The sequence below is a fragment of the Ipomoea nil genome, unplaced genomic scaffold, assembly GCF_001879475.1.
Source record: "Ipomoea nil cultivar Tokyo-kokei standard unplaced genomic scaffold, Asagao_1.1 scaffold0688, whole genome shotgun sequence".
NCBI lineage: Eukaryota > Viridiplantae > Streptophyta > Magnoliopsida > Solanales > Convolvulaceae > Ipomoea > Ipomoea nil.
In genome coordinates, this window is record NW_017617116.1 from 3,338,414 (window position 1) to 3,446,777 (window position 108,364).

The 108,364-nt window shown below is 32.5% G+C and overlaps 9 protein-coding genes and 2 non-coding genes across 20 annotated transcripts; 6 read left to right on the top strand and 5 right to left on the bottom strand.

The window, feature by feature from the left end:
- Nucleotides 1–7,379: 7,379 nt before the first annotated feature.
- On the bottom strand, nt 7,380–8,711 carry LOC109175569 (subtilisin-like protease SBT3.6). Its single transcript, XM_019324844.1, has 3 exons — nt 8,477–8,711; nt 7,681–7,778; nt 7,380–7,565 (listed from the first exon to the last, which is right to left on the bottom strand). Exons 1-3 carry the CDS (start codon nt 8,656–8,658, stop codon nt 7,486–7,488), a joined length of 360 nt encoding a protein of 119 aa, XP_019180389.1. The 5' UTR covers nt 8,659–8,711; the 3' UTR covers nt 7,380–7,485.
- Nucleotides 8,712–9,965: 1,254 nt separating this feature from the next.
- Nucleotides 9,966–10,039, top strand: TRNAN-GUU. The gene has a single exon. It is a non-coding gene; the product is annotated as a tRNA-Asn (tRNA).
- A 2,799-nt stretch (nt 10,040–12,838) lies between these two features.
- On the top strand, nt 12,839–12,912 carry TRNAN-GUU. Its single transcript has one exon. It is a non-coding gene; the product is annotated as a tRNA-Asn (tRNA).
- A 7,779-nt stretch (nt 12,913–20,691) lies between these two features.
- On the bottom strand, nt 20,692–29,159 carry LOC109176289 (ABC transporter G family member 25-like). The gene is made up of 3 exons (XM_019325757.1): nt 28,919–29,159; nt 27,909–28,755; nt 20,692–21,899 (listed from the first exon to the last, which is right to left on the bottom strand). The coding sequence occupies exons 1-3, from the start codon at nt 29,009–29,011 to the stop codon at nt 20,872–20,874; spliced, it is 1,968 nt and encodes a 655-aa protein (XP_019181302.1). The 5' UTR covers nt 29,012–29,159; the 3' UTR covers nt 20,692–20,871.
- Nucleotides 29,160–49,601: 20,442 nt separating this feature from the next.
- LOC109175421 (putative protein TPRXL) lies at nt 49,602–50,264 on the top strand. Its single transcript, XM_019324684.1, has one exon. It carries the CDS (start codon nt 49,602–49,604, stop codon nt 50,262–50,264), a length of 663 nt encoding a protein of 220 aa, XP_019180229.1.
- Nucleotides 50,265–61,147: 10,883 nt separating this feature from the next.
- LOC109175964 lies at nt 61,148–70,526 on the top strand. 6 transcript variants are annotated; one of them, XM_019325346.1, is made up of 13 exons: nt 61,148–61,723; nt 63,186–63,263; nt 63,618–63,775; nt 64,877–64,952; nt 66,364–66,431; nt 66,685–66,940; nt 67,078–67,209; nt 67,319–67,425; nt 67,518–67,571; nt 67,665–67,748; nt 68,792–68,955; nt 69,069–69,218; nt 70,030–70,526. In XM_019325346.1, exons 1-12 carry the CDS (start codon nt 61,396–61,398, stop codon nt 69,214–69,216), a joined length of 1,653 nt encoding a protein of 550 aa, XP_019180891.1. In that variant the 5' UTR covers nt 61,148–61,395; the 3' UTR covers nt 69,217–69,218; nt 70,030–70,526. The 6 variants fall into 6 exon arrangements, with proteins under 6 accessions (XP_019180891.1, XP_019180895.1, XP_019180890.1 ...); XM_019325350.1 differs by having other exon boundaries at nt 64,877–64,940; nt 69,918–70,526; XM_019325345.1 differs by having other exon boundaries at nt 61,149–61,723; nt 69,918–70,526.
- A 2,710-nt stretch (nt 70,527–73,236) lies between these two features.
- On the top strand, nt 73,237–77,064 carry LOC109175966 (receptor homology region, transmembrane domain- and RING domain-containing protein 2-like). 3 transcript variants are annotated; one of them, XM_019325353.1, is made up of 5 exons: nt 73,237–73,562; nt 74,344–74,574; nt 75,207–75,611; nt 76,371–76,697; nt 76,728–77,064. In XM_019325353.1, the coding sequence occupies exons 1-5, from the start codon at nt 73,436–73,438 to the stop codon at nt 76,856–76,858; spliced, it is 1,221 nt and encodes a 406-aa protein (XP_019180898.1). In that variant the 5' UTR covers nt 73,237–73,435; the 3' UTR covers nt 76,859–77,064. The 3 variants fall into 3 exon arrangements, with proteins under 3 accessions (XP_019180898.1, XP_019180896.1, XP_019180897.1); XM_019325351.1 differs by having other exon boundaries at nt 76,371–77,064; XM_019325352.1 differs by having other exon boundaries at nt 75,213–75,611; nt 76,371–77,064.
- A 91-nt stretch (nt 77,065–77,155) lies between these two features.
- LOC109175963 (phenylalanine--tRNA ligase beta subunit, cytoplasmic) lies at nt 77,156–86,467 on the bottom strand. The gene is made up of 19 exons (XM_019325344.1): nt 86,299–86,467; nt 86,159–86,214; nt 85,795–85,895; nt 85,359–85,488; nt 85,111–85,226; nt 84,436–84,502; nt 83,822–83,863; nt 83,693–83,737; nt 83,485–83,561; nt 83,054–83,180; nt 82,803–82,970; nt 82,522–82,650; nt 82,339–82,440; nt 81,399–81,530; nt 80,291–80,365; nt 79,039–79,146; nt 78,453–78,548; nt 78,287–78,370; nt 77,156–77,448 (listed from the first exon to the last, which is right to left on the bottom strand). The coding sequence occupies exons 1-19, from the start codon at nt 86,354–86,356 to the stop codon at nt 77,380–77,382; spliced, it is 1,782 nt and encodes a 593-aa protein (XP_019180889.1). The 5' UTR covers nt 86,357–86,467; the 3' UTR covers nt 77,156–77,379.
- Nucleotides 86,468–87,307: 840 nt separating this feature from the next.
- LOC109176207 (protein disulfide-isomerase 5-2) lies at nt 87,308–91,101 on the bottom strand. Its single transcript, XM_019325662.1, has 5 exons — nt 90,804–91,101; nt 90,305–90,408; nt 89,661–90,031; nt 88,702–89,009; nt 87,308–87,949 (listed from the first exon to the last, which is right to left on the bottom strand). Exons 1-5 carry the CDS (start codon nt 91,005–91,007, stop codon nt 87,638–87,640), a joined length of 1,299 nt encoding a protein of 432 aa, XP_019181207.1. The 5' UTR covers nt 91,008–91,101; the 3' UTR covers nt 87,308–87,637.
- A 1,204-nt stretch (nt 91,102–92,305) lies between these two features.
- LOC109176142 (DNA repair protein XRCC2 homolog) lies at nt 92,306–98,375 on the bottom strand. 3 transcript variants are annotated; one of them, XM_019325582.1, is made up of 12 exons: nt 98,106–98,374; nt 97,856–98,003; nt 97,401–97,525; nt 97,088–97,158; nt 96,575–96,637; nt 94,671–94,808; nt 93,551–93,653; nt 93,085–93,121; nt 92,891–92,982; nt 92,646–92,819; nt 92,456–92,524; nt 92,306–92,364 (listed from the first exon to the last, which is right to left on the bottom strand). In XM_019325582.1, the coding sequence occupies exons 1-10, from the start codon at nt 98,283–98,285 to the stop codon at nt 92,775–92,777; spliced, it is 1,002 nt and encodes a 333-aa protein (XP_019181127.1). In that variant the 5' UTR covers nt 98,286–98,374; the 3' UTR covers nt 92,306–92,364; nt 92,456–92,524; nt 92,646–92,774. The 3 variants fall into 3 exon arrangements, with proteins under 3 accessions (XP_019181127.1, XP_019181126.1, XP_019181128.1); XM_019325581.1 differs by having other exon boundaries at nt 97,073–97,158; XM_019325583.1 differs by lacking the exon at nt 94,671–94,808 and having other exon boundaries at nt 97,073–97,158; nt 98,106–98,375.
- A 2,153-nt stretch (nt 98,376–100,528) lies between these two features.
- LOC109176141 (putative CCA tRNA nucleotidyltransferase 2) lies at nt 100,529–107,808 on the top strand. The gene is made up of 15 exons (XM_019325580.1): nt 100,529–100,924; nt 101,158–101,288; nt 102,040–102,157; nt 102,672–102,724; nt 102,877–102,926; nt 103,034–103,132; nt 104,287–104,396; nt 104,658–104,785; nt 105,421–105,484; nt 105,879–105,962; nt 106,091–106,153; nt 106,336–106,477; nt 106,606–106,758; nt 107,264–107,361; nt 107,437–107,808. Exons 1-15 carry the CDS (start codon nt 100,589–100,591, stop codon nt 107,539–107,541), a joined length of 1,734 nt encoding a protein of 577 aa, XP_019181125.1. The 5' UTR covers nt 100,529–100,588; the 3' UTR covers nt 107,542–107,808.
- Nucleotides 107,809–108,364: the final 556 nt, after the last annotated feature.

Consider the following 108,364-nt stretch of genomic DNA (forward strand, 5'->3'; position numbering starts at 1 on the left):
GGTATTTGATTCTTGTATACTGAACGGTTCGATAAAAAACCGATCCGAATTGTTCGGTAAAAAATTGAACTGAACCGAATACCGTTTGATTTTAAAAAAAAATATAATAATAATAAATAAGTAAATAAATAAATAAATAAATAACAAATAAATCCAATTCCCTTGCTGCTTGCTCTGCCGTTCAGCTCATATTCTCACGAGTATCTCTCGTAAATGTTTTATTTGATTTCTTTATGGTTTGTTATCAAAAGTTCTATATTATGTGTTATGGTGTTTACATAGTCCATATCCAAAGTCTAATATATAACAAAATAGCAATCCAAAGTTCAAACGGTATTCGGTTCGATTTGATTTTTACCGAACAATTCAGTTCGGTTCGAGTTTTTACCGAACCATTCGGTATACAAGAATCTATTACCGTTCGGTTGTTCGGTATATTACCGAATCTAACTAGTTTAATACGGGTTGGTTCTAGAAAATAAACCGAATTGCCCACCCTTAAAGTTAATTACTAAAATGGTCCCTTGACTATATCGAATTACCAATTTGGTCTCAAGTTAACGGTTGACTAACGGTTAAACAAACGGAGGACCAAATTGATTAAAATTTTTAAAGTTAAGGGACTTAATTGATAAAAAAATAGTCAATGACCAAATTGGTAATTTCGCTATAGTCAAGGGACCATTTCGATAATTAACTCTTATTTTAATAGAGTCAGTAATAGAGTTAGTAACTTTCAAAACAAAAATAAAAAAGGTAAAATTGTAATAGATGATGAATTACTCTAATTTTATCGTCATTATTCTAAGTATAACTACTTATGGACGGAGCCAAAGGGGGACAGGGGGCAGTTGCCCCCTTCCCCCACCCCACCCCATACATAATAGTTGTATGTATATATGTATATATATTACACGTTTTAGTATTAGTATAAAGAAACAGATTAATGTTAACAAAAAGTAAGATAGATTAGTTGGCGAAGTATATATTTGGTTATCTTGAAGGTCTAGAGTTCAAATTTTTATGGCATTAACACTATTTTACAATTTTTCTTGGCTTCAACACAATCACATTGTTAATAGTTTTTTTAATATTTAATAACACACATACACACACATGTATATAACATTCTTTTATATTAAAAATTCACACACACACACACACACACACACACACACACACACACACACACATATATATATATATATATATATATATATATATATATATATATAACATTCTTTTATATTAAAAAATGAGATGTGTAATTTATAATTTGTTCTCTATTCAAATATTTTATCAAATTAATTATGTTTCATATTTTGTTATAAATATTTTTAATAAAATTTTGATGTGTTTTATTTTCCGCACATATCTAACAATATGTATATCTATATTTCTTGGGTAATTTCTTTTTTTTTTTTAAATTATCTCTTTTATTTTAATGTTTCATCTTCACTAAAAAAAATTGATTAAGCCGTCCTTACTTCTTCGCCCCCTCTCAACAAAATTCCTGGCTCCGTCCCTGTAACTACTTCAACTGACAATTTTTTATATTCTTTTAAACCCATTTTAAGACTACGAGCATTATTATCTTTTGCTCTTTTCAATTTTTTTTTTTAAATGACTCCATAAATTTTTGCTTGACAATGTAAGAGATATTGTAATTCTTAAATATTATTGTGATCATTTTTATCTCAACACATTAGAAAGTGAGAATGAAAAACAGAGTGTCATATAAAATTATTATAAATCTTTTAAATTTTACAATTTCATACTAAATAAATTTTATTTTTGTCAATATTATCTCAATTAAAATTATTACACGTAATCTTCTTAATGTAATTTATGTCTATTATGTAATTTCCGAACTAGTAGTTACTAATTTACTACTATGTGTTTCCAAAAGAAAAAAAAAAATGAATAGCAAATTAGACAAGTCAATATGGTTGGATATAGTTGATTTTTAATTGGCTTCCCTTCAATCAGATAGTAAATAATCTAAAAAAAAAAATGAATAGCAAATTAGACAAGTCAATATGGTTGGATATAGTTGATTTTTAATTGGCTTCCCTTCAATCAGATAGTAAATAATATACTACTACTACTACTACTATTATTATTATTATTATTATTATTATTATTATTATTTTTATTTTGGTTGGTACAGAAAACGTGGCGCGCATAGATATAATGTTTCCAAGACGTGATCAAATAAGCTATATATTATTGGGGTATATCTTCTTTCTTTTTCTTTTTTTTTTTTCTTTCAAAAATAAAAAGTAAAAGTGTTCTATTTATTTATTGTTATTATTATTATTCGATGGCGATTAAAACATACCGTTACAATCTAAGGGATTTCATTTATTTTTTATTAATTGATAATTGATATTATAACTTATTTATTTAAACAGAACTCGATTAAATTAGTCGTATCTTATAAATAGCAAACCAATTAAAATTTAATTTATTTTAATCTTCTAATATATATATATATATATATATATATATATATACACACACATAGTTGTCATATATTTTCAAAAACCATAAATTATATTATGAGATTAGTACATATAGAGTTTATTCCATTTTTTACCCTTAATCATAGTGATTTTTACTTGAAATGTTAATGAATTTAAATTAAATAGTTACTATTATAACAATTGCAAAGTTCAGATTAAAATTATAAAATTTTCATCACACGTAAATTATATTCGTTACATTTATATTAAATGTTCATCAGAATATAGTTGTAAGTCCGTAACTATATCAACTGGCCACAAAAAAAAAAAAAAAAAAAAGATGTAAAGATTTAAAATTTGTAAAAATAAAACAGATAATCACTAGTAGGAATATTAGCAAGGGGAGAATAGAAATTAGAAAGGGTAGTTTCGTCTAAATAATTTAGGGTTTAATTTGCCGGTTGCGGTTTTGATGAAAATATGAAATGGTAGCTTGGTTTAGAATTTCGTCGGCAAAGAAGTCCACGTGGCAGATTCTCCGGCTCCGCGACTTTTCTTCTTTTCTTTTGTAAAATCCGGATCGTATATTCCGTGTAAACTTTGACTGCTTGAGACCTTGAGTGACGATCAAGATTAGCTCGATAGAAATGAACCTCAAACCAACTTGGCAGAAATATGAACCAAAAAAAAAAAGTGAACATTTTTTTTGTCGATACTTAATTCATATACTACTAAAATAACGTGTTTTATATACGTAAAAGAGGGGTAATCTGATTTGTTTTATTAGTAAGAGAGTTTCTTTTTCAGTATAAATCAAATTTTATAATATGATTTCACGTTAGTTCTACGAGAAATTGTATAGTACTTAAAGTCAAATCGCCAAGTATATTGTGCTCAGATTGTAACTCTGTGGCTCTCCTTAAGGGAAGGTCACATAATCGAACTCCGGTGGTGGCGTATTGACTCTTTGAACTGCATTAGTTAGAGAAAATATAGAACAAATACTACCTTGTAATAGAGTCAATATAATAGTATTCAAAAAAAAAAGTCAAATCAAACATCCATCCCATCTTGAACTGACTTGAGTGCTAAGGTTGGTGTGTGGTGAGAAAGGGTTACCCATTACTTGATAAGGTTTAAAGGGAGCTAAGAAGTGTTTGGGGCTGACCTAGAAGAGGGAATTGTCTAGGAAAGAGCTACTTAGTACTTGATAAGGAATGAAGTGAAGTTGTCCATAAAGGAAGACCATTTACTTTAGCTAATTTTTGTACTGATGTTTCTGGTGGAGTTCTTTGTAGTGAAGTTCGAGTCTTGATTTGAATGTCTTATCACATTTAGCCTTACACTTTGTGACGGTCAACAAAGCTAAGCTATCAATTAATTTTATGTTGATTAAATTTTTAAGTTGTGCTCGAGGTCAATATTATATTTCTTCAATATAAATTTTGTTGTGGAGCTTCTAAAGTAAGTACGTTCCCATGAAAATCTCCTTTTGTTTTACAATTTTGATTCTTGAACGCATGGCGGATCAACCAAATTTATAGTAACTAATGAACTAAAAAAAAAATGTTGCCACCTTTGGAAACAAATGTTAGACTATCCACACACTAGTGATGATGAGTATGCATGAATCATAAAATGACATGCCTATTTTCACATAATTCTTTTTATTTTTAAAATCTAGGTGTATTGAAAATTTGACACCATCAACCTTGTGGTGTCTAATTTGTTGGTTTTGGTATAACAACAATAACAACAGTAACAACAACAAAATAATACTCAGCTCTAGCCACAACTATTAGGACGTACTATATAGCTATAGTCCATGTATATTTCTTTTTCCATATATATCACATTGTATATATGTATAGTATTCTGTAGACTTATACATGGTTATTGTCGTGAATATACAACTACTTGGTTTTTCAGTATTCATCTGATATTAGTTAGCATAAGTTTCTTTCGCGGAGAATTGCCACTGTGTCTTCGGGGCTCACTTGTCTCGCCCTGTATTGAATTGGCTCCCAACACTACTCTCTTGTCGGCATCACAACTACCACAACCACCATACCACCACTGTATATATATCAATATTGTCCAAAACCTTTGTGGTCATCCAAGATGAATTCATATAAGTAATCCAAGATGAAGACGTCTACATCTTTAATTTGTTGAATCTAGAAAAGTATATTTGTTTAGATTCAATGAAAGGTAAATGATTCATCTTTGTCTTGGAGTCTAAACGAAGATGAAGAGCTTTGTCTTCCTCCACATGGATGAGCTTCACCAGGACCCCTTTGTTTACATAAACTAGCTAGGTTGCCATGACAGGAAAACAAATGAATGATAATGCAACATTTGATATGTATAATAGCTAGCGATGATGATAATGTAGCATATTATAGGTATAATAGAGATGATAAGTACCATAGTATATGACATTTACTTGATATATGATTTCTGATAATAAATAAATACAATAAAAAAGGGTAATTATTCTATTTTGTGAATTCGAGATCATAGATTATTTTAAAATTTGTTGAATTCAATGACTTAATTGTATTTTTCTAAAAGTTCTTGACCATATATCTTTATTCCTTTTTGCAAATGCCAATTATGAAGAACTAAATTAACTAATTCGGTAAAACTTAAGAACTAAAAATGTAATTCTCTCATGTATTTACAAATCACAATCATAAAAAGTGGGTAAAAGAAGCGTACTACTGCTGTTTTTCTTTTCTTTCGTGTTCTTTTTTTTTTTTTTTTTTTTTTTTTTTTTTGTTGTGTTTTTCTCTCGTTTGTGTGACGAGTTTGTTTTCTTCTCGTTTCTTTTGGCGAGTTCTTTTCTTCATAAGTGTGAGACATATAAGTTGTTCATGGCGTATGTAAATTTCATCTTGGATGACAAAGATGACAATGTAAAAGAGCATCTGCATCTCAGCTCGATAGATATATTGTCAATGAACGACAGATGGAAAACATATACTCAGGTGGTATGCAAGACTTTTCAACCAAAGTTAGTATGGACTACGTTTGATCAATTCTTCAATGATATTAAAGAAGCGTTAAATTCATCTAACGACTTATCTTCAAATTTGTGAAACATTCTGCGATTCAAGTTCTTTGTAGCATTGCTAGGGAAGCTGTTTTCATGTCTGACTGTAAGGAATGGTGCACCGTTCCATCGATCCTATTTGTAATCGCTTCAGCTTATAATTAAATGAATGAGCTTCTTTATTTTCAAAAGAAAAAATTGGGTAAAAGAACCAATAAAATCCTCAAATATGATGCATTTTCATGGAAAGTTTAGGGGTCGTTTACTTCAATTCTCTGTTTTTCCATCTCCAGTTTTCCATTTCTCCATTTCTCCAGTTTTCCATCCCTATTTCTTCAATTTCCATTTATCCTTTTTTTTTTTTTTAATTTTCATTCCATATTCCTCCCGTTTTTCATTTCTCTAATTTTATGATTTCATTAAATACAATCATCCCATATATCATTTGTACATTTCTACAATAATAATAATAATAATAATAATAATAATAATAATAATAATAATAATAATAACAATAATAATAATAATTAAAATAATAATAATAATAAATATGTGTGCATAAAGAGGAGGAAAAAAAAGAAAATAATAATAATAATAATAATAATAATAATAATAATAATAATAATAATAATAATACGGAGTAATAATAATAATAATAATAAAACAAATCTGTAGGGAGGAGGAAAAAAAGAAAAAAAGAAAAACAAATAATAATAATAATAATAATAAGGGAAAATGACACTTTTTCCCCCTGAGTTATATACTTATAGCATTTTTTCCCCCTGAGTTGTTTATGTAAGCACATTAGCCCCCTCAATTATTCTAAAAGTGGTAATTTTCCCCCCTAATATATTAAATTGACATTCCTATCCTTAAAGTAAACATTTTATTTATTTTTATTCTTCAACAAATTATTGCTTATACGTAGGGATGACCACAGTTCGATTCGAACTGAACCGGACCCTATAACAATCGAATTGAAAGTTTCCGGTTATGATTCAGATCCAGAATCCAATATTTAGATTTCAATTCATTAAAATTACGAATCAAAAAAATTGGATTCTGAACCGTGAACCGGCGGTTCCGGATCCGGTTGGCGATTTTGAATCGTCTTTATTTTAACATTTTATTTTTATTTTAAAATACTCTAAATTCAACAATAAATGTAATTTATTTTTTTTCAGTTCGGAACATGAACCGGCCATTCCGGTTCGCGATTTTAATAAACTCTAAATATCAAGTTTTGATTCTAAATTGTAATTGGAATATTTCAGTTTAGTTGTTATAGTGTCTGTACAGTTTGAACCGAATCGTGATCATAATTTGTTGGAGAAGAAAAATAAATGAAATATTTATTTTAAGGGTAAATATGTCCATCTAACATTTCAGGGGGGAAAAGAGCCACTTGAAAAATTCAGGAGGGAAAAGTGCTATATGTATATAACTAAGGGGGAAGAAGTGTCATTTCCCTAATAATAATAATAATAATAGCCTAAAGGAGAATAACAAAGAAAAGGAAAAAGACTTCTAAAATGCATACAAATAGGTTCAAACGATGGACCTCTACCACTATGTAGAGTTCACCCAAATTTTTTCCACTCCTTCATTTGGAGAAGTCCAAATCTTCTTTCTCCAAAATTGTACATGAGGTTGGGAAATGGAGAAGGAGTAAGCATTTGGAATAAGAAATTTAATAAACAACTTCTCCAATTTTTATTCTTTCCATTTTTTTGAAAAATCCTCTATTTTTTAAAATTAGTAAACGACCACTTATTCCCTTCATTCATAGTAAACTTTTATTTTTCTCTATATTGAACAAACTAAAAATGAACACAACTACACACACATGCACTCACATATATATAGAGAGATAATATGTTATACATTTTTATTGTGTAAATAATTAAAATCTTAATATTATCACTATTATACTCTCTGGAAATTCCCCATTCCCAACAATGCTTATTAGTGGAAATTCCCCTCGTCTCGTAGGGGCGGCAATGACATCATTTGGTCTTTTTCAACGGATATAACACCGGGATATTCTGCAAAATATTAATTAAATTTATTTAATTTGGGATATAAAATAAATTATATTCACAAAAAATTAAAAGAATAATTTTACACTCTATTAATTAATTAATAAGTATATATGCTTACCGGAGAGACTTTTTGCTTGTTGAGGGGTGAGTTTAGCTGCAAATCCTTGCACAGAGAATTGATAAACATAGATCAGTGCCTTCTTCGCTGCCTCCTCACTTCAACACCATCACCAACCACATAACAACAACATTATAATTGGTTATATTCGATAGTATTAATTTTGATGTTGATCGGTAACAGTACCATTATTAAAAAAAATTCTTCAATATGTTTTTAGTTAATTAAGAATTATTGTATTTATCAATGTTAAATTAAATATGAGCTAGATCAACCGAGCTAAACAATAAAAATCTTACCCCCCGCCCCCCAACAAAAAAAAAGATTAAAAAAAAAAGCAATTTTATTTAATTTAGAATTATTATATTTATCTATTTATTTTCATTATAATAAGTTACAAATTAAAAATTATTTATTTACATCTTTTTATTGTAATAATTATTAATCTTTGTAAGTATTATAAATTTCAACTTATAATTTTATTTAAAGATAAACAATAACAATTATCATCATTAAAATAATTAATATTTTATAAGATATAAATTAATAATATATTTATGTTTTTATTTAAAAAGGAATCAATCAGGACAATTCAAAAAAAAAAAAAAAAAACCTTTTTACTTTAAACTAAACAGACAAAATATTGCTTTCTAACTTTCAATCAACCAAACACAATAAATAAATAAATAAATCATTTTTCGCATAACAAACCGACCCTAGTGTTAAATTTTCAACATATGACCAAAATAAATAAATAGAATAGCACCGACAAATACAAATGGAAAATTATATATACCTGTCAAAAAGTGAAGTTAACATTCTAACATAAGTTGTGGTAGGATCTCCATTAGGTTTCTCAGTAACAACTATGTAGACTTCTAAGCCTTCGGGAGATGGTGCACCCAACGAAATTGGTAATGTTGCAATTACGCTTATGATAATATTAAGTAGCAAGAAGGTGAAAGTTTTGTGAGACATAATGTAAGATTTAAGAATTGTGAGTTTTGGTAGCAAGCAATATAAACCAAGCATGCGAGGAAGAAATGGCTTTAAGTATTTGATGTGAATGGTACTAAGAAGATGGTGTATTTAAAGATTAGGAATTTGAAGAATATGAAGTTTAATATATTAAATGAATTAGAGTACACTTAACGTACATAAGGAGAGCACACTATTACTGATGTTTAAGATATTTATAAATTAAATAAAGTACATTACACATATAAATAAAAATCTCGTGGTTAATTGGTATAACTATGGTTCTCTCAAATGGGAGTTGAGGTCGCAGTACTACCAAAAAAAAAAAAAAACACTTAAGTATGGCAAGAAGTGAAGGAGATGATTAATTCAATTTGACACAAGAAAGATAGAGATAAAAAGTAGGGGAAAGTATATTAAAAAAAAAAGACTTGTATTTTATTCATGTTCTCTCTCTCTTTTGGGATGACGAAAGAAACCCACAATCACTATCGTTAAGTAAACCCCGTTCCTATGTAAACCTCACCAGTCTTCACCTCCAACAACTTATACGTGTCAAGACGACTTGAGTGTTTAATCAATAGATGTCACGTCAGCTATGTCAGTATTTACGTACCATCATTATATCCACTTCCCACTTACCTAGTGTGTGGGGGTGGGAGATGGTGCTGGGGCTTCTACTAACCTATACCACGCCAACCGGAGTTTCTTGACCTTGTGTGGTTAGACCCCGACCTAATGGGTATCTTGACCTCATCACTTACCCCTTAATTAGTTAGTTTCTCGACGTTATACTGTACTCACCCTCAATTAGCTTCCTGGCCGACATCATTACTCCCTATTGTATTTAATTTGTATTTTACTATTACTAATTAGAGTAGGCCAGAACATGTATTATTCAATATTAATAGTGAATTTTGATTTAGCCCAACTCAAATTAAAAAAGGTTTGTCATTTTTTCTCTTTTAAATTTTCACGTAAAATGTCTTGTCTCCTACACATTTTATATTATGCATATTTACGTTATAGAAAAAAAACTAAGGGGATAGTGGGATACCAAAGTCTTAACATTGATAATCTAATGTCCTTTTGTCCGTAATCTGATGTGTGCCGCTAGCCAATCAACAAATAAATTAATCTCTTGATAGATGACTAATCCTATAACTTAAATCCCTACCAATGAGCTTTCAAAATGGTGGGGACAATATATAGGATTAGCTTGTTCTACGGGCCAGATAAGAGGTGGTGACTGTTAACTATAAGAATAGATCTAATATAATTTAAAATACCGCAAGCTTTACACATTGGCTGGAATAGCTCAGTTGGTTAGAGCGTGTGGCTGTTAACCACAAGGTCGGAGGTTCAAGCCCTCCTTCTAGCGATATCTAGGATATCTATCACCTTTTTCATTCAATTTGAACTACGAACACCATCTCTATATAGATTCCATATTGCCAATGACAGTTTATTCCGGTGCTACCATAGCCCTATGCTAAAAAAGGAAATAGATGAGCAAAGAAATCACTTCCCATCAAAATACTTTTTGCTATTTTTATTTTTGCCTATTACACCCATGCACTAAATTAAATAAGAACCAATAATGTTTTGGTTATACTATGAATAAGAATTGTATTTGTGTAATAGATTGTATCAATAATGAAATATTAACTCTTTATGAAATATATTAACCTTGGCGAAATTCACTCGCCTCTGGGGCCGCACTTTTGAACTGACAAGATAATGGGGTTAAATCATGGTGACTTAACGACCCATTAGGTGAGAAGACTAGTGTCCACAAGGAACTCACCACAATGGGATCAATTCTATGTCTTTACTCCCAATCTACAATCCAATAACCTACTGAGTTACTCCTGCGATAAAAAATAATATATTAACCTACCCACATGAAATATATTAACATACATCAAGATCTTATTTAAGTGGTAAGAAATTGATGATACAATCTCATATCAAATTAAGAGAATATAGAGATAAAAAGTAGGGGAATATATATATATATATATATATATATATATATATATATATATATATATATATATATATATATATATATATATATATATATATATATATATATAAGACTTGTATTATTATTCTGGTTAGGTTCTCTCTCTCTTTTGGGATGACGAGGAAAACCCGCAACCACTATCACTAAGTAAACATCGTTCCTGTGTAAACCTCGCCAATCGTCACCTCCAACAGCTTACACGTGTCACTACAACGACTTAAGTGTTCAATCAATAGATGTCACGTCAGCTATGTCAGTATTAACTATCATTATGTCCACTTCCCACTAAGTATAAATAGAGCACTCTACCTAATGTGAGGGGGGTGAGGATGGGATCAAACTCGTACCACGCCAACCGACTTGACCTTGTGTGGTTAGACCCTAGTGGACATCTTAACCTCATCACTCACCCCTTAATTAGTTAGCTTCTCAACTTTATACTCACCCCTCAATTAGCTTCCCAACCTCATTACTCTCCATTGTATTTAATTTGTATTTCACTAGTACTAATTAGAGTAGGCCGGAACATGTATTATTCAACATTAATAGTGGATTTTGACCTAACCGAGCCTAAAAAAGGTTTGCGATTTTTTCTTTTCAAGTTTCCACGTAAAATATCTTGTCTCGTACACATTTTATATTATGCATATTTATATGTCAGGTTGTGGAGAGTGGTTTGATACTGTCCTTGATTTTCTTGTAAACTGTCTTGTTGATAATATAATGAGTTAAGTTGTTGCTTTCAAAAAAAAAAAAAAAAAAAAAAAGAAAGAACTAAGGGGATACCAAAGTCTTAGCATTGATACTCTAATGTCCGTTTGTCCGTAATTGATGTGTGCCATTGGGAGTAAAGACAATGTGGTTAAATCATGGTGACTTAACGACCCATTAGGTGAGAAGACTAGTGTCCACAAGGAACTCACCACAATGGGATCAATTCTATGTCTTTACTCCCAATCTACCATCCAATAACCTACTGAGTTACTCCTGCGATCAAAAATAATATATTAACCTACCCACATGAAATATATTAACATACATCAAGATCTTATTTAAGTGGTAAGAAATTGATGATACAATCTCATATCAAATTAAGAGAATATAGAGATAAAAAGTAGGGGAATATATATATATATATATATATATATATATATATATATATATATATATATATATATATATATATATATATATATAAAAGACTTGTATTATTATTCTGGTTAGGTTCTCTCTCTTTTGGGATGACGAGGAAAACCCGCAACCACTATCACTAAGTAAACATCGTTCCTGTGTAAACCTCGCCAATCGTCACCTCCAACAGCTTACACGTGTCACTACAACGACTTAAGTGTTCAATCAATAGATGTCACGTCAGCTATGTCAGTATTAACTATCATTATGTCCACTTCCCACTAAGTATAAATAGAGCACTCTACCTAATGTGAGGAGGGTGAGGATGGGATCAAACTCGTACCACGCCAACCGACTTGACCTTGTGTGGTTAGACCCTAGTGGACATCTTAACCTCATCACTCACCCCTTAATTAGTTAGCTTCTCAACTTTATACTCACCCCTCAATTAGCTTCCCAACCTCATTACTCTCCATTGTATTTAATTTGTATTTCACTAGTACTAATTAGAGTAGGCCGGAACATGTATTATTCAACATTAATAGTGGATTTTGACCTAACCGAGCCTAAAAAAGGTTTGCGATTTTTTCTTTTCAAGTTTCCACGTAAAATATCTTGTCTCGTACACATTTTATATTATGCATATTTATATGTCAGGTTGCGGAGAGTGGTTTGATACTGTCCTTGATTTTCTTGTAAACTGTCTTGTTGATAATATAATGAATTAAGTTGTTGCTTTCAAAAAAAAAAAAAAAAAAAAGAACTAAGGGGATACCAAAGTCTTAGCATTGATACTCTAATGTCCGTTTGTCCGTAATTGATGTGTGCCGCTAGCCAATCAACAAATAAATTGATCTCTTGATAGATGACTAATCCTATAACATAAATCCCTGCCAATGAGCTTTCAAAATGGTGGGGACAATAAGATTAGCTTGTTTTACGGGCCAGATAGGTGGTGGTGACTGCTAACTATAAGAATAGATCTAATATAATTTAAAAGACTGCAAACTTTACACATTGGCTGGAATAGCTCAGTTGGTTAGAGCGTGTGGCTGTTAACCACAAGGTCGGAGGTTCAAGCCCTCCTTCTAGCGTTATTTTTCACCATTTTACATTTTGAACTACAAACTCCATCTATATAGATTCCATATTGCCAATGACAATTTATTCCGGTGCTACTATATAGCCCTATGCTAAAAAAAAGAAATAATTGAGCAAAGAAATCACTTTCCCTCAAAATGATCAAGATGCTTTTTAATATTTTTTATTTTTGGTAAGAGAAATAAACACACTAAATTAAATAAGAACCAATAATGTTTGGGTTATAGTATGAATAAGAATTGTGTTTGTGTAATAGATCATTAGATTGTATCAAAAACTTATACAGTTATACACATCATTTTCAATTTTACCCTACATCTTTATGGTTGAACCAAAAGTACATCGAGCAGAACACATAAATGACTAATATGGTTTTATGATGATAATAATATGTAAATAGTAATTAGATCATTATCTTACGTAGTTACATGTAAATTAAACTCATTATATAAATGTCAATGTAGAGCAATAGAATATCGTGACACACTTGACGCATTGAAAAAGATGTCGAGACTACAACAATGTTGCAATTAATCTTGCAAATTCAGAAAATGAATAAATTTCAAAAATAGTCACTATTGCAACATTCATTGACCATGTATGTAAAATACTTATTGTGCAACATTTAAATATATTAAAATTAATATAAATTTACAATTCATTTTATTTTTCTAGACTCAATATAATTGGATTACAAGCAAAATCAGCATCAACATTGACAACAAAAATACTTGGTATATAATAGTTGTAGCCACTGTTTAAAAAAAGGTTTATGCAAAAATTGATAAACTATTTAACTGCATGCATTGTGGTGAAAAGATAGCAGTGGGTACTCCAAAATTAGTATCAATTTCAACGAAAAATTTTATAAAACACACACACACGCACACATACAAAATCAAGTGCAACATTCATTCATACTAATTCCATAAATATGAACTTCAAAATGAACATGTGCAAAATAGATGTGAAAATTGTTGATGAAATTGGACACATTGTGGCATCTATATTCGGACTACTTGTAGAGTCATTGTTGTTACTATCAAGTAAACAAGTTATGAAACTAGAACAAGACGTACCACTCATAAACCTTCTACAAATATAATAAATATTACAGAGTAATATTTTGTTCAATACTTTCACATAAAACACATGGTGAAAAACTACCACAACCAAATATCAATAATTCATAGTACAACTAAGATTCCAGTCATATACACAACAAGTCAAATCCACAACCTTCTACACCATAATCTCATTGCAAGACGTTGCCCTCTATACTACCAGTAACCCAATTGCACATGACACACTATCAATAAAAAGAAGAGGACAAGTACTGAAGATGAAGACAATGACAATGCTACCCAAAAGAAAATTACAAAGACTTAGAGAAATTCAAACAAAAAGTACGGAGTAGTATTTATTTAGACTATTGTTTTTAGACTAGCGTTTTTACAAAGTTGCAAACATTTATTTTAATGACAATTATAATCAATCTAGCTCTCAATTATTATCTTGCATTCATAAATTTTGAATTATTGATTTAAATACACAAATTCAACATTCAATTACATATAATATTACATTGATATACTTTAAAGTACTTATTTAAAAATAAACATTGAGCATTATTCCATTCGCACAATACACCGTGAAATTAATCATCAAACTATATATGGTGCATTTTCATGGAAAATTTCTTCCCTTCATATAAACTTTTTCTTTTCTCTCTATCTATAATGGCAGAACTAAAGATAAACATAGCTAGAAATTATTTTTCTATATTAATGAGCGTAAAAAAAATCGTATTTTATATCATGCTGTCTGGAAATTTCCCACTCCCAAAGTCCCAATACTGCTTAGCTTATTAATGTTGAACATTGGATCCCAGGCCATCGTCAATGGGTGGCAGTAGTTGGTCTTCAACAACGGATAGCACACCGGGAAATTCTGTCAAATTATTAATTAAAATTATTTCTCTAATTATATAATATTAATCAAAAAATAAATTACATGCTATTAATAAATGTTAAGGAAAAAAAAAGTATATAAAGACTTACTGGAGAGAAGATTTGCTTGTTGAGGGGTAAGTTTAGCTGCAAATCCTTGCAATGCAAATTTATAAACATAAAGTAGTCCGTTCTTCGCTGCCTCCTCACTTCACCATCACAAAAAACATAACATAAAATTATAGCTTATGCTTAATAAAATCTTTATTAATAAAATTATTAATAATATTATTCTTACGATTAAAAATTATCATAAGCATACATATATACCTGCCCAAAATTGATGTTAAAATTTTAACGTAGTTTATTTCAGGATCTCCACTTTGTTTTTCAGTTATAACAATATATACTTTTGTAACATTTGGAGATGGCGCAATTAAAAAAATTGCAATTGTTGCAGTAACGTTTATGATTAGATTAAATAGCAAGAATGTGAAAATTGTGCGAGACATAGTTTGAGATTCAAGTGTTTTTGTCTGGCAAGCAAGATAGACAATGAGAGGAAGAAATGGCTTAAGTTGACTTGTGAATGGTACTAAGAAGTTAGGTATTTAAAGATTATGAATTTGAAGACTATGAAGTTTAACATATTAAATGAATTAAAGTACATTAAACGTACCCAAGCAGAGCAAATTAATGAAGTTTAAGATATTAAATTAATTATAAGTAAATTAAACATAAAACGAGAGTAACAATATGATTTGTGAAGATATAAAAATATGTATGTTAAGGATATTATTAATTCAATTTAATATGAGAATGAGCGTTTTAATTATAAAATATTAATTTTTTATGAAATATATTAACCTTTTTTTTTTTTGAAAGGATGAAATATATTAACCTTAATTGAGGTCTTATTTAAATGATATTTTATGAATAGGTTGTATATTTTTGTAATTTGTTGACTGAATTGAATTAAGGATATGCTTCACTTCAACATGATTAAGTTGATACTTGCCCATACGCATGGGCAGCTCGATAAGTTGGTCATAGGGATTAAGTTTGGGAAGAATGATTGAGTTGATAGTTGGATTTCACGTTTATTAATTATATATATTATACTCAAAATGTCTTCTTGGCAGCAATTATACTGTGGATCGCGGTCTAAAAACGGCGTCATTTCTTTAAGTAAAGAAACGGTGTGCTGTTACAATTAACGGAGCGCTATGTTTGGTGTATTAATTACCAACTGAAACTACAGTGTATCTAAACTGACAATGCCTCACGTATTTATATTATCAAATGAAACTGCAATTGAATTGAAATGAAACTGAAGTGTATATAAAATGAAACTGAATACCATTTCACATATTTGAGTGTATATTGTGCAAAGAAACTGTAGTTATATCGAAATGATAATGTAGTTGTGTTTTAATGAAACTATAGTGTATATAAAATAAAATTAAATAACATTTTCACATATTTGAGTGTATAAATATCGAATGAAACTATAGTTATATCGAAATGAAACTGTAGTTGTGTTGAAATGAAACTGCAATGTATACAAAATGAAACTGAATAACGCCACAAACCAGGTACTGTTTCTTTTTATTAAACAAAACAACATCGTTTAGAAGCTCGGTGCATAATAAATTATACACCACAGTGCACGATATAATTTGCCCTTCTCATGTGTATGGGTCAGGCACATGATATTTCATATGATTATAGAGGTCGACCACGTAATCTTTTGCCTGGGCTAGACCCATAATAATTGAAATAAGCATTTATTAGATTTTATGTTCAACCGTCGTGCTCATTGATCAATAGTTATGCTGTTCAACCGAATGCACCATGCGCATGGTGCATACGATGCAAAACAACGTTGTTTTGACTAAAAACGCGCGTTCTACTTTAAAAAAAAAAATCAGGTTCGATTTTCGACAATAACATTATTGTGGATATATAGTTATGAATTTCTGGATATATAGTTATGAATTTGTGGATATATAGTTATGAATTTATGGATATTTAGTTCATTCATTGTAGATATTTACTTCATTCATTCACTGTGGATATATAGTTATGAATTTATGGATATATAGTTATGAATTTATGGATATTTAGTTCATTCATTGTGGAATTTTACTTCATTCATTCACTGTGGATATATAGTTATGAATTTGTGGATATATAGTTATGAATTTATGGATATATAAAAATGTTATTGCCGAGAATCGAACCTGATTTCTTCTTTAAGTGAGACGCGCGTTTTTTAACCAAAACGACGTCGTCTTGCATCGAATGCACCATGCACATGGTGCATTTGGTTGCACAACATAATTTGCACTCATTGATGGGTTGTTTGATTTTATTTTCTTTCTGTTTGCTACATTATATTTCTAAAAAAATGGTTTAAAAAAATATTTCTAAAAAAATTGAATTATTCACATGTACAGATTGAAATTGATCTATAATATTAATTTTGAACAAATACAACTAATTGGGCTTTTAATGACAATTCTAAATCATTGATTGGCATAGTTCTTTTTTCTTTTTTTTTTCTTTTTTTTTCTTTTTTTTTTTTTTTTGGGCAAAACAAAACCACCTTGCACCGCGCTCGTGTTAGAACTTAGATAGAATAATGTACTTTATATGTTTTTGGACCGTGTTCTACACATACTATACATTATTCTAACACGCGCGCGGTGCAAGGAATTTTTTTTAGCATCAAAACGACATGGTCTACAAACTAAAGTCACTTAGATTATTATTATTATTATTATTATTATTATTATTATTATTATTATTATACAATGGCATTTTCGTTTTTATATCATTTCTTCCATTTCAATTCTCACTAATTCTATTCTTGCATACCAAATAGGGATGGAAATAGGTTGAACTAAGCCGAACTTTAGAAAATTATGCCTGGGCCTATTACGAAAATCAAAAGTCTAGGTCTGGGCCTGGGCCTGAGCCTGTATGTAGACTTTTTGTTAGGCTCAAGCCTGAGCCTACAATTGACTTGGCCTGACCTGAAGGCCTTTTTAAAAGCTTGTTTAATATTTAGGTCATTAAAAAATGCTTCAAATTAAGTCCTACTTTGAACCTATTTAAAAACTGTTAAGAGTTTTTAAAAACTTTAATAAGTATATCAAATTAATTTAAGAAATATACCTACTACAAAACTAATACATAACTACATAAGTATATCACCACAATGCAAACATAATAACAATAAAATATAAAATAAATAAAACAAGTCACGACTTCAACATGCTCGTTAACTTGTTTAGAAATAAATTCAATTGTATTATTGTTTGTCGATCTATATAATCTCATAAAAAGTTAACAATCAACTCACATAATTAAGTTACGACATTTCATTAAATATTATAACAATAAGAACAATTAATAAAAAATTAAACAATAAGAACACTTATAGCATGATTAGCAACAATGTTTATAGTTGAATCATAATTTAGAATGAGATTTTGGATTGGAGGTGGAGGATTAGGGTTTGGTAATTATATATAATTGGAGTTATATTGTAAATATAAAAATATATATCCATGTATTTATGTATGTGTGTATATATATAAATAGGTCAGGCCTGTAGACCCGAAGGCCGAGCCTAGTATATATAGGTCTGTCCTATTTAGTTTAATATATTTTGAAATTGGTCTAAATCTAGTCTTTTTACTAAACAAAAATTAGGCCTAATTAGACCCTAATTAATCTAGGACATAGGTCCCTACCAGAGGCCTGGCCTATTCTTTATCTATTAAATTACAATATTTTATCCTCTTATTAGTTCCTCTTTCTAACCAAATGCGATGTTAATGTTTTTGCTTGATCCTATATGCCCCGATGAACATATCAGTTGTGGAATGAATAAAGTCAGTCACTCAGTCAAAAGCTTATTGGATTGGTCTCTAATCTTGATCCAACTTATTCGAACAATCTCGATCCACCATGAATCGAGCTTCGCTTGCCCAAATGATGACCATGTAAGCAAAGCACATGTTGGATAGTTATGCTGTGGGCTCGTGCCCAGCGTGCTTCATGCGCACGGATAACGGTGACGTCAGGCACCGTTATCTTCCCTCTTTTTTTTTTTTTTTTTTTTTTTTAAATTTAATTTCAGACCGCTTCGTTATAGGAGCATATATTCACAGTTTTGTGTTCATAATTTCATAACTGTACATTCATAATTCCATAACTGTACATTCATAATTCTATAACTGTACATTCATAATTCCGTAACTGTACATTCATAATTCAATAACTGTAAATTCATAATTTTCGAAGCTCTATGTTCATAATTGTAAGTTCATAATGTCAGAGTTCTATGTTCATAATTTCATAACTGTACATTCATAATTCCATAACTGTACATTCATAATTCCATACTGTATATTCATAATTCCATACCGAACATTCATAATTTTCGAAGCTCTATGTTCATAATTGTAAGTTCATAATTCCATAACTATACATTCATAATTCTATAACTGTACATTCATAATGTCATAACTGTATATTCATAATTTCATAACGAATATGCCGTTAACGCCGTTAACGGCGTTTCAAACAATTTTTTTTTAATTAAAACAGCGTCGTTTTCACGGAAAACGACGTCGTTTTAGCGCCGTGCGCACCTTGCAAGGTGCGCACGTGCGCATAGCATAATTTGCCACACATGTTGTGTCCGCATGGACAGTTCAATTGATTATTAGTTTATAAATTATAAGTATTGAGCATATAATACATATAAACATAAATGTGCAATCCAACTATCAACTTAGGTTTTTAGTTCAAATGGAACATATACTGGTATCAGAGCCACCAAAGGGCTTAGGCTTCAATTATGAGTAATGATATAAGATCGAGTCATGACAGTTGCAATGTTAGAGTTACACTAAATGGATCGAGTCATGACAGTTGCAATGTTAGAGTTACACTAAATGGATCGAGTCATGACAGTTGCAATGTTAGAGTTACACTAAATGGATCGAGTCATAACAATTACAGTGTTAGTGTTGAATTACTGAGTCATCGTAATTTATCTTTACTATCTTGTGGGGATTGGGGAGTATTTTCTATATATAGAAGTATGAGAAAGGAATATTTAATTCAGAGACATTGGTGATGTTGGATTTATGATGAAATCTGATTTGCAAAACGACATTATTTGTTTGTGCTGAGGATGTCTACATGATCCACTCTTTTTTGTTTCTTAATGCTCATTGAAAGTGGCTAATACGGGTTTAATTTTGTCGATATTATAATTTAGTGGAACAAGATTTCTAGGAGCTGATAATGATGATTACATGGACTACTTCTTTTATCACTGATCTTTTTGGAAAAGTTCATTATATTATTGTCTTATTCATCATATTTTTTATGCTATGCTGCAATACCGTTCAGATTCATTCCCACCCTACCATTCAGTAATTATGGGTTCTAAACACAATTCAATTGGTTATTCAATATAAAAAAATAGTTAAGAATTGTGTTTTACTGGCAATTGCAGGATATATAAACAAGAATAAAAACACAAAATAATGACAGAAAATATAGAAATAAGATTTATTAGGTTCAACAATGTGGTTAAGTCTAGGGAGTGAAACTGTTCTTTTATTAATTGTAATATTATAACATCTTAAAAGCATCATATTTATAAACAATCTGTCCCGCACCCAACATACTCCATGTTATGCAACATAATAACCTAAATAGGTGTTGGACTCTACTCCACTTCACTTCGTCCAACACCTATCACGTACCCTCTAGTACATATGAAACATACAGACAAACTAATTAAGGAATTACTCTTTCATTATAATTAATTTATAATACAGTTACACAAATTAGCCAGCAGCCACGTAAATCAGTGACCCAATTTAATTTGTTCCTCAGATCAAGTCAGCCATGGATCTGCAAGCTAATTAAGCTAATTAAGCAAGCTTAGATCCAGTGATAATAAACATATGATTTTTAGGCTTTATTAAACCGCCTCAAAGCCAAATAAGCGATCAACCTATAGCCAAAGAACATTATAAGCAAGATAGCCACGCTCGTGGCGGGATGAATCTGGGCCTGAATATCTTGCTCAACAAATTTGCAGCTTCCATGGCGTAGTGAAGATGAGCATTTGAGCAAAGAGGAGATCCCATTGCCATCCCCATACTGGACAAAGACAAGAAGTTTGTAACTATAAAACGTGGTGGAAATGTATTTGATCCAACCTAGGAAAGATGGGACTTTGTGGACGTAAAACCCGCCGGTTAGGACAAACGCCAGCATGGTGACGGTGACCACCGTTGAGGCCTGTTTAGCGTCCATGATTATGGCCCCGAGGGCCAAACCGAGGCCTTGAGACACGACAACATAGCCCAACACGATCATCAAGGTTTCCAGGAAGGCGAGGATGTCGGGTTTTAGGCCCGACATCCAGTATAAGATGGAGAGGAATAAGGTGGGGAGGATGAGCTCCATGGGGAGGTCACCGGCGACGCGAGCGAGGAAATAGGAGGGGAGATTGTACATGCCGGAGGCCCTCTCCTTGAGGAAGACGGCGCGGTCTTGGGAGAAGGCGAAGGCGGCGTTGAAGGAGGGGAAGACGCCCCAGAAGATGGAGATGAAGAAGAGGAGGCCGAGGCGGTCTTGGACGTCGAGGTAGTCGGAGTGCCACCACATGGCGCCGGCGAGGAGGGCGGCCGCCACCACCTGGAAGACGCGGAGGGAGTTGAACGTCTCGTGCCGCCGCTCTTTCAGGCCTCTTTGGAGGAGAATGGTGAGCTGGTTCAAGAAACTAGAGAAGCCGCCGCCATTGTTGTTGCATGGAGGATTATTATGGGTGGCTCCATTAATGCTCAAAATTGCTTCTTTGGGTGCACTTGTTGTCGTCTCCAAACATAATGCGTCTTTTACCTTTGGAGCTAACAATGTGTTGTACGAGGAGATTAAGGTTTGCTTCACATTTGGCCTCTCCCTTTCACTCACACCATCAACCTGGCAAACTCCTGCATATATCAAAAGTGTTAGCTATAAGTTGGTTGTTTGGTAACTGAATATTCTAAGTTGGACTCTTAGTATGAGTGATAAATTGATCTTTTTCGATTTGAATCATCAGTCAGTTATGGACAACCTATGCTAGTTCGCCCGCTAGAGTCAGAAAGCGGGAGCTTACCTAGTACACATTCTTAGGTAGTGGGTGTACGTTTCCCAAACATAATTCCCTTTTAATTTCATGCATATATGATAAGTGATTAAGTATTAGCTGCAAAGTTCGTTGTTTGATAACTACAATGTTCTAAGTTCGACGTTTAGTATGAATGACCAACTAATTTTCTTCAATTTGAATTATATATAAGTCAGCTATGGACAACCTATGTTAGTTCGCTGGCTCGGGTCACAAGGCAGGAGTTTACCTAGTACACACTCTTAGGCTGTAGGTGTAAGTGTTCCAAAAATAATTCCCATTTAATTTCCATTGACAAGAATGTGACATTGTAAAGTCAAAATAATTTGATAAGTTGTAAGTATTCACTTAATTCTAGCTATTAGAGTCAAATCTTGTTAATGAACTTGAGGAATCAAAGATATACTTATACCAACGAAACCTTAGCTTAATCTAATCTTAATCTGGTTTTCCAAATTGTTAAAACTACCATTTGCCCAAATCATCATTTATAATAAAAATGGGCTATAAAAAAAAAAATATATATATATATATATATATATATATATATATATATATATATATATATATATATATATATATATATATATATCTAGATCTCAAGGATATTTAATTTTTTGTAAAGTTATTGATATTATATTATATATTAATTAATTAAAATGAAATAGTCATATATCCACTAACGTCAATATATATCTATTTCCCCCAGTGTGCTTACTTAAATTAATATTATTCTCATTAAAATTGTCAAAAGAATAAACTAAAGTTGCCCTAGCCGTGTATAGACGCATGTTCTTGAAGAGCTAATTAAAGCTGTCCAATGTTGGTGGCAAAGCTGAGAGTCCACTAAAAAACATATATAGTGCCCTAATTTTATTTATTTTTATTTTTATACTAAACTATTATTTTCGACCCAGTAAATAGTAGTAAACAACTAACAAAAAGCAACAACAGAAATAACAAACAATTATAGTCAGTTAGCACGCTCATAACCTAGTAGGCTAGGCCAATAACTCGATAAGACTAACATAATAATCTGATTTTCTTATCAAGCTATTATTTTAAAAATTTTAATCTATTAATATTTTTCCAGTCTTATCTGACGAACAATTTCGAGTTAAGATTGATATCTATATATAGCATTAAAACCCAAAAGGGTTGTCATTACTTTCTATTTCTTTGCTGCTGATGGAAGTCTAGGGGCCACTGCACCATCATCAACATACATCTCCCACTTTCTGAAAAATACTATTCAAACCCCACAAAAAGCAAGAATTTTCAATTATTGGATGGGTGAATTGAATGGCATTGATTTGCTAGTTAACACGTGGCGGTGCTTGAAAAAAGTTGCAGACTCATAAAGTGAGAAGGCCGGTGTGGAAGAAGATGATGGAGTTGAAAGGAGGAAAATGCATAAATGGAAGAAAACATTGTTTTTGGACCAACCATATGTGTATAAGATATGCTATTTATATTAACTATTCAAGAAGTTGTAGTATATATGTAGCAATATTATGGCCTATTGACATGTGTAGATTACGATAGAATGTTGCACAGCGCAGCTTGTCAGTCTATAGATACATTTGTTCCCCTCAACCCACTACACCCAATTTCATAACCAAAAAAACCTAACTTTACAACTCATATAATCTAACTTATATGATTCTACATATTAGGGCACGTGGGGGCATGACTAATTGTCATAATGGGTAGAATTCTGATCTATTTAGTCATTCTTAAATTTGTCTATTTAGTCATTCTTAAACTCAAATTTAAGTACATCAATCGGACATTATATTGAGTACTGGTCAGTACTAGTCAAATCAGTGATGGTAGTTTTTGATTTACAGAACCTGTCTTATCAGAATTTGAGAAGATTGAAAATTGACTCACTATCATCTAGAGATGACCACGGTTCCGGTTCGAACCGACCGTGACTGTGCGAACCGGAACCGTCCGTACGGTTCTAGTTCCGGTTAAGGTTTGTAAAATCTTGAAACCGGAACCGGCGGTTCCGGTTCCAAACCGAAAAAACTCAAAATTATAGTGTTATTTTTATTTTTTTTTAATAATTCCGGTTAGAACCGGAAGTTCCAACCGGAACCGCCGGTTCTGAACCGGAACCGGAACCTTACTATGAAGTTCCGGTTCCGATTTCGCCATCCACGGAACCGGAACCAAACCGGAACTAGAACCGTGGTCACCCCTTAGTATCATCCCTATTCATGTTAGCATTCTTATCTAGCCCGATTTAGTGTCATGTGACCAAAAAATAATCACCAATAAGTAATTTATTGATGATTTGTCATTGATATCATCATATCATATGAAAATGGTTTTTTTAGAAGCACTCAACTTCTCATGCTATCATACGCAAGCAATGTTGTCACTTCACTCTTAATCCTAATAGTCATCATACAGTACATCCAATGACAAATCAAGAAACCAAACATGTTATTTTCTTATGTTTAATTTATTAGTGCCCTTTTAGGTTTGGACATGTGTAATCACCTTGGACAAAAGTAGAAAAAAAAAAGTTATAGTGCATTATTCCTCTACCATTATGGTAATCCTGGACTAATGACATTTCCCACGTTACTATTCTGTGTGATAAGGATAGAAACCAAGAATTAATCATGGAATTAGCAAGAAAAAACAACCAAACCGGTCTACATATGTACAAGATTATATTGCATCAAATTAGTTAAGAGGTTTACAAAGTAATCAACGTAGTATTGTTTTTTCCTTAGTTTACCAAATATAAAGGCTAATACTTACAAGTATTATAAAAGTTTAATTTCCTAAGATTCAAATTGACAATCTTAAATCTGTTATCAAATTCCTAACACTCGTAATCCTCGATCACACTCCTAGACAACGAATGCATGCGACAATCAACTCATTATCCATCCCTAGTAATGGCACATCTCAAATGTGTTAAATTATAAAAGGCCGGGGGTGAGAGATGCTTTTATCATCTCATAAAAAATAGTTAAAAGATACAGAATTTTATAGTACCTAATGACTACCTATAGCTCTAGAAAGCATATGTCTGATACTATGATTTTTATTGTACTTTCTTTCCGTATAGTGAATATAAAACTTAATGCTTCACAACACTATTTCTTAATATTTAAATTGATGCTCTTAATTAAGAAAGTATGTTCTTGGCACCCGGACTACCCACACTCCTAGACAAAGAATGGGACATTCATTAACTATATATATAGATATATATTGTCTCAACAATCAACTATCATCCATCCTTAGTGATGGCACATCTCAAAGGTGTTGAATCATAAGAGAGGTGGGAGAAGGAAGGTGCACCATACCAAGTGCACAAATCCAAGATATATAATATAATATTATATATTATCATAGGTGTATAGATCCTCTTATCATGCTAGGGAGAACCATAAGATGTCACTTTCTAAAACATTCATGAATGAAGCTAAGAGTCAAAACTCAAACTCATTAAAATGCACCTTTTTTTCTCCTCAAACTTTATTAGTTAGATTCCCAATTCAATAGTAGTATGTAAGACTCTAGTTTATATCATAGTGTGCTTTTCAAATAATTGTAATCATTCTTTGTAGTCATTAAGACATGGTTGGGTCCCACGTTTTTATATTTTCTCATTAGAAATTTGGAATGCAGACTATATAGTATACATCCAAATGCTACTTTTGACCTCAATAAAGTATAAAATTGCATATTTTATTCACATTAATTGAGAAAAGTCATGGGTGTTTTCAACCAACCTAATGAATAGCTAAGTAATTAATTATTTCTCTAATAAATTTAGCCATTTAAGTCTTGCAATCCCACAAACTTATGTTACATATCGCAAGCCGTTCAGTTAAAGCTCGGCTCGAGTTCGAGCTGACCTGTTATATAACCGAACTGAGTTTGAGCTCGAGCTGGCCTATTTTATAACCGAGCTGAATTCGAGCTCGAGCTGACCTGTTTTATAACTATGCTGAATTCAAACTCAAACCAACTTATTATTTATCGAGCTCCAGCTCGAGCCAATCTAAATCCAAATTTAATTCGACTTATTTATAGCCCTAATTAGCATTATATGTGGAAAGCTAAAAGGACACGTGGGGTGCTAAAATTGAATTTTATAGTATCCACTAATAGTATTTCCCCACCCAATTTCGATTCAAAGATGTGTACGTAAGTAATCAAATTCTATCCACCATCTTCTTTTCCCCACATAAAGAAACCCACTTTTCCAATCTCCTTAAACAACTCACCGCCACCACAAAAACAAATTCCAATAATCCTTTCTTAATTTTCTAAGCTCACATGTGTCTTACATTAAACACCTACAAAGTCACGTATCCTTAACATATATATTCTATGTCGTGCTGATCAGATAATCCTAAAATGCCATGTTGAAAAAGTATTATTTTATATATTATTGTTGGACCTAGCTAGCAAAGCCATGCTCAATTTATATAAAATCATTTCTTTGCCCTTTGGTCCATGCTTTCCCATTCTCAGCTATATGTACAATAAATTCATTTCACTGCCACCACCCCCACCACCAACATCTGAGGACCATAATGACCAGGATCAAAGTCGTGTAAGTTGCTTTTTATGTCGATTTAAAACAATATCATATACTAAAAATAGTAAAATATGTAATAAATTAATATATTATCAATTTTTTAAGGTAAAATTAATTCAGTCGAGTATCGATCAGACCCTTTTCAAGGGAAAGTTCCAATCTTTAGTGGGTTAAATTAACAGCCCTAACGTTGTGGTTTTTGGTTGCCCATGCATATATGCCAAAATTCAACACTACTAGTAAATTCTTGTCAACCAAGTCAACTCTATAGGACCAAAAATATAAACTAATAATAACAATTAAGCCTGAGATGTGACATAAATTGATTTTTTTTTTTTCAGTTTTGTAACTGATAATATCACACCACAGCAAAAGCTTGCCATATTAATATCTTATACGTTTCGTATATAGAAAGAATCTCGATAGTATATTTATTGTGGTACACTTATATATAGCTATGCAAATAATTATTACTACGTATGTAGTTACGTACAATGTATTTTAGATACTTTTCGTCTTAATTTTACTTTATAGAAACGTGTTTACTATCTTTTTAAAGAATTTTTACGATACTTTTATTATTACACTTTAGGCTGATCTGATCTTGATGTTTAAATTATAAGAATTCCTATACGTAAAAATATATTATTGCGTTCATTGATCAAACACTAGTCCTTCGACCTATATACCATTGTGGGTAAGTTATACCATGAATCATGGTTACCTTAACTTGCATTATGGACTCTACTCTAAAAATAACCCCAATTATGTACTTATAGTTAATCATATATGTACGTATAACAAATTGAAGGTAAATTACTTGGTAATTTCAGACACATAACATGATAACTATAGACACATAAGTCATTAAATGCATGTACAAAATATGTTAACGGCAGACACATAACATGTTAACCAACATCTTATGTGTTATGTGTTATGTGTCTGCAGTTAATATATTTTATACCTGCAGTTAATAATTTATGTGTCTGTAATTATCATGTTATGTGTATGTGTCATCAATTTATTTACATGTACAAAAATTATTAACTAAACTGCAAATACAATTTTTAGACTCGAAATATGACAATTGACCATTGTGTTACCATGATTTACGACATCTACAAAACCTATTAGGGCAACATGTGGGCCCAGGACTAGGGATTTCGCCTTTTTGGATAAGAAAACAAAAATTGGCAAGTTAAAATAAAATGAGCATAGTGAAGATGAGAAGGGGATTAATTAGGTGCGTACCATTAGCGAGGTCGAGGAGGAAATCGGCCGGGTTCATGGGAAACGAAGGAGAGAATCCGACCGACTCGAAATATGACATTGCTTCGTTGGCTTTACCGAAATACAAGCACCTTCCTTCGGACAAAACCAGAACCGAGCTAAACATCTGGAAAACCCGGCTCGACGGTTGGTGAACCGACGTGACTACGGTTTTGCCCTTCTGAGCCAGGGAGCCCAAGGTGGAGACGAGGCGGTGAGCGGCGGTCGAGTCCAGACCGGACGTCGGCTCGTCGAGGATTAGTAGACTCGGGTTTATTAGCATCTCGTGCGCTATGCTCACCCGCTTCCGCTCCCCGCCGGAGACGCCCCGAATGAAGGTGTTTCCGATGATGGTGTTCTCGCATTTCATCAGACCCAGCTCGGCGATCACGGCGTCGGCCACCGCGGTTTTCTCTTTCGTGGTGAGCGACGCGGGGAGCCTCAGCCGCGCGCAGAAGACCAGCGTCTCCCGAACCGTCAAGTGCGGGTAGAGGATATCGTCCTGGGTGACGAACCCGGTTCGTTTCAGGACCGGTTTGCTGAATTTCTTGTTGTTGGCGAGGATTGTTCCGGTGAAGGCGTGACCATTTATCCTCCCTGCAAGCGCATTCAGGAGCGTCGATTTCCCGCTCCCGGACGGCCCGAGAATGGCTAGGATCTCTCCGGGAGAAACCATCCCGGTAATCCCACTCAAAATACTACGCTCCCGAATCTGAGCCATTGAATTCTCAAGATCAGAGGAAGTGGGCCCGACAGAAAACATCCGCTTCAAACTCCCTCCCTTCGACCCGTTACTTTCCAATTTTACCCTATAGCTCACATCCACGAACTGCATAAATAAAAAAAACATTACTAACCAACGAACTCAACTTCAAATCAATTAAGTCAATTATTACATATAACTCCAATTCATTCAGGCCCGACTCATAACTCGCAAATAGTCTAGTGACATAGACGTGAGACTGATCGATCGAAGATGGAAAGAGGGTTACCTTAAGAGTAATGGGATATGAGGACATGATGAAGGGGAAGTTATGGGAAGGGTTTTCTGCAACTATGGTTGGAGCTTCACTTGGAGTTGGCATTATTTGAATTGAGGTCAAGCTAAGCTAAGGGCAATATATGATATGAAGATATATAGAGGCAGGGATAGATAGGGAAGTTTGGTACGAAATATGAGAGAAAGAAAAGAGTGTGATGAGAGATATGAATGGATGGAGAGATAATGAAGGTGGAAGGGGGATGGGTATTTATCTGTGTGTAGTGAGCACTTACCAGGTGATACGTGGCGGTTGGCTACTGAGCCGTATGGCCACTAAAGGAAACTAACATTAGTGCTTATTTGCCTTTTGGGTTGACGAAAGCACCTGCGTTAGAGCATAACTATATATAAATATTAATAAATAACTTTATTACAATGTAGTATTTATTCATAATTACTTTCTTAACTTACTGAAGTAGAGAGAGTCAGTAACGCCTTCACTGAAGCTCAAATCCACAACCTTACATGTGGGAGTTCAACTTGGTACTATTGGATCATAAGGTCCTTAGTTAATTTTTAATTTAATTCGTTAACTGAAGTAAAATATATCATTTAATTTAAAATCAGAGTCAAATTTAAACCGACAACGTTAACTAAGTTTATCGAACTATTTTAATATTTTTTTTTTTAGTAGTATCAATCTACGGAGTATTAATTTAGCAATCATAAGATTTTAAGTTCGACTTTTATTGGAGACGATCTATTGATCTTTTTAGTTTGAATCAGTCAACTAGGGTCATAAGTTACCTTCAGGTATGAAAAATTCATATTTTATGTAATTCTTTTTCCTTGTTTTTCTTTTTCTTCAGATTTGTTTAAAAGTAAGAGGAAAAAAAAAAAAACAGCCACCATTTCGAACATAACTCCGTTTAATTTTAAAATATCTTTTTTTTTTTCTTCTTCTTCTTAATTTCCTTGCTATTTCTTAGGTGAAAAGATGTCACATGCTGCACAGCCTGCGCTATTATCTTTTGTTACGCGATTAAATCATGTTATTAAGGTTGCTCTATAATTATTGGGCACTCTATGGCGTATGATATGTGTATATATTTATAAATTCTATTAAAATGCATCACTTTTTGTTTAATAATTACATTGTTGAAAATATTTCACATTCAAACTTATGTAAAGATTAAAAAGTGAACCACACTTTTAATAATCAAATGACAATATTATATGATAAATTGGTATTAAATTTTTTGTAATAAGTATTATGATTTATATCATAAGTAACAATAAATTATTCTAAATTCGACTTGTAAGATGGTCTTAGACAAATGTGGTTCTTTTATAATTAACTTTTTGATATATTTTTGCATGTTGACTATTTGATTTCATTGGGAAAAATATTCCATCTTTTGATTAACATTGAGGAAAGTGGGTAGTTGTTTGGTTGTATTTTTTTTATTGTTTCTTTTACCCATATATATTTTGAAACCTTAGAAGTGATATAAAATTCAATGATTATAGAAACTAAATAATCTTAAGGATTACAATAATTAAGGTTACTAATTTATAAGTGCATGTTTAGTTGGAGTATCATGGTTATGGTTGGAAGATATTTTTTTGAAAGGATGGTTGGAAGATTTATCCTAGCTGTTTTGCATTGTTTGTTAGGTTGACAATATCTACTTTCAAGATTTTTTTTTTGTTCACTACAAAAGACTTATTCCATACGTTTCTCTAAATATTATTGAAGTTACCTTAATTAGCTCGGCAAGTAAAATTTATCATGAACATCACAAGGCTATGAGGCTATCCGTACGTGCATCTATAATGAGTGTTCCGGTAGGTCTTCCTATTATTTTATATGCTCGGGACAACATAAAATTAAAGATCATTAACAATTGTTATGTCATGGATTCGAGTCTATTTTGCAGGTCCAAAACGATACAATTTTTGCGTGTGAAAATAACGGTGCCGTTAGTGACATCGTTTCCTAAGCCAATGATTTTCTTTGAATTATTGAAAATAACTCAGCGAGTGAATATTCAGTTATGTAATTGTGAATATAGAGTTCAAAAATTGTGAATATAAAGTTCTGCAATTATGAATATTGAGTTCTATGATTTTGTATATTGAGATCTAAAATTGTCAATATTCAGTTCTAAAATTGTGAATATAGAGGAACGAATTCTGAAGACAAACGGCAAGTTAATGGCAAGGAAGGAAGCATTTTTTTTCAAAAAAAAATTAGACGACGTTGTTTTGAAGCAAAACGACGCCGTTTTGGACTCGGTCCACCTTGCAAGGTAGACCTGGATCCACAACATAATTTGCCGATCCTTAATATATAAAGTTAAACAATCGTTATGCTGTGAGCACGTGCCCACTTTGCATGGAGTCCACGAATCTATATCCATAATTTCTATAATATAGATCCATAATTTCTAGACTCTCTCGGTGAGCTAAAATTTATACTTTAGATTCATAATTTCTAAAATCGTAAGATCCATAATTTAAATACAGTAGATCCATCATTTCTATACTGCACTGATTGGTGAAAACATGGTTCAACAATTGGAATCTAAAGTATAAATTTTAGTTCACCGAGATTCTAGAAATTATGAATCTACAGTATAGAAATTATGGATCTAAGTATAGAAATTATGGATATAGATTCGTGCGCACCATGTGCATGGTGATATATATATATATATATATATATATATATATATATATATATATATATATATATATATATATATATATATATATATATATATATATATATAGAGAGAGAGAGAGAGAGAGGAAGGTTCAAGTGCGGCAGTGCACTTAGGTGCGGCGGTGCGGTTAATTGTAGGCCATTAGATTAGATAAATCCAACGAATCACATTCATCAAGGCTTTTTCGATATTTTCGCGCGCGTTCTCACACTACGCGAACTGCAAGGTTAAAGTCGTCATTGGGCACCAGAATAGATCAAATCATAGTGTTGTGTGTTTTATGTTCGTTATTGGTGCATTATTAACCTTATTGTGGTGTATTTGAGAATTCGTGTTGGTGCCTTCCCGAGCGGTCAGTGCGACCGCACTAATAGTTATACAAATATACACCATCCATGTTAGAAAATGCACACCAAAAAAACATGCACAAATTAGATACGCATCACCAGAACGCACCACTAGGTATGAATAAAAGCATCACACAGTATTCAGAAATACACCATTGGGGTGGTGAGTTAGATGGTGTATTTTTTGGGTGTGTTGTGTGTTTTTTGGTGTATTTGTGCATTTCATTGTGGTGCTTTTTTCTAACACTATTGGTGTCTTTTGTTAACACTGTTGGTGTATACTGATAAGCGACTGATATAAATGACCACTACAATTACCATAACACCCCCCACTTACCAGGACGCGCTTAAATCTTTAAATCTTCAGAAATTAGCCGCTGCCGTTAGATTAAGCAAAATGGACGATGCTGATATGACCGCGCCGCCGCACCTAAAGCCACTGCCGCATATGAGCCTTATTATTATTATTATTATTATTATTATTATTATATATATATATATATATATATATATATATATATATAAACTGAAATACGTAAATTATAAATGGTTGTAAGTGTTAAGTGGATTTAAAATTAATAAATAATTTTGACCTTTGCACATGCAAGCATTTTTTTTTCTTTAACTTCATCTAAAAAAAAAAAAAAAAGAAAAAAAAAAGAAAAAAGAAAAGTTAAGGGCCCTCCCAACATTGGGGTCATGGCAGGTGCCCATCTCGCCCGCCCTTATGACCGCCATAATGAGTGTAAATTATAAACCGACATATCTATTTTAATATTATTCTTTAATTTTATTTTTTCTCAATCCCTGTGTAGATATCACAAGGATTGCAAAATTTGCAACAAATTATATTGTGGATAACTGATAAATTTTTTTTAAAATATATTGAATGTTTATTTTTAATCTACTATAATTTTTTTTTAAATAATATATTAAAAATAAATATGTCTAGTACACTAAATATAAACCCATAATACTATAGAAATAAGCATTCAATATATTAAAAAATAGCATGTCAATGGTCCACATTGCAATGCGAATCTTATTTCAAGTCATTGCAAATTTGACACTATCAGTCTCATGGAGTATATATAGTATTTCAATTTTTAAAAATAAAATTAAATGTTATTTTTATTATTTTGAAAAAAAGTAAAGATGTCATTTCTATAATTGTCGTTACAAGTCAATAGTCCAAGTTCAGTCTTTGCTCAATTCGAGATGTGACGCTGTAGAGACCGAATTCAGTCCATGCTCAATTCGAGACGTAACGATTTGACTTACAATTTAGAAATGTGATTAAATAATTAATTAATGTCAACACTCAACACTAGATAACTAAAGAATTATGTGGTACAACAACCTATATTAGTTTTAAGTTTAAATTAAGGGAATAAAATATTAAATATAATCTTTAGTCAAATCATTCCTGGTATATTTCTTGATGACTTGATCCAATATATCTCCACATTTTTCCCAAACTTTTGAGCTGTCCTACTTTTCTGTTTTTCTAATACTTTCATTATAATGTACATTGCACTAATACTCTAAAATTCTTATAATTATATTTTTAAAAATTTGTGATTCCTCCAGAAAATATAAACTAAAAATTTGGATGTAGAAAAGAATATACGGATGAGGCAAAGGTTGTTGGCTAACAAATTAATTATGTTCCGTGATCAGATTCTCTCAAATAATTATTTATGAAAAAAAATCATACTTTTTAAATCCTTAATTATTGCCAAGTTACAAATTTTGTTAATCTTTTTAAAATTTTACAAATATGATCCTCTAATATAGCTTTTCATAAAGGGATCCTCTAATATAGTTAAATGAGTTGTAAATTCAATTTTTTAATTATTTGAAACGTCAAACTCTATTTGTATTTAATACTTATAAGAAAATAGAGTATACACTGAAAGTTATAAATATTCTTTGATAAAATCATATAATATTTATATATATATATATATATAAAAAAAAAAAAAAAAGTATGACGTTTCAATTAGCGTAACTAAATTCAAAAAGTTTTTAACCGTTAAAGATTAAATTTATAAAAATTAATAATAAATAATTGCATTCATAACTCTGCAAACATCTGAAGAATCAAAAGGGCGATTTTTTTTTTTTTTTGAATTATTTATATATGGTTTCCCATTGGTTAACTATAAGTATTATTCTATGGGCTTTAGGTCGTCCCATTGACTGATAACATCCCTCACATGACCATGTTAGTCAACCATAAAAAATTACTTTGCCCGTACGGACCTAACTCATTGGTTCAGTAAGTAGTATTTAGGAAAAGAAATTAATGTTTGAATCTCGATAACGATAATGTAAGGATTATGTTCAAAGTGGACATATCTCTTGTACACATTGTTAATTGAGTCATCCTAATTTACATCTTTACATCCTCTCAAATGTTCTATCGAGTGATTAAACTTTTGGAGAACAAAAAAACGCACTTTTGTTGATAAACTATTTAAGTATAAAAATGATCATTATTATAATTATGGATGGAAATTGATTTATAATTCAGAGTATTCCACACACCACACTTTATTTTGAATAAATAAATTGAATTGCCTACTTAACAAAAATAGATGCAAGATGCGTGCTAATGAATATGTTAAAAACATGTTTTAAAAAAAAATGAGTTGTTGAGATACTGAATTGAATAGTTGGTAAACATAAGTACATATTTAATTTTCTTTCCAGATAAAAATTACTTATAATATTGAATATTTAAGTTTTAGAAAATGACAATTTTAGTCCATTAGTTATATCTAAATTGTAAACTCGGTCAATGAATTATTACTCTATACACATTTTTTCCTTTAATTATGCTGAAAATAATATATTCAATACATTACTTATAAATTTTTTTAACATGCGTTAACAATTTATTTTGGACTTTCCAATTACTAAAGGATAAATTGGTCGTTTTGTAAAAATTTTCAAAATTCATTTCATGAGTCTTTATATATTTGCTACTCTTATGCGAGACCTTCGCTAAATACTGTCTTGATTGAGGAGGAATATGAGAAACAAAAATAAAAAGTAGGAGATTACTTATAATTGAAAATACACCAAATTGTAAATTTAATATGTTAGTTTATTACAATTTTTCAATTAGTAATTTTAATATGCTAATTGATTGTGTATAGAAATTTATACTAAAGGTGAATGCATTGGATTACTATTTTATTTAATCTAAATAGTAATTATGTGTGTATTTTTTTTTTATTTGTTAGAGATGCAATCCTTTTCTCGTCATATAATGTTGTTGGTGTTAGATTTAGTGAAAGTTAGGTGGATGAGATAATTACTTTTATTGGTCTTTAGATGAAGCAAATAATGAAAAAAAAAAAAAAAATATATATATATATATATATATATATATATATATATATATATATATATATATATACACGGAGTATAATTATGAATTATCTCGCCTGAAATATTGGAATTAGCATACATGGAGAAATGACTAAAGCATGGAATTGAAATTAGTTAGTAGTCTTGAATGTGCTAAAACAATTGAGAATAAATAGTGCAAATGAAAAATGAATTCCAAGTGCAGTGGTTGAGTGTGTGTTTTTTTTTAAAAAGAAATATTAAAAGGATATGGTGGTTTAAATATGAAGCATGGAGAGAATTTGAGAAAATTGTACGAAATAATTAATATGTTCTTTAATAATTTAGAAATTCAAAACAAATTATTAAAGATAACAAAATCTATAAGTAATTGGCTGAAATGTCACTTCCAACATAATTAAATTGAAAATTTTGTATAAGACAATAATTTATGGACTGGATCTACAATTTAGGTATACTAATGGACTAATACCACGATTTTTCCTTTTAAGTTTCATATAACTTAAGAGTCATTTTATGGGCACTTGTTAAAAAATATTTACTAATTCTATTTTTGTACGTTTTAGTTTAGTGAATGAGAAGCCTTATTCAAGATTTGCTTCCAACCACGAACGTTGGGGTTTGCGTTTACCTATTTAAATGATGTTAAATATGATGGAATTTTAGTCTATTCAGTTCTAAGTGTTATTATTTTTTTTAATCCTAGTTTTATATGTGTCATTCCACTGTTGTGGAGGATCTACTGCGGAGGCGCAGATTGCAATTGAAGAAGACATGGGACTTTAGTCTTGAATTAGAGATTTTTTTCAAAAATAAAAAATAAAAATATAGTGGGTTAACCCACTTTGTATAAAAAAGACCAAAATGTCCTCGTATTTAATGTCATTTAAACAAGTTTGTTGACAACGGACCAAAAATGATCATGCTACAATAATATTAGGACCAACAAGGGGATATTCTAAAGAAAAAAAGACTAAAAGTGAAATTACAGTTATAAATATATGACAAAAAATGAAATTAAATATTAATTTTACTTTAAAAATAATATAAAGGTATATGACTATTTTTTTTTAAAAAAAATGGTATGAAGAAGATGTTGAGAATGTGCCAGTGAAAACTTCCATGTACAAAGAAATACATTGTGATTGTCCAAAACTTAGAAACATGTCCTAGTTAGAGCTTGCCATTATTCTTGACAAGTAAGTTTTCCGTGCGATGCACGGTCATTAAATATGGCCTCTTAATAATTTAGGATTATCGTATAATCTTTTTATTCTATGTAATAGTAAAATGTTTTTTTTTTTTAATAATTCAACATTTGGATTATCGTGTTTGTCGGTGCTCCTCCACGTAATTCAGGGACTTTATAAGTTCTCACCAAACGCACCCGGATTGCTCTCCGGGTGTGCATAGGGCTAACCTGAGATGCAAGACAGTATTGGAAAAGCATTTTTGTAGAGTTTTTTTTTTTTTTTTTTTTTTTTTTTTTTTTTGCAGAAAGTTTCAATGGTGAAGAACACTCTCGGATTAGCGCATATTTATACCATTTTTTTGAGTAGCAATTGTGCCTCTCCATTAATGCTTTGTTATTAATTTGATTAGAATATTGAACAATTTTCAAGGGGCATTTCAAAAGTGGGAATATACATATTCTGTAATTAGTATTGGAAAAAACTGACTATATTATTACATTTTTTATTTTATATATGTTGATTCATTAAATACGTGTGTATGTTATTCTGGTATCTATATATCTTTTTTTTTTTTTTTATACTTTCTCAACCTACTGAAACACAAAAAACCAATAACACCTCCACTTGAGGATCAAACTCACAACTTTTCAAATAGAAGTCCAACCCGAGTACCATTAGACCACATAGTCTTGGTGGTATTTATATATCTTGAATCAATGTTATTATATTAATTTTTTTCAAAATGATCACTGTACATATGATAAACAATTCATGTGGCTGTGCGGATTCCAAAGGTTATAATAATAAATTTGAACAAATGTTAAAACAATTAATACACATTGAAAGTTGCAATAGTAGTCATCCAACGGATTCACAGATCTGAAAATGATCATTGTACGTATGATAAGCCATCTCTGCGGTTGTGCGGATTCCAAAGGTTCTAATAATAAATTTGAACAAATGTTAAAATAATTAATACACATGGAAAGTTGCAATAGTAGTCATCCAATGGGTTCATAAATCAATCGTTATATCCTACACCACGGCGCACATAGCACTGTGCGCCGCGCGCCTCCCAAAACGACGTCGTTTTGGGGTAGTGTTGGGAGGCGCGGTAGGAAGTTGCTGAGATTATGTGTATTTGTTCACAACGTTATGTGTATTTGTTCACAACGTTATGTGTATTGGTTCATACAGTTATGTGTATTTTTTATACAATTATGTACATTCTTTTTATACAATTATGTACATCCGAATCAGAAAATTTGTGTGTATTATGTTAAGAGTTGATGTGTATTATGTTAAAAGTTTATGTTTATTATGTATTATGTTAGATTATGTGTATTATCTTTTAAAAAGAGTATGTATATTTTGTTATATAATTATGTACATTCATGTATAACATTATGTGTATTCTAATATAACATTATGTACATTCTTGAACAGCGGGTTTTTTTTTAAAGAAAAAACTACTACCATTCACTGGGGCGGGAAATTTCAAAAAAAATAATAATTAAAACGACGTTGTTTTGCATCTGGGCGCATAGTGCAACGCGTACCGTGGTGTAGGATATAAATTGCCTTCATAAATATGAAAATTAATAACAGTCCAAACGACGCCTTATTATTTATGCGGGAAAATGATGTGACAAAAATATTTTGCTATTATATAGAGTAAGATAAGATTTCTTGTAATGAGAGCTTGTCATCCTATGAGACATTGCCCAATTATAAGCAGTAGCCCATTATTTTATACGTGGACTCTACTTTCAATTGAACCTGCAAAGCATAATCTGTAAAGCCCAATTATTCTTGCATTTTAATTTGGAGTTCCATTTTTGTTTAGATGTTGGCATTGGAGGCAAATTATCAATTGTTATACCATGGATCCGAGTTCATACTGTATTGTAAACCCTGATACAAAAGTTTTGTACTTTTAATTAATACATTTTGTATTTACAATTAATAGTTTTTGTACATGTAAATAAATAATTTGATAATTGCTGACACGTAATATGATAGCTACAGGTACAGAAACTATCAATTGTAGGTACAGAATGTGTCAACTATAGATACAAAATCTAACTTGATAATTGCTGACACATAATATGATAGCTATAGGTACAGAAACTAAACTATCAACTGCAGGTACATAATGGGTCAACTATAGATACAAAATCTAAACGTTATTTTTGGACCAGGGTCTACAATGCAAGGCAAACCCTGGTCCATTGTATAATTTGTCGCAAATTATACCATGTATCAGGGTTTACTTTACAATATGGGCTTTGATTTAAAAATAACATTCATATTATGTACATATAGATAATAATATATATTTAGTTAAGAAACTATATACCTATAAATAAATTGAATGTATATAATATGTTAATTGTAATAGATACAGTAGACACTTAAATTTTGATAAAAATGATTATTTTTTATTAAAACGTTTAAATATATTTTTGAGAATAGTAACAAATTAGATAATATCAAAAGAGTTTGAATCTATCAAATTAAAACTCTTCTTATCCTACGGCTATAAGTTTGAGCTCTCATTTGTATGAGAAACATCATGAAAACATCTTGGAAAGATCCGGAAAAGCTTAAAGCTTGTTCATGAAAATAAAACAAACATGTTGATCCAACCCTCCATTGAAGATCAAGCCAATTTGAGTTCAGATGCACTTCAACGAACATCAAGTTATACATATTAGTCCTTCTTTGAAGATCACACTTGAGTTTCGAAAGTCCTTCAGTGGGGTGTTCAAAACATTAATTGAAGAGTTTGGAGGCCCTTCAATGAAGATCAAGCTATACATATAAGCCCTCTTTGAAGATCAAGACACTTGAGTTCCGAAAGTTCTTCAGTGGGGTGTTCAAGACATCAATTGAAGAATCGGATGACCATTCATTGTAACCAAAATAATGAATTTTAATATGTAATTCAATTTTTTTTTTGTGTTCACATGTACATAATTTATTAACTGAGGATACATTATATGTTAACTATATGCGTATAAAATGTTAATAAACACACATTTCTCCCCGCACCCGAAATTTCTTATCTTCCGTCTTTAATTATGTGGCAGCCTCAAGTCAAAACTTGACAACGAAGAATAATCAAACATATATAAGACAGCACCAAACACCATAATTAATTAAAGTAAAAAACTATATTATTACAATCAGTACAAAACACCATAATTAATTAAAGTAAAAACTATATAATTACAATTTAGAAACTGGCCGGGGGACATGCACTTGATCACGAGACCATAACCATTTCAAAAGATAGGACATTTAATTAAAATATGGCTTCTGGCTCTTAGTAGTAGTAGTAGTAGTTATTATTATTATTATTATTATTATTATTATTATTATTATTTGGCATGTGAGAACTTGATGTGAGATATTCCTAACTCTTCATTTTTCTTAATTTCTTTTGCAGTTTTATACGTATAGTGTGGTTATTATGCTTTTACTTGTTTTAGACTTTATTTACACTTGAGACTTATTTTGTCTTTTATTTACTTGTATTTACTATTAATAAATTGAGAAATTCAGCGTAACCGTACAATTTTCAGACACTAAAAATTATGACACCACAAAAATATGACAATTTTATTTTTTTACAAGTAGAGATATTAACGAACTGAACATGAACGAACATAGATTTTTTTTTTTAAATAATAATAATAACGTGGAGTTTAAGAATGTCATATTCATCGCCCATCCAATTAATTGTCTTGTGCACTATAATAGTACATACGGAGATTTATTACACAATAACAATGGCATGTCACACATGCATCTACGTCAACAACTATATACTTTCATAAACACCCGAAGGGATGGTGAGCAGATTGAATATAATTCTCATTTTAAAAGGTTATGAGTTTGTTTTTTTTTCCTAGCATTCCCTCGATTGAGCCTGTTACGAATTTTCCTCGTCACTCAAAATATATGTTTTTGTAAACATACAACAAACTTTTTTTTAAAAAATTAATCTCCAAGTGAAAAGTGACACTTAACAAATTTAATAAATTTTTAACTCAATAATTAAAAATTAAAGAGTAAATCTTGTGTGAAATTGTTTCACGTGAAACGTGTAATACTTTTTAATTAAAATATAATGTTTTTATATATACTCATAAAAATATTATGAGTATATTTTAATTAAAAATTATTACATGTCTCAACAATGCAATAGACAATGACAAAAATAAGTAAAATTAATTAGTGCAAAGTGACCAGGACTATGTGGTCTAATGGTATCCGGGTTGGACTTCCATTTGGAAGGTTGTGAGTTCAAGCCTCAGTGGAGGGCCCTGTAATAGGGCCAGTAACATTCAAAAAAAAAAAAAAAATTAGTGCAAAGTGTTTTTGGACTTCATTTTTTTTTTTTTTAGAGTGATGAGAGAAACTCTCAATCATTCTTTAATGATGCGTAATGAATAAATCTCATATTGTGACCTTACTCGGTAAAGGACCACAATAAGGTAAATCAGTTTAAGTTATCCATAAATATATAGGTGAATATTAGTATATTAATATACATACATTTTTTCCTTCAAAAAAAAAAATAAAAATTACCCCGTGTGTGTGTGTATATATATACACTCATCCACTCGTGAAGAAATTTACACACGAAATAATAATAATAATAATAATAATAATTAAGAGGAAATAATGATGTTAATTTGTTTTTAATGGACAAATTACAAAATCCGTACTAAAAGTCTAAAACTCATGTAATCGTGTGCTTCTGCATTGCACTGGAATTTGCACCCGTGTCTCTATTTTGTCCTCACCCTCTGCTACAGAATTTCCGTGCTCCGCAGCTTCCGATGTCAAAGAACGTAATTTTCAGAGGGTAGTTTCGGAAAGTGAAACTCGTCCATGCATAACCGGGTTCGCCACTTCGCCAACCAAATCCGGTCCAAGTTGGATAAAGTTTGAGCTAATTTTATTTAATTTTGAATTATTTTCATTTATGTTTCTGTAACATAATTCCTATGTTTGGTTTTCAAGAGTATACATATACACACACATTTGATATACGTCTTTCAATTTTGTCATATTTGATAACTTTAGTCAAATTTTCAGTAAAAGAATTACGTAGTATCTGGTTCAAAGAATAAAAATAAAAGGAATATAATAGAATTTTAACAAGAATTGGATAAGAATATGATAGAAATACAGATCTAATATTTGGAAGAATGATCAGGGATCGAGTCTCACCAGCGGCAGTGTGGAGAGCAACCTCTCAAAGTGAAGGGGTTCCTTGTGTGCAGTGAGCATCGGTCTAGCCTTTCTGGTTCATGTTCAGTTGAGTTACCATGATTTACATCTTCCCAAATGCTCTGTCGGGTCGAGATATGGGGGGCCCTTAGGGTTGAGGTTCAGCCTTTTGGAAGAAATACAAATCTAATATTTGCTTCAAAAGGGGAATAAACATGCACTTATAGAAGAAATCATATTCTTGTATTTGATTGGACACAGACTAGGAATAAAAAAGAAATATCATTTAAGCAATCAAAATTACCCTATTCAATATAAAACACATACAAATTAAATATACTGGGTTTAGAGTTCGTGTATTACACAGTACACACGCGCACACACACACACATACACGAATATACGGAACTAGAAAAAAGAAAAATAGAAAAATAGAAACTATATAATAAAAAGAAGAAGAAGAAACATATAAACATATTATTGTGCCTTAACGATGATGGGATGCCGGCAGATTAATTGTAAGTGTTTGAAGAATACTTGGAAATATATGTTTTTAACTATTTAGTGATGGGTTTATAAGGGTATTTTTTAAATAATAAAAAAATAGTTATTCCTAATAGGTTAGAAATAACTAATATAAGGGTGCCTTGGGAGTTACTATTCTCATTGTAAATGGAATAGTCCATTCCGTGAAATTCTATTCCTTGTCGTAATAATCACCTCCCCCCCCCCCCCCCCCCCCCTCCCCCCAAAAAAAAAAAAAATACATAATAGATTTATTCTATAGAATGACATTTCATTCCTAATATATTCAATGAACCAAATGTCACGTTAGTATGTTTCACATTTTCAGTTCAAAATCATATTAGATCATTTTCAAACTGTATTTTTGTAGAAAAAATATCTAATTCTAAACTAAGAATGTAATACATTCTTGGTGTTTTTATTATGAATACTGAATATTTTAGAATGTACTCAATAAAATTATACTCCGCATTATAATACCTAAAAACATTCTTTAGACCGCATAAATGTACATCTATAAATCTATTATCACTCCTGGATAAATATTTTATTTTATTTTCTGTGACATGTTTTTGAAAAAAAAAATGATACTCCGTATGATATGCTGTCTGCTTTTAATAAATGAACCTCCCCCTCCCTCTTGAAGGGAGCAAAACAAAAATAAATAAATAAATTCTCTCAAAAAAACAACAAAAATAAATAACTACATACATTAAGAGTACATTTTCAAAAAAAAAAAAAAAAAACATACATTAAGAGTACAAAACGTCATTAAAATTTGAATGCGAAATAATATAAATCTCCGGTAAAAAAAAAATCAAATCAACGATATAAAATTCAAACCGTAAATCATTTTTATATATGTAATATGTAATAAAAATATATACTATTTTATATAATTCAACGACATAAATCAAATTGCCACATGTTTCATGGAATTTGATGACATCAATATCTCCTAATAATTGTTGCACCTAATTCCTGACTCCATATAGTACGCACTACAGTAGATTAATTAAAGTCGGTGCCACTCAAGGCCATATTATCCTTCCAATAACAGAAAAACAAATAAACAATTCATTAAAAAAATTGTGACTTTTGGTTAGGCATTTTTATATATTATACTATCAATTATAATTTTAATTATCTTATTTGTTTATTTTATTTACTTTTCCAATATTGGATTCAAATCTTTCCATAATCATGAAAGACATTCTTCATGTTCTTCTCAACTTTTGAGTATTGAAATAAAAAATAAAGAAGGAAAAGAAGAGGGGAAAAAAAAAAAAAAAAAACATCCTTCAAACATTCAATATGAAAGTTTAACACAAGCACATGTATATGCATGTATATATGCTACTATTTTTATTATTTTTATTTATCTTGGTTGCAATTTCTTTTTACTGTCAAACAAAGATATTAGTTTTTATTAAAATACATTCTAATTATTAAATACTCCGTATTTAATTTTAATTACAGTTCAAATTCTAGTGCTTGAACCAGACGCCTCCTAAAATACATGTTATGTGTGTACGTGTTTGTATTTCATGTTGGAAAAAATAGCATTATATGTGGCTATTTTGTGGTTCAAATATATGTAAGGTCCAGTCTAATTTGGGCCGGGTTAAAGTAGATTCGGATTTTTCGTAGTGAGAAAAAGAACTCGATATATTATACATTCAAACACATTATAAATAGCATTATTCGTTTTGAACGTATAATGGGCGAATGAGAAATTGATTTTCAAAATAAACCTATTTGAGTTGGAAAATGATCGGAAACTCGAAAGGCTCATAAGTAGCCTTTGTGAAGTGGAAACTCGAAAGGCTCATAAGTAGCCTTTGTCCCACATTGAAAATACAAAAAATATTTGCACCACTATATATATACAAGAGCCTTTTAGAAAGAGGTTAACATAAATGCTCTGACTCATGTATGACAAGGCATAAGTTATTCCAACATATTATTTTCCAACATATTTAGCCAATGTCCGAGTAGTAACCCTTCAATCCTTCATACCGTTACTGCTCAGTTGGAGAAATTTCAAGAAATTACTCTGCGAACGAAATTGATTTCGAATTAATTTCAATTTTAAATTTTTGAATTAAGTTCCAGGTAAATGCTTGTCGGTTTTGAAGGTTACACAGATTGGTTTTAAAACCAGTGTAAATATCATGATAAATGTTATTTAATCCCTTCTCCTATATAAATCTTGGTTAAGCAGCAGATTCTAGTACCAAGAAAATAAGCTACCCTACGTTTTTATCTCTAGAAAATTCTGCTCTTCCTTCCTCCAAATTTCTTGTGTTCAAACCAGTGTTCTAGTTCATTGGCTCACTTGTTTGAGTGCCTAGACATTGAGTCGAAGCTTGTTTTATTCTTATAAAATGGGTCACACTTGTGTGAGACCATCTCACGGATCCTTATTCATGATACGAGTCGGGTCGGGTAGAATCAACATGCAAATGTCATACTTATATGCTCAAATGTAATACTAATCAGAAATAAAAATTTTGTTACTTATAAAGGAAAAATGTAATAATTTTGCATTTTGATGTAAAAGTATTATATTTTTCATAAAAAGTATTACATTTTCCATAATAAGTAATGTTGGCAAGTGCCCCTTACTTATAAGGAAAAATATAATACTTTTGAGAAAAATGTGATATTTTTAAATCGAAATGTAAAAGTATTGCATTTCCCCTTAAAAGTATTACATTTACCCTTATAAGTAAGAAAATGTTTATTCTTGTTTAGTATTACATTTGAGCATATAAGTATAACATTTGTACGTATAATTATTACATTTTTATCTTGACGCAATCCGTCTCACAGTGATCGAGACGTTCTCACACACATTTTTGCCATTTAAAATTACTTTTAAAACATTATTCAATTAACCTGGCGGGTGTCACGAACCCGGCTATTGAACATACACTAGGCCGCAAGAATAGGCTATTGATACCACATTTCCCATTTTAGCCTTGTCATATTGTCATGCATGCAGTCGTTTTCTTAATTAATATTTTTCACCAAATAATTTATGTCTACACTCTTAATCACATTCACCAAATTGTACCGAAAATGACATCTTTCGACCAAGACAAACAGTATTCAAATATTTATATTTACATATGATGCTGTATGAAACTATGAATTAATTAAATATTTGCAAAATTTTTGTCATGTTTCATCTTTGCCTAAATAGTTTATAAAAAAAATAAAATTAATTTTTGATTTAAGGTTCTTTTCCAGCTCAAAACCAATGGGTATATTCATTGTAGTAACGCATAACACTCTTAAACAAACGAAAGCAGCAACCTTTTTAAATACTTTTACATAGATTAACTATATATAGATTCCAACTTATAATCAAAGTTATAATCTTAAATTTCTTATCAGGCAAAGTTTCAATGTTAAATTTTGATTAAGGGTTATGAATACCTTAAATCAGTAATAATTTGTGCTCATCTATTTAATAATTATTAAAAAGAGAGATCAAATAAACTCCATAACTATTTATAAAAAAGTGAAAGGAAAATGGCACGGCTTTTCTTCCTGTGTTATATGCCTCGTAGCACTTTTGCCCCCGGAGTTATTCATGTATCCATATGTGTCTCCCCAGTTAAGTTAAAAGTGATGATTTTTTCTCCTTTTATGTTAGATGGACATTTTTACCCTTCAAAATAAGTATTTCATTTATTTTTCTTCCCCAACAAATTATTGCTTATATGTATGGATGACCACAGTTCGATTCCAACTTAACCGGACAATGTAGCAATCGAACCAAAACAGTAGAGACGGTTCCGGTTACGATTCATAAATGAAATACTCCGTAAAATAATTTTTAAATTTAGACTATTTCAAAATTAAGAAATAAAATTTACAAAAATTAATAAATAAATAAATTTTGAATCGACGGTTCAAAATTGAAACTGGAACCGAATTGATTTATCATTGAAGGGTTATTTAACCATTCTTCTATAAAAAGTACTCCTCGTCCTAATTTATGTGTCATTTTAGTTAACGATATTTGGCTAGAGTTATTTTTAATTTAATTTTCTTAATATTAAGTTTAATATTAGTATATAACATTTATATATTTAGAAACTACATTAAAAACACTATCAAACATACCAAAGTATATATATATATATATATATATATATATATATATATATATATATATATATATATATATATATATATATATATATATATATATATATATATATATATATATATAGAAGAGCGCTCATATGTGGTCATGTCATTAGGTGTGGTCGTGTGGTCGTATCTGTGTCGTTGAATCAGTTTAATCTAACGGCAGTGGTAATTCTGAGGATTTTCGCGGGTTTTGGTAAGTGAGGATGTTATGGTAATTACAGTGGCCATTTATAGCGGGCGGGTTCCAGAATACACCAACAATGTTGACAACATACACCAATAGTGTAATAAAACACACCATAGTGAAACACACCAATGATGTATTCCCGTGTTATGGTAATTACATTGTCCATTTATAGCGGTCGGGTTCCAGAATACACCAACAGTGTTGACAACATGCACCAATAGTGTAATAAAACACACAACAATGTGATTTTCTCTAATCCGGTGTTTTATGACGAGTTTACCCTTACAGTTCGCTGGGTAGGAGAATGTGCGCGAAAATACTGAAAATCTTGATGAATATGATTCATTGGATATATCTAATCTAATGGCCTATAATTGACCATATGACCACACTTAATAACATGGCCACATGTGATCACCCCTCTATATATATATATATATATATATATATATATATATATATATATATATATATATATATATATATATATATATATATATATATATATATATATATATATATATCTAAAAACATAATAAATTTCAATCAAAGTTATATCCCTCATTTTTTTCCTTGTTTTTAATGCTAACCATTTTGTACATTGTGCTTTTAGAGTTGTACTATACATTTTTTTGAACAAAAATACCCTTACCGTTATAACTTTCGTTATCTTTTCTATTACTACTTTTACCATGCACATACATCTACCGTATCTTTTCTTATATTCTTTAATGATAACAATATTTGTAAAACATTATATATATTCAGTATATATTGGATTAATATAATATAAATAAATTTTATTTCACTTAGATTTTAATTAGTAAAAATTTAGTAGTTATTTTTAAAAATATAAATATTGGGCATATGTTTTTGCGCATAGAAAAGCCAAGTATATATATATAGGGCCGCATTCAGGTGCGAACGGCCGCTCATAAGCGAACTGCGAATCAATCAGCGCGCGCCACCTGTCCTTCAGTGCATGTAAATGTGTTATATGTGCAAGCAGTTGGTGCACCTATTCAAGTAAAAAGTGCAGGTAAAATCACTTACAAGTGCATGTAATTTTCCTTGTTAACATTCATTCATCGGGTGCACCTATTTTCACCTACAACTGCATGTAATTTTGTCTTGTTAACATTCATTCATCGGGTGCACCTACTATACTTATAACTATAAATGCACCCAATTATAACTACAGGTGCACCTAGATCTGGACATGTGGCACACGCTGGTTGATTCGCAGTTCTCTCCTGAGCTCCCCGTTCGTACCTATATATATATATATATATATATATATATATATATATATATATATATATATATATATATATATATATATAAAATTAGGTTCTGGTGCGGTTAGGGTGCCCAGGTGCGGTTGTGCGGTTTAATCTGGACCATTCATCTCGCTTAAATCAACGTCCAAGATTACCAAAATTTAAAAAAAAAAAAAAAAAAAAAAAAAAACGCAGTGGTAATTTTGTAATTTTTGCATCTTGGTCAAAATTAAGGTGAGGGGATCTGTGATTAATGTGTGTGTGTTTTGTATATAAGATGCGTGAGTTTTGTGCGTAAGGTGCATGAGGTTTGTGCTTAATGTGCGTGGGGTTGTGCTTAACGTGAGTAGTTGTTAAAATTTAAAGTCTGTGAGTTAATATTTAAAGTGCGTGAGTTTTGTGCGTGAGGTTGTGCTTAATGTGCGTGGGTTTTGTACTTAATGTGCATGAGTTTGTGCTTAACGTCAGTAGTTGTTGAAACTTAAAGTCTGTGAGTTAATATTTAATGTGCTTGGGTTTTGTGCTTAATTTGCGTGGATTTTGTGCTTAATGTGCGTGAGGTTGTGTTTAATGTGTGTGGGTTTTGTACTTAATGTGCGTGAGTTTGTGTTTAAGATCTAACACTGCGTATTTCTATCACTTAAGGTGCGCCATTTTTAGCGTATGCTTCTTTCTTCCAGACACGCGTTTTTTTTTTTAAAAAAAAAAAAATTCATTGATTTGAGCCGTAGATCTAAATTTGATAACGACTCAAGATCTAATCGCACAACCGCACGGGAAGCTATACCCGCACCTGAACCCTTCCCTATATATATATATATAGGGTTCAGGTGCGGGTATAGCTTCCCGTGCGGTTGTGCGGTTAAATCTGAGCAGTTGATCAAATTTAGATCAACGGCTCAAATCAATGAAAATAAAAAAAAAAAAAAAAAAAAAAAAAAAACGCGTGCCTGAAACATAGAAGTATAAGCTAAGGTGCACCTTAAGTGTTAAATCTTAATCACAAACTCACGCATTTTAAGTACAAAACCCACACACATTAAGCACAACCTCACGCACATTAAGCACAAAACCAACGCACTTTAAATATTAACTCACAGACTTTAAGTTTCAACAACTACTGACATTAAGTACAAAACTCACGCACATTAAGTACAAAACCCACGCACATTAAGCACAAACATCACGCACATTAAGCACAAAACTCACGCACTTTAAGTATTCACTCACAGACTTTAAGTTTTAACAACTATTCACGTTAAGCACATCCCCACGCACATTAAGCACAAACCTCACGCACATTAAGCACAAAACACACGTACATTAAGCACAAAACTCACGCACATTAATCACAGATCCGCTCACCTTAATTTTGACCTAGATGCAAAAATTACAAAATTGACACCGCATTTCTTTTAAACTTTGATAATACTGGACGTTGATTAAAGCGAGATGAATGGCTCAGATTAAACCGCACAACCGCACCTGAAGCCCTCACCCGCACGAGAACCTAAATATATATATATATATATATATATATATATATATATATATATATATATATATATATATATAGATAGGAAGAAAAGGAAATGATTGCAACAGAGCACATAAAGAGCTCCTCTCATCACTCTGCAGAGACAATGGCTTCCACTACACTACCACTACAGTACAATGCCCCTCCTGCACACCAAAGTCTAGTCCCTACTGACAAAACTGTCGGCACAGCCGTCTCCCGCCCACCGCCGCCGCACTCGTCTCTCTCTCCCTCGCCGTCGCACTCTTCCAACTCATCATTTGGATCCCTCTCATTCCAGGATTGCCAGTCGTCCCCAACCAATAGTTCCCCGCCCACGCCGCTCCGCTCCCAAGGCGGCGTACCATTTTCCTGGGAACAAATCCCCGGAATTCCCAAGGAATCCATCGCCGGCGACAACAGCCGCCACTCCTCTTCTCTGAGCCTCCTCCCATTGCCGCCGGCCGGGACTCCCTGCTCCGCCGCAGATCCAGTCAAGAACCGGCCGCCGGTCCTCCTCGCTTCGCCGAGAAAGCTGCCTAGCTCGAGCTTCCGTAACGACCCGTTCTTCGCGGCGTTGGTTACGTGCTCCAAAGACGACGGCTATGGCGAAAAGAACAGTAATCTATGGAAGAGCTCTAAGGTCACCAGAAGCATCAGCGACCGGTTCGGATTCATAAGCTTTTATGCCTCTTGCAAAACAACATGTGCAGTTTCCCAATCCATTGTCTACTTCCCAAGATCAAGAAACTACGATGATCAACTCCTCAACCGCCGCTCACGGCGGTGAACATCCGGCCGGCGACTAATTCCCCGGTCAGTCCAACTCTCATGTCGTTCAATATATAACTGAGATGGTTTGAGCTGTCAACTATAAGCAACTCATGCTGGTTTATCTCTTTAATAGAATCGTTATACTATGGTTACTTGATCAGAACACACCATCAAATCAGTAGTGGTTACAGATTTTCTCATCCCAACAATATATTAGTTTGCTGTAATTTACAAATAATAATATCGATCTTGCTATAGTTTTTTTCACATATATGACCAGTGCCACGTGGCCCGACTTGAATTGTCCGAGCTTGAGCTGTGTATTTTTTGTTGAATATATATGATAATATTATATTACCAGTTGATCTTAAGGTGTTGTACACTTGTACTTTTGTTGTTTTTTTTCAATGAATGGGGGGTATGTATATGATGGATCGGAGTTATTATTATTATTATTATTTTTTTTTTTAATTTAAATTGTGTTTTCTTTCATTCATTTATTAATATTAGGTTCAATTTTCGATCGATTTGGTACTTTTTGGACATAAGGAACCGGACAACAAGTGTGTCTCAATGTTTTCATGTATATAAATACATCCTTTCTGGATTCCATGTGATGCTTTCATTAAATTTTTGAATAAAAGTTTGCATTATGAACCCCATGTGAAATTAAATTTTACTTAAAAGTAATCCGATATAAAACTCTCAACTTAATCGTCTTTATTTTGGAGTTAACATAATAATGACTCTGTATGATAAAATAGTTAGCTTATTTGATCACTATTACCTGTTTGACTTAATTAAACAATCAATACGAGCGTTTGATTAATTAGATTTTTGTAACAACTTATTGCTCCAAAATGCTAAAATTCAAAAAGTTGTTCAAAGTAGCTTTTTCGATCGACTTTTTGAAAAAAAGTCATTTTGTATGTAATCAGCTAACAGCTAATTTACCAGACAATTTTCCATAATCAGCTAATGCTATCAACTAATCAAACTCACTAATTCAATCAACTAAGAGCTCCAATATGTTATATTAAAAATATAGAAAATTACACTTTTGGTCTATTAGTTAAGAGTCTTATGACCATTGTATAGATTTATTAGTACATAAGTTATTTAGATGCAGATTTAGTATTTCAATTATTATTAAATTAATAGGTATAGATTTGATCCCTCAAAGATCAAATCAATCACCTTGATATGCATATTGGTTGTGAATTATGTTTTTTGAAGGGTCAAATCTAATCTATCACTTTAATAATAATTTAAATACTAAATTTACATTTCAAATAATTGAAAAACTAAATCTACTATTGGTTGCACTCAAAATAAAAATAAAATAAAAATAAAATAAAAATCCACCATTGGTCACAACTAGGAAACTCTTAAAAATATCTATCAATTAGAGGAAATCATCATACGACATTGGCATACTAGACTTTTGGTAAGGGATGATTTGAAGGTGAACACTGTTTCAAAATTGTTCATAATTATGAATATATAGTTTAAAAATTATGAATATATAGTTCTATAATTATGAATATAGAGCTGTGAACATAATTATGAACATATAATTTTGTAATTATGAACGTAGAGATTCAATAATTGTGAACATGAAGTTCAAAAATTATGAATATATAGCTTTATAATTATGAACATATAGTTCAGTAATTATGAACATAGAGTTCTGTAATTGTGAATATAGAGTTCAATAATTATAAATATGAAGTTCAAAAATTCTAAATATATATCTTTATAATTATGAATATAGAATCGTGTCCACCTTGCAAATTAAATAGACATAGTTCCACAGCATAACTATCATTGATCTAGACACAAATCTCAAGGTTCGATTACCCTGGTCCATGGGAGAGTCATGACGGACCCAAAAAGAGCAGGCCACAATGTGGGCAGGTGTGACCTAATGGTTTTCACATACTTTTTTTTTTTTTTTTTTTTTTTGGTCAATGATGAATAATTGAGTGTGTATTTTGATACGTAATTAATTATTGTAATAATCAGCATGTGTATAAAAAGAAATAAAAAAGGGTGGTGTTGAAACAATGGGGCCTATGGAGAAAGAGAAGGATCCACACACTCACATAATAATGCACAATATTCATGCATATATATATATATATATATATATATATATATATATATATATATATATATATATATATATATATACACACGTTAAAATAAAATGGGGTTGTCTTGTGAAGGGGGTTTGATGAGTTTTCAACAAACATATGAATATTCTTACCGAAAGCTTGGTATATAGCTAGCTAGGCAACTTAAATGAAGTTCAAAGTGAAATAATTTGAAGTCATTATTATATACGTTGATTTCAATGAATTGAATCACTTTTAAAATAAATAATAATGATCTCCACCTTTCAACAAATTGTCAAATTGTAACTAATTGTGATAATTAATTTGTGAGATTTATTCATAATTATCTATTTGCATATGTAAATTGTGATTTGTTTCTTTGTACGTGGATTGTCTATACTGAACTTGAATTGCATTGTATTTTCTTTACAATTTAGTTGGTGTAATGAATCACTAAACATTTAAACTGATGAGTACAATGTAGTTTCTTTTGCAATTGTGAGATTTATAATGTAGGCTAATTTGTGATGATATCAATTTTAAGATTTATTCTTAGTTGAGTATTTGTATTTATAATATGTGTTAATTTATACAATTTGTGTCATGTGTGGTAATAAGTATATAAATTGAATAATTGATATCATTGCGTAGTAATTGGATGAGTAATAATTTATTAAATGATTAACTAGTATCGTATTTTCAAAATTTATTTTTGTCATGTTTCAAATGAAATAATATCTCAACAATTTTAAAATATGAGAAAACATTGAAATGTATTATCTCGTAATTTGTCATGTGCATTGTATTTTGATTTATAAATGTATATATATTCAAACAAGTTTATCTTATTAATAATGTTTTATAATAATATTATTATTATTGTTTTTCTATTTTTCAAATTACTTTGTCCCACTCACTAATGTTTCTTGCTTCATCACTATCTGGTGGAACACTACTATGGCTCTATATTTCATGTAAGGTATAACATTTTATGTCATTTTAAAATCAATCATTCGGATAAATCGATCTTAATAATCACTAATATTATGGTAAAAACAACATTCACTCTGAAACTTAAAAAAATTATAATAATAAAAAAGTCAATTTGAAATTTAAAATGTACAATAATAACGAATAGTCCTTACATATTAGTGGACCAACAACACCGAATAATCATTGATCTTTTGGAAGATTTTTTTTTTTCATTGTTGACTACTTATTACTACATTTGTAGAGAATATTTAAGGAAAATGTAAAATTTATAAGGAGTTAATGAGTTATAATATAAGTAATACTAATTTGCCCTTACTCTACCTTTAAAAAAATTGTTGACATCCCATTTGAGAGGGCAGTGGGAGCGGTCCACTATTCCAACTACTCTCAAAATGGACAGGCGTTAGTAAAAAATATCGTTAGAACAGTGAACTAATCACTTTTACTATTCTAGATCAAATTTTCATTGGAGGTAAAATATTCCAATTGAAAGGTTTGGAATGTTTTAGACTATTATATATATCCTTAATACTTTAATACTAATAAATATATATATATATATATATATATATATATATATATATATATATATATATATATATATATAGTTATTTTTCATTTCAATCTCATTGACATTCATATTTTTCTAAACTAATATTTCTCCTTCTTTTTTGTTGTGTTTAAAAAAAATTTCAATTGTTATTGTTTCAATTTTACCATCATCACTATTGATTTCAAGACTTCCGAAACAGTTTACCGAAAAAAGTATGTGAGATTGTCAGAAACAACTGTTACTTTTTCGATAGTGTTAGCCCGCCGATAAACTGCTCCGGTAGTCTTGAAATCAACCATCGCCACCACTCTAATTTTACTGTTCTTGAAATCATAGTAATGTGCCATATTTTGATGCATAAAAATAAAAATAGAAAAGCCACAAAGGAACATAGACGGTAAGAATTATTTTCCAATATCAAAGGAGCTTCTTTTATCTTGGGAAAACTACAGATCGCCAAAAGAAGTTGACCGCTGACTAGGCCTTAAATCTTCTTTTCACGGAATAACTTTTTTTCTTTTCCTTTTTGTAATGTCGTGTCATTCCCATGGCCAAGAATAAGAGTTAAGAATTTCAAATAATAAATTCCATTTATTATAGGGAAAAGGGTCAAATAGACCCTTAAACTATAGGCAAAAGAGCAATTAGGCCTTTCAACTTTGACAAGGTGCAATTAGGCCCTTCAACTTGTTATTTTGAGTCAAATAAACCCAATAGCAGGTTTTTCACCTGGAATAACCGGTCAAAAATTCCGGCGAAATTTCCGACCTTGTTTCCGGCGACAAAAAAAAAAAAAAAAAAAACACAACTTGCCGGAGAAGACAACCGTTCGGTTGTCTTAGGTCGCCTTCTCCACTGGAGAGGGCGGCCAGATCTGGTCGTCCTCTCCACAGTCCTCTCCGGTGGAAAGGAGTGGAGAGGACGACCAGATCTGGCCGCCCTCTCCAGTGGAGAAGACGACCGGACTGGTCGTCCTCTCCACTGGAGAGGGCGGCCAGATCTGGTCGCCTTCTCCACCGGAGAAGACAACCGACGGTTGTCTTCTCCGGCAAGTTGTTTGTTTTTTTTTTTTTTTTTTTTTTTTTTTTTTGTCGCCGGAAATATGGTCGGAAATATCGCCGGAATTTTTTGACCGGTTATTCCAGGTGAAAAATCTGCTATTGGATTTATTTGACTCAAAATAACAAGTTGAAGGGCCTAATTGCACATTTTCAAAGTTGAAGGGCCTAATTGCTCTTTTGCCTATAGTTTAAGGGTCTATTTGACCCTTTTCCCTTTATTATATTACAAAATAAAAAATGATAGTTTGGATTGGTTAAAATTGATTGAAATTACTAAAGTACTTTTTAACTTATTTAAATTAATTGTGTTATATAAGATAATTTAAAACAAAATGTTATTAACTTATTTATATTAAAGTTTAATTATTTGTACAAAAAAATATCTGATACAATGATACTTTAAATTTAAAAAATTATTTGATTAAGTTAGATTTCATATAATTTCTTATTAACCCATTCTCAACCTGTAGCCACTCTATTTAAAAATGGGTCAAAACCTATCTATTTAAATTAATTCATAATATAAAATTAACAATTCAAACAAGTTAAAAGACGTGGATTTTTTTTTTTTTTTAAAGACTCAACTCTTTACAAGATATAGGGGTTTGATCATGTGACCACCCATTTGAAATGGTAATAAAAGTATAATTACACTACATAATAGTTAAAAAGAAAAATGTGAGGTTTAAATTGGTTATAATTCTAATTAGCAATGAATAATCAATTATTGAGCTAAGATACACAAATATTATAAGTTGATGTGTTTAATTGTAATTTTTTAAAGTTTAAATGTTTGATTGTTTTTTCATATAATGTTTAATTACATATTTGACTCTTTTACCAACATTAGTATTTTTGAGTAAAAAATTCAATAGTTATATAATAAATTAGAAAGTAATTAAAATATGAAAAGGGATTAAGAGTATTCTTAAGTGGGACATGGATGGAAGGTTAAAGCGTGTAATCATGATTGGATTAGCCGTCAAGGCATTGAGTAGTTTCAAACTCTTTAAACATTGGGGACATCTATGATACCGCAAGGAACAACTTTTTATGTTTTCATTTTAGTGGACTCTTTTTTATGGCTTTTTTTTTTTTTTTTTTGGGTCAACTTAATTAGTAAACAATAAATCACAAATGGAGTGGCCAAAATTAACTTTGATATGAGTAGAGATCCCACCGAGGACTTCCTGCCTACCTCTTCATATATCCACCATTATTACAGAAACATACTTATATCAAAGTATTATTAACAAATTCTTAATGCTTTTGTACTTCTCTTGTTCTTCAATAAAGTCAAAGATAAAACTATACTTAAAACTTTAGAACTATTCTTATAATGATTAATGGAGCCTTGGTTAGTACCAATACAATAATATATTAATATATAGATATATACTTTTGATAAGTTTATGGACCAAAGTGATGAATTAAATTAATCCGGATAGTCCGGATTAAAAAATAAATAAATGCTTAAAGAAGATAATGAAATGAAAAAGACAAGGAATGTTGTATTTAGGAATCTTGTAATGTTATTACAAGAGATTAGATGATGTCTTAATAATACAATAATGACTATATTTATACTAATCCGTCCTCTAACTAATTCCACGAGAATAGGGCGCGTGATTGGGACCCCCTGACCAAGTCCATAGTCAAGGTCAAGGTTGGCTTCCTGATTGTTCTCGTTTTCCTTCTCGGGTTGGTCCGCCCCAACCACATAACATATTATGTGACTGTAATTAATTCACATATTTTGTACCTGCAGTTAACAATTTATGTGTATGTAATTATCATGTTATGTGTCTATAATTGCCATGTGATGTACTGTTTATAGGTACATAAACAGTTAACTGCAGGTACAGAATCTTAAGATTATTTTTGGACAAGGATCCACAATACAAAGTAACTATTAATCCATTATATAATTCAATTGTTATATTTGTGCGCCCTAAAAATCTCTTATTTCGTATGTACATAATTGTATAGTAGAATACACATAAACTCTTAACATAACACACATAATCTTAACATATACATAATACACATAAACTTTTAACATAATACACATGAATTCTTAACATAATACACATAAACTCTTAATATAATACCATAAACTCTTAACATAATACACATAAATTTTTAAGACACACAATGCATTTTGCACGATATAATTTGCCTTATATGCCTCGTTAAGTATGATAGAGTGATGTACAAATTAACCCATGATTCGTTGCTATTTGATGTTGTGGCCCAATTAAGTTAATTAATTGACTTAATTTATTAGGCTAATTATTTGGCCCATTTGTAATGTGTGTTATCGTAATGAAAAATACTACATGTACTCCCATTTTTTACTCTTAATTTTTATTCATTCTCACAAATTCTTGATGTAGACACATTTCTTGAGACTCACATCATAAAAATAGCCAATCTTTGTTTGCCATGTCATGGGGTAAAAGTGAGGGAGTAAAATTTGGAAGTACATGTAACAGAACTCTATGGTAATAGATAAATGTTCATTTTTAGTATATTGAAAATTCATTTTTAATGTAGTGAATGTATGTTCATTATTTGATAGTAGACAAAATAATGAATATTCAATAATCAGTACACAAACAAATGAACTTTCAATATGTCGCTGGTACACCTTATAAGGTGAACCATGATCCATGGTATACTGATTGAATTGTTACCTTGTGGATTAAGATCCATCATCTGCATGGTGGATCATATTGAAATTATGTACCTCAGTTAACAACTTAACATATTATGTAAAATTAGTTAATAAATTATGTACATTCTATTTATTTACATGTATAAAATTTATTAATTGAATGTACATAATATGCTAAGTACATGTATATGATTTGAATGTCGTTTTGAAAAAAAAATCCATAATGTAAAGTAGACCCTAGTTTGTTGTATAATTTGATGTGCTATGGAGTATTGTCTTGCTAGAATGTTTTTTTCTTTCTTTCTTTTTTTGTTAATTTCCTTTGGTTGGCAAGACTTTGGAAAAACAGTTATATTGCAGACCATGGTGCAAGTTGCTGCATGCACCCAACACATTCTTTTAAAAATAAAATAAAAATAAAATAATATTCAACTTAAATTTATTTTTCTCCTTTGCTTTTGAACAAATAAAATTGATGTATAAAATATATATCATTAAAAGCTCTAATTGAGGTTTTTTAAATGATACTATATTAATATTTTTTAAAAAAATTAAATTAAATCTATAAGTACATAAAGTAATTACTTTAGTGTAATGTTTATGAATATTAAACTTTGTTTTTAAGAATATATAGAAAGAACGTAACATTATGAACCTACTACAACGTGAATGAAAATATATATGATGTACCTGTAATTTAGTTGTTATTTACATTAAGGTTTAGGTACTCTTTGGTTGTGATGTTGAAGTACCCATTGCACCTCTACTGATAATTAAAATGAGTCCTCAAACAAAGGATTGGAATATATATATATATATATATATATATATATATATATATATATATATGGTTTCAACTTATTACCATCAATAATTAGGTATTATTTAGTATCTAAGACTAGGAGACTTAGCTTGTTTACTTTAAGATTTGTAAATTATCGTTTCAACGAACTGAGTGTGTTTCTTATACTTGAGAATGATAAGGATGAATACAATCTTAAACATTTGGACTTGTGTATAGTGTGATCAAGAAATACAAATGATTTTCTACTTACATGCCATAACTAATAAATTGCCTGATGCATTAGCAAAGTGGGGGGGGGGGGGGGGGGGGGGTGGATTAGTATTCGTTGAAATGACATGTGAACAAATTGTGGATAATGTCCCCATAACATAAAATAAAGTGGTGGATCAACTGGTTCAAAAGACATAGTCCCTCAAAATTGAAGGGGGAGAGTTGGAGAACTACTAGCAAAACACATAGGACATGTGCCAACTATTATTGTTGATCAAAACAATGGTGTTCATGGGAATATTGAGAATATTGAAACTTCGATGCTCAGTTATAATAATGATATTTGGAATATATCTAAAATAATCATCAATAATATTTTCACTTATTTCATTGGGAGTGAGATCATGAATGATGATCTAAAGAAAATCTTACCCTTCTCTTTGTTTGTATCATCTATATATTACTTCTATAAACTTAATTTAATCTAAATCTAATCTAAAAATATAATAAGTGTGAATGAAAGTTATACTCCTGATTTATGTCCGTTTTTTCCGTTAAGTTTTTTTTTTTGTACATTATGTTATAAATGTTGTACATTAAAATATTTTGGACAAACATACCCCTACCGTTATAACTTCTGTTATCTTTTACACTATTGTTACCATGCACATGCATCCACTATATATTTTCTTATCTTCTTCATTAATAATAATATATACACATTAAATATTTGAGTTATATGTTAATTATTACATAAATATAAATATCAAATTTATAAAAATGATTTACATTATTATTATTACGGAGTATTATTTAGAATAATTTAAATATCTAAAATTTAAATAAATTTAAAATTTTAATATAATGTATTAATATTGTGCACCTATTTTTTGCGCATCGCGTATAAAAAATACTAGTTATTTGGATATATATTAATAACTTATATGAGGTTATATAACTTCTACAAGCATTAGTTACATGGAAATTTAGGTTTTGTCAATAGGGTTAGGAACATATGTTTTGCAACTAGGGGAATTGATATATTTTGTATTTCATGATGAGAAAAAAGACCTTAGTTGTTGTTGGTTTATTTGAGTTAGGGAAAAAAGACCTTAGATCTGGTCGTCTTCTCCACTGGAGAAGGCGGCAGACGGCCGCTTGCCGCCTTCTCCATTGGAGAAGGCTGGAGAAGGCGGCCGTCCGGTCGTCTTCTCCGGTGGAAGACGACCGGACGGCCGGAAAATTAATTCGACGGCCGCCGGAAAAATTCGCCGGTGGCCGGAATCCGTCACCGGTGGCCGAATTTCGTCGCCGGAATTAAAATGACCGGTAAAAACAGGTCATTTACCGGTTTTTGGGCTTCATTGATCAAATTTAGCATGTTTGAGTGTTTAATTGACCTTTTTTAAAATTTAGGGGGCTAATTGACCTTTAGGGTAATGTTTAGGGGTCTATTTGACCCTTTTCTCAAAAAAAAAATAAACTTACAATCTTTTTTACCATAGTTACTTGCATCATGGTAATGGTGAATTAAGAATGACAATTCTACTTGTACCTAACAAGTACCCATAACTCCATTCTAATAGATTGTAAAATATTCGTATCATTTGGATAGTGGAGATTTTTTATACTAGATTACTAACATAGGTATGGAAGCTTCTGTGAAAATTTTGATTAAATGATGTTTAAGTTTATATTTATCATTGTAAAATATGTTAACATATTAAAATTGAAATCCCTTCAAAAATATTAAATTAAAATTTTAAAATATTAAAAATTTTAGTTGAGCTCAAACTCGAGTTTTTAGAATTAAATATAAAAATTTAAACAAGATAAGAAAAAGGAGATAAGTTAAAAAAAAAAAAACCTCAATAGGACTAGCTCAAAATTGAGCGAGCGGACCCAATTGACACTCTTGCCCTTTAGCTCCACCTTAGTATAATCAAGGGGAAATTTTGATCCTCATGGGTAACTTAATTGATTATACGTGACCGATTACATTTAAAAACGCATGGTCGAATATTGACAATCGTAATATGAGAGTTTCACCCTTATCTTGTAGGGTGTCTTTTTGTGAGTACCCCTGATACTAATTTTTTACCTAATAAATTTGTTGAATTGTCGGGAGTTTGAACATGCTCTCGTATGGAAAAACCAATTTGATCAGCATTTTGTCTCTTAATTGGGTTGACTCGGTGTGAACTGAGATTATTCTAAGTATGATACGAGTTTAAAAGTGTCTCCTAAAATTAGGACCTGCTCAGAACACCTCGTGGTCTTAAAAAAAAAAAAAACTTATTTACAATTTGTGTCAAACTTGAGTGTAGGGTCTCCGCGAGAGATTTTACATTTTGTAAGGGTAAAATTTGGATAGTTGTTGTCCCCTTCGATTTGGCAGTTGGGTATGAATAAAAAAAATAAAAAATAAAAAATAAAAAATAAAAATCCCAAAAAAGAGGTTGATAGTTGCGTAGTCGGTTGTCCCCTTCAATTTCCATGGGTGAAAAGCGAAATGGGTAAATTTTTTGCAGAAATTATGAAATGACCTCTCCAACTCTGAGATCTAAATCTCACAAGCGACAACACTGTGATTTAGTAGAATCTAAGATACGACTCCACAGACCCTATTTCTTCTTCGCCGTCTCGAATTTGGTTCCCAAATGCTATTCAACAGTTTCTGAGATTTTGCGTATAATTCTCGTTCCGTTTCATCATCCAAATAAACCCCTCAATGCCCCCGCCGGATAAACTTTCCCGCCGCTTCTCGTTCTTCGGCTACCCTGCAGGTCCCGGCGGAGGTGGTGCTGCTGCTGCTGCTGAAGGAAGCAGCAAAGGCAACGCCGCCGACGATCTGCCGCCGCCGCAGCTCAGGCTGGAGGTGGACAGGGAAGTGTACAGACCCGGAGATCCGGTGACTATAACCGTCGAAATCAACAACCCTACTCCTTCCTGCTCGCTTCTGATCGAGAGGCTCGGGTTTGAAATCAAAGGGATCGAGAAATTGGATACTCAGTGGTTTTGCACGGCCAAACCCTCTGCTGACTCCAAGCAGCGCAGGGGTTTGTTTCCCTCTCCCTTCCTCCTTATATCTATATCTCTATGTACTTGCATTCATGACTTTCGCCTTGATTTGCATGTTGGAACTTGGAGGTTACTGATATGATTGCATTTTAGATGTGTATTTAATTTGTAATTGAGGTAATGTCTTGGCTCTTCTGTAGTTCTGTTGCCTGATTAATGGGAAAATGCAAGTGATAATGGATAGTTGGAGTGCATTGGATATGCTCTGCCTGAATAATGCAATATGCTAAGAAATCCAATTATTGGAGAGTTACATACCTCTTATAATGTTTGTCCTACTGGAAACATACAGTAACTTAAGAACTCAAACAAAAGTAAGTTATATGCTTTACTATCTTATTTCACCTGGATATTCCAGGTAAAAAAAAAAAAAAAAAAAATCAAAGAAAGACCAGTTCAAGAAACAATTAGCCAAATAAGTAGAAAATGCATTCAATGATGCTTTAAAATTAGATTAAAAAGTGGAAGAATATCCCTCTGGCAGGACCTAGGAAATCACCTCATTCCCATGCATATGTTAAGAACCTGTTCTTCCTAGACATCACTCTTCAGTGAATGTCCACAGAAACATTGACCCCAATGTCACATGCTGAGCAACCCAGTCGTGATCATTGTGGTTATATTGATTGAAATGTATATAATGTAAAGGATGGTAAGATGAATATTTCTGAGCATACATATGGCCAAATGGGTTTTGCTATTTAAGCCCTATGTTGCCTTGTGTCATCTACTATATTACATGGTAATTATCAGAGGTTGTTTCACAGAAGTTGTCTGGAACATAGGAAAATGTGGAGACTGGAAAACAGAGTTTTGATTAGAATTACAATTACCAATTAATTAAAATATATATATATATATATATATATATATATATATATATATATATAAAATAGAATATAAGAAGACTTGCATGTCATAGGAATGAAATTTGGAAGAAAAATACATGGATATTGAAATGCATTTGTACTTTAACTTATGCAATTTTTAGAATCTATCAAGAACTCCCATTTATGATGCTCTTGTATCTTAAAAGCATACTGCTTTCATACGTGGATGAAATGACCTCAAGTTATTGCTTGTAGCATCACTGAACTCTTTCATTTACCATGATCTCACATGTCAAAACTCAAAAAGTAAAGAGTTCTAGAGCTTATTTTGGGCCCCTTTGACTCTAAAAAGTAGAAGCTATGCCAAACACAAAATTTAAAAGAGTTTTTAAGGCTAGAATGCTAGATAATAATGAAAAGCCGCTTTTTCAAGAAACCTCAAAGTTGTGGGTTGTTGACAACGACGCTTAAGCTGGGCCATACTTGTGCTTACATTACATATTTATCATAAATATGTGTGTGTTTATATAGGTTGCTAGGCCTCCCTTGGATTGATATTTATGTTTTTTTTTCCCTCTCTTTCTCTATCTCTCACTCTCTTCTTCTTCAGGTGAGTTTGTTTTCATGGACTACTTGACTCCTGCTTTAGTATCAAATAAAGTTGTTTGTTCCGGGGCAACTGTAAAATGTAAGTCTTTATTCTCTTTTTAAAGTTTAAATGTTTGTCTACACTTGTATTGTGTGATAGGCTATTCTAGATTATGTTGGGATTCAGTGGATGAATTGATTTTAAGTTTCTTGGAGACTGATTTACAAAATGAATCAGTTTGCTAGAGGGGGATTAACAATGCTAATGCTATGCTTGCATTCAATTTGAGTTAGTAACCTTCATAGTACCTCTTGATTAGCATTAGTTTATTTGAACCATCTCCTAGTAGTTAGATTGTGACAAAGTAAAGGTACTCATTTTTTATCATACAATTTTAAAATGGTGTTTTTCAATTATTTTTCTTCTGAATTTGATATGTACTTTATTTTGCAGTTGTGGTGCGAACTTTTCTGCCAAGCATCATACCGCCATCATACAGGGGTGCAACCATCCGCTATTTGTACTATGTTAGAAGTACATTACGTGGGCAGTATTTGCTAGTAGGGAATGGACACTTCCGTGAAGAATCAATTAGAGATGTTGCAGAGCTGGTTAGTTCCGTCTGTCATTCATTACATTGTTTCAGTCTTCTGCAGTGACCTTTTTTATGAGTATGCTTTCTATTTTATCCTATGATATTCAATATGGCCTTGGCTTCCCATCCTTTATTTTATTCTGAAGATGTTAGATGGCTGTACTATGAATAATTACATAAATATGCTTTTGCTGCGTTATTCATCTAGCATTGTTCAACAATGTGAATTCATAGTTATCCATTTCGTTATGTGGACAATCTAGAGTCTGTTCAGCACTTAGGCTTCAGCCTTAATTTATTATTCTTTAAGCACTTTGTTACTATTCTGTCTAGTGGTTTATGCATCTTAAAGATCTTAGGGAAAAGTTCTAGTGGAGTAAAAATAATCCTGTAGCATTCACTTCAGCATTATTATAGCATGCTTGAATGCTTGATGAAAGGTCTCAGTCCTTACTATTAAGACTCTAATAGTAGCTTCAATTTTGTAATCCAAGGTATATATTGTTGTATGAATAGAACTTGTGCAGTTGTGCCTTCTCTAAATGAGTATGTATTAAAAATAATAAAAAAATAAAAATAAAAAGTGAGTGAGAGAACAAATATCTTCTTAAGCCTTTTGGTTTGTGAAAATCAGAGTTATATGTTTTTCTCTCACCAATTTTTAATTCCTTGTTCGTTGTGAAAGTTCTATTTTATTATTTTCCATTCTTTTGTTATATATGGCACTGTGAATTAGTGCAAGCTGATGACTAATGCATTTTTCACTCAATCAAGGGTGGAATAAAAGCTGATTGCTGCTTTATATGCTTCTTTGAGCACTAGTGGCAACATTCTTTTAAAACATGTTTTCTTGCTTCCCTTCTGTGTTTCTAGTTCTGGGAAGTGCTTCCTTCCCCCCCCTCCCCCCCCGCCCCACCCAACCCCAACCCAACCTACACACCTGACAAATAGTTCTAGTTGAGAGTGTTCAATGAACAGTTGTTACCTCTTATAAAAATATTTAGTTTAGAAAATGATGATAAAATGAGTTTGAAGTGTATAATGTGAAAACCATACTCAATCTTAGTTTTCTTGTCTACTCTTGTCATCTAACTTTGCCAAACTTTAATTCATCCAGGAAACCCGAATACCATTGCAGATATGGGTGACTCAGAAGGGTAATGGCTTGCAAAATGACGAAGGTGAAACTGATGGTAATTCTCTCTTTTTCAGATGCATCGTTTAATATTATGTAGAATTATCCTCCATAGCATGTCTTTCAGGACTCATTTAAAATGCAGATTGAATGACTAAATTCCAATTGCATGGACAGCAGTCAGAAAAGTTATGTTATCAATGAAATTTGAGAGTAGTCTTTTAATTCGTAGTGGATAATCAAAAGAATAAATTTTACTTTCACCTGGTGCTTACAAAGTTACAATCTACCATTACTCTGCAGTATGTGCTATAAGATTATTCAAGGAGACAGTAGTTGGCCCTACCTATCTTATGTAAAATAGGCCTAACTTCTTGTTAGGATCTCATTTGGGCCGTTTATATAGTAGCAATTACCCACTGAACACTCTGGTATGTTAGGCTTTCTGAATTTTAACAGTCTGTCACATAACTATTAGGTGTTGTTTCCTTATTAATCATATAGTGATCTCTGGTTGGGGAATCAATCTGGCAGTATATTCATGGTGTGCTTGATGGCTTGAGTTAACTAATAGTCTGAAAATAACAAAATACTTTCGGGTTTTAACTAAGCATAGCAAAATAAACCAGGATGAGTAATGATCTGACTTTGGATGATAGATTTGCAATGTTTAGTGATGATAAAAGTTTTTGAAGTTATTTTACACTTCTATGATCTATCCGCTCTTCTTCACAATCAACTCGAGAGACATGGATATATACTGCACAAATTACTTGATCATTTTTTGGATTATAGTTTAATGATCTTGATTGTTGTTGGACGTGTCTATGGAGTCCAATTTTTTTGTGCATGTTTAAAAATAGCTGATCCAGTGAATGTAATGGTTGTGTATGAATTAGTGATGGAATGGGAATGAAAGCCGATACATGACTACTCAAAATAATCTTGTAGTACCCATTACAAAGCTTTATCTTGTTTCTTACTCATGAGTCATGACCAATTTCACTAAAACGTGATTTTTCTCAGCAAAATGTTTTAACACCTGAATAGCTTAGTGGCCAACTATGTTTTTCCTTTAGTCTAAGCTATGAATTTCATGACCTTTAGGTGCTAATATGTATATCTACATATTTGAGAAAGGTTGCAAAGATGTTGCTTATAATTTGAATATGCACTGGTGCTTTCTCTGGTAAGAATGCAGATGCATGACATCTTTTGAAAAGACTCCTAGGGGGAGCTTACTTGATGCTTTATCATTTAAAAGAATTTCTTTTAGAAAACTATTGATGGTGTTGCTTTCCATTCTACCTACATAAAAATGAATTAATTGCGAGCTTGGTATGCCTACATATAAAAATTTCATGATCCCCTGCTGCCTTTTCTGCTTCATCTATTTAGTCATTATTTTGGGCATATTAAAAATTTTAATTTCCCAAGTTACTGATATCATAAAAATGTTTTGTTTCCAGGAATTGTTCCTACTACAACCATCATGCTGGATGTTTATTGGAAAGAGATGCATGGTGATTCTGAATGGGTAACTCAATTCACTGCCAGTTATATTTGTTTACATGTCTACTTTTATAACTAAAACTCTTAAAAGATTAGTATATGGAGCAAACTAGGAGAAACACAGCTGGGAATTAATTATAAGTGCTAAAACTTGGTGAATATATAAGATGAAAAATACATATGAAGTTTTCTTTGCTTTTCTTCCATTAGGCTTTTCTTCTTCTAGGGTAAGTTTATAAAGGGTCCCACAGCTTTGCCTGATATTTTCTGCTTTACAGGCTAAAGTTAATGAAACTTTTGATGGCATTGAGGACGATAATGAAAGCATGAGGGATGAAGTTTCATCTGTTTCTTCGTACAGTACCATTAAAGAAAATATACACAGAACTTTTGGAAGTTCATTGTCTTTGCAGTCTTCTGCAGCAAGATCTTCACGCAAAGATCTTTCATACCTTGAAGGGCACAGTAGCATTCCTTCACCCATGACACTTCCTCGATTATCTGTGGCTGAGATTTCATTTGATTCAGGTGTTGGTCAGCTACCATACTGTTCTCCTGTATATGGAATTGGCTCTAATATTACTAATTGTGAAATATCTTTCCAGTTTTCTCATGATATGACAATTGAGTGAACTTTTGGTGAAATTCTGTTTCAATGATAATACATTTAGCAGATGTTTTGCCCCCAAGTAAGTCCGAAGCTGTTGCCTTTCCAAGCCATCGGCTGAAACAGGCAAAGCCCTTTTCCCGAGATGATGAATCAACATCACCTTCTGTTTCAGGAACTGGTGAATCTGGAGCATGTAAATCATATTGCTATTAATTATGTATACATTTTTTATTAGCCATTTCCCCCAAATATTTAATTTAGTTATATGATCATAACTAATTTGCTCTGAACATTTTATGCAGCAGAAGGGTTCTATCGAGGAAGATCTTATAACATCAGACTAGATGACCAAGTTCTTCTACGATTTTCTCCAAAAAACTCTGAATCAACCTACTATTTTAGTGATATGGTAATTGTACTGGTTGCTTGTGGACCTTTGCCTGTACTACATCATTGTCATTACCTTTGACTTTTTCCCCTTCTTTTCCCTTTTTTTGACAGATTGGTGGAACCCTTACTTTTTTTCATGAAGAAGGCACTAGAAGATGCCTTGAGGTAATTTCATGTTTCAAAGAATACAGTTGCCGATCCAAAAGATATTTTTTGCACATACATTAAGAAATTGATTCATTTGAGAATTTCTTCTAGCTTTCAATTACACTGGAGATGACAGAAACTATAAGTCAACGTTTTGTCCATCCTTCAAGAAGACACGCTCCTTCTATTACTAAGGTATACTTTTTGAGTACTCAATCTCAATCCATTCATTACCTTGATGTTTGATCTATCTACAATGGCAATGCCTGTATATATAGTGTATTCGCGGATAACTAATATTGCACACAGGTTAGTGCACTATTATATATCCTGAGTGCATTGTCAATTATCCATGGATGCACTATCAAGCATTTCAATATGTACCGCTCTAATTACGGAAATGACACAATGTTTTTCCTTAATTTCCAGCCCTTGATCTACTGGATGGATGAGATTAACCACTTTTTACATTGGGCATGTGTTCTCACATGATCCTTCCTCCCTCTCTCTCTCTCTCTCTCTCTCTCTATATATATATATATATATATATATATATATATATATATATATATATAGAGAGAGAGAGAGAGAGAGAGAGAGAGAGAGGAAAATTCTGATTCTAAGGTGTTGATCGGCACCCATGACTCTTATACCTAGTACCACTCCAAAGTGAATGGTGAAGGCTTTGAGTTTGTACCGGATACAAAGTCAACATTGTCCCCACACTTCTTTTACTTTGAGTTTGTACTGGCTATGATAGTTTGAACATACTTAGACAAAATATCAACCATCACTCCAGAGGAGAATAGCATCCAGATTCTGGCACCAAGTGAAAGAATTTACATATTCATCTCTTTTTGGAGGATGATATAATAGTGTGTTCAATTTGATTTTTTGGATGAGAAATTCATGTCTGCTTTAATTTCTTGAAGCAAACAATTTTAACTGTTGCTAAGTGCTAACATTTAGAAAATGCCTCTCTGACATTCTTCATCCTTTGCATTACGATATAAAAATCTGTATCTGTTTTTCGACTATGCCTACAGCCAACATGACTTGATCAAACCATTTCCAAGGGTTAATGCAAATGTAGTAACAACGCTACTAGACTATAGGTTTTATTAAGATTATTGTCATGCTAATTGTAAAGAAAAGAAAAACTTAAGCTTTGATATACTATGCTGTAAGCACTTGAAATATCTTACAGTATTCTGTCATTGTTTCATGTCTTATCACAGGTTCATAGTGATCATTATGAAGTTGTCGCAGACTTGGTGCAGACAAGCTTCCTCTTCTCCATTCCTATGGACGGGCCCATGTCTTTTTCAACTCGCTATGTCTCTGTGCAGTGGGTTCTTCGATTTGAATTCTTTACAAGTCCTAAAAATGTGGACTGGACTAGGTAAAATAAATTCTTCTTCTACATCATAATTACTCACTATATAGAATAAAACATAGGACTTAGATGACATATGATTATTCCTCTAAAAATCTTCTTGGTGGCCTTCAAATCAGATTTGAGCATCCTCTTTTGATAGATGGAAGAGACAAATGTGAGTGGGTTCTTCCAATAACTGTGCATGCGCCTCCAGCTGGCGCTGCAGCAATTCAGGCGCAAAATGACAAGTCCTTCTCTTTGGATCCCCTATGGATACACACTTGAGGGTAAAATGAAGTTGCTCACTTGCACTTGATATAAGTAGTTGTCTTGATTAATTGTTAAAGGTCTGATAATACCTGTTTTCTTTAGGTCTCTCTCTCTCTCTCATTTAGACAGACACATAAATACATTCTCTATATCTCTCTTATATGCTCACTTACACAGACCATCAAAATTGTTGTAAAAACTTCGACCACAGAACCACTACCAAGTTATGCTATCAAGACTGTCGCATGAAATCTAGGAGCATTATATTATTCTTCTTTCGACAATGCTGTTTTGACAAGTATGAAAAATAGCATGGTTCAATCTACATGGCAAGAGTAGAAAGCTTACAAAATGAGGCACTAACCTCAAAAGCCTTTAGCCTTGTAGTCTTAACTCTTTGCACTTGAAACTGATACCATGATTTTCACAACTCAAATTATAATACAAGTAGAAAGCACATAAAACGCTAAGACTGTCTTGAAGAACGTGCTGCCAGTTATGAAAAACTGTGAGAGAGGAAATGAAACATTAAGCACACTTGATTCCTGGGGCTTTAATGCTTTATGCATCTTGAAGCGGGGAAGAGATGGAACAAGTATTAGTGAGATCCTCACAAGCTGCTTTTGAACTTAGGACAATGACAATCTTTACTTTTTGTTGCTCTGAGGGGTTACTTTACACAAGTTTGTATTCTCCCCTGCTTTGTGATCCGTCAGGTCCTGTTTTAGCTGAGGTCGAGTGCATTATGGTCACATTGATGATTGATCACCCATGTTGGTGCCCTATTGCTCTGGATGTGTTTGATCAAAACCCTTGTTTCTTTTGAAGGGGCCGGCTTCTGGAAATGCTGATTCGCCTTTCAATTTTCTTTTGGAGATTCTTGGTAAAATGCACTGCAGAGGGGCAGCAAAGCTTTCATTTCAGTTGTAGGCCTTTTCATGGAATCCTTGATCGTTGGATGCATTCAGTGCCTTCTCCTTTAGTGTTCCTGTAATGTGTTGAGAGAGATTCATTTTCTCCCTTTTTTCTTTTGTTTTGTTTTCCATTTGTTTCCGTAATCTCATTTTCATTTTTTTTAAGAAGTTTTTATTTGAATCTCTTATCTATCTGTCTCTCACAAATCACAGTCCTATTTTATTTTAATTTTTCAATGGTTTTTTTTCTTTCTTTCTTTTTCCTGTATCCTCTTTTGTGAAAAATGTTTTAAAAGCAGCAACTCAAATGTGAGAATAAGTAACGCAAGCAGAGAGTTGGGGTTTTTCTTAATGTATGATATTAGTAATATTAAAAACTATGTAGTAGTGGTAGTAGTATTCCTTGATCAATTAACGCTTTAAACTCTTTCCTTTAAAATTTCCCCATGCTGTTCCCAAATTTGGCAGTATTTTAAGATTACAGCACCTCTAGTTTTAGTGCTGAATAGAGATGACAATTTCAGGCGAACTTCAGTCCTCTCTCGACAGAAATTGAGATTTTCTTTTCAGTTACAGTGCTGTTTTTTTTTTTTTTTTTTTTTAAATTTATAATTTTATATAATGAGACAATAAGCTAAAGAGTTGAGCAAATTTAATAATAATAATACTACTAATAGTTAATTATATTTTAGTCAATTTTTATTTTTATTTTATCATTAAATTTAAATATTTAATATAACAATAATAATAAGAGTTGAGTTGCCTTATATTTCTAGGTCAGTTGTCACACTTAAAAGAGGTGTTTACAATTCAGTGAGTGGATTACCCTGTTTGAAAATTTTGCGTACACCAAAAAAAAAAAAAAACTATTTTATTAGAGGGCGTGTATTATATAGATTAGCACTCAAATGCGGCAGTGGCTTATGGTGCGGCGGTGCGACATTATCTCTATCCTCAAAGCTTTTCAATCTAACGGTAACGGCTAATTACTGAAGATTTGAATATTTAAGCGCATTTTGGTATGTGGGGGAGGAGGGGGGGGGGGGGGTGTTATAGTAATTATAATGGCCATTTATAGCGGCCGCTTGACATAATACAAACAGTATTAACAAAAGACACCAATAGTGTTAGGAAAAACATAACAATGAAATGCACAAATACACCATAAAAACACACAACACACCAAAAAAAAAACACCATATAACTCTCCACCCCCAATGGTGTATTTCCGAACACTGTGTGGTTCTTTCATAACATGGATGGTGTATATTTGTATAACGACGTCGTTTTTGCAACTATGTGCACCATGTATGGTGCACACGGTTGCACAGCATAACGCTCCTTCGCGTTGTGGGAGAACGTGCGTGAAAATATTGGAGAAACCTTGATGAATGTGATTCATCGGATTTATCTAATTTAATGGCCTGCAATTGACCGCACCGCCGCACCTAACAATACTGCCGCACTTGAACTCCCCTCGTATTATACATATGTATTGCTTTGTATTTTGAATATTCTTGTGCATAATGTATTTTTTTGACATATGATTTATTAATTTAGAAGTAACTTATTAAACTCGCAATTATTAGTTATATTTGTTTTTAATGTTTGTATATAGTAAGGATATATTAGAGATTATAAAAAAATTTCTAGAAAAGTGTAAACATGTTAATTAATTTTTATTTAATTTAATTGTTATGTTTTTTGGGTTATACCAAACTTGTTAATTAATTTTTCCTTGTAAATTATTCTTATCAAACATATTCCATGGAAGCATTTTCAAGGGAATTTAATTGATGGGTAAGAACCAATCGGCCTCTAAAAGTGGCTCTTATGTGAGACCGTCTCACGGATAGATATTCGTGCGATAGATCGAATCAAGATGAAAAATGCAATATTTATACTAAAAAAATGTAACACTAATCAAGAATAAAATGTTTTGTTACTTATAAGGGAAAATGTAATACTTTTAACTCAAAATGTAAAAGTATTACATTTTTCATCAAAAAGTATTATATTTTCCTTTATAAATAACAAACGCTTTGTACATGAATAATATTACATTTTTTTCAATAAAAATATTACATTTTCATATTGATCAGACTCGTCTCACAAACAATGACGATCTCACATTAGTTTTTGCCATTTTATAATAATTTTTGTAAGAGTGTATTATGAATGTTGCCTATTTCATCATATGTTTTCAATGGAAACCTAAGAACTCAACCCCTAGCGATTATGATTTTTTTATGAGATTTCCATTATGCGTTATATTACATATACTCATCTTATATAAAATTTTAATAAGTGTACATGTAACAATAAATAATTTCTTATTTTTATTAAAACTGATATCTTAGTGGTGAAGGAAAATAAAAGCATATATATATATAAGCATGTGCGTTTAAAGAATGTATTTATAATTTTTATTTTTAAAAAAAAAAAAAAAAAAAAAAAAAAGAACTCCGGAATGGCTAAAATCAATATATCATGTCCTATGTAAATGGTTATTCCCCTACAAAGGAAATAACACATTCTTAAGAATGTTGAGAATAAAATATTTAAACAAATAATGAAATATGTTTATTTTTAGAAATGTTATTTCATTTATAATAACAAGAGGTCCGAAAATGATCTTATTATTGATTATCCATGATGTATAAGTAATGATTAAGATATGTATTTATAAAGATACAAAGAATTTTAGTCAGAATAAAAATGATAAATGATAATGTTCTTAATAATATAAGGAGAACAAAAATGAATTTTAGTGTACGTAAAATACAAAATTCTAATACCATTCATAGCTTATTCCATGAATCAAACCTATTGTAAATATTTTAGCAGAAGAAAGACAAAGTATTTGAGTGTTCTTTCTTCTAGTTTTACCATGATGACAATACCAAATGATATATATATATATATATATATATATATATATATATATATATATATATATATATATATATATATATATTAAAAAATCACTTTTAATCCCAAAAAATCTTTTTTTGAAGAGAAGAGAACCAAAAAATCTTTTATTTTTCTTTTTTATTTAAAAAAATTATTTTATCCAAAATTATTGGAAGGAAAATTAACAAACAAAATAAATATACTGAACTCCTATTCCTGCGCGGATTAGAAGCAGGGGAAGCCAAATGCAATCAGAACAATGAATGACACAGATCATGATAAGAATGGAAGTTGATGTTTCTATATCTTATATCTACTCTCCGCACAATCCTCGCTCCTTTTCATTACGATTGCAGTTTATGTAAATTTCCAGAGCGATTTTTGAGGGTTTGAGATTCGAAGAAACGATGAATTTCCGGGAGCTTTTCTTCTTGTTGTGCTTAGGGTCTCTGATGGCCTCCACGGCGCTTGGAGAGGTCGTTTTAATCAGCAGAAACGGTACTTTGTCATTCGGTGACATTGAAGCTAGCTTTGGTGCGTTCTCCAGAATTCTCTCCGTAGTTTAATTTCGTATTTTGAAATATCGGTTCGTTGTTTATTGGTGTTTGAGAAGTTGAACCGTTTTGTTTCGTTTAATTTGTGTGGATTTTCGGAAATTTGAGGCTTTTTAGTAGGCTGGTGAAGTTAAATCGCAAACCTGATGGTTGAGTTTTTTGTTTTTGTTGGGAGACGCAGAAAATCTGTAGCTACTATTTGAAAGTATGTATTTGTGATCATAGTTGGTAAATGACCACAAGAATGTAAATCAAATTTGGTTGATATATTTGATTAGTTTAAACCAAGATGGTCAATGGCCGCTTGCAGCGAGACTCGAACTTAGAATCTTAAAGATCAACTTGGTTAAATTGTAAACCAACTTAAGTTGCTATGATTAACTAATTTAAACCAAAAAGGTTGATAGGCCGCTCTTACCAGAATTCAAACTTTAAACTTTAGGGTTATCAAGCCAACAATCTGGCCAACATAATTAAGTTCTAAACTAGTTTAGATTGCTATGATTAACCAACTTAAACCAAAAAGATTTATAGGTGACTTCTATTAGGAGTTGAATTTAGAACCTTATGATTATCAAATCAACAATACCTACCAACTAGGCAAGGTTGCCCCCACCTTGATGGTTAAGTTGTCTTGTATAAAACTATATATATGTATTTGTATTGCACAGGTTGGAGCTCTGTTTGTCTCTTTCTAGCATCAAATTGGCTATTCTGTTTTCTTTAAATATTATATTAACTGTAGTTGATTTTCCTTTCAGCTCCCCCAGTAGAGGAACCAGAGAAATGTGGGACACTGTACATGGCTGAGCCTTTGGATGCATGCTTGCCACTTACTAATAAGCTTGATAGTGTTAACAACAGCACCAAACTTCCATTTGTGTTGATAATCAGGGGAGGATGTAACTTTAAGGATAAAGTCAGAAGAGCCCAAACTGCAGGGTTTAAAGCAGCCATAATCTATGACAACGTATTCGGTGATTTGGTTGAAAGTAATCACTCTTCCGCTGTCAATTTTTCTGCTGAAGTATTATTTCTTTCATGTTTATTAAATTTTATTTAATTGTGGAGCCATCTGTTGCCCCTGTGGTGCCCCATATGCTCACACATTAACTAGTATCTCATTGGTTCAAGGACTTTGAGCCAAATAACCATTCTGAAAAAGTAGAACCCCTGCCCAAGAGTCACTGGAGGAGGCCAATGGCCTAAACTCTAGTTTCCGTTAACTTGGGGAGCCTAATCTAGGAAGCCCAATGACCCAAACTACTCTAAGATGTTGGTGGGAGTGGTGACTTTAGGTCAGGTGGTTTACCACTTGAGCTAGCCTCACGGGGGGCTATATACATCTATCTTCCCTAGCACAGCCCTTCAAACAGGCACTTTCCTCTTATATCCCCCTCAGTTTCCTCTCCCAAACAACCCCAAAATGAGGCCCTAAACTTGCTGCCTAATCATCATAGGCTAAATGGACTGTAAACTTTCCCCTACCTTAGTTATCAATGGCATCCACTCCAGATGTTCATACTGTGACTTTCTTATAGTATATGTTATTATGTTCAGTTTGCTTTTCAGTTTGTGATTATGAACTTGCATCAAAATCATATTCTAACCTAGCAAATTCTAGTGGCAGGGAGTTCTTCTGGTATAAAGATACCTGCTGTCTTTGTTTCAAAAGCTTCAGGATTAGTCCTTGCAAAGTATGCGGGTGACTCTGACATCGACTTATGGATAGTACCAAGCCTTGAGGCTTCAGCATGGTCATCCTTGGTCATAGTGTTCATTGTATTCTTTGCAATGTCAGCTATGGTGGTCGTCTACTTCTTTGTTGGGAGGTATAACCGAAGAAGAGAGAGACCTAGACCTAGACGTGTTAGAGAAGTTCACGGGATGAGTAGCCGTCTGGTAAAAGCCATGCCAAGTTCAATATTTACAGTGGTTGTCGAGGATAATTGTACTTCAACATCATGTGCTATATGCCTTGAAGATTATAGCATTGGGGATAAGCTCAGGATTCTGCCATGTTCTCACAGTAAGTCTTAAAAGATATTTTCATATGTTTCATCATATATCTTAATTTAGCTAAGTGTATCTAGCTCTTTTTTTGGATGACGTTGGGTGTAGGTAAACGGTAAACCCCGCCTTGTGACCCTATCCGGCAAAGGACCACAAGGAAGTAAATTTAGATTACCCATAGTTAACCGGCTCAAACCAAGGGAGCAAGAATTCAAACTCGTTTACCAAACACTTTAATTTCAATCAATTAACTTATTAGCTATTAGTTTTTCAGCTAGGTGTGTCAAATAACTGTTTGGTAAAATAGTTAGCCTATCAGTCAATTTTAGCTTATTTGACTACTATTAGCTGCTTATTTGACTACTGTTAGCTGTTTGATTTGGTTAAACAATCAATACAAGTATTGTAACTTATTACTACAAAATGCTAAAATTCAAAAAGCTACTTAAAGTAGCTTTTTCAATCAGCTTTTTAAGAAAGTCATTTTGTATGTAATCAGCTAACAGCTAATTTACCAAATACTTTTTTACAATCAGTTAATGTTATCAACTAGTCAAACTCACTAATCCAATTAGCTAACAGATAAATCAGCTAACAGCTAATTTACCAAATACTTTTTTACAATCAGTTAATGTTATCAACTAATCAAACTCACTAATCCAATCAGCTAACAGATATTTACCAAATACCCCCTTTGTCTCGTATGTGTTCCTATCTCATACTACATATAATTGGTTTGGTGAATTGTGACATATGCTTGTCCTAATTTTGACAGAATTTCATGCTATATGTGTGGATGCTTGGCTCACATCATGGAGGTCCTTCTGCCCTGTTTGCAAGCGTGATGCTAGAACTAGAGTGGGTGAACCACCAGCATCAGAATCCACACCATTACTTTCATCAACGTCTTGCTCATCTGTTAGATCAACATTAGCAGCAGCAGCAGATTCGCGACCTCAGTCGCTTCATTCTTCATTCCACCAACTACCCCATCCCAGTACAAACCAGATCTCAATAGACTTTAGAAATGCATCTTCGCGGAGATCGCCACATGCTTCTTATTTAGTTTCACCTCACTCATTAGGGTTTCAGTATCCTTCCTCATCATCTCTGTATCCAAGTCATATTTCTCCAGGCAATGCTTCTTCATCAAGTTTTATTGTTTCTCCAAGTCAGCAGCCAAACCCACTGCAACGCAGCGAGTCTAACGCAAGCTTTTCCCCATTCGCCTCGGCCCACTCTCTTCCAGATTGCCAAGTCTAGCTTGCCAGAGACTTGCAGGGATGATTATTGGTACATGAAGAACCATTGATTTGTATATTCTTCTTATATATCTATTGGTTTTAGTTTATAATAACTATTGCACTTTCTAGTCTGACAGAATTCATATCAGCTTGTGTATATGACTAGGGCAGAAAAATATAAAAGCAGTTTTCTTCAAGATGAATGTGAAATTGTGAATGATGCAACTATTTCCTTGTATGGTTATCAAAAGGTGATCACAAAATAAACAACAGCTGAACAGCAGCAGCAATAAGAATAATAACTAAATACAAAATCTGCTGGTTTCAAATTTGAATTTTGCTGTGATTCAAAAAATATGTATCCAACTTTGAAAATTGAGTATTTAGAGTCGAAAACAATGAAAGCAATCAGTTTAAGTTATATAGCTAATGAAGTTTGATATACAATACTCATTAAGGGTGCAGAAGCGAATTATAAGAAGTACGCTAATCAGTACCGAAGAGAAGGCAGTGCAGAGTACATTGTGATGTGATGTAAAACTATAAGAGCTTCTCCAAGTCGAGCTCAACAAACGAACAAGGGTCTGGAATGTCGAAGTTTGCAAGGACCTGAATCCACAGACGTAAATTCAAAAACACAATCAGAATAATATAATCCCATTAGGAAATAGGACTTCAACTGTTGATGAAGGGCCAAAAATCAGTAATGTTTGGAACTGAGGTTTCTCTTGGCAGTGGACATTCCATTATACAAAATTGTCAAAATAACTTAATAAGAGATTCATTAGGAAAATGGAGAATTTACAAGCGCAATGTTGTATCCATTACGAGATAGCAGGTCAATTCTTTTACAAGTTCAAGAAAACAAATTGTCATTATCGGCCAACCATAGAATCTGAAACTGCTGAAAGTGTTTACTAATTAAAACCACAAGGGTTCTTTTCTCCGTGATATCCCTTTCTCTTGCTTGCACCATTTTACAGAAGTGCAAGATAAGTTGGTTTCCTTGTATCTCTTCCAAATAATTATAAAAATGTGTTCTTTACTTATAAAAAAAAAAAGTGTAACATCATATACTGATTCTGTCATGAGCTTAATTGAAGAAATTAAATCAGAGTTAAAGTGGAAAAACTTATTTAAGAGTTATTTTAAATCCTTGAAGACTGTAAGCCTTGAGATTATTTATAAAACCTTTACCATCTAATGGAACAGTCATATCATGTATGTAAGTGTAAATGTTTTAAAAGTCTGGTAATATGGGAAGGTGTTCCTATAACCTAAAGATACAAGACTTTCTAAAAACAATAGTGCTTGACAGAAAATTCCATCATCTAGGAAAGAATTCAATAGTTAAGGAGCTTTCAGTGATGACTGGCTCCGAGACATTGCATGATTTTGAAAATCAACTTATTCACCAACAAATACCATTAGATGAAAACATATGTACCTCGGGGTGCACAATGCCAAAGTTACCAATGTGCTTTCCTCTGCAAATGACTCTTGCTTGTCTTCCTTGAAGAAGCTCAGGCTCCTATGAAATTAACAACTGTGAGTACTTTGTCACAAGGGCAAGAGAGATTTAAAAGCAACCCATGACAAAGGGAAAAGCGTACATCTGAACTTTCTATGTAGTAGCCTGAAGTATTGCCAGGTGTTACAAATGGAGTTGCAGTCACTTCCATTATTCTATCAACTAGACCATGTATTAGCTGCAAAACAAAAGTGTTTAAAAGATCTGGTAAGTTGAATGGAATCATTTCAGAATAAGATATTTATCAACACTTTTATTTATATTTCTTTTGATAAATTTTATTGTGGATGGTGGAGATGGGATTCAAACCCAACTCTAATTAGTCTGGTTTGGGCCTTAGCTTATACCTAGGGCTGAACTTGGTATTTCCCAACTTCAGAGCTTCATTTTAACATGTTAAAGGTGACAGTATGCAAGAGAAATAGTGATTCCATATCAAACAATATTTTAAGATACAGTGGAAATGACAGATGCAATAGAGTGATAGACAAAATTACAAGTCCTGGTGCACTATCATCACTTAAGGTCATTTGAAAAGGACTTGATCACTTGGGAGACATAAAATACAGAGACAAGAACCAAGGACATTTAATTTATATATATATATATATATATATATATATATATATATATATATATAGACACAGAAAATAAAGTGGAATTTATACCTCAAATCCTGAGTTGGCACCGCAATACAGAGCAGCAAGGTGACGACGATTAATTGCACCAACATCCTTAGTGTTGTCCAAGAAGACTACATCCCCTACTTCAAATATCTAAAATGAAAAAAGCATCAGTTTAATGTTTCACACACAAAAGCCTTCATCAATCAAAATAGATACAAAATTCAAGGCAGCAGACTGCATGAAGATTTTGGCAACTCTATCCGGTAAGTTTGTACTTTGTAATCATAATGTCCACCAATCCAAAAAAAAAAAATCACAATGCGTCTAATAAGTTACTTTTCTCATACAACTATGACACTGAACATCACTTCTCTTTCAAAGAAATTTGAAGCAACAAAATCCATAGTAATCAAAAAGAAAAGAAAAAAAAAATCATTTCTTACACATTATGCTATAAAATTATACTGAGAAATAAAGAATATAGGTTGAGTTGGAATTTCCCAAAACTCAGCATGTTATTTCACAGTTTTTCCTTTCTTTATTTCTCTAAAGTTTTTCAGGTTATAACAGATGCATAATATTTGTTTGAACTATAATATTACATATGCTACCAACTTATGATAGAACAAAAGATACTGCAAGTTTATGAACCTTTTAAGAATGTTTTGAATCAAATCCCATAAGACATGTAAGGAGAATAAAAAACAAACTGAACCCAAATTTCTGGGTCCCACTTCTGAACCCAAATAAATTCTGCTAACCTATGTTTTTCTTTTTTGATGCTGATGATGATGAGGGGGGACCAAATTTAGCAGTTTCAAGTATAGGTTTTATGGGCACTCAAATGTAGTCCATATCTTCAAAACCAATAGTGCGTATATAGGAGCAGTTTCAAGTGTAGCCATAACAAGGGCTTGTGCATCAAGTAGTAAATTATATTTCAAGCGTAGTAGCTAATTTTCCAGCCTCAACCAAAACAAAAGGAAAAGGTAAGTTAACTTGGTTAATAACTTACTATGTTTTGACCTTTAAATTACTTTTCTTTATTTTATACATTAACGTCTAATTTATTAGTAGAACATAAGGCTTCATAGCATTACAGTTCAATGAAGTTGGATAAGATGAATAGCTTTAAATTCATAGGTATGAACTATAACCTTCTCCTAACGTTCATTAAGAAACTGCCAATAAAAGCCAATGGCAACGATGGCTATAAGTATAACAAATAAGGAAATGAGCAATGACAACGATGGCTATAACAAATAAGGAAATGAGCAAAGTAAATGCCAAATACCTTTATAGGTTTCGGATGGTCTTTATTGTGTCCAACAGTTTTCAATATGCCTGGCATTAGACGTGTCCGCACAACCTGGTAAAGATATGACAGAAAAATAAAAATAACTGTAAATGTCACAAGATATAATGGCAGTGGCAGAAGTAGTGAAGGGAGCAAGGGAACTAGCACAAGAAGAAATGTTTGTAACAAGCAAGGAAACTAGCATAACAAGAAAAAGCACAACTGTCTACAGATAGGCTCAGATATCTTCCAAGAGAACATTTCCAAAGTTAGTACAAATAGCTAGCAGACTCCCCCAAATACATGCAGGGAGGTCAAAGCTAGATCTAGACATTCAGAAATTAACTTTTCTTATTGTCCTCATTTTCACCTAAACTAATCAAAACCACAGGTAAACCAAGTCACGTAGCCTTTTCCTTCATGGCACCAAACTTTTATCACCACTCCTCAGTCAAAAACCTCAAGATCAAAAGTAAATCCATAAAAACATCAAGGCTTTTGTCTAGCTTTGCATCTCAATCATCACTAGTCTTTGATTTCCTCCCATACTTTCTTCTGCTGCAAACCCAAACCCACCACTAATAGAAGTATAGAACTCCCAATGGAAGGAGAAAAAAATTTCCTGGTAACTATGCAAGCAACATGATCAATATAGCATCTTTTTGTATCTTTTGATTCTTTTCTACATTTAAATAAATGATAATTTCCATTGTTACAAGTGCTAGAGGAGAAGTTTTCAACTAAAGATTTTACATACATGTATAAGCTTCCCAAGACAATTTATACGTCCCAAAACATCATTCTATCAAATTGCTCAGGCTTAGAGGCACTTTGATGCATAAAAAAAAAAAAAACTCAAACCAATGTCTTTACATCTCTTTCTCTGGATAGGACCTGTGAGAATTATCCCATGAGGCTTCTACAGAATTCTACTTAAGAATTGATTTTTGTTTCAGATGTAATAGGAAGCATTAAAAAATATCCTCTTCATCATGGATGTTTTCTTGTTTTGTTCTTTAGTAACAGCAAGGACTCAGATCCACTACCAGTTGCAAGTGTTTAAATTTTCACGAGTTAAATGAGTTGTTTTGTGCAGAGAGCTAACCTCAAACTCAGAAGTACGAGAATCGGCAATTACAACTGCCGAATTATCTTCTCCATGCTTCAGCAGGGAGGCAATTTCTTTTTTAGAACACAATATCCATGTCAACACCTCTGTGTAACCTGCCATTGCAACCTAAAAGAAATATATAAAAGGTTAGTCTAGAGTGAAAGCCGTAAAGGTTGCATGTGGAGATCGAATGTCAAATCGCACATGGAGTACTTACTATTATCAGGCTACATGAGACAACAAAAGGAACAAATTTCTCCCTCACCAATTAGAATGAACTGTCCCTTACCATAATAAATTATTGCTAAGCTTGATGTAGATGATTGTTAACTCTTCAGCATCATGGGCCATGGAAACCCATAGTCCACACAAGTATACAGGTGGTTAAAGGGTTCAAGATTGGATAAGGAACTAGTGGTAGCCGTTCCATGGAAATTTGCAAGATTACAAAGTAGAAGGGGTTATTAGACTGATCCATATACTGCAGGAAAGAAATGGTGACAGAACAGTGTGGGCAGTTGACATGACGGGCTGTAATAAGGCTGTTGCTCTAGTCTTTTATATCATCAGTTTATAACAGGAAGATGGGAGAGATACCCCCCTAGAATAAAGTATGTTTCAGAAGGCCCTCACACTGCAGTAATATTTTTAGAGAAGAGAATGAAGTTTGAATCCATGATCACAAAGACAACAATGATGGTCGCCATTACTTCAGTAGCAATAAGATTTGTTTTGAGAGAGATAACAATGCACTACAAAACATTATGTTACATAATGTAGTAACAAATTCAGAGCAAAGGCAGCATGTAACTTTGTAAATAATGTAAATTCACACAAGAATAATCATAACCACAATAACATCTATTTAAATAATAACAGAACTGCAGAGATGTCATCAACAATGCAAATGAACACATGAATGCATTGAGATTACCTCCATTCGAATCAGATCACTTAATTGACTAAGTGGGAGGGGCTTCAACGATGCAAGCTTTCGTTTTGGAATTTCATTGTAGCCAAAAGCAATTGCAACATCCTTGAGAATATAGTATATCAGTTAGGAAAAAAAACTGGTGCATTGGAACATTTTTTTTCATAAATGTGCCAGAACAAGTACCTCAGCCACATCACAAGCATGAAGAACATCACTTCTAGTGGGAGGAACAGACACAATAAACTTGACTTGCTCATCTTTAGAAACAGATTTCTTAGCATGCAGTTGCATTTTATGCAATAAATCTGCCACCTGAAATGAAAGTATTATGTAAATCTGCAATTTTTAGTATAATTTTCAAGAACATATAATTAATTTGTTCTGACAATGGGTAATCTGGTGCTAAAGCAAATCCAGAGGTTGTAACAAAATGAAGTTGAAATTAGAGTCTTAAAGCACAATACTTGATTTTCGGCCAAGGAGGCTCCAACTACGCTGTTAATGTATGACAAAGATACATCCATTTCGTAGACTGAAAGGTCAGGACAAATGTGTGATTTTCCATCAGGATATATTACTTTAACTGGTTCAACTTCAAACTTCCTTTCACAGTAAGCTGAAAACATAGTCACCTGCAATAAAGATGGCAAATAATAATAATAACTATACAGAAAAATACATTAGAAGAAAGCTTAAGCATTCAGAATCCTTATACCATTGTGTTCAAAACAATATTGGCCTTTGTCAAATCTGTGGCTGTGCATTCAATGAACACATTCCTTGTATTTAATTTAATGGCAGAATGTGCACCATTAATAATAGGAGGCAAAGACAATAAAGTTCTGCACGAAAAAACAACAAAAGTTCACCAAGTTAAAAAGACTTCAAATAAGGACTTTTTCATTTTAAAAAGTAAATCATAAGCTGTCACAGTAGTTCATAGTGTGCGAAGATGGCTTGCGCCGGTTAGATTGTTTTCAGAGTAATTTAAAGTACCAAAAGTGATACATTTCAAATGAACTGTAGTCTGTAACATACAGATAATATGACAGAAGAATGAACACAAACCAGTGCAATAAGATATAACAAAATCATGATATTTATACAGTTTAAAAATTTAATGTGAGGGAACAGGAAACTAAATACCTGTTACGGTCATATATAACAGGAAACACTGGTGAATTCTCAATTATGTGTAAGAACTTCTTCAGTTTCAGATCATGCTGCAAATACATGGAGCAATTGCAGATACATCAAGATATTGCACCATACAATAACAAGAAAATAAAATAAAATAAAATATTTCCTAATATTAGCATTTTAAAAAAATGAGAAGCCATGTTCAGGTTTCAACCTCTCTGTAATATTCCATCAGCTTATCAGCTCTGAAACTTTCTTTCTGGAAAGAACCAAGTAAACATATTAGCATAAGCACCAAGATACCCTTAGTCAACAAAGAAAAAGACACAATAAGACCATTAACCTGTTTCAACGGAACAAAGTTGATTTCTGAGGGAGGCAAAGCCTGAAATTTGAACCACCAAAAAAAATCACTTGAGCAAAAACAAAGAATTTTCATCATTAGAAATATGAAATTAAAAAAAAAAAATGAATAGCAAACAGAACTGTTCGCAGATAAAACTCTCTTAGACCCAGAAAACAACCCCTTTGACCAAACTCAAAGTTTTAGTAAAGCATATTAACTCTATCTGAAAGTTTCTTTTGGTTTTAATATTTTAATATTCCAACATTATGCTTAATATTATTCTTTACACAGTATTTTAACCTATAAATGATTTTGAAGACAAATGGCTTATTGATGAAGTTAAAATTAGAGCACATCACTTATTATTTGGAAAGCATTTTTGTGGGGCAACCAACATAGAAGTGGGAAGGGGAGCATTTTATCAGACACAGGGAGTAATCAAACAAATGTTTTTATACTGTCTGCTGCTTATTGTACATCTCTGTAGAAGCCAAGGGCAAGGAAATTACATATATCAAGTTAAAAGAGAATGTAAATGATATGTGAACAGTAAAGCAAGTTCACAGAGAGAACAAAGGAAGCCATTGCCATAAATTATTAAATTAAAATACCTCATATGTGAAAGGGGATTGTATTGTATCCAAGTCATGAGTTCCAATAGCAACCAAGGTTCTTCGCCTAGAAAAACAAAGATCAAGAATCAAAAGTGCATAAAACCTCTAGCACCAAGAAAACTAGAAAAGCAAGAGAGATGTACCGTGTACGTATGTGGCTGAGTGAACAACCAGTAGATGAGAATAACAAGCTATAACTATGTCAAACTATTTGAAACATTTTACTGTTCCAGCTTTGAAAAAGTATAATAATCCAGAAGAATAACAAGCACTTACTTATCAGGGACAATAAAATAGAAAAAAGTTAATCAAAACAAAGACAGAATTTGAAAAACTTCACTCCTCTTGATGGGGGTTTACACAGAGCATCAGGGAGGATGAACAGTAAAAGACAGACTCCTTAGCAGTCTAACTGATATTCTCATTGGCAATTCTATCTTCTTCCTATATATTGAAAGTTTAGGACTAAACATGGCGGTGCCACTATACTCGGAGGACCCAACTAGTATTAACTCCCCAAACAAATATTAGCTACTTACTGTTATGGGCATCCAAAGGGTCAAAGCAATTGAAACTAATCTATTCCATCAAGGAGGGCTAAGAAAAGAAATTGAAAGAAAATATTAAAATGCTCAAGAAACAACTTTTGCTTCGTGAATATGAGAGAATTACCGGCAAATGTTCTGATGAAGTCGATCTTGTAGATCAATAAAGCTATTATATCTTGCTTCATCAAAAGTTACACCTCTTAAAACAGCACAGACAACAAACTGTCGGATCTTTGAAGTCTGCAAAGAGGAACAGTGATCATCACATATTCATACACAGAATTAGTTACCAGTTAGCACAAAGGTAGTAGGACCAGTAGGTTAAACTACATGTACACCATGCATGAGAATAATAATCAACAAAGGTAATACCTCAGGCTTGACGTGCATTTTCAGCATGGATTCTTCACTGATATTTGCAACCTTATATGTAGGTATTGGATCAAGCCCATTAAAAATGCGAAGGGCTTGAACTAGCCCCTCGAGGCAAAGTAAATCATACCTGTAACCATAATTTAAACAAAAAGGACATATCACTTCTCCAGGCTATAATTTTCATATTCGCAGTGGAAGAAAAGATGAACTAAGATCTCAACAACTTTCTTCAATCTGTGATCCTAATCGGCAATCTACAATATGTATACAAGAGATAGTTGCCACTTGCCACTACAAAAACCAAAGTTCTAGTCTTTCACACGTACAAGTTGTTAATTTTAAATCATCACTAAATATTAAATTACTTCAGTTTGGTTATTTCATCCTAAGTAGTATATAATTTAATGATAATGATAATGATAATTAAGAGCACCTGTTAGCGGGAATATCAATCTTGTATATAATTTCCTCATCTTCAGATGTTTCTTCGTCCTCCAAATGCTGTTCTTTCCGTTTAATTGCCTTCTCTGTCGTCTGCAATGACATATGTGCATAAACTCATTAAGTAACCATCAGACATTAACTTGAATTCAATAAACTTTCTCAATTTATATTATTCCTGTGAAGAGGCAAATTAACAAAAAAATGAATACAAACACAAGAGTTGACCGAGATTAAATCTTTCAATAAAAATAGAAAATGTCATTAAAAAATGAGCAACATTTGACATAATGCACTTAAATCCCACAGCCTATACGTTGCATTGATGAATAGAAGGCGAGTATAAGAGCACTTACGACATCATCGAGCTCAATTCCAAACTTGAAGCACAATTCTTCAAATTCTTCTTCGGCTGGGATCCGACAATAGTTAAAAGAATATATCTATATATATACATATATGAGTAACAAATAAAAGAGAGAGAGAGAGAACTAACTGTAAGTGCGACCGAGAGCTTCAAAGAGCCGATCTCTTCCAACGCTAACGGTGGGCATGGCGGCGGCAAAAAGATGGACGGATGTGGAGCTGCTGTGGAACGGAAGTGAAAAACCCTGAAAAGATGGTGTGCGTGAGTTCTCTTGGACCGGAGGATATGAACTGGGAAATGGGAATCAAACCGGTTTACATTATTTTCTTTTCATAAAATTTGATTGTATTTAATTTCATGATTTTATTAACATTGACATTTTAATATTTTATAATCTTAATCTCTTTTTTCAAAACAATATTTTAAAAACCAATAATTTAATTGATTTTTTTAATATGTAATTTCATAATATTTTTTATTATGTAATTTATGAATGTTTCCTAAACAATAATAAAATATAAAAATATGCAAATTATTAAATTGTCTCATAAATTAAAGTCAATTAAATAAAAAAAAAAATTGTCACAGAATACCAAATATTGGACTAGCTAAGTTAGTCAGACGGTTAGTTTGATAACCACAACGCTTCAAGTTTAACTTTTAGTAAGAGCGGCATATTAGTCTGTTTGGTTGATAACCACAACGCTTCAAGTTTAACTTTTAGTAAGAGCGGCATATTAGTCTGTTTGGTTGATAACCACAACGCTTCAAGTTTAACTTTTAGTAAGAGCGGCATATTAGTCTTTTTGGTTTTTTGATTTGAGGTATTCAGTTAGTGTAATCTAGACTGGTTTACCACATTGTGGCTCTTTACCAGCAAGGATCACAAGGTGTTAAGTGCACACCATCACGTAGTGAAACTGCGGATTTCTCTTATCATAAACCTATTTATTTACAAAATGCTTAATGGAAATATGACAGATTGCCGATTGTATTCATAACAAAGCGAGTATGATCAATATTTATGTTGCAAGCCTGCGACTTGAGGGAGTATTGAATGCAAGTATGTAACTTTAATTTTAGTGTTTCAACTTTCAAAGATGGATGACTGGATGAGACTACCTATACTATATGGCAATTGCTACAATGTCCAGTTTTTCTTATGAACTTGCAAAACTCAGAGGAAAACATCGTACATATCTTATGTTTTAGTACAAAGAAGACATGTTATAAATTCATGTACATTGCAGAAGACTTCTGAAACTAGAGGGGAAATGTAACAGTAAGCAATTCATATCATTAGACTAAACCTTCCTTCTGCACTTGTGGATACCGTCCCCATAAAACTCGGCCATTCAAATACACAAGAAGGATAGTAGGGAATAGCGAAGCAAAAGTGGACAGCCAGCCTCATCAGTCATAAGAAGATCTTCAATCCAGACCTGAAGCAGTGTTACGGAAAGCAAACCTAGTCTTCCTTCTCTCCAACGCGCTGTGTTTCTCTAGCTTCTGGCTCCGAGGCGGAGTAGCTTGCACTATCTGTCTGGTCTCTTGTGCCAACCCTCAAGGGTTCCTCCTTTAGAGATTGAATGATCATCACCACACCAACCACAAACACAATAATGGTAACCGATCCAACCCCAATCATCGAGTGTATAAATCCCATAAATGAAGGCCCTTTAATTTGTTTCTGTATTACACTTCCTTCCCTATACCCTCCAACAAATTGTGTGATATGGGACCGCTGATCATCTTCGCCAATCGTCTCTGAGCCAATGACCTATGTAAGTTTCAGCAAGAAAGAGTGGCTTAAGACACAATATTATACAGAGTAGCAGAAAACGTTCATATCACAGAAAAAGCAAAAATGATAAGCATACAGTGTCAAACAAGTTTAACTCCACCAAAAGGCTTAATCAAATGCATATATATGCATACATAAATAAAGGTAATGCAGTTCAAGCAAAAAAATCCATGCAAAATTAGCCACCTAGGAATAGTTTCCTTGTGCTTGCTAACTTTTTTGTTCAAAGACAAGTAGACAACTATGTTTCAAGGTAATGCATTGTTAAGATGTAAGAACTTGGAATGGCATGCATAGTGTGAAAATGAGAAAAATCTCTCATGTTATTAGCACAAACTGTTCCTCAAGAGGAAACCCCAAGGGAGGCAAATTTCATTATTTTCAAGCATTTGCATCTTTTCAATGAAGCAAAGATTATCCTTTTTACTCTTTGGCTCCCAGCATTACCAAGTATATCAAGACTTGAGATGCTTCCTACAGATTAAAAGAGGCTATTTATCTAAAAAGATAAGATGATTTACTTTATATTTGGATTAATTTTCATATGATCAATTGTTTTACTCTACATTAAACAGGCAATGCCTAGCATCCCTGTTGTAATGCAACTGTCCAACAACCATTGACCAAGTGGCACTTAGATATAGTTCAAAAGATCAGACACGGCGTGTATGGCTGTTGGCATCATGCAAGGTGAGGTAAAGGAAGATGTATAATAACTTTTTACTTACAGTAAAGTATTCCTCATCTCCATCCCAGACAATCATCTTTGGAAGTGGAGTTTTCTTATTAACATCAAATGACTCAGCAAATTCTTCCCATTGCTTGAATCCAACAAAAGCAAATACCAAATCACGGTTTGCAGATGCAGCAGCCTTCAAGTTTTTAATTAGTCCCTTAGACTTCTCATCTGTTTCATCCTCCATGATCGTGAGGACAATTTTTCTCTTATCATCCTTCAACAACCTTAATGTATCATGATTTATTGGCAAAACCAGAGGCAACAAACTCTGATTTATGTAATCCTCAAGGAATTTCTCTGTGGTACAAAAGACGGAAGGATTAGCCATCTGCAGTTGCCATCATGTCCAAAATCTAAAATAGATAAGGTTTTTGTTTCAAACTTCACAAATTATCATTTGGTGTACATAGAAAATAGAAGTTGTTAAAAGGTTGCATTCACTAAATTTTATCAGCTAAGCAGCTTATGACAGCCACACCAAAACGATGTTGTAAATGTCATATTCACTGAACTTGATCAGCTAAGCAGCTTCTGGCAACCACACCAAAGGGAAGTTTAATAGAAACTTCAAAGGCATAAACTAGCTTAAGACAACATAAATGTCATTTCACATCCGAGTTATACAGAAAGTAGAAGCACATATTCATATCATTGGAGAGGATTCAGATCTAAACTGACTATTAACCATGACAGCAACTAACAGTTCTATTCACAAAATGTTATAGGAAGTTCATTCACTAGTTTATTAAAGGAACTGTAAATCATTTGGGCATCATGAAAGATATCAAGGTTGAGAATAGAGAGCTGAGCACGGTTATTATATATTTAAGTTCTTACTACAGCAAAGGAAGCCTTATGCCGTGACATATCAAAACACCACAAAATTCAAAAATGATAATTATTTGTGGAGTTAATGGTGGTCAAACAAATAACTGACAATAAACTAACCTTCAAAGGGGCCATAGAAAATGCTTTGTTCATTGTAGTTTGGTTGAAGGGCTAGCAAAGCAGGAACCTTATCAAAATCATATAAAGACATGGTTTCATCTGAGAAATCTTTTGCTACAGAAAACCATGCTTTTTTCTTATATTGGATAGCCAAATTTGATATCAAGGATTGGTCCAAGCCAAAGCCTATGAACATAGGGAAAAAAGAGCCAGCCTTCTCAATGAAGTCACCAACGGCGGAGTCCGAGTCAAGAACAGTCACATCAGGTGCAGCATATTTCTTCAAAAATTTAACAAGCAAATCTGCTTTTCGTGGTCCATTAAAATCTGTAGGAACTCCATGCACAAACATCTTTAATGTGGGATATCCACTGCATTACAACAGAAGAAATAGTTTCAGCACACTCTTGTTAATGCATTAAATGCTAACAATTCAACATTAGTCCTTAACTTACAAATTTCCTAATTGAATCTATCTTTTTTCTTGTTAGTTCAAGGGAAGAGGAGCAGATCTCAGATTCCTAGAAAGAAAATGTTAATCTGATTCAAGTTAAAAGAATTATCTTTTAGAATCCAGCAAGCACTGGAATCAATTCCATCGGTACTACTTTATTCTGATGAGAAAGGATATATAGCAAACATACTCGATTTCATATTTAGAACCAAGACGTCTGTGTTTGTCAGCATTAACTTTTGCAATCACTATAGGCTGCTTCATTTCAGCCAGGATGGCAGCAGCTTTGTCCAGCTGCAAAGAAACATCTAAGTTTGTCAGATTAGTTCAGCATTAAATGTTTGAAGGCACAGAGAACAGAAAAACGAATTAAAATGCTTTTCTAACTCTAAAGTAAGCTATCATGGAATTACTTATCACGAAGGCATGAATATGCATATTAGGTTATATGCTACTTACTTAGACACACACACACACCACACAGTTCAGTACAGAAAATGCCATTTTAAGTTCAAATCTAACAATTTTCGTGATTTCACTTGAAAATCCAGCAAAAATAACGCAAATTTTATTTATTTCAGAATGTTACGATAACTCTAGTTGAGCTCATCTATGCTTGTTACATTCGGATATGAAATTTAACCAGTACACTTGAATCGACAGCGGAAAGAGAAGAGAAATGACCAAACCTCGGGAGCGAGACGCTTGCAGTGACCACACCAGGGGGCGTAGAAATCAACGAAGATATAATCAAACGTGGATATGGCGGCGTCAAAGTTAGATTCGTCCAGCTCCAATACCGTCCCATCGACGGTGAACTGAGGCGGCTCCGTGGCCGAGATCGCCGGCGATAGGAGTAAGCAGAAGAAGACGATGATCGCCGGTGGAAGCATACTTAGTGTAAATTTGAGTGCATAAGATTACAGCGAGGTGATAGTTGTCAGTTGTGAGTTTTGCCAATTCCCCTTATATCATCACTTCTCCTGCAGATTGTTTCCCATTGTTTTATACGGAGTACGTCTTATTTGGTTTTCAATTTTGACTTTTGACTTTGTAGACCTATCCTAAATTCCTCATAATAATAATAATAATAATAATAATAATAATAATAAAGCCTTTCAAAAATAATAATAATAATAAAGATTTGTTTCATCACTTCAATATTTTTGGTGAAGTAAATGGTGTTCTAAACTTCTAATATTAAATATGATAATTTTTATGTAAAAAATAATTTAATAATAATAATTCGTTGGTGATAATTCTTATGTAAAATATAATTTAATAATGATATATTTGTGAACATTTAATCATATTTTAGACTGGATCTATCATGTTTAAATTGGAATTACGGAGTAACAATGTTTAGAAAAAAACAAATTTTATTTGACTTTTAATGATATAATCTTTTTCAAATAGTAAATATTTGAATTTGAATTGCATTACACTACCGTTCTCATAAAAGAATGATGTGTGTTAACTATTTTATATGCATTAATTTCTATCATATATAACATGCAATCATCATAAATTCAACCTGTCTACACAAGTGTGACTCTTATAATTTTGATCATTCAATTGTAAACAAATAGTCAATTTAATTCCTTGGTTATATGCACTATCCCAAACGGTCCCTAAATATGTACTCTATGTTCTTTACTGCATAGTTTTTTTACTAGGAAAAAGAATGCTTCAACTTGTTCAAAGGAAAAAAAATAACGGTTAAAATTTTGAGCATTCTCAAGACGTCCACATTTCCTGCCAGAAAATTTATAAACATTCCATAAATCGTTTTAAATCATTTTCCTAAAAAAGTTCAAAAAACGCATTTTCTAAAAGTAGAGTAGACAATTAATATTTATTCACATTTAAAGAAAAATATTTACAAATACACAACATTTTTTTTTTTAAATATTTTTACTTTTCTATGGCGTTAGTGTCCAACACTTCCGAGTGTCTTGTTTTTTTCTTAATGCTACATGGGAGATTAGGATGACTCATAATTGAACAACTATGTTCTCTAAAGCATATAATAAGAAATCAATATAAATGAGTTAGAAATTAACCACCAAAGCCACAAAGTCCAGAGATAGCCAATATGAACTTCGCAAACCCAGATGCAGTTGTATGGCTTCATCGCTTTGTGCAAATGGTTTCGTAAACAATGTCATATCCTTTGCTTTTCCCTTTCTTCTCTTGTCGCCATCAATTTTACTGCTTTGCACTTCGACCGAAAATTATAAGTGGAGCAACCTTTGGCAAAAAAATATATGAATCATTCCACTTTCAACTAATGAGAAACAAATAGCTAGCAACTAAAGCATTATGACTTATGAGTACTCACCACAAATTCTTCTTCGACACTGTAGCAGCAAATATTAAGTCACGAAGAAGATAGCAGGAATGCTTATTCCTACATAAAAAATATATATATAAAACATTAATGTGTGTTAAGAGAGACAGATCTAAAAGCCACCATTAATGAATTAAACTACTAAAGTAACTAGCATTACTACTACCCCATGATGACTTACTGGTGTCTGTTTAAACCAGCATAGAAATCCTTGATGAACAAGTGAAGCCAATTGAAAATGAAAGCTGCACTTCTAATTAATATTCTGACTTCACACTAAGCAGGTGATCATCAACCAGTGCTCAGATATTCATTCTACATTCAGATGCACTTGATCTATCGTAAAAACACCATCCTGCATAATTGAGAGAGAGTGACTACTGGAGCAGTAAAATAATGATGGTTAATAGAAAGGTATTATCATACATTATTGATAATAAACTTTTCTGATAACTTCAGTGTTGGCAACAGCCACTCTGTAAAATAAGTGAGCTGATTTTTATTCTCATCGCTATCACCTGTGAAATAAGATTAAAACACTATAAACCCATTTTCCAATAATAACAAAGCCCGCTTGACAGAGCAAGAAATGATTACTGGTCAAATATTTTTATGCAAACCTGAAGGGCGCACAAGCATTCTGTGAGAAACAAAGGACTGCAACAAGAAGTAAAGTATAATTTTAGTTACAGACAATCCAATTCAAGCTAAGTTAAAAAGGTTTAAGTTCCAAAAACTAAGCTATAAAAGCAGATGTCTGTTTGGCTCTTTTTATAACTAAAATTATTACACAGCAATTTCTGAATGGAAGCATGGATATTCTTGAAGATTATTACTGAGGTATACCGCATACACATAGGGGGAAAGATAAGTCCACAGATTAGAGAGCAAAAGTGAAGAGGTTCATGCTCAAAATACTAGAAAAAGATTACTTCATACGTAATGTTCAGATGAATCTACCAACTATGGTTTTGTGCCATTTTTTAATGCTCTTCCCACTCATCTCAAATTCTCATTAAAACAATGGGGAATATCAAATGGTCTTATCTTCAAGAAGAATAACAGAGCAGGATACAGGATTATTACCTGCCAGACTGAAGGCATATACTCACGAAATGGTAGAATATTTGCCCTACTCCTAACACTTGTAGAATCCAAGGAGTTTTGAGCAGGCCACTTCCCCACATTCCTGTTTGAAAAGTTCAAAAAACATATTCTATAAGAAAACAATGCCATATCAGGTAACAACCTAAATCATCAATGAATGACAAGCTTGATTGAAAATAGTTATTAAATATTTAAATGCGAGTCTGAATTCACCAAATTTTCATCAAATGAAGTGAACTTACTCCAAAGAACTATCATTTAAAGAGAAATAAGACAGAATCTTCCAAATGATTCCAGCAAAGGTAAAAGTATCCTTCCCATGAATAATCTTATACTCCCTCTATCCCAAAAAAAAAAAAAAAAAAAAAAAAATCCTCCTTCCTATTGGGATGTCCCCAAAAAAAATTGTCCCTTTTCAATAAATATAACAACATTTATTACTTCATTGCCCAAAACACCCTTAAAAACCTACTACAATTATTATTTTTTAAAAAAAAATTTACAGTGCATTTATTATGGGCAAAAATGAAAATATATCACTTAGTCAATAGTCAATACATTGAATATACTCTCATGATTTGTATGTCCAGCCAAAGGGGACAACATTTCTGGAATGGAGGGAATACTTGATTATAGTAAGACCAACATGTACACTGCCTGCCCAGAGCATAATGTGTCTATTTCCTAGTATTCACCATATTCTGTTGTTTCAGACACAGTGTTCAGATGTTTTTATATATAAGGGTGCAATTATTTTCTACTCTTTGGTGAGGAAAAAGCAAAGGTAGACAGGCTACCCCATACCTCCTAACAAGGAACATCGCGGTCACACACTCACACCTAACCACTCAGTATTCAGAGTTACCCCTGCCGCATCATTCTCAAGCACATAATTTTAGAACAATTTTCTTCTGTTGAAACATGTGACTAATCTTGGATTCTATTAAGGATATGACTACTTAGCCTTATATATACAATACATCCAACAAATATCACTCTACATAGAATCTTTGAGAATGCAGATTATCAACCAAGAAATCAAGGTTCGTCAGCTTTGCAAAAATAACCAAACAGAAATAGAAAACACCCTGTCCCCTACCTTACAACTTCATTTGATGCATGCTTATCCTCTAAACTAACTGCTTTAGTACTTAGGACAAGCATTGGATGAACCAACAGAATCTTCCGAATCTCCTGAACCACAGTTTCTGATACACTTTGAAGAGAGAGACTTTTCCTGAGTATATAACAAACTTAGTTGACACTAAACATTAATACTAGAATGTGTTAGAAACAAACAAACAAACAAAAAAATTGAAGGAAAAAAAAAGTGAAATTTGCAGAGAAGGCAATGGGGTAAGAAACTAGAAATGAGTTCCACCATATAGCATCTACATTCTAAACAGGACAGACCACAGGATGAGAGAGTTCAAGGAGCTTTAGGCTACACCACTTTGGCAAGATGATGACAGGGCAGGAAAATTTGCTTTTAGGCATTCAGCAAAGATAGTGAGAACAAGGGTGAATGGAGACTTAGGTGAATTAAGCAGTATGATACAGGAAGGATAAAAAGAATGTTGAATGCTGAGGCAAGTAGACAAGATGACATGAAAGATAAGAACAAATTGCACTTTTGGTCCTGTGAGTATTAGGATACTGACAATTTGAGTACGTGACTTTCAAAACTCCCAATTTAAACCTTTAACTATGCAAAAATTGGCAGATTTAGTCCTCCGGGCCAAATTGCCGGCCAATTTTGGCCGGAAAAACATAAATTGGTTCGAATTTATTTGTGTTGAGGGCAAAATCGTCATTTCACTCCCTTCTTCTTCATTCTCCCTTTCTTCTTCGTTCTTCTTCTTCTTTTTCTTCTTCGTTCTTCTTCTTCTTTCTTTCTTCTTCTTTGCTGCTTCTTTAATCTATTACTTGTAGCTTTTGTTATCATTAATAATTTATTTTGAATTTCTAAATTGTTAAAGAATATATTAATCATTTCGCAAAATTTTCTTAAATTCCCTTCATGAAATAATCTTCATATATAAATCACTATATCCACACGCTTATGGAGATGCCTTCCGAGCTTCTAAGAACGGACAGGGCGTCGCCGACAGTGGCGGAGACGGAGAGGGACCTCAGCGGCGGCTTGCCCAGGCAGAGCTCGGAAAGTTCATGAGCCAACAATATATGTTTATGTATTTATTGATTACATATATGTTTTTATGTACAACCGTATTATTTTTATGTATTTAGGAGAATGGAAAATGGGTGATTGTTGGATTTACCAAATTTGGTTTGAGAGAAATTTAGATGATTTTTTTTTTATTATTAAATTAATTAATCATGGCTCATGCATTGTATTGGGTCGGTAAAAAAGCAGCAAAGAAGAAGAAAGAAAGAAGAAGAAGAACGAAGAAGAAAGGGAGAATGAAGAAGAAGGGAGTGAAATGACGATTTTGCCCTCAACACAAATAAATTCGAACCAATTTATGTTTCTCCGGCCAAAATTGGCCGGCAATTTGGCCCGGAGGACCAAATCTGCCAATTTTTGCATAGTTAAAGGTCTAAATTGGGAGTTTTGAAAGTCACGTACTCAAATTGTCAATACCCTAATACTCACAGGACCAAAAGTGCAATTTGTTCTGAAAGATAATTACAGTTTAGGATATTCTCTCTTTCTTCACTATTTCCTTGAATTTTTCTGTTCAGTTGGTTGGGGAAGGGACGTTTGGTTGGAGTTTCAGATGGTTAGCATAAAATACTTCAGTATAATGTCCATCTCTATTATTGAGATGTAAGGCTTAAAGAGAATATTTTATGGACAGAAAACTTGATGCTTTACTGAATACCACAGAACTGCAATTACAAAAGCAATGTTTTAAACTTGCTGATGCATCAACATAAAAGCCATAGAAGGATGGAAATCAGAAACATGCCGGAATTACCACAGTTCTCCAGATATTTTCCACTGAACATAAGTCAAAAGAAATTTTCCTTTATCATTACCTGTTGCTGCTCCCTTGTGGCATAAATGCAGAAGCACGATCCATCCAGTGAAAAGCTCCAATACTGACAAAAAAAAAATAGAGAGTTAAAACATGCCTTAGTTTGCTGTGCTTGGCAAGTAATGATGTAATTTTGCTCAAGAATTATCATTTCCCCACGTGATTGTGCATCATTTATTTATTTACATAACAAACATAGTGTTAAATATGTGCTTCCTTTATCAACCAAGTGGCACCAGTACTTTTAACTCATATTTTCAGCCAAACTCTTGCACTCAATCTATGTCAAGTCCGGCTTTTTAATTACTAAACCAACCTGCAACATGGCAACTAGTCACCATTGAGCAGGCAACAAGATTTAGGCTTGATTTTCCCACCCATTGATATTACAATTTAGCACCAAAGCTACCTATGTGAAACGCAAGTGCAATTGAAAGAGAAATCCTAACATCAAAACAAGGAATTAAAAGCAATATAAAGAAATTAAAAAATAGCTGACCAAACTCCAGAAAACCTGTCAATCACCATTAAATAAGCACCAATTCCATGTGCCTCTTTTGCCATTTGAAGCTGGTGATGCATTGTCTACAATGAATAAGGTGGGAAGAAAAGAATGAAGATATTTCAAACAATGTATCAACTAGAATATCTAAAATGCCAAATATAAAGAAGACTTATTGGTGAAAATGTGAAATAAACCAAAACCTTTACGCCTAGTGACAATTCGTAAACACTAAGAGCATCTGCAATTCGTAAAATACATCAAACCATACAAACAAATAAAATAATTACAACTTAGTGACAAAAACAAGAAAAAGAAGAATAACCTTAAGTGTAGCCAGAAACTGGATACTATCATAGCAACGGATGTACAAGAACCGTCTCATGCTTTCTGCAAATAATTCTTTGTCATATATGGCATCTGCTTCCTTTAAGCATGGCATACTCTTTCCTGATAACACAGAATCCAAGGGTGAAAATATGCAACCATATGCTCGGAAATTCAATGACTACAAAATATTACTCAAATACTCAATAATATTTTTAGCATCCTACAGAAAATTGTGCTGAAAAGGTTGCCTAAATTAACAAGGCTTATATAATTAAATTAAACTCCTAAGTCACTACCATAGACCATAGTACCATGGACTGAAAAACACCTGCCCAATAAATGCCCGAACAGTGACCAAAGCTTTTTTGCATTTCATAGGAAAATGAAATAAATTAAAAATAATAATAATAATAATAATAATAATAATAATAATAATAATAATCGAATTACCCTTGGCTTTAAGTATGCGCTGCTTTAGTGAACCTGAAAGGCTCAAAACATCGAAACGGCAATCCAAGTCGATGAACATCACTGGGCGCTCCAAACCTCCATAATGCACGCCTTTCCATTCCTTGGGCAGAATGCAGTTTATTGAAGCCTGAAATGCAATTGTTATTTTCAACAGAAGTGGAGAAATCCAACATTCGTTTAGTAATATATACAATAGGCATAAGCTGTATTGCAATATTCCCACTATTGCCTGTATAAGGATTTGGGTTTTGGCGGAAGGCGAAGGGCCGACGATCTCGACGATGTTGCCGGCGCGGAGAGGAAGGCGGTGAAGAGGAGGCGGGAGTGGCACGAAAGGTCGCTCTGTTAGAACCCTAGACAGGTACTGCTTTGCGGTTTCATCCGTTCCAATCCAATCTCTCGCCGACATCTTTTCTACTCGGCTTCTTACTGAGTCACTGATTCCTCAACGAAGAAAGCTTCGCGCGCTGTGCAATACAAGACAGCAAGACGATGTGACAAAATATTTGAATTTTTTGGATAATGGTCAAATATATTGTACAATTAAATTAAATTTGTACTAAAGTATCATCGCACCATAAACTACTCTTGAATTATTCGTATCACACATTGTATCATGATTTTCTTTTGCCCTAGCATTTTTTAAAGATTTTCCAGTTATCAATGACATGGAACCAGTAATCTGTTTATGCGAAATGTGAAACTTCTTTCATATTTTACCATTTATACCAAAGAGTATTGCATGAAGGTAGTATATGTTTTATATTTTATTTCTCTGTTGTAACTTAAAGACTCGATATCCTATATCTGTTTTATATTTTATCTCTCGACCTAGTGTATTTCTCGGTCTGAGCAATGCATGTCTACTTACGGGCTGCATTATCAGTAGACGTATTGATCACCTTATAAGTAGACGCCATGATCACATTAGCAATAGACATCCTAGTTGCGTAGATAATATGCCTCTTGATCGTTCACATTTGTATGTCTTTTGGTTGCGCATATCAGTAAATCTCTCAGGCACCGTGTCAATAGACTTCCGCATATCAGTAGATCTCTCAGGCACCGTGTCAATAGACTTCCGCATATCAGTAGATCTCTCAGGCACCATGTCAATAGTCTTCATTAATAACCACACAATAGTCACCAACTGTCCGATCATGTGGTTATACTTTTAAAGACAACTGTCAACCACAATTTTACCACCCGCATGTTTCTCATCTCCTTTTTATATATCGGATATTTATTACACATGGATAGGACTTCTCCCGACTTATGCCATTATAACCGGAGTTTCCCGACTCCATCTCACACCTCCAAATTGACATCTCGATTATTTCACCCTTAGTTAACCTTCTGGTCACATATCTCTTTTTCATATTTAATTTGTATTTCAATAATATTAAGTATTATATGTCAAAATTTGTATTATTCAAACATATTAGTAGATTTTAGCCTAGCTCAGTCCAAAAAGTTTCATCATTTTTTCTCTTTTCAAATTTTCAGATAGAACGTCCGATTTTACTATTTCTTTCATACTACTCATCATAATTATACAAGCTGATATGGAATAATTTGCATAACACACTAAATTTAAACGACTATTTTTAAATTGGAAAATGATTTAGTTTTACTGCGAGGTACAATTATTTAGTATTAGTGTATTACTACATGAAAATATAAAGTAATGAATATAATTATTTAACACATAATTACAACCATTTAGTATTAGTGTAATATAAAGTAATTAATATAATTATTTAACACATAATTACAATGAAACCATATATTTAAGGAAATTATATATGAACTCCCAAGTATTACTCGCAGTCACATAATAACGATAGTCTATAATTATTTGTTACATTAGAGAGTAAAAGTGATTGAGTAGAATTTGAAATGAGTACAAGTAAAAATTGAATAACAAAAACTATTCAAAAGCATTAAAGAAGCAATTTAGATTTCAAATTTTCTAATTTCATTTTTTATGTCAAATCTCAATTCACTACACATAAGAAGTGGCAGAAAAAGTATTTTTTCTTACATTTGTGTCCACCCGATCCAAGGTGGCAAATTATGCCCTGGACCGTGGACACGGGTCCAAAACGACGTCGTTTAAAAAAAAAAAAGCGTCATTTAGTTAAAAAAAATTCGCGCGTGTTTTGCCGTTAACGGCATTATTATTATTATTATTTTTTGGATTATGAATGTACAGTTACACCGTTATGAATGTATAATTATGCAATTATGAAATTATGAGCACAGAGCTCTAACATTATGAACTTACAATTATGAACATATAGTGATAAAATTATGAACATAGAGCTCTAAAATTGTGAACATAGAGCTTCGAAAATTTTGAATGTACAATTATGGAGTTATGAATGTACAGTTATGGAGTTATGAATGTACAGTTATAGAGTTATGAACGTACAGTTATGGAGTTACGAATATACAGTTATTAACTTATATTAATAAAATTATGAACACATACTCGAGAGCGGTCTAAATTTAAAAAAAAAAAAAAAAGATAACAGTGCCGCTGTTACCCGTGTCCAGCATGACACTCGTCCATAGCATAACGATTGATCCAAGTTAGAATGGTCCGGGCCCAACTGTCCAAGCCCATTTCATTTTTTCCATTCACCCAATCACCCCTGCTCCGATTCTCCGCCCCGGCGAAAGGAAAATGGGCGGACTGAGGGAAGCGCAATGAGACTGGTTTCAACTTTGAACCACTACACTCACCGCCTCTTCTTCCATTCATCACGCAACTCTTCTCGCCTTTCACCTCTCCCAAAACTTCAGACTATACAATTCAAGTGCCGCAACTACTCTATATCTCACAGCTCCTACATTCCTCCCCGGAGGTTTCGCAGCGGGCCAAGTATGGCGGAATCCGACCCGTCTCCTGCGCTAGTTCATGTGAAAGACCACATCGACTTGACAGCCAAGGAGAAGCAGATTTTTGACCGCCTTCTTCAAGTCCTGCGCCACTTTAATCTCCAGACGCAGCTCCGCGTCGCCGGTGGATGGGTTCGCGATAAGGTTTGGGCTGGTACTCTGCTAGTATGCGTAGAATTTGACTGAATTATAGTTGTAAAAGTTCTAGGTCATCAATCATCATCCACCGTTTAGCTATGAAAGCATAAGGGCAGGACTGCAGGAGCCTTCAACACTAGTTGTAGTTTCTAAAGCTTGTTTGATTTGGAACAGCTTTTATATTTGTTTTTATGAAGTTTCTGCCTTCCTCAATCTGACGTGTTGTGTTCTTAATGTAGCTTCTTGGTAAAGAATGCTGTGATATAGATATTGCACTTGATAACATGCTAGGAAGAGAATTCTGTGAGAAGGTCAATGAGTACTTATCATCTACTGGGGAAGAAACCCAAGGAATAGGTGTCATCCAGTGGTATGTTCATTTAATAATTTACTAAAGGGAGTAAAGGCTCCTATGAGCTTATTAGACTTGGTATTTTTATTTTATATGAATTGTATATAATGTTGTTGCTTGTAATGGTTGGACTTGGTGATCCTGCTTCATCTGTTATTTGTATGCTAAAACTTATACATTATTACAACTAAAATTAGCTTTCTTGTGAACTAAGTAAAGCTTGGAGTTAGCTAGTTTCTAAATTATTTATCCACTATTCTATATCTTTTTAGTTTGAGTTTTGTTAAGAGTCCCACATTGAAAATATAAGAAAGAATATATTAGTTTATAAGGCCATGAGTTAGACTAGCTAATTGATTGGATTCAATCTTTTAGGTCAGTTGAGTGACATTGACCCAATCTTAGATTATAACATGGTATTTGAGCCTGTTCGGTCACCAAGTTGTCTACCTGTGGTATGGCCTGCTTCTTTGGATAATGAAGGGTGCATCTAAGATCACATGGTTTTTGGTTACAGGAATCCATGTAAAACTTTTTGATATAATTTTTATGATTTTAATAGAATTGATTTGTATTTGTATAAAAAATATAAGAAAAACTTGGCAGTTCTGTTTGATATAGAAAAGCCAAATCACATTTGCCATTCACAGAAGAATGAAAACTATAGATACCTTTTTTTGTTGTTGTTGTTGTTGTTGTTGTTGTTGTTTTGTCATTGGCTGAATGCAGGCATTATTTACTAATTTAACCATTTTCATTAATTTTCCAGCAATCCTGATCAGTCAAAACACTTGGAAACAGCAAGGATGCGCCTTTGTGATGTATGGGTTGATTTTGTTAACTTGCGAGCAGAAGATTACAGTGAAAGTAGTCGTATTCCAACAATGGTAAATACAACTTGGAGATTGTGATTGAATGCATCTTGATTTCCATATTGCATGTAGTCACACATATGGGGTCTTGGTTTATTTTGTATCCCAACTGATTGCACGTACAAAAACACCTTTATAATAAATAATACATGGAAGAAGGGGAGACAAGAAGACTGAATAATGCAAGGAATATTACACAGATTGCTTTCTAGGAAAATGCTTGTGATTTATGATTATGATGTAGCACAAGACTGCTCAAAATGGAAGGATGAATGTGAAATAAATATTGTTTTAGAACTTATTAAATAGACACTTGATAAAAGAATTTTATACTAGTATGCTCTGTAGTTTTCTATTGATTAACTTCATTACAATCCTTACCTTTTTCAAGTGGCAGATGATTATTCTTGTTGTTTGTTAACCAAAAATAGGTTCTGAAAGTTCTATTTGTTTTCACTTGTTCCCCTTCTTTCTCAGTTATGCCTAATCTGGTTGTTTAAAATTTTGTTTTATTTTATTTGTTTCATAGAGATTTGGCACTGCAGAAGAGGATGCATATCGCAGGGACTTAACCATTAACAGGTATGTTTGTCTTCAACTAATTAATTGCTGTCTTCTCTTTTGTCCCATAAATAAAAGCTGTGCAATGCAAGTTTGATGTATATATGCATGTGTGTTGCATGACATTCTGATCTCTGAAAATCACCTAACTGATCCTCATTTTGGTTCAACAGCTTATTTTACAATATTAACTCAAGTTCGGTTGAAGATTTTACAGGAAAAGGTATGTGGAAGTTTTCAATTTTCAAAGTTAGTTGTGTCACATTTCCTAATCTGCATCTCCAAAAAGTTTTCTGTTGTAATATACCAAACTTGTTCTATCTAATTCAGGCATTAAGGATCTCAAGTCTGGTAGAATTGTGACTCCGCTGCCTCCAAAGCAGACCTTTTTGGATGATCCACTAAGAGTTCTTCGAGCCATTCGTTTTGGTTAGTGAAGTAAACAACTAATCATGACCTGCTTATCTATGTATGGAACAAGTTTTGGATATTATTTATTATCAGAGTGCCACACTGCCACTTATATTTTGTATTGATTGGTATAGATACACACACACACATGTACACTCTGAATTTTGATATTGAAAGTATAGCGTGGATATCAAGACGTTTTGGTGTCAGTTAGGTCCCTTTTTATAGGTTTTTGTATTGTCAAAAAGTAGACAGAACATTGAAGAGTGAGGATAGAATGTGAGGTCTCACTTCTAAGGATTTTGGATACTGCTTCCCCATTGTAAGGGAAGCAGCTACTCCAGCTAGTACAGAAACTTTGGCTTTTCTATAGATATCATGCTACTTTGAAATGCCATTTTCAGTTGTCTTTTTAAATTGATAGATTATGGTCTGAATTGAGATTGTTTTGATGATTTAATTGACTCATTTAGGAGGGAAAATATAAAAGGGTTGACTAAGGCTTTGAATTTTTTACTAAATGGCATGAACAGATAGGCATCAGTTGGGTCCCTTTTTTTAACTGATACATTGCCTGAACAGATAAAGTTTGATGGTTAAGTGGCAGTTCTTATTAGATAGGATATGACTTACCTAGCCATGTACGCCCTTTTGTGATGTTTAGACTTTATATTCTATTACAACAATGTTCTTATTAAACAACATGGACATCTATGTAATAAAATGTAATTATTTGTATAAAAATTATTTGCACACTAGTAAAATATGAAGTTATGAACATTAATGTTATACAATGCGATCTAATCGTCATATGTGTGGCATACCTAGCTTGCTACGCAACGGCTTACTAAGTGGACTTACACATTTATTCTACTAACAGTAGGTTGCTTTGTTTTCTTAAATTCCTTTGACTATGGCTTCTTCTGCATTTTCACCACTAGACAATTTAATTCTATGGGAACTACTCTGTGACCTTTCAGCTTCATATTCTCCAAAAAGGGAACATGTTGTCTGTTGCCCAAAAAGCACATAAAAACTGCCTAGTTGTACTTTGAGATTTTTTTATCTTTTTACTTAGATTTAAAGTCTAGGCAGTGGTACAACCTTTTTATGCTGCAGACTATTTTTGGTTCTGCTGTTTTTATTTATATTTTCATTATATATGATTTCAGGTGCTAGGTTCGAATTTATGCTAGATGAAGAGCTCAAGAGAGCTGCTTCAGATGATGATGTCAAGGCTGCTATTGCTGATAAGATTAGCAGAGAACGCATAGGTCATGAAGTATGCTCATCGTACTAGCATTTAATCTATTCCAATTTATACCCTAGATCGCTTTAGGGTCTGAACCAGGATATAATGTCAAATTTAGCCTAATAAATTCTTGTTAACAAATAATTCTTTAATTTAAAAGGTGTTATTTAGGTTTGGAGTGAATGGTCCTCCCTTCCTAATGTTGACTTGTACCCTTTTTTCGTTTACTGTATTTTCTCTGGTAGGTTAATTTACACTGTTATTTCCTTTTTACTCCGTACCATTTAACAGATTGATCTTATGATATCTGGCAATCAACCTCTTAAAGCAATTACATATGTTGCTGACCTGCAATTATTTCCAGCTGTCTTTAGTCTTCCTCTGGACGTTGAACCACCAATTCCCACGAGTTGTGACAAGTACCTTCCTTATCTCAAATGGACTTTATTTTATTTTATTTTTATTTTTATTTTCATTTGGGTATTGATCATTATCATTTGTTTTGGGAAAGCTGGAAGATAACTGCATCTTGTTATTTTGTGTTTTCCATTAAAAAAACAACTAAGGTATTAATCAAGTGGAAGAACATTGAATGCACTTTGTTCTAGGATGCCTTGGCACTCCTGTTTACTTCAATTCTCAAATATTATTCTTATGCTCCAAGATGTTCACTGTCTGCATATGTAAACCATATTTACTTGTATATCATAGCTCTTCCCAACTGAAACCTAAGAGGAGAAGAATAAGTTCCTGATGAAATTGAATAAACCATATGATGGTTGCAAATCCTCAAACCATAAATTTGGATTTCTACCTAGAAAGTCTAAAGTCTTGACTCACATTCTCAAGGACAGCCTATGTGATTTTTGCAATATTGTTTAGTGAGCTTTAACTGTATCATATGTATGTGGTGGTGCCTATGCTTTTTCCCCCATTGGGTGGTGATGAAATAACAAAGCTCAATCCACTTTCTGTGGAAAGTTCATTCTCTTCAAGTATTCATTTTCTGAAATTGAAACACAGCTCTGACCTTTTAGTTTAATCTCTCTGTTAGGTTGTGTGTTACTTACATGGATTTAGCATGGAGATTGCTTCGTCTAATTGGATGCTCTTTGACTGTAAGTATCTACATTGATAGATGATGTCTATTCATTGGTTTGACCACTCACCAAGAAATCGTAAAGGAAATAATTACGGAATTCGTTTGTGGAGAAATAGATCATGATTCTATGACTAAAATTATTGTATAACTACATGTTTTCAAGGGTTTATCAATTTTGGCAATGATCCTGGACCAAGCCATTTAATGCAATATGGAAAGAAGAAAAAAATCCACCTGAAGCTTCTATTATCAAATGTGTAGGCTCTGTTTTATGATAGATAGTAATATAGTATGCATGGGTTGGCTCACTTGGCTGCCCTTATATGCACCAAGTATTTGTCATGGCATTTTGATTCTATTTTATGCATTTATTGTTTTAATTTGTTTGGACACTTCTATTTGGATTTTAGGATGATCAAAGGCGGCTTTGCTTATATGCAGCTTTGTTTCTGCCGTTTAGAAACACCATATACAAAGACCATAAAGCTAAAAAGGTAAAGTCTTCTCATGCCATCTTTTTGGCCCTTGGACCATAGAGTTGTGCATTAATGAGTAATGACCACTGTACTTTTTTTTTGGTCTTTTGTTTTGAATGAATATTTATTGCTGTATATATGAACAGATTCCAGTTGTGAGTTACATCTTCAGGAATTCTCTCAAGTTGAAAGCCAGTGATTCAGAAACAGTAAGTGGCAATTATTACAGTATTACAGTTTTATTATCATGGCCCTGTTCACAGTAGATGAGTCTTACTTTCTCTCATTCTCTCCTCTCCCACCTCACACCACTACCAAATATCATCATTGGAGAATAGAGAGAAATGGCTGCAATATACTATTGTTAATTAAATATATGTTATGTTTGCAGGTCACAAGTTTGCATAGTGTGACACAAAAGCTTGTATCATTGATTCCGTTTATTACTTCCAAAGATATAGAAATTATTGAAGTGGATTGGAAAACAGAAACTATTGATGTTCCAGTTGCTGCAAAACGTAGAATACTGATTGGTAAGAAATATTCTTACTTTAGTGCAGGTCTTTTTCTTCTATTGGATCGTATGGCCTATGATTTTATTTTCTTTGATTATAGCACTTCATCTTAAAAATTGTTGGGTGACATGTTTTTTCACCAACAGGATTGCTGCTCCGTGAAATTAAAGAATTCTGGCGTGTTTCCCTGGTACTCTCGATGCTTTTATACCCTACAAATGTGGACACAGAGGAAAACATCGAATTGGAGAAGAGAAGCAAATTATTTAAGACAATTGAGAATGACATACTCAATCTAGGTATTGTTAATAGTCCTATATGGCTATACTCTTCTCATATTCTATGAGCTTTGTTATTTAGCTCTGCTTATGATCATGTTGAATGGACCAATAGAAACAACTTCTAGGTGCTGTGGAAATTGGCTGTTGAAATGGGTTGCATAGTTATATGATATGTTTCTACAACAAAACTCTTTTTTTTTTTTTTTTTTTTTTTTTTTTTTTTTTTAAAAAATAAAATAAAATTAGTGTTTATTGACCCACCTTGGAATTGACATCTATCATCTTTTGGATTTTTTCCCCTTCACCATGCATATGCCTACATCTGCACCAAAAGTCTGCATTGGTAGGTCCCGGTTCAGAAGTATTAGGTCTAATTAGTTTAAGAAACAATTGTAGGACCTTATATTGCAGTTGTGTCGGTTTCTAATTTACCATTGTGGGTTTTGAGTTGGAATTCCATGATTGCATAAACAGAACTACTCAACTACTAACATTTGAGTTCTGAATTTATTGTGATCCTCAGGCCTAGAAAGTGTCTGGGAAGCGAAGCCGCTGGTGAATGGGAAGGAAATCATGAACATTTTGCAGATTAAATCTGGAGGACCAATTGTCAAAGAATGGGTAAGGCAACTAACTCTTGCCGGCTTACTTATCCAGTGACGAGTTTTGCTCATTGGGTTTTGTTTTTCATTTCAGCAACAAAAATTGTTGGAGTGGCAGCTTGCATGTCCTGCTGGGACTGCAGAAGAATGCATAGACTGGATGAAGGAGGCTAATTCAAAACGTGCTAGGACAGAGTAATGGGGAGATCAATTGATTGAACAAGTAATATATCACAATTGTAGCACACTTTAATGTTGACACGGTAAGTGGTTAGAATCTTTCTGTTAGAAAAAAGCAGCATTCCAAAAAGTATTTATTTCCTAGTTGCACAATACACAAATAGGTAGCATTCAAGATCACCAGCAGAAGTGAAACCAATATTGGAGAAATGTCTATGAGAAATGAATAATATTATATGCATTCTCGCTTTTTACTTTATTCTTATAAAGCCTTTTATTATTATTATTATCTCTTTTTTAAATTACAAAGGGCACATTTTTTATTCTTTTTTTTTTTTTTTTTGGGTGTAAACTTGTAAAATTTGAATATATTGCGGAAGTATTGTTTTGTAGTTATTTGAATTATATATTTAAATACGGAGTATTTATATTTATATTCAATCATGTGAAACTTATTGTGCACACATATCGTTTATGTTGTAAATTGTTGGTTAGGTCATAGTTGCCTTAGTAAAATGTCATTTGCACTCATAATTTGTATTCAAGCGTTAACGCGAAAATTAAAAGAAAACATTTTTATAAGTGTAACATTTTCAGATTAAAAAAAAACAGCATAACTTGGTTGATGAAGGTAATAATATATTGTCATATTAATATTTAATGTATAAAATGAAATTTTAAATAAAATATTATTTTTCTGTTTTGCTTTTATTACGTGGCAATAAAATCTTTATTACAGAGTATTTATTTGTTAAATTAATTTTTGCGGGGAGTTTAGTTAGTATTTTTTTTAAAATAATTTTTTGCTTTTGTTTACTGTGTGGACTGGAGACTTCTAAATT

Coding starts and splice junctions, on each gene's coding strand:
- LOC109175966 (XM_019325351.1), top strand. CDS start 73,436: ATGAATTTCCGGGAGCTTTTCTTCTTGTTGTGCTTAGGGTCTCTGATG. Junction 73,563..74,343: donor TGACATTGAAGCTAGCTTTG/GTGCGTTCTCCA, acceptor TTTTCCTTTCAG/CTCCCCCAGTAGAGGAACCA. Junction 75,612..76,370: donor GATTCTGCCATGTTCTCACA/GTAAGTCTTAAA, acceptor TAATTTTGACAG/AATTTCATGCTATATGTGTG.
- LOC109175964 (XM_019325346.1), top strand. CDS start 61,396: ATGCCCCCGCCGGATAAACTTTCCCGCCGCTTCTCGTTCTTCGGCTAC. Junction 63,776..64,876: donor TTAGAGATGTTGCAGAGCTG/GTTAGTTCCGTC, acceptor TAATTCATCCAG/GAAACCCGAATACCATTGCA. Junction 67,210..67,318: donor AACTGGTGAATCTGGAGCAT/GTAAATCATATT, acceptor CATTTTATGCAG/CAGAAGGGTTCTATCGAGGA.
- LOC109175569 (XM_019324844.1), bottom strand. CDS start 8,658: ATGTCTCACAAAACTTTCACCTTCTTGCTACTTAATATTATCATAAGC. Junction 7,779..8,476: donor TTAACTTCACTTTTTGACAG/GTATATATAATT, acceptor ATGGTGTTGAAG/TGAGGAGGCAGCGAAGAAGG. Junction 7,566..7,680: donor ACAAGCAAAAAGTCTCTCCG/GTAAGCATATAT, acceptor AATATTTTGCAG/AATATCCCGGTGTTATATCC.
- LOC109176142 (XM_019325581.1), bottom strand. CDS start 98,285: ATGTCGGCGAGAGATTGGATTGGAACGGATGAAACCGCAAAGCAGTAC. Junction 97,159..97,400: donor AGTTTCTGGCTACACTTAAG/GTTATTCTTCTT, acceptor TATTCATTGTAG/ACAATGCATCACCAGCTTCA. Junction 94,809..96,574: donor CCACAAGGGAGCAGCAACAG/GTAATGATAAAG, acceptor TTATATACTCAG/GAAAAGTCTCTCTCTTCAAA.
- LOC109175421 (XM_019324684.1), top strand. CDS start 49,602: ATGGCTTCCACTACACTACCACTACAGTACAATGCCCCTCCTGCACAC.
- LOC109176141 (XM_019325580.1), top strand. CDS start 100,589: ATGAGACTGGTTTCAACTTTGAACCACTACACTCACCGCCTCTTCTTC. Junction 102,927..103,033: donor TGAAGATTTTACAGGAAAAG/GTATGTGGAAGT, acceptor TATCTAATTCAG/GCATTAAGGATCTCAAGTCT. Junction 106,154..106,335: donor AAGCCAGTGATTCAGAAACA/GTAAGTGGCAAT, acceptor TTATGTTTGCAG/GTCACAAGTTTGCATAGTGT.
- LOC109176207 (XM_019325662.1), bottom strand. CDS start 91,007: ATGCTTCCACCGGCGATCATCGTCTTCTTCTGCTTACTCCTATCGCCG. Junction 90,032..90,304: donor GGTTCTAAATATGAAATCGA/GTATGTTTGCTA, acceptor GTTGTAATGCAG/TGGATATCCCACATTAAAGA. Junction 89,010..89,660: donor TTTCTATGGCCCCTTTGAAG/GTTAGTTTATTG, acceptor TTTGTACCACAG/AGAAATTCCTTGAGGATTAC.
- LOC109175963 (XM_019325344.1), bottom strand. CDS start 86,356: ATGCCCACCGTTAGCGTTGGAAGAGATCGGCTCTTTGAAGCTCTCGGT. Junction 84,503..85,110: donor CTTCATCAGAACATTTGCCG/GTAATTCTCTCA, acceptor TTGTTTTTCTAG/GCGAAGAACCTTGGTTGCTA. Junction 82,651..82,802: donor CCTCCTTGGCCGAAAATCAA/GTATTGTGCTTT, acceptor CTTTCATTTCAG/GTGGCAGATTTATTGCATAA.
- LOC109176289 (XM_019325757.1), bottom strand. CDS start 29,011: ATGCCAACTCCAAGTGAAGCTCCAACCATAGTTGCAGAAAACCCTTCC. Junction 28,756..28,918: donor CATATCCCATTACTCTTAAG/GTAACCCTCTTT, acceptor TTATTTATGCAG/TTCGTGGATGTGAGCTATAG. Junction 21,900..27,908: donor CCTCCTCGACCTCGCTAATG/GTACGCACCTAA, acceptor TGATATATGCAG/GAGTTTGCCAGGTTGATGGT.